This window comes from Alosa pseudoharengus, unplaced genomic scaffold (genome assembly GCF_046254945.1).
Source record: "Alosa pseudoharengus isolate Yale_2024_CS ecotype anadromous, Long Island Sound unplaced genomic scaffold, YU_APseudo_1.1 YU_APseudo_1.1_scf_4, whole genome shotgun sequence".
Taxonomy (NCBI): Eukaryota; Metazoa; Chordata; class Actinopteri; order Clupeiformes; family Clupeidae; genus Alosa; species Alosa pseudoharengus.
The window spans coordinates 28,346,813-28,490,991 of NW_027468774.1; the positions used below are offsets into that span (position 1 = coordinate 28,346,813).

Here is a 144,179-nt window from a genome sequence, read left to right on the forward strand (position 1 = left end):
AGGTTGAACCAACTTGTATGTAAATCCAAACAGGTCTGCAACATGCCAATGTAAGCTACGCCAGTTTAAATCATATGAATCCTCTGACACAAAAAGGAAGGTGAGGAGGCCTATTGTGTAATATACTGTTGAAGTAGGTTTACTCTTTCTTTTAGCTAGTGGTCCGTGAGGTTTTTTTTATTGGTTAAGTGGTCCTTGGTCTGAAAAAGTTTGAGAAACACTGGCCTACAGAACCAATTCTAACACATTTACGAAGTGGTAAATGCACCAACTGTGATGGAAAGTTTAAGAGCAAACAGGACACTCGGCATGACTTTAGTATTTTGTGCTGCTCTGACAGTCCACTTTTATTGCCACTTTTAAGTCTACTGTTTTTGAGTTTGGAGAAGTTCTTGCAGCGACAGGCTATAGCCTACGAATGCCGACTCCACTGTCGCATTATCCAGCCAGGTCCATGATAGGCTTTTTGTCACTGCTTCCAAAAATGTCTCCCTCTGGATAAAGCAGGTTAAGACCCGTGCTGTGTTGCGCTCACTAAAGGGCGATTCTTAAAGTAGGCCTAGCCTACATGATCCAAAGCACTATCTCCGTTGCTCGAGTTTATCATTAGCACTGGACAATATCGGAAAATATAGGAAATGCGACATGTCAGTTTGGCCCTTTATGGTTTCTGCAATTTAGATTAACAGATCATGCATTCAGCTTGGGTCATCCTGCGGTCATACGAAAAACCTTGTATTTTCCATTAGGCCTTTATTCCCAGATCTATCTTGAGACCTTTTACTGGATTTCTTATGCAGCAGTGTCTAAAAATACTGATCGAGATTTATGCTCATTTGGCGTTGCAGGAGTCGTGGTAAATATATCGGTGGCACTCATTGCAATGGTGTCCGAATGTGCAGAATCCCTTTTCATCGCGCAGTTTGCATCACGCAGTTTGCGCACATAATCAACAGTAGCATAGTTGCAGGCATGGACTGGCCATCGGGTGTACCGACGCACATTTTTGGGCCGGGGCTGTCATGATTTAATAATAATAATAAAAATATTCACCGCGACGGTATTTGAGACAAAAAAACGCGGCCCATTGGTTGATTTTCTTGACGGACATTGGGCTACTCCTATGACATCTCTCAGCCCTCCCCCTCCCCTCCCAGGATTATCAAATTTTGCCATTTGAGCTGTCTGACCGCGGAGAGAACTGAGTTTCCGTCTGTGAAATTGTGAAAATGGATAGTAGGCCTAATAAACCACAAAAGTGCAAGGGGGGCGCACAGAAGCTGCGAGACAAGTGGACGCAGCAAAATGTGTCAAAATCACAGAAATGTTCACTCCAAGGTCGACTGTTACAGCAGGTGCAGGGCCGTCGACATCGAGTGCACAGTCTGAAGGAGTGGAACACAGCTTTGATGTGTAGTGTATTAACACAGAGGAAGGCGAAGTACAGGTGCAAGGATTAAAGTTCTCCGTCATAGGACGGATTTCCGTCAATTTGATTTTAGAAATGTCATATTTGAGATCGATGCAGATCCGATGAGAAAAAAATAGGAGGGGGGGGGGGGGGGGGGGGAGACTGTCCCCTTTGCTTTTCCTTTTTTAAGGCAACTACAAATATTAGGTAAATGTTTAAAGACCTAATAGTGTTCTTGAGAACTTTCTGTGTCTCAATCCGTGACCGCTCAAGTCCTATACGGCCTACGTCAGCCATGAGTTTCGCTTTGTATGTTGTAGCTACACACTTGTCTCGGGCGTTTGCTTAAAAAAAAGAACACGTATGGAGGACTATAACGGTCTAAAAGTTGGATTATAGTGACACAATCGAGACAGCTGATGAGGTTGGCCAATCCGTTTAACTTTTTTGGATATGATATTGTGAGCTCTATGTGCGAATTCGGAGGCTGTGTTCTTTCCGTGCATCAATGTAGACACTTACTATCGCGAACTCTTGTCAGGGGAGGTCATTCATTTTGGGTGTCACCTATGACTTGAACAGATAGCCTGCTATGCCACCCGATGTAGGCTACTATTATTGTTACAGTTTTTAATCAATGCAACTAACATTATGTGTAAAGCGACGCAATATAAACCGTAGCCTATGCAATTTATTATCCCGTCTGTTATGACATACAACAATGTTTTTCACAATTTGCGACGGAAGGTTTTGACTGAGCGTGTCGAGTAAGGGGGTCAGTCGTGTTTGTGACGCACAGACAGCCTTGTAGCCTATTTTGCTTAGGCCTCACTTTTAACGACAATAGGTTGTGAGTGTATGTTGACAAAAAATAACCATACAATTAAAATAGTCAACTTAAAACTTTGCTATAAAATATTATTAATTTATAGCACAAAACCATAACCAGTGGGCGTACCAGAACCTCGCATATTAGCGTCATGATTTGTGTGCGTCTATTTGGCAAGGCCACTAGCTGTCATGGATGCGTTGTTGCTAAAGGAAGGCAGGTGTCAAAAGTTAAAAAATAAATGCAGATGGGCAGCTGTAGGAAACGGGGGAGAACTAACAAGCCATGGTGTAAAGAAATTTAAAGTGCCAGGAGTTTGCTTTTGCGCGGTTCGCTGCAAGAAAATTGTTTATGGATGCAATAGGAAAACGTTTTAGCACGCCACCAATCAGAAGACCGCCATAAGGTTAACGTTCGTGCACTTCAGGACATCTTCCCTACCTGGTGCAACTAGCCACCACGACAGAGGTAGGCTACGTTTATCTATGGCTGACCGTTTTTACGTTTAGAAAGTAGGCTACGCATGTTCTTTCATAGCGCAACACGACCTGTCCTTAACCATATCGCAACCTCTTGTCAACCTTCTACAATCTGTTGCTGAAAACAAGCGCCGTCTCCAGATTGTCGTTACAAATGCGCAGACCTCCTGCATGAGCACACACAGTATTGCTGCTCATTGGAAAACTGAGTTGTCTGTAAAACTCAAAATTACCATGTTATCATTAAATGCGGATGAGGCAACAAATGGAAATATGAACAATATCTAGAATGTTCTGATTTGTTACTTTGATGAGGAAATGGAAAGTCTTGCAAACTTGATTTTATAGATTTTACTTGGTGTTGAATTGCATATTAACAAGAAAAAAATCTCCCCTTTAAACACTTTTGGCCTGAAGTAATTAAATAAGAGTGTGTTAAAGCCTTTCTACAATATTGCTGCAGTAGAAAAGAACAGCAATGGCTAATCAGCAATGGTCAGGGATGGTACTAAAATATATTTTTGTTCATCAGGAAAACTCAATCTCAATCAAGAACACTCTCAATTCGCCTTATTCACATGGCGGCCATTGGCTGCTAAAACGAGGCTACAGGATTGTTATGTTCTATGCATTCACCTGTAGGTGGCATTAATTATATAGTAAGTGTACCCTGTAGCCTCGTTTTGGTTTAAACAATGGCCGCTGTGTGAATAAGGCGAATACTCCCTTTACTTTGCTGTTTGCATCTTTTTGTACATTAAAAACCAATAGGTCGCGACCGCAAAAGGGGTGCTATCTCTATAGGTAGATATGAACAACTTATGGCCTGAAAAAAGTTCAGTCAAACAATTTTTTTTCACTTTAATCCCTGCCTACAGTTCTCAAGATATTCACAGAGAACTGTGTCTGCCCTACCCTCCTTTTGGGGGGTCCAGTCCAGCGGGGGGGCTACAGATCCAAAACGAAAAATGACGGTTCCATGCTATCCATGTGGGGGTACATGCCCACCAAGTTTTGTGCACCCCGGTCTTTCAGTGTCCCGGGAATCCTTGTTGGTGTAAGTCACTAAATGAACACATAAATTATTTTATTGTAAGGCCCCCAATGAACGAAAGTACACAAAACTTGGCATGCATTCGGAGGGTGTCATAATGATCCTACACTTTTAATTTCGTGCAGTTTTGACCTTGTCAGCCAGAGATATTGTGATGAAAACACCTAATTTTTTGCTTTTTAATTTTTAACTAGGTGGCGCTATACATGAAATATGTGGTAATGGGATGGGTTGACATGCCCCCTTAAGACCAACATACATAAAAAAGGTGGACCTCCTAGGCCCTACGGTTCTCGAGATATTCACAGAAAACTGTCTCCGGCCACCTACAGGCCAGTTGGTGTATAGTAACATAAATTAATTTATTGTGTGGCCCCCCATGAACGGAATTCCACAAAATTTGGCATGCATACAGAGGGTGTCATACTGATCCTACACTTCCAATTTCGTGCAGTTTTGACTATGTTAGGTCACAGATACCTGTGATTACAACACCTCATTTTTACTTTTTTGTGTTTAACTAGGTGGCGCTATACATGAAATGAGTGGTTATGGAATGGGTTGACATGGCCCCTTGAGATCAACATACAAAAAAAAAATGGTCCTACTAAACCCTACGGTTTTCGAGATATTCACAGAAAACTGTGTCTGCCCTACCCTCCTTTCGGGGGGTCCAGTCCAGCGGGGGGGCTACAGATCAAAACGAAAAACGATGGTTCCATGCTATCCATGTGGGGTTACATGCCCACCAAGTTTCGTGTACCCCGGTCTTTCAGTGTCCCGGGACTCATTGACGGAAATTTGGGCATGCGAAAAAGAAAAAAAAAAAAAAATTCTGTGCATATGCTGCGTGGCGGTCATAATAATAGTAGCCTATAGAGTTTTGTGCACAATCTCGTCCTTGCTGGTTTGGAGGTGGTCACCAGTGTGTGTGTATGTGTTTTAATACCCTTTGTTTTCAAATAATGAGTAGACTCGGTGTCCAACTTACAGTGTTAGCTTGCCATAAAGTTATAGTTTGCAGGTGTTATAGCTTACAGTTATTATTATGACCACCGCGCAGCGAACTGTGAAACTGTGGTTCCGCTTACAAGACAAATAATGTTTTAACGATCTCTTCCACGACCACTTAGTAGTCCATAAAACAAATGAAACTAGGATTTGGATGAATATACTGACTGTTGGTGTTTCTGGTGAGGATTTGAGATTGCATTGAGTAGTTTAAATAAAACAAGATTTCGAAATGGCTTGCATAGTTTGTTTAGGCTATTAATGTGTTGTATAAGTACATGCCTAAAATTGTGGTCCATTTGTGGAAAAACACTTAAGATACGTTAAAACGAACTGAATATGAGCTGGTAACTGACATTTTAAACGAAACGCCCACACACGACTGAACGAGGGGAGGCAGCACGACCCATGCATATGTCGTGTTGTGCAAGTGGATCGGTAATGTAACTCGCACACTGCTGTTACCGGCAATACCGGGATCCCCCTCAAGGGGGCCCCTCTCAGTCGCTGACAGCAGCCAGCAGCCAGCCAGCCAGGTTCGTGATCTCTGCTGCTGGGAAAATATAAAACCTCGCAGTCATAATGAAGCGGAGTTATGCGTCCGGACAGGCGCGCCTGCAGGTGTACGTCCGTACGCACTGTGCGTACCATCAAGCTACTCAACAACAGAACATTTCCCTTGTGTGTGTGTGTATTCACACCAAATTGGCCTACCATACCTTCCCAACTATGCACAGTATCCCTTTAGCTGCATGCCATTAGGCTATTTGCCATTTTCTATTACGTCAAGTTAGTGAACACGTTATCAAAATTAACGTGCACGCATTTTGTTTGAGCAGGAGAGAGAATACGCACGCAGACACGCAATGGGCTACTTTCTGTTTTCTTTTACTCGGATATCTATATATGGTTATCAGCACACAATGTTGAGCTAATTCACTAACTCAATACTCATCATGGATATCAAGTTTAAACAACGAAAACAGAAAGGATGGAGGCAGCAAAGGTAGGAGTTATTCCAGATGGGCAAGAACAAGGTAGGCAATTGGTGTGCTTGTCAGAACGTTAGACTGCACTAAAGCCAAACGTCACGTTATGCTAGAACAAAACTAAACGTAACTTTAGCCTAATAGGTCATTGTAGACATTGTCGTTGTATTATTGCATGTGGATGTTGTTATGCTATTTAGGTTGGGGGGGGCGGTGATGGGTGTGCGTACCATAGCATTAATTCCTGCAGGCGCACCTGCGTCCGGAAGCCAGAAAAGAAAGAAGAGAAAGGAAGAGGATGACAAGAAAAAACAAGATAGTGGTAAGTGATAAATTACACTGGATGAAATAGCTCTACTTGTCTTGTACAAATGGTTTAATGTCGCAGCAGGAAGGCTAGCCAAAAATGTTTTATGTTAACTACCTGCCTGACGGCCCATGCTGCTTGTAACAAACTAGAACAGTTAGCGCACAGTAATGCACAGCATATATATGCAACAGCAGTATTTGCACTGTCAACATTTTTTATTTATATAAAGTGTGGGTGAATTTAAATTGAATGGCTATGCTGTGGTTCCTGTAGGCTTTGCGTGTGGTCCAATGAAAGGACGAGGTTGTAGGTCCTTTGTTCTACCACAACGGTGCCTGTGAAACTGTGGTTCCGCTTACAAGACAAATAATGTTTTAACGATCTCTTCCACGACCACTTAGTAGTCCATAAAACAAATGAAACTAGGATTTGGATGAATATATTGATTGTTGGTGTTTCTGGTGAGGATTTGAGATTGCATTGAGTAGTTTAAATAAAACAAGATTTCGAAATGGCTTGCATAGTTTGTTTAGGCTATTAATGTGTTGTATAAGTACATGCCTAAAATTGTGGTCCATTTGTGGAAAAACACTTAAGATACGTTAAAACGAACTGAATATGAGCTGGTAACTGACATTTTAAACGAAACGCCCACACACGACTGAACGAGCGGAGGCAGCACGACCCATGCATATGTCGTGTTGTGCAAGTGGATCGGTAATGTAACTCACACACTGCTGTTACCGGCAATACCGGGATCCCCCTCAAGGGGGCCCCTCTCAGTCGCTGACAGCAGCCAGCAGCCAGCCAGCCAGGTTCGTGATCTCTGCTGCTGGGAAAATATAAAACCTCGCAGTCATAATGAAGCGGAGTTATGCGTCCGGAAGAAAAAACAAGATAGTGGTAAGTGATAAATTACACTGGATGAAATAGCTCTACTTGTCTTGTACAAATGGTTTAATGTCGCAGCAGGAAGGCTAGCCAAAAATGTTTTATGTTAACTACCTGCCTGACGGCCCATGCTGCTTGTAACAAACTAGAACAGTTAGCGCACAGTAATGCACAGTATATATATGCAACAGCAGTATTTGCACTGTCAACATTTTTTATTTATATAAAGTGTGGGTGAATTTAAATTGTATGGCTATGCTGTGGTTCCTGTAGGCTTTGCGTGTGGTGGGGGGGCCCTCCATGTCCATTTTGCTTGGGGCCCCCAAATTCCTTGAAACGGCCCTGGATACTGTTTGATTGCATAACTTAGAGGAACCGTGCCATGGCCCTGATATCAGAGTTTCCTCTAGAAAAAAATGGTGCCGGTCAAAGTGACCGGCAGAGGTATCGTTTTCCGGACATTTTGATGATATGCCGGTCAAATATCCTATTATCGCTTCTTAATTAGTCAAATTGAGGAAAACTGGAGACAGGCTATGTAGCTTAAAGAATGACATAATCAGGCTGCATAGAATGCAAAATGTTCTTTAGCCTAACTTAAACATGCCTAACAAGATCTAGCCAGTATCTTTACTTCGTTAGTTGTTTTAAAAAGGCTAGGGCCTACGTTGTTTGTTGCTGCTACCCACGTTATCTCCAGTGGTGACTGATTAACTTACACAGATGCGCACACACAAGAATGAGCGCTCACACCACTACCCCCTAATACTATATGCCTCTTTATTTGATAACAATAAATTAAGAAATGTTTCCTATTCTGGGAAATGTTTTGTTTCTTTTTCTTTCGGCCGCGGTTCAATGATACCGTTTAATTGTGCCAGAAATTATCCGCGGACCGGTAATCTCCTCGTCGAGGAGGCCCTAACTCTGCAGATCATAGACAGAGACGCATAGGCCTACTGTATGCTTTGGGTAAAGAACACTTTGCATGTCCAGTGTAGGCTACACGGAGAATGACAGTGTATTGGACCACCCCCCGCAACTCCACTTCCAATGTCACTGATTCCGACATAGCCTGACACTTCTGCTTTTTATCTGGTGGTGGTGGAGTTGACCGGACATCTGAGGCTTCAGACGTTACCAATTTATCATCATCCATCACGTCTGGCCTCTGAAAAAAAGTTTAAGGCTCTGCCTGGGCCTGGCCATGTTTGAACCGCCACGTTTTAAGCGTGCGCTTCCTATTTGAAATGCAGCATAGGCCAATGCGTACGGTAGAGCCAGTTCGTTTAAAAAACATAGCCAGAGGACGTATAATATAGGTTTACATATTAAGGCTTATTCTCAAATTCAGATTGCGCTAGAGGACGGGATTATTAGCCAATTTCAATCGGACAATTTGACCGGAGAGATTTAATTTAATTTAATTACCGGACAACGGAAACCCTGCCTGATATGTCACTAGACATTAAGAAATCATGTTCATTTCAGTAGTCTGGCCAGGTAATTGAAATTTAAAAAGTGAAGTTCACCCCTCAACTGATGTTGATGTTGTCATGTTGTGTTTTGGCCTGATGCGCCACCCTCCACCTATCTACTAATCACAAAGTCAGTAGTGATTTGGCATCTGGGTTGCCAGCTCTGCCAGTTAGGGGGAGGGGGAGGGGATACACTGCTCTACAGTAATTTGAAAGTGATTGCAGTACCAGTTTTGGCCACAATCTTACATACGGTTCCTTTAACTTAGTTTAGTTTCCTCAATGTACTATGTTGTGATAAGACCCAGAGTTAACTTCTGTGCAGCATTGTCACGATGCTAAGCAGATTTAACCCATTTACTCCTAAAATGCCTACTAAAAACGGCAATAGAATCCTATGGCATTCTAGACTAAATAACCTTATTTCCTGAGGGTTGAAAAAAAATACTAAAAATTGTCAACGTCTACCAAAATGTAATATCTAAGCCTCTGTAGCACCTAGAAGCATGAAATAAAAAGCATGCTGCGCTATGCAGCAACCAGCGGGAGATTCAATGTTGCGCTATGCAGCAACAGGCGGGAGATAGAATGTTGCGTCATGCAGCATCAGGCGCGAATGAGTTAATAGCAATTTACGCCGTCATCTTCTATGCAATGCTTCTATGTGGCAACAACAATCCTTTAACAATCGTTATTGTTTTGTTAAATGCACATGCAGAGGAGGGGCAGCGGGCTCGTTATGAGAGAGAGAGTGGCAGGGCGGGGCAAGGAAAGGCTGCATGCGTAAAAAGCGCAGCTCAATGAAAGGAATTTATCTTATCTTTAATTTAAATAGTACAACATAGAAAATGAATGTGTGGCAGTCGGTTTTGATTTCGTGGCGCTCCGCCACATATTAGTCAACGTATGGGAAACACTGGGCGAACGGTAAACTTCCTCAAGGTACTGTCTGTATAAATCGTCTTGTAAATAAACTACCAGTGCTTTTTCAAAGTTCTCAATGTCTCGTTCTAATTGTCAAGGCCCTCGGAAGTCTACGAATGAAGTATGGAGCTACTTTGAGCCTCGTAAATGGTGTAAAACAGTGATTTATTTGCATGGCTAGGCCGATGCCCGAGGCAAGCCGAGATGAGCTATGAGACGTACGTTCACACTCGGCATCATGTTTCAACACACTTTAGGTCAATATCACACCGGAATTCATCTTTGATTTTAGATCCTTTATTTATTTAGTTTCTACAGCAGTAACAGCTTAAAGCAGATAGTATACCCAGGGCAAATGTTGTCACTCCGTCATGTTGTAAACGTAATTAAAGCTGACAAACATGTAACTTTCAATTTTCTGACTCAACTATCCTTGAATTGCACCTATTGATTGCCCTTACTTTCTTTTTCACTCTCTATTGTCCTGTCCATAAATAAGGCAAGGCAAGAAAGGCCCAAAAATGACATTGACTAACCCCCCCCCAAAAAAAAAATGCCACTTTGAGAGAAAGGGAATGAAAGCAAATGATGAGGAAAGAGACAGAGGTTACTTTACAGACAAAATATTTATTGATCCTTTTTATGAAATATAAATCTAGTATTTGGTTGCGGCTGAGGCACACACAAACAAATATTGCAAGACGTGCAAGATAAAAAAAACCACTAGATTAAACACAAGCTGTACCACTGTTCAACAACAAAACCTAAGATAAAAAAAAATGCAATGCATATTTTTGAATTCAACTGGATAATCTTCATTATCCTATTCTTTCACACAAACATATGGGTATGTGTGGGCGCATAAGGGCGTTTTAGGGAGGTAACCAGGTATGCCACGCTGTTGGAGGTGCAAACAAACGCTGCATAGCGATTGCGATCACATAGTAAGGAGATGGCTCAAGGGTTATAAATGTATTTTGTCGTGTTTAGTTGTATAATGAAAGCACAGCTTTTATAGCCATCCATGCGTGTTCAGTTCTGGCTCCTTGGTTATGAATTTGGTAACTATAGCGGACTATTTGAGACCTTTAGAACATTAAACATATCGGAGGTGTCAAATGTTGAGTTACTCCAGTCTAGATTTTTTGACGTTGATCACTCCTATCATGTATTGCTATTGTCTATCCAAAGTACAGTAAAATGTCTGTTTCGAAGTTATGGTCAAATCAACCAAAACTCCGATTGCTTGCACCTCCAAGTGGTCGGTGTACAGTAGGTCTGTGACGCGAGTTTGTGTGAAAGAATAGTCTAAACACAAGATTTGTCTTTGCATTTTCATTGCAAAAAAAGAGATAAACCTTGATCTTGAAAATGATTTTCAGTGGACGAAAATCAAGTAGGCAAACACACTGTTCCAATGCCAAGCATTTCGGGGTGTGGTCATCACATTTCAACACAAGTCCGAGGTGGGAGAGAAACTGAGAAGAAAGAAAAATGAATGTTTGAGCCAAGCCTGAAATGAAATGCTATGTGTTCTGTGACGTGCATGGGGGGAGAATGGGCCGAGGTTGCATTTCAGTCCTCACAGCAAAATGTCTTTGTTTGCTCAAGAGTTCCACAGAAGCCTTTTGCCGAAGAGAGGGAATAATGGCTCAGTGTTCTAGAAGCCTCCAGCAGTGGTGGTGGTGGTGGCGGTGGTTGCGCAGCTCTGGACCCTGCTGTGTGCCCCTACCCTACTGTGCGTGGGTGGCACCACCTCGGGAAACAAATGGCCCATGATTCATACAGATGATATGAAAAACTGTCCAATGATACAGATTTCAGAGAGAAAAACACTCACCCACCCACCCACCCTTTAACCCCATGATCTGTGATTGTAAATCTTCTGCAGTGGGCAGCCCGTGGTAAATACAATGGCAACCCTAAAACAAGGAGGCATGGTCAGAAAACCAAAAGAACAAATATCAAAAACATCACAGTTAACATTTCGCTGCTCATAACAACTAACAGAGTGACAACAGCAGTATAACACTTCAGAAATGCAGAAATACTTCTCATGCTCCTGTCTCTCACTCTTGATTACATGTGAAATCTCTGGAGGTGCGAGCATCTTATGAGCACTCTACTCCAATGTCTAATCGTTTAATCATCTTTTAATTACTTCTCTGTTTTTCTAAGAACATCAATGAGTGTGTAGATCCATGTAGGTATACTGCATATGAGGGGAGAGAGAGATAAGATAAGTGTGTGTTTGTGAGAGAAAGAGAGAGTGTGTGGGTGGAAATGGATAGAGGGATATGAATCCTGGAGGGGGACTCTCCCTATACTCTCCCTTGCCACCGATTAAATTATTTAGTGTTTTATTTATGGGACTCATAAAATACACTTTACGCTGACATATTTAGCTCCAAACTGTGCCAATAACAGTAACAAGATATCACAACTCTGAGACTGTGTTTGTGTATTTGTGTGTGTATTTGTGTGTGTGTGTATTTGCTGACCAATGAGGCATTTACATATACATATCTTCCTCAGAGACTGGTGTTCTCCCAGTAGGACTTTTTGCTTTTGACTTCTTGCTAAGCAATTTACCGTACTGCCTACACTGATTTATGAGTTTCTCTGCTGAAGGACATATTTATGGGAACATTTCTACATATTAGAATAATACATATATGTACAGGAAATAGGCAGGTAGGTGCATGACACTTCAAAAAGCTACATAAAAGCACTTAAACTATTCTGCCTGCAGTTTATTCTGGCTCTACAGGAAATCCAGTGGATGACTCATGGTGACAATTAAACCACAAACGTATTGATATTGAAATTATGTCTTACACTCAATCTATTTCCACTGATGAGCTGTTTTTATAATCCATGGTAAAAGTCCACAACATTAGATTCCAAAATAAGCTTAAAATCTCTTCACATTTTCAAAATATGTACACTAGATTCCAAATGACCTCCCACACAAAAAGAATCTATGAACCATGTAAAAACTTCACAGGATAAATGCCTATCCGCCTTCATCCGCCCAGAAACATCCCTTAAAATGGATCTGGGCTTTTCAACCCAGAAGCTACGTGGAAATCCTGTCCTCGCCAGGCAGGCAAAGTGATGCTGTTTTAAACGTGGCTAATAAAGTGCTGATAGATGTTATTCACTAGTGTGCAAGTCCTCCGTGAGCCACCCAGCAATAAATGCTGCTGCCTCTGCTGCCTGATAGTGGTGTGTGCCGCAGGTGCAAACCACCACCCTCCCCTCATACCCTGCTCTGTTCTTGACCACCATAAAAACCTGTCTGGGTACCAAAATATCAGCCATTAAGTGGTGGCGACTGGTAAACACTTGCCGTGCGTCAACAAGGTGCAGCTGCACCTCATTTAGGCTGATTAAAGGCAATGCGGAGGATTGCGGAGCTCGCACTCACCGCTTTGGGCACGACTGCTGGGAGACGGCAAATTTGTGACAATGACAAATTTATTTGTGAGTGTCGGAGAAATTTCATACCATCTCTGTGGCATTTGGTAGAGCCGCCTTTGAAATGTGTGTTTAGGTGGCTAGTCTTTTGTTAAGAAAATGGTTCGTATTGATCATTTCCGTGCTTGGTTGGTTGCTCATCTTTTGTTGAGGAAATGCTAATATGGGTAGTAAGAGTGATTATGAGCACTTAGTGTTGGACTCACACTGGGATCTCAAAAACCAACTAAACCCCCGGGGTCTTAAATCGATGTACCTGAGAACACTGCAATGCCCAATTATGGGAGACTGACAGCTAAAGATAAGCTAAATATCCCCACGCCAAATCTAGATAAAGGCACATGCAGATGCTATGCACATAATGGTTGAGTTTTGTCCCCTCTGTGCATTCATGATGTGTATGTACTCATCTGTTCATTTTTCTTGTAAAGTCACAAATGGTCACAGTTGGATGTATGCTATATACTCGAAGGTCAGGCATTGAGAAATTGCCTCCAAGAGAGATCAGTCTGCCACATAACAAATATCTTGACATTAACACAGACCTTTAAATAAGATAAGTTTTGTTCCGCTATCACTGAAAAAAAAAGAAGTTCAAGACCATTAGCAAGTCTGCTTAGGAGTGAAATCAATAATACTGTAAATCTATTTCAAGTAAGATGCAGTAACACATTTTCACACTACAAATAGCTGATCTCCAGCAGAGGGTTCTTCTCCACTGGTTCCTCTGGCAACGGCTTGACACTTCCGTTTTTAGCTCCATTAAGTAAGGCCGGCACAGTTCCTGGGGGCCCAAAACCTGGGGCTTTCCCTAGGCAATCCCCCGCCGCCGCCCCCCTACCGTTAGGGGAGATAAGCTCTTGCGCCTCTGAGGCTGCCACCTTGTCGGAGAGCAGTGCGCACGAGGTCTCGGCCTGTTGCCGGCTGATGTTCCCGTTCCCGTTCTGCGCGATTTTGCAGATCTCCGTCATCTCCGTCACCTCCTCCTGATCTTCGTCATCGTCGTCCTCCTCCTCGTCGTCGCCGCCGTGCCGCACGACTCTGCGCAGGCTCTCGCGGGGCATGAGCACGTGGCGCCTCTGCTGCTGCAGCTGCTGCAGCTCTTCGTCCTGCGGCTCCCCGGGCTCCTCCGGCCGCTGCCGGCCGCCGCCACGCTGCCCGCTGCCGTCTGCCAGGTCGTGGTTGTCCACGCGGCGTGACGAGCGGCACAGCGCCTTGCGGAAGCCCCGCTTGAAGTTGTCCGACATGAAGCCATAGATGATGGGGTTGGCGCAGCTGTTGGTGTAGGGCAGCACCACCACGAAGTAGAAGAGGCCCTTGGGCACGTTAGGCAGACGTATGATCAGGTTGAGGATGTTGAGCGCGTAGAAGGGCAGCCAGCAGAGCACGAAGACGGCCACCACGATGATCACCATGCGCGTCACCTTGCGCTCGGACTTGCGCCGCTTGGTGGACGTGGCGTGCACCTTCTTGCCCGAGCTGCGGATCTTGATGACAATGAGCAGGTAGCACAGGATGATGATCAGCAGCGGCAGGAAGAAGCCCATGATGGAGGTGAAGATGATGAAGGCGGCGCGCCACACGCTCTCCGGCTCCGGCCAGATGATGTTGCAGTGGCCTCTGTGCACGCCGGCGAACACCACCACCGGCAGCACCACGGTAAAGGAGAGCAGCCACACCGTGGCGTTGACCACCTTGGCCACCTGTGGCCGGCGCCACTTGGACGAGCGGATGGGATGCACCACGGCCAGGTAGCGGTCAATGCTCATCACTGTGAGGCAGAAGATGCTGGTGAACTGGTTGATGCCGTCCACCGTCATCACCAGGCGGCACATGAGCGAGCCGAACGGCCACGAGTGCAGCGCGCCCTGGACGGCCAAGAAGGGCAGGCCCAGCATGAAGAGCTCGTCGGCGATGGCCAGGTTCAGGATGTAGATGTTGGTGACCGACTCGGTCTTGGAGTAGTGCAGCACGATGTGGATGACCAGCGTGTTGCCGCCCAGGCCGATGACGCACACCACAAAGTAGATGAGCGGGATGAGCACGCTGGATATGGCGCCATGCGGGTTATCCAGCATCGTATTGTTGCTGTTAGTGAAGTTGCACGAGTCATTGGCGCTGTCGTTGAACTGGTCTACTAAAGGGTATGTGCTGGTAAAATCCATGCTGCCTTGCTTACAAGCCCACAATGATGACTAGTCTGTCCACCCTTGGGCTACTGCATTAGTCCTGAGGATTGGAAAAGAAGAATGTAATAATTACATAGCTATACATATGCATACACAAGCTATAGTTATTTACAAGCTATACATATAGTTACATACCAGTTGTTATACAGTACATGTGAATTTTTCTGGGTGAAATGAGGAGAATCAGAAGGTTATGCATAACAACAATTGATAATCCATATAACAGTGCTTTAAACAAGACCCAAATATTAACCAGCTGTTCGGCTTAGTTTTGCTTTAAGACACAAGCTAGCGTCACAGGAAAACACTGATAATGTAAGCAGTCAAAGCCTGTCATGTCATCAGCCATAAAATGTCCTGAAATGATAAATAAAAGCTTCGCTAAAATGACAGTGATCAAAGGCAAGGAAAAGTGTACACATGACAAAGTGGTTCGGTGGAAACAAACAGAAAAACCCACAATTAACTGATAAGAGGGAGTGGATAGGAAAGACATGGCCGCATGGTGTGGTCAAGGTTGTGGGTCAGACAGGAAACAATTAAGTGAGATGGAGAAGGTTGACTTTGCCCTGAACTCTGTGTTTGGCCAGCCACAGTGCCTATTGACAACTCAGATAAAATCAACAGCGCATGTTCCCACACACAGACAGCACAGCTGGTACTGATAATTGATATTTTATCTGCACCCAGGATGTGTGGGGAGGCACAAGTGTTTTGTGTCAGTGTGTTAATTAAGTGCACATGTAACGAAAATGTGGCAAGTTGTGTGTGTGTAGCGTGCGTGCGTGCGTGCGTGCGTGCGTGCGTGCGTGCATGCATGTGTCTACTGATGTATGAAACACAGCTCTGCAAACAAAGTGCTGACGTGTCTGTGTTTGACCTCCTGGAACACTTACACCTGCCATGCCATGCACCAATACACACACACACACACAGAAATGAGATTTGACTAAAAACAAGCAAACCTCTATCTTTTTCATTAATTAACACAACACCAGTGTTGGGAGTAATGCATTAAAAAAGTAATGTAATTACAGTAATGCATTGCTTTTTGCTGTAATGCAGTAATGTAAGGCATTACCAATACAATTTCACTAATATTTAAATAGGTACAATTCTCAGTAACTGCAGTTACTTTGCTTTTTAATCCAAAATTGAGAAATGCTCAATTGGCACCAGAGAAGATTATCCAAGAATTAAAAAAGTCATCTATGCTGGTCCTGGAATTTGATTGGCTGGTTGATTGGTTTAGATGACTATAGAAAGGGAATTTAAGTTATCTTTGCCATTCATGCAACAGATCTAACATGGTTAGGCTATACTTCTCATTTCAAGCAGTGAGAATAACTAAAATGTTGTTTTTACAGACAAAGATCATAGCCATTATTCTCAAACTATTTGCATTAAGTCTACACTACTGTAAGTGGAAGAAAAGGCAACCAGCAATGATGAGAACCATTTAAAGTCAACATACAATTTCACTATGGCTATATTTTACTTTATTAAGTTGTGAGTGACCTTTGGCCTTTGGGGCCTACATTGTCCCATGAGCCATAACTGCAACCATTATATTGTTCTTTTGTTAGCCTTAAGCCTAGCTCAGTCATTATGCCATACCACATCACCTCCTGCCGTGTAATGAGCTGCATTGAACACATGAAGATCTATTGAGAACACCAAATCCATATTATATTATATTACTAAATTCATATTATATTACTTTGGTGAAAGCAATGTAAACGTAGTGTAATGCTTTACAAAGACAGTAATATTGTAATGTAACAAATTACTTTGAGATGACAGTAACAAGTAATAAATAATGCATTATGCTTTTGAAACTTGCCCAACACTGCACAAGACATACACACACTCTCAAACTCTCTCTCTCTCTCTCTCTCTCTCTCTCACACACACACACTTACTTATGTGTGTTAGGGAACAGATAAATATTAAAACACTAGGAATTGTGTCTATTGTTGAAGAGACATAATTTTATTGGATTTGTGAAGTTCCATTGCTCATTAAAAACTCAGTTGGACAGAATAATTTCCTCTGGCTTTGTTGCCAACACAATGCAGGAACAAGCTGAGAAAATTTGAAGAGTTCAACAAAAACTAGAATGTAATGCCAGAGGAATTACAATAGTGGATGGAAAGCTGCTGGCTTAATGTTGGTGGGGAAATTCCTGGAAAAAAACATTAAATCACTTACCCAAAACCCTTGTACCAAAAGACGTGTGTAAGTAACGTGTTAGTCTATTTTGACCACTTTTTTCAGTAACGAGTAATCTAACGCGCTACTATTTACAAACCAGTAATCAGATAAGAGTTACTTATCTAAGTTACTGTGCGTTACTATTTTTGTCATTTTCCTTAATAAAAAGATATATTCTTTGCTTTCTTCTTGTCTTGGGGATTAATGTCATGTAGGCTATGCTCACGTTTTCAGCATGAGCACAATTCACGTGTAAAACCACGCAGCGACACAAACGTAAACAATGGAGGGAGAGAGAGAGATGCACATTTCATCAGTCATTACTTTGAGTTTGTGTCAGCTAAACATGACAACATTAAGGTACATTGTACATTCTGTGCTGGCGACAAAGTGCTGTCTAGCTAGACATCCCAAGTCTCCCGAAGTTTTGGGAGTCTCCCACATATTGATAGTGGCTTCCTGACGCCCGCAAATTACATAAAATCTCCCGGAACCTACAGCGAACAAGAGCACGCAAGCCAGACCGGACTTCAAATCGCGTGTGCATATGAGTTTAACGCGCACACAACGGAGAGAGAGAGGGGTGGTGCGTTTGTGCCTGAAGCATCCAAGACAGAGAGCATCCTGGTCTGTTTTGCTAAATCAACCAATCAGTTTTCAGTGTAAGTGTGCTTATATCTTTTTTCTCAGTTCAGTCAGTGTATCTAGGAACAGGAGCGTGATGGCAGCGTCAGTTGCCCTCAAAAAGGAAGATTTAAGACCCATTTCACATCAGACTACACAAAAGTGTACCCAATTGTCTCAAAAGATTAAAATATAATGATAATCTTGCACACTGCACTGTTTGTAACAGCGACTTTAGCATTGCTCACGGCGGGTTAAATGATTGCAAAATACTTGTTGAGGTGAGTTTAACAAGTGTAATTTAATTTGCATATTACTCAGGCCTATACAAGATGGCTAGTTGCCAAGTCTACATGAAAAACAAATCTACAAAAAATCTACATATTTTACTATAACAATTTCTATCAATAGGCCTTCCTTATTTGGTATACTTAGACATTATTGAACAAACATCTGAATTTCAGTATCTAAATAGGTTAGGTTGGGATGTCTGCTATACATTGCTGTTAAAATGCACTTCCAGTATAGTGAGTAGGCCTATTGGCAAAACCAGTTATCATTTTTATGTTGAGGCGGTGGGGGTTTTGTTGGCAGCTGCTGAAAGTAACTTGTAATAAAGTAACTTGTAATCTAACTTAGTTACTTTTAAAATCAAGTAATCAGTAAAGTAACTAAGTTACTTTTTAAAGGAGTAATCAGTAATCAGATTACTTTTTCAAGGTAACTGTGGCAACACTGGTCAAGGCGTTCTTGAGATATAACACTCAAGGTGTTTTTGACCTTGACATTTGACTTTTGACCTCCAACATCAATTCACTTCATCTTTGAATCCATACAAATACTCATACCAAATTTCAGGCATGTATGTCAAGGCATTCTTGAGATATCGCACTCAGAGTGTTCATTGACTTGACCTTTGACCTTTGACCTCCAACATCAACTCACTTCATCTTTGAGTCCATACAAACACTTGTACCAAATTTGAAGCATATGCGTCAAACCGTTCTGGAGATATAATGCACAAAGCATGAGATATGGCTGTGACTTTTATTTTGACATACGGGAAACACTTAAACAGGATGTGTAGTTTTAGGGAGCACCAGATTGTATGCATTAGAAGCTGAGACAGTTGATTCACAGGTGACACCTGTGCCAGTGTTCTAATTAGCCCGGGAACTACTCTGGGAGCTTAAAGGTGCGATTTGTAGGATTGTTACCGAACGTTCTGCAGGCCAAAATCAAAACACTGGTGAACGTTCTCAAGACTACCAGATGCGAGCCTCTTCTGGGTTGCCAGATGTAATGAAGACTTAGCTAACGTTAGTTGACCTGCAGCTGCTTTAACGTTTCTCCAACCATGACCCAGCTACACATTATGGAAACAGTGAAAACAAAAAATACCTCTCTAACCAACGTAACATATTTAGCTGAAGTTAGCGATGCAGATGAAGTTTAGCCTAGGCTACCTGTTGTGGAGAAATATGGCCAGCTCTGTGTCAGACTTGATATTCTTCGTTTGACGAAGACGTCACCATCTCAGGAAGCTCCTCCGATGTTCACTTAATTTGTTTCTTGTTTTAATTTTGGAAATTTGCCTGCCTCTCGTAGGCGTTCATGACTACAACTGACAGCTGTTGACAGTTGGCCTTTTCTAATTTGGCAACCCAAATAGGACGCGCTAGCCCATTATTAATATGCTATTCTAGAATTAATCGTTCAAAACATAAACGAAAATTCCAAGAGATTCCGCCCCGTAACTCATTTTTTTTCATGGGTTTTACGGGGTTTTACGGGTTAGAGTAATGTTGTCAAATAAGCCATTACTTCAATTCATCGTGTTTCCTTACTCTCTGACAACATATGGTGATCATTTTTGGAATGGTTACAGTTTATTTTCCTTTATTTCCTACATACTGGACCTTTAACAAGCGCAGCTGCCTTTAGGCCATTATAACATCACAGCTTTTGAAGTCTATGGTGGAAAAATGGGCTTTTTAACATTTGTAATCCCCTATTTCTCAAAAAGTATAAACTTTTAAGAAAATCTGAAAAAATACATCTCTTGCCCCAATCCAGACCTACAAAACGGTTATTTCAACATGTCTGTATGTTAAGCGGTTAGAGTCGCATTCATTCTTGAAAAGGTAAAAAAATAACTATAATAATAACTAGAAATGCAATTCCAAGGAATTATCAGTGCATGAAAATGCAAAAGTTGTGATGTAAAATATCATGTATAGTTAAAATAGATAATATAGAGATGGTTACTACGGTGATGCTAGGATAGACATGGTGGTTGCATAGCTTAATAAAAGTTGATAGTTTAAAAGTAAACAGTTTAAAAGTTGAATGTAGATAGTTTAAAAGTTGTTAATAGACAGATAGTTTAATAGATAGATAGTTTAATAGATGTTGATACACATAGTTTAATGAATGTTGAAAGTTTAAAAGTGAAATATAAATAGTTTAAAAGTTGTTGATAGACTGATAGTTTAATGTGTGTTTATAGACAAATATTTTAAAGGCTCTATATAGGTAGATAGTTGACAATAACTGACAGTTGGAATGGCTCTAATGTTTGCTAGCAGTTATGCTAACTATGCTAACAGCTAATAATGTTAACCAAGTTACTTAGCTAACTTAGCTAATGTTTTCTAGCAGTTTTAAAAAAAATGCTAATAATGGTAATGCTGATAACTATGTTAACAATGCTAACCATGTGACTTAGCTAACTTAACTAATCATTTTTAGCGGTTATGCTAAATTGTTAATTATGCTAACTATGCTAACAATGCTAATGATGCTAACTAGCTAGTGAGGACTTTTATTTTGAAACAGTTGAAGGCAGATGATACAGTTGATGGGAGTCATAGTTTACTGACAGTTACAACAGTTGAGAACAGTTAAAAAGTTGGATAGTTTAAAGGACTTTTATTTTGAAACAGTTGTGGGCAGAGGAAGCAGTTGAACAGGATCTGTAGTCTTAATAGAGCCATATTGTATGCTTAAAGCCTGAGACAGAATATATAGTTTAAAAGTTAAATGTAGATAGTGTAATGGATGTTGATAGACAGAAAGTTGAATGGATGTTGATAGGCAGATTGTTTAATGGATGTTGATTGATAGTTTAATGGGTGGATGAGCGAATATCAGCCCAATGTTAAGTCTATGGGGAAATTTTGAGTAGTTTTTAATAAATAGTTTAAAAAGTATAAAAGTTACAAAGATGAAAAATACAAAGCCCAGATGTCCTAAGTAAGACCTACGTAACATAGTTTGAATGAAGTTTCTACGTTAAATGGTTGAAGTTGCATTACCTGTGTTAGAAGGAGAATAATAATAAGAAGAAGAAGCCTAGGAAGAACAGTACAGTGCATTGTAATAAGAAGCCAGGAGATTTCAAGATAGTGGATTCCATCCACTATAATCATATAAGAACATTATATATTCAAATATTTTGATTAAATACCAAGGATATCTAAAGGGTAACAATAAAACAATAAAATGTGTGTGAATGAAACAGTCAAGCCTGTTGATGCTTTCTTTATGATCATTTCCCACATCTGACTGGTTGAGATATTTTAGCTTAGATGTGCAAATGTTGGCAATGTTGGCTATAATTTCTTTGTGCGTCACTGTAAGCATGCTAAAATGAGGCAATATCAGTTGTCTGAATGGGCCCCATGCCTCCACCAGTTGATGTTAGAAGTTGTCTGAGGCAGATGTAAGGCAAATTTAACGCCTCAAACATTGACTGTGCAATATCCATAGGCGGACAGAGTACACAGCTTCATTACTTGAGTAAAAGTACAGATACCCTTTGCTAAATTTTACTCAAGTACAAGTAAAAGTACAACAGTCAGATGTCTACTTAAGTAAAAGTACTGAAGTACTTGTTTTTAAAAGTACTTGAGTATCAAGAGTACAAGAGTACATTTTCTAAATATTGCATTACTACTGCCACAGTGCTTACATTTATGTACAGAAACATCCTACATGGATTTATGAAAAATGTTAATGTTAATACCTTGGAGAATGTAAAAGGAATTGAAAGTAAAATCAAGTCATTTATATCTTTTTACCATGTTGCCAGGGATGGGCAGTATTTCTAATACATGTATTTCAAATACGTATTTCAAATACAAAATACTATTTTGTAATTGAAACACTTGAAGCGAAAACTATCATTAACTTGTTCAGAAAATTGAAATAGTCTGGCAAGGTGTGGCCACAGGTTGGCACATTCCCGGGATGGACCTGTTGCGTCTTCATCCATTGTTTCGTCTATGGTTTCGTCGTTTATCTAAATCTAACCATGGAGTTGACTTTGGCGGAAAGCTTTTTTTTGCTGGCTGTCCCAATCAGTGGCGCCTGCACAATCCAATCACGTTTGGACGGCTATGGATAGAAATGTGAGGAGCAAAGAGTACAATATTTGCCTCTCAAATGTACTTGAGTAAAGTCATGAGTACTCCCCAAAAATGATACTTGAGTAAAGTACAGATCCCTCAAAACTGTACTCAAGTACTGTACTCAAGTAAATGTACTCCGTTACTGTCCGGCTCTGGTAATATCTGAAAAAAAAAACTAAAATGTTTAGTTCAGGGTGACATCTGTGGACTAAAATGATCTAAATGAGCAGTTAGGAGTTTTGTAAACAGTCGAGCTAACATCCCAGAAGGCATTCAAAACCTTTTAAAGTGTAGCCCAGTTAGGCCTAATAAAAGCTTGTTAACAGGAGTCTTTTGATGATACAACTGGTAATGCAGTGCTGTGAACATATTTTGTTCATTTTTATTAGCGTTTTCTCTTCCTGCCTCCCTCCCTACATAGAGAGCTGTCTCACTAGACATGACTTTGGATTAAATGCATCTTTTAAAAACGAGAGTAGCACTCTAGAATCTTTGGTTAACACTACGGTATGACGTTAGCAAAGGCCTGACGTTAAACTAAATTAGCTTACGTAAGCTAGCAGGCTAACGGTATAAATTAGTTTTACGGCCAGCAGATATATCAGACCAGACGCTATTAATGGTTACAACAATGGCATAATCAGATAGTAAATTGTTTATTTCTCATCTCTAATCTACAAATCTAAGCAAAATAAGGTCCCACAAATGAAATTTGAAACAGATTCAGCAGCCTGTGAAAAAGGAGTCCTCTCCTTTTCCCCCATGACAAACTTTTGAAAAACTGCCTTGTGCCACACTTCCACGGACTGCAGCCAAACACTCACCTGCACTCAATTCCAGGTTTATGGCTGATTATTTTATATGTAGTATGTGTCTGTATTAATAATAATAATATAATAATAAGCTTTATTTGTATAGCACCTTTCATACACAGAATGCAGCTCAAAGTGCTTTACATTTGAAGCATGTAACAAAATAATAGTCAGTCAGTCATTATCAATCACATTTCTTCATTGCTGGGGCCGTTTATGATCCACTCAGCAACATATCAAAAATATAGAAAATGACATTTTCTAAGGTGTATTAAGGTGTTGATTTTAACTGTGATTGGGTTAATGGTACAGACCACCACCACCCCCGCATTCCCTATGGTTTAGCCCAGACCTAATTGGGTAATTGCCTAGCCTATTTAATGGCAGGCTTATTTCACACGGGAGAGACACACGGGAGAGACAACGGAAGTCAGAGGGAAGAGCTGGAGAGCCAGGGACTCGGGGAAGTTTAGAGTTAGAAAGTAAAGTTTATAATGTTAACCTTGCTTGCTGTGAGGCAAGGGTATAAAGTATGGTCCAGAGTTATGCAAGGTCGCCTTGTTTGGATCGGGAGCCTAGAAAGTCTGTAAAATTGTTGCCTAGTTTAATGGCGAGTTCAAATGTTCACTTGAAGATACATACTGAAGATCCCTGGATTTTTATGTCTGGATTCCTGCTGTGCTTCCTCCTGGTTTGTGGATTAAATAAATATTATATTTTTGTATGGAACTGCTGTCTCCTGCCTTCCCTCAACACCACCTAATCCAGTGGCGCACCTCCCTAAACGTGGGGTGGTCGCCTCGGTCCCTCACACAGCCATTACCGATGTCATCCGCCATGTTTGTTTACCTTTCACAGCTGTTTCAGACGTTGCCCCAAGGAATTATGGGTAGGAGGGAACATGAAGTGTGCATCGATGCTGCCTCCAAAAATGACCGTTATTTGGGAATTCTAAGATATCTTAAAAGGCAGCAGAATTTGTTTTTTCGGTTTCGAACCGCACTTGCTGCCTCCCCAGTTAGATATCTTAAAAGGCAGCAACTTTACCCGTTTCCAACACACCCAATATGTGGCCATAAATGCAAGTGGAAACAGCGAGTGTTTTTATCTGTCTTCCTTATGAAAATTAAATCGAAAACGATCCCAAAACAAGTTCATTATGAAAGCTTAATAATTGTAACCTGACTCTCGCCAGATGAATTTCGTTCCGCCTAGCTCCACTGGAGTGGTGCTTTAGAAGGCTGGGCCTTATTAAAAAATCCTTGCATAAGATTGGATAAGCCACTTGTCCGTCATCTATTGACGTGCTACTTCAACTACTCGCATCGAAGCCAACCCGTGACGCTGAGAACAGTCTCACAGTCGCTTCTACGCTATGTCACATCTATGAAACTCCCACCCTGCATCCTGATTGGCTATACCATACAATTTTGTGCTGAAATCACTCTCAATGGAACCGATCCCAGATGGATGTGAGTGGAGCTAGGCGGAACGAAATTCATCTGGCGAGAGTCAGGTTACAATAAGTGGACTTTAGTGTTGAACTCCTGAAACGCAAGGAAGTGTGATCAAGCCAGGAGATGTGGTCTACATTAAGCTGAATAATTCTGCTGAGCGAAAGGCAGAGAGAAAAAAGATAAACACATCACAATATCAAAAGTGAGAAAATTCATGTATGGTAAACGTGCTAATTACCAACCATTTCGTTCGGAAATTCTAAAACAACAATGTTTTTTAATACTTCAAAATAACGTTTGATAAATTAACCTTACATTTTCCAGTAGCCATAGGTGTGTAGATTTGAACAAAATCTAGTTTGGTTCTTACCGGGGCTTTTACTGCCTGAAATATCCGATTTTGTTTACCACGCTCGGAGTTTAGTGCTGGGCTGGTGGAGGCCTATTCCCAACCTTTCTCACGGCACATCAACGGTTAGACCGAGAATTCTCATCGCAAATCAAAATTCCACTGGAGCTCCAAGTGGATTTGTACACGCAGTCTTACAACACTTTACAGCTGTTCGAGTTGCGGTAAAATGTAATTTTTGGTACATAGCTAATTTAGATACACTTACTGTATGGTGTGGGTGCTTGCGTTTCTTTATTAATCCGCCGTCTTGGTTTGTATAGAAATGAATATTAAGTGACACATACACGTAAGAGGTTGGAAATACGGGACGGTTGGTAATAGCTGACGTTCCTATATTATGCTTTTGTGTGGCCAACCCTCTCTCCGAAGGAGTGTCATATTGATATGACTGGAGTTGACCCAGGCAGACACTGGCTAGGTCAAATCAGAACCACCTAAAGGCCTAATCACTGTGAACTGAACAATTTTGAACTTCAAGAAGCTGGTTCAAATAGGGGCACGAAGCTTGAAAGAGCATATGCTTTCATCTGCTTTCATCAAGTTTCATCAATCTTCTTTGATGCTCAAGTGAATCTTAATCTCTCATCAAAGTGTAAGATGGTGATGGCCATTTTTGTTATCTGAATCACCCTGAACATTGAAAAGCTCTTGGCAGTCTGAATGCGCTGAAATATTTGCTGCTGGTCTGTTGTGGTGTGTGATTCATTAACAGTGATGAGTACAGAATGAGAAATGCACATTGGTCAATGGACATATCTGTAGTCAACAAACATTCATTCTTACTCTTTAAAACACACACACATGCACACATACACACACACACAATTACAATGCCACTGAGCATGGATAACACTGTGATATATGTAATCTCTCGACATGCAAAATGTCCCCCTTGCATGCAGCTCCCCATTCACTTATCATAGTAAAAAAGACATATGAAGCTGTTACAGTCTATAGGCCTACATTTACACCAAATGTAGATAAAAGGGGTTATGACAGGATTCCACACACACATGATCATTCTCCATCTCTCTCTTTGCTCCGACTTGCATGACTCACAATGACAATCCAACAAATGACCTGTACGCGTCTCCATTAGGCAGAAAGAAATTCATTTGTCAGGACAATTCAGCTGCGAACAAAAAGCAAACAAGAGGGTAATAAGTTGATTTTCCACTCAATGCATAAAAAATGGATGACAGAATAAGAGAACTGAGAAACTGATGGCTGTATTCAAGAAACACATTCACAGTTGTTGACACAACACGCGCGCGCACACACACACACACACACACACTGTATCTTAAAAACATTTCTTGGTTTCAAAGGGAAAAAAAAAACTCAAAAATTTAAAAACATGCCTCAATGGAAAATGCATTCTCACAATCCTGATTTTTCATGAAAAAACAGCTCCTTTGAAAGCTGCATTGTGACTGGCTGAGAGATTTTAATAACCATTGGTCTATGGTAACCAATGCCATACACCGAGAACACACGTTACATGTCCTTTTATCACTCACAGCTTTGAATACCTCACAAACTACCGCATGCAAATGGCACTGGTATGTACAGATCCTGGATTGTGGTATGGTGGCGCCGTGCGGCACCATCTCCTGGAATTCACAAGCCAGCTCCATTCAGGCTTGCACCCTTCCTTAGGCTTGCCTAAGGCCCAGCCGGATGAATGCCTTATCTTAACAAACCTCACAGATGTCGCACTCAGGACAACATTTCAATTTGTGTGGAGGGGAGGGGAGGTGGAGGTGGAGGTTGCCACGGTCCCCTGGCATACAAATGACTGTGGCGCTCCTCCTGCTGCTGTTGCTGTTGATCAGCCTCTTTCTCGTGGCGGCACACAGGGGAGTCATCCATAGAGCTGCAGAGGAGCACTCATTAAGCCGCCCTGTGGCATGTGGTGGCGTGGAGATGATTGTGCCTCTGAGAGAGAAGAATCCAATCCTGCCCCCCGCCCCCCCCCCCACACACACACACACACCCTTCACTACAATCTTGGAAACTAGGGAGAAGCCAATGCGCATCTGGAGGCAGAGTTGTCTTTCCAATACAAGCCTCTCATCCAGCACAATATATTTTAAGTGAAGTTCAGGCTTCCTACTGAGCAGCACAGAGCACACACTGGCTGAGGCCTATCATACACCAAACGGACAGAATACAGAACAGATATGATGCAAGTTGTTTGTGCAATCACACTTGGCACCTGAAGCAGCATGGCAGAGCCGACCGACTCTTAATACAAGAAGTGCCAGTCTACACAAACACTATCCCACTCCACCAGACTCTACCAGAGTTGACAGGTACACACAACCGGCAAACACCTCCCACAAGTCATGCATGGGGATTCACATTCCTAGGCCCCCCCTAACCGCCTCCATCCGACCCCTACTGTAAATAACATCAAGTAAATATTCCCACAGCAGCGCCCCGCAGCAGGTTGAGACAACACTGCTGGCTCTCCGGTGTGCTTGTTGACAAAAGGCACCAGGAGGCTCTGCCAACACCGCCTGCAGGTCACATGACTGATCGGCCAATCAGGCTCTAGCTGCTCCCAGTGTGCCACCTGCCACCCAGTGCATCTCTCTCTCTCTCTCTCTCGCACACAGTCTGTCTCTCTTTCTCTCATCCGCTCTCGGGTGCCATTTGATACTGCGCCACCCTTTGATGCCAGCTTGACTCTTTGACGCTCTTTGATTAGGAAGAGGGGCCGCCAGCCCTGGCTGTCATTCTGACAGATCCTCCTCACTGTCTCTCTCCCTCTCTCTCTCCATCCTCTCCTACCTCCTCTTGTCTTCTAAAGTCATCCCTCCCTCACGGCCCTCTCTTTGCTCATTTGTCCCATTTGTGTCTGGAAAAGACAACTCGAAAAACATTGTCTCTTGTCAACATTTCATTTTCCAGCACTGCCTCATATCTCTTGTTGCCTTTCATTCGTGGCATCAACTCCAAGAGAGTGACATGGTTGTATTATTCATTACAGGGTGGACGCCCTTGGAGTATTACACAACCTCTTAGTCAGAAGACTGTCGGTGCCCACGTTGGAGCTAAAGCGAGAACAGATCCTTCATGGCTAAGATCTGCTCAGTAGGTTTCAAATGCAGCTCAGCTGATTAGTGGAAATGTCAGAGGAAAGGGCAACCCTCCCTCACTCCCTCCATCTCTCTCTCTCTCTCTCTCTCTCTCTCTCTCTCTCTCTTTCCCTCTCTGAATGTTGTTTTTCCCCTCACAGTGAACATGAGATTATCATGATCTCTTCTGAGATAATACACACTTACAAGGATCATAATGCATCTCTGCCGCCCACTCCATTATTGCAGCCTCAGAAGAGCAGCAATCATGTGGTACGTAAGTCACTCTCCTTTCAAAGATCTCACAAATTTCCTCTTTGGTAAACATTGTTTGTATAATGCCTGCAGCCTTTCATGAGATCCCATCCTTCAGTTTAAAACGATAGCATTGAAGCACTGGTACATCTCATCTTGATTTCAGCTCACCTTTAACAATGCCTGGGGGGGGGGGGGGTCCTGTAATTATAGAACATTTTTCCACACAAACAAGACATACAGTACATGGGAGAGAATAAATTACTGGTGCGTCTGAGGTAGCCTATCAGTAAAATAAGACAAGGCAAATCACGGCATTCTCAGTAGGAACAATGGGTGGGAGTATCCTGTTCCTGAAATGGCTGTACCCCCCCCCCTCCCCACACACACCTCTCTCTCTCTCTCACACACACATACACACACACTCTGCGACTTTATCATGAAAATGACTGTTCTTAGCCAGCCCTCTGCATAACCTGGCCATTGCAGTAACCTTGCTGTTGCCAAGTAAAAGCCAACTGCACTCCTTCCTGAAATCATTTGCTTCAAATAAAGCTTTTGTCAGATGTGACCTTCAAAGATAATCTATTCACCTCCTGTCAAACAACAGAACACTTTTCAGAGCACCTCTATTGGACTTGCAAAGTTGCTTCAGCTCTCATTCAACCCAACGTTGGTTTTTTTTAAATTTTGTGTGCAATTCATTTCACTTTTGTATTGAAGTTAATGGACTGAGCCTTGAATGTCAATAAATGGCTATCTGGCTAGATAGAGAGAAATGTTGGGCTGAAGTTAGTACTGAAAAGCAGTGTACCGTTAAGTCAGACAGGCCACTAATGGTCCACCCGCCTTTCAGCCATCAGCTTGACCAACACTAACTAAAGTTGTCTCGTAAAAGGAAGGAGGCTCTTTTAAGAAGCTGTTCTGCCGTTCCTTTTCATCTGCAGAGCTCACCCCACAACACCCATCACCCCCCCCCCCCCCACCAGCTGCAGAAGATATATTATCTATACCTACTAGCATGACAAGAAGCCCCCTGAACTAAGCCGTTCAGCCAAACATAATTGTCAGCCTACTCCTCTAATGCATGATCATTATACTAGAGAGTGGTCCTGATTAAAATATCTCACACGATCCATTAACCAGGTGTGCAGGCAGTGCTTGGCAGACTTCCCCAGAACTATCATTACACACCTGGCAATGTTAAGGGCACATATTCAGATCTGCTCAGGATGTGAACAAGATGTGAATACAAACTTGCATAAAAATGTAGAAGAGAACCGCAATCTGTCCAACGCACAATTTATACTGTCATTTCATACTGCACTTTGCTTGGCAGTGAAGCATTTTGAAGGAGCCATTCAAGACACTCAGTGATAATATCGCCAGTTGGTGCAAAAAAAAGGAAAAACAAGTAGAGATGCCTTGAAGGCACTATGTAAAATATACACTACAGATGTCAAAACTGAAATGTGGCTCTGTTGTGAGAGCTCCTTTCATGTGAAAAGGACCAGTGTGGGTGTCTCACATAGAACCCTCTGAGCAAGAGTATACAGAGAAACTGAACAAAATTGAGCGCAGTTCTCTAGTCAGCGTGATGCAGCGCCCTCGTCTGCAATGACTTTTACTGACCGTACGACTATAAATAGCAGCACTGAGCATACATGAGCTCCATCCAAAGCAAGCAGAGAGAGAAAAAAAACAGAGCAATTGGTCATTCTGAGCCTTTGGGCTCACTGATGTATAGGCACAGATATAACTTGCCCCCCCCCCCTCTCTGACTGATAATGTAAATGTCTGAGAGTCTCCCAGAGGACACAATCAACTAATTGGATATTTTCTGTTGAACAGTGTAAGACGCAGCAGGGGACAATAAATCTCGGCAAAGTCACTTCCGACCGTCTTTGTTTGCACGTGTGGCTTGCCTAATGAAATCTGGTCCATCTAACGCTGTAGCCACACACAAGCTGGATCAATGCTCAACATTTATTCTGAGAGGATGGCTGTTAGTCCAATAGGGATGCAGCTAACAATTATTTTCATAGTTGATTAATCTGTCGATTTTTTTATAGATTAATCAACTAATTATTTGATTGATAAATGTCAGAAAACAGTAAACACAAATGTGATCATTGTTTCCCAAAACCCTAAAATGTGTCCTCAATTGCCTTCTTTTGTCCACATGCCAAAGATATTTCATTTTCTGTCATAGAGTAAATATTCAAGTTTACGAAGCTACAAGCAGAGAATTCTGAGGTATATTCTTTAATGCCCTAAACTAGTCATTAATACCTACTGCTAAAATAGTTGATTAATTTACTGTAATATTTGTCAACTAATCGATTATTCGTTTATCAATTAAGTTAAATGTTGCAGCCCTAAAGTCCAGTGCAGCAGAAGTGATTCTGGAGTACACTTCATGTATGGAGACAGGACAGTGTGGAGGGGCGGAAAATAAGTGGGAGAGATATTTGGAGTAGGGCGCTCAATCCTGTGCTCCTACTTGCACCCATCCATAGAAATGGATGCTATTGCTTGCACCACTGCAGCTCTCCTGAAGAAGTGATTTTTATGTGGAGATGAGGCAGGATGAATCCCCCAGCCAGGCGTGGAGCAGACAAGGGAGACGACTCAGTGATGGCAAGTGGTGTGTGTATGTTGGGGGGGGGGTAGCTGTCAGTCAGAGGGCCACTCGCTCACTGGGATCAACGGGCTGGCAGCTCTACTCGTCGCACCACAAAGCTTTTGAATTTGAAGGCACACACATACACACACACACACACACACATGCATGCATGTACATACACACACACACAAACACACATTCATGTATTGTATGTATTTCCTCTCTTGCACACACGCATACACACAAACACGCACACACACACACACACACACACACACACACACACACACACACACACATACACACACACACACACACACACACACCTGTGTGTAAATAAATACAGTACAATGCCTAGTACACACACACACACCTATATTCACCACACTTACTGGAATAGTTTTTCCACCCCACATACAAATAAACAGCTCCAAGAGGAAAATGTGATTTGTCAGTAATTACTTTGTCGTATCACACACTCGAGGTGCCAGGGCAGCTGCCTGTACCACTGCCTTTGTCCCAGACTTCTGTGATAGCGACATACTGGCACTCAGTCTGTCACCTGAGCACCGCCGTTACTGAGGATGACAGTGGCTTGGCAGAAGTTAGGGATCCACTCTCATTAGTGCCAACAGTGAAATGTTTGAGAACAACAAAAGAAACAGAAAGAAAGAAAGAAAGAAACAAACAAACAAACAAAGAAAAGGAATAGAGGAATGAGTGAATGAGACATGGCGCAGACATGACACAAGACGCACAAGGTCATTCCAGTAGGGGGAGTGGCACTTGCCTGACTGGTGTTTGAAGAACTTATCAGCATTTAGCATTTATAGCAAATCTCTCTATAAACCCCTTTCTCTCCCTCTCTGTGAGCTGGTTCACTCTTGACACAGTTTTTGCATTAGTTCTTGCATCTGTGGGCTTATGTTAAGATGTTAGTGCCCGGTTGTCACTAGGCTTTCTCGTTTCCAGGGAAAATGCTACAATAATATTCCCCCTCCATTATCAGCCTCTACTAATTAGATGACAACATGGGAGTCCACACATCACAGTGTTTTTGCACTTTCACATGCTGGCTGACCAAGTGTCTTGAAAAACCTTGGTGTTTCTGTATGAAATACAACCAATTCTCTCAGCGCTGTGACACAAGTTGCTCTGGTCTGCGACAAACAGGCATTGTTGGAGGCATTTCAAGGGCAGTATTGTTGATCCACCCACCGGCTTCACAGTATCATACATCTTTAGTGAGATCTTGAAGTGTGTTTATGCAAACATGTTTCGATTTCCAACATGCATTTGGAGGTCAAGGCCAGGGTACTCAATGTACAGTATATGTACACAGTGTATGGATTCCTTGCCAAAGACGTTTACTGCCGCAAGATAACATTCCATAAATGAGTTACCCCTTCATGGGCTTATTTGAGTATTGAGAAAGTATTGAAAGAGGTGACCCTGCACATCACAATATGAATATCTGGTTTTGATGCATTAAATTAGCAACCCCTGAAGCTTGAAAGTAAAATAACATTCTGTCTTGGGAGAGACGGAACAAAATTAAATCCCCTCTAAATCTGTGCATGGATAAACCGCACACATCTCTAATGCATCTCCACATTATCTCTGGAGTGCTTTTGGCTCGGGCCACCTTTCCCATGATATCAGGCTTCATCTCTCGGCTTTCTCATTCTAATTCTGCCCCCCTCACACGCACACACACAACACACACTACCCCACCACCCTCCTCTTCTGCTCTCCCCCGTTTCAAAGTGACTGTCAAGATGCCGCGAGAGATGCACACGGTGACCATGAAAAAAACCCCACACATACATCAGAGGAGATAAACACAAAACCTTATTTTCTGCCTCTCTGGTTCCCACTTCAGTAGCTTCAGTCGTCTCTCCTTAGCATTCTGTTCTGTCTCTCATCTCTCCTCAGCATCTTCTAACATTCTTAGTTTCATCTGAAATGAGTGGAAAACAAGAGTGGCTGTTTGCTTTCTCAGTCTTTGGACACAGGCTCTGCTGCTCTCCTCTGTCTGTGTCCTTATCGGAGTACACTTCTGGAACTACCAATTAAGCAGCTTGTTTAAAACAAATAAACAATCAGCACAATATTATATACATTCTTATTATAATTCATTTTAATTTCTTTTGGGTTTTTTTAAACGAATGAACAAATAATTAGTGTAATATCATATACATGCTTGTTATTTCCTTTGAAGAGCAATCAATTGTGTAAAGATTGGCTTTATGTGTAAGCTAAATGTAGGATGTTGACAGCATATATACAAACATACATGAACAGGAGGTGACAGATGGCAAAGACGTGGGAGTAGCAGAAAGCTATTCTTGGTGAGAAACCTGTAAAGGTGTAAGGAGCATGTGTGGTTGTGGGAGCCGAAGTCACGCTAGATTATTTGTCCATGATGTGAGAACCCTGGGGGAGGGCACCTATGGAATTCTACAGACTCAGAGTTGTGGGTGTACATACACACACATTTACATTTCTATATGTTCAAGTCCAACCTCCTTTGACCCCCCATCCCTTGCCCACACACACACACACACACACACTGATACACATGTATGATACACTGATACATATGTACATACATATGTATGATTCACTGATACATATGTATACTTAACATTGGCTTTTACCACTGGTGTACATTATACGTTTTCTTATAGGTGCAAGATTGTGTGTACTCATCCTTCATGTGGACAGGCCAGATGTGTATAAGGTATGCTCTCACCCACAATGAGAACAGAGTACAGGTTGAGAGATATTCTCTTGCAGTAATTCACGAGACAGTGCAAAAACAGTGGAGAGGAGGCACGAGCACCCGCCTATTAAGGTTGTGAATGAGTGCGCTCCAGGTGGATGAGCTCAGGAGTGGCCGAGTGGGTGGTCATCTGGAGGAAGGAAGCCATAGATCCCAAGGAGCTGCTAATTAGCGCGGGCGGATAGCTGCACTGGGGTCCGTTTTTAATCATCCCTCCTCTACCATCCCCAAACCCTGCCCACCGAACCTCACCCAGCAGTGCTGAGGCCACAAACCAACACTAATGTAGATGCATGAGCTCTCTCTTTCTTCCCCTCCTCTCTTTCTCTCTCCCCTTTCTCTTTCGACCCCTCACTTATGTGGCTGTGCATCTTTTCACTGTGTTTCTACTTCTAAAACATGAGACAATGCATAATCAGTGACAGAGGGCTAAGGGATGCTGTCTCCAAGATATGCATGTATAAAAGACATGACTGACACTAAAGAGTAAGACTAAAGTAGTACTGTAGATGCCTTATTTTAAAAAAAAGATGTACAATTGTCAAGGAACAGCTTACACAACATATTGATGTTGGAATATATGCCATAAATGTGAAATATGTGTGAATGTGAAAATAACTTGCATGCAAAACATTCTAGTAATAGTATGTTTGTGACATGTCCATGAATTACACTCTTAACATGTACCTCCACACTGTGTCTCTTCACTTCACACTGACTGCACAGAGTGGTCTGCTGGCCTGTGTTTAAATCACACTTGACCAGCACTACACTTCCACTCCTGATTGAGGGACTCACTGTGAGACTCTTGCGCCCACAGTTACTGCTGTGGGATCCACATTAAGTAGATCAAGTGTCCTATTTTAAATCCCCAAAAATATCCTACTATAATCAAGTCACCCTGGGCCATAAACAACTTTGGAATGTAGCTTATTTCGTTGTAAAATGAAGTATAGACTTGACAGCGAAACATGTGTAGGCTACTCGAACACTCAGGTTTTCTTGCACAAATAAGGAAATAGGGAAACTCACCTTACCTGAAACTGTTTTTGCAACGCAGATCCTGGAAATGTGCTTTGTAGATATCCAAAGAATTATGAAAAACTAGACTACGTTCGGAATGCGAGCGCCATGTAATTCTTTACTGGACAGCTAAAATCTTCACAGCTTTTAACAAAACCTAAATCAATTGCTACTCCCTCACTCAGCTGGGCAGATGTTCGTCAGTCATTTGGACTTGGAGCCCGACTTACATTGCGTGTATACAACTCGTTTGCAATGTGCCACCGCAAACCGTATGGCACGGGAAGTCCTCGGCTCAACATTACATCGCTCTACGCCATCGCTAGGCTGTAACCAGGTAACGAATATGAAAGGAGACGCCCCAGGGAGAAGCAGGGGGTGTTGAATCTACTCGCTCTTCTGTAATATTCACAAACTGTTTACGGGGAAATAGTGCGCGCGTAACAAACAATATGCACGAGCCGCTGTACAAAACTTTTATCCTCCTACTGATATCAGTGAACGCCGTCGTTAATTGCGTTTCGTAGAGTATGTCTGAGGAAAGTTAACGTTAAGTGCCAGTCGAGGTGCAGAGTCGCAATCCACACAGAGAATGTATGTGGGCTGTGATTACGCACGAGGCAGTGCGCTCTGGGGAAAGAAAAAAATACAATTCTGTTGTGCCGGAGAATTCTGTTTTACACTCTGCCAATATAAACCTTCTTTTGACAAATGTTAATGTTTTCACCCTACCCCATGTTTGTATCCATATCTATATTTCTTCATCTTACATAAATATCCCAACAGCTTCATAATAGACATTGGCTTGTGTCAGACTTTTTCCTTATTTCATAGAGACCTGACAGACAAATCGTTATAGGTTTTTTTGTGAGGCTTAGCTTTGGGCCGTGCGGCTATTGCAACTACCAACAGCAGATGGATGCTATTTTTCAGTTGCAACAAAGATAATATATGAAACATCTATATCATTCAGTGTCCAGTTTTATTTTTGTCTTTCTTTTTTATGAGAAGGGCATTAACATACTGGGGGCTGTCATTTATGCCACTACTTATGACATAATTAATACCCCCTGAGGCTATTTGTCCCATGTCTTTAATGTAGGCACAATGGGAACAGGGCTTTACTTTTAGCACACTAGCAAGGAGTGGAGAGGAAGAATCAGAACATTTAGCTGGTTCTGAGAATCTATCAACAAGAAGCTTGTTTAACAGTGATAACCTGATTGCTGCCGTAACGCGTCATTAAGGAGGAGAACCAGGCTGAATGAGAAAAAAAGAGTAATCTCTGCTATGGTAATGGTAAATGTCACGGTTATGATTATGCAGCGGTTATATGGTTTGACTTCTTTTGTTCTCTTTGACATTTTGACATACACTCTGTTTAGTCATTCTGAGTCGCTGTGTGGTAACAGAGTGATGTTACCCAGACCCTATCTTTAGACTTGTCTGTGGGCCCGACTCCATAAGGAAAGACATGGAGAAATCAATAGCTCATTACTTCTTCTTGACTAGGCCTTGTTTGTTTGCAACTGCTGCCCCAGAATCACTGATCTCCAGACTTGAGGCCTTCACTGCTAAATCACCCCTTCCCAACACACACACACACACTCACAAGCCAAGCATCTTGAGAGTGTCCATGAGCCTGGGCACCATAAATAACAAGCCCAGTCGACAAAGGCATCCCTGTAGCCCTGACGTTGTGGGATGCAATGGTCAAAGAAACTGAGGCACTTTCCTTTCAAAATATCCTATTTTCACACTCAATTCTGTCTCTTTGTGTGTGTGTGTGTGTGCATGTGTGTGTGTGTGTGTGCATGCATCTGTATATGTGTCTCAAAATTCAACATCTTCACAGTCTGTGTCCTGAAACACCACCCCCACACCACACACACACTCTCCCACTGAGTTGGAAAGGTCGCCCGGGGAGGCATGGTATTTTCCTAACAGAAACCATTAATAGAGGAGAAGGTCTGAGAATGTCAGTAGTTAGATAGAGGACCTGAGCACCCCTTAGTTGAGTTAGATGCATATGAGAGTGAGGGAATGGAGAGGTGTAGGGAAATGGAAGGGGGCAGAGATATGGACGACCCCATCCCAATAACAATAACTGCTATGAAATACACACACACACACACAGAGAGAGAGAGGGGGGGGGGGGTAGTATCTGTGCATTGCCCTCTGGCACACAAGCCTCTGTTCAGTCATCCAATGGTGGCAATTGCTCTATTAACTATCTGCCAGCACAAAGAACCCTGGCCTGTCGTCTGCTAGCATTGAGCAGAGGCTCAGTGGAATTGATCTGCACTCAGTGCTGGGTATGGGGGAAATCAGTTTCACAGACCTCCAGAGCTGCCTGTGCATGGAGGAAAATGTAATAATGTGCATTCCCATTTGGCCGGAGGTTGGCCATCTGTACATTCTGTTCAAAAAAGACAATTGAATAAAGTCAGTGTTGCCCCCCCCCCCACCCCCCGCCCAGCAAAAAAAGTAGAAAAATGACAGAGAGAGACACTGAATCACTGCGAGATATGAAAACAGTAGGAGACGTGGTTTTCCACGAACTATGAAAGCAGCATCTCTGTCATGCCCCTCGTGTGGCTGCTGCAAATTAGTGGAGAGGAGTGAAGCTTCTTCAAGCAGCTCCCTCCCACTGAGTCGCTAACCTCTATGTGGGACAGAACAGAAGGCGCCAGGGCACAGATGGGAACCCAGTGTCACACACACACACACACACACACACACACACACACACAGTGACTAGCCCTAAAATGAGATGGGTCTTCCTTGGAGCGCTCCTATCAGAATGGGCAAGCCATGGCAACAACTACAGGGACCAGAAAGTTGCAAAGTATGGGATGAAAAAGTCACAAAAGTCACCAGCAACATGGCACTGAGTCTACATACAGCGCAGCATAATTGCTCCCGGAGAGGCGAGGCTTGTGAGGATCGGAGGCAAATGTTTGACTCCCTCTCTCTCCCGGTCTGTCTCTGTACTATGTTGCTCATGTTTATAATCACCCATTCCATGAAAACACAAAAACTGTAGCTTTCAGATACATTTCCAGGCAGCTGGCCCTGTGGAAAGCTCATCATCAATTTCATGTGGTGCGCTCACTCGGTGCAGTCTTGTTATAGCGGTGGAGCATTCTCCTCCTAATTCCCATGGTAGTCAGGGCTACTATGCACCGGTCCACTGTGGTTATGCCTATTATAATGAGACACTACGGTTTGTTTTTTTTGGGTGGGCTCAGTCACACAAAGCTGATGTCCCGAAGGAGCCAGTGAGCAGTCAATGGGCCGGAAATCTTGAATAGTAAAGGAAGAACTCAATTATATTATTCATGTGCAGAAGCCCTGCTAAGCATTCCTGTGTTTCTTTCAGTCACTTATCAAACTTATGTATGTATATTATTGAAAGGGTGGTTGGGTGGTGAACAAAATGAATAAATGATGTTCTAAGGATAAAGGTATTTCAAAAAGAGCATTTAGATCACTTGCATGTGACATCTTATTAATCTTGTTTGTCTGTAAAGCAATGTGTGCTCTGTGCTTGAAAAGTGCTGTATAAATAATATAAATATATATATACAGCATAAAATAAACAGTATCTATACTATTATTATTATTATCTTGTCATACCTGCAACACATTGTACATTGGACACATTGTGTTTTGGCTTAAAAAAATGGGGTGATTCTATGTGAAGGACCCTTCCTCCTTTATAAATGTAAAATGTAAATGTAAATCAGGTTTCTAGGCCAAGTATACTTGCGTATACAAGGAATTTGGTATCTGCATTTATCCCATCCATGAATTAGTGAACACACAGAGCACACAGGGAACATACAGTGAGGTGAAGCACACAGCTTCTACATACTCGACGCACCCGACCGGTAGCGCGACAATGTGACGTCAAAATGACGTAGATCTTGCTGGCGCGCCAGGATTTAAGCCAGGTAGCGCGAGGTAGCGCACCACCAGAGAATGTCTAATAAGGGGAGAACCGCCAATTGGGAAACTTCCGGTTTCTGAACTGGTTGCAGTTCCTCTTCTGGTTCCACATGAGGGCAGAATGAATGGAGGTCTATGGAGCTGTACCCCTCAAATCCACTTTTCTCGGGATATAATTTTTTGCATAGAAATTCCAATGTTGCAGTCTAAAGAGGGGGCAGAGAAAATACAAACCGCTGAGTATTATATTTTTTTAGTCACTTATTTGTTCTAAAAGGCCTTTTAAATGTGTCAATGACGTCATTCATTAGCAGAAAGCTAGCGTGTTGTGAGCAACAAAGACCCAACGTGATAGAAATCGAAAGGACGTGACTATTCGTTCATTCAACTTTTGACCTATAATCCATATTGAGCTTGCAGAAACCACAATCAAATCTTCGATTTCTCAACTACAACCAGGTGAAAGAGACAAATTTAGCCGTCTAGCTCCATAGACCCCCATTGTTTTTGCACTTATTCATGATCGCCCCTAGCGGAACTGCAACAGATTGCAGGTACAATGGAGTTAATAGTGTTTCTTACTGCAGCTTCTTCTGCTGTGTAACGTAGTTAGCGTTAGTCTTTTCACAACAGCGACACCTCTGTTCAGGAGAATATTGCAACTAGTGTCGCGACCACCACCAGTGCGCGAGTATAAATGGTTACGGCGCTTCTGTGACATCACATTGTCGCGCTACTGGTCGGGTGCGTCGAGTATGTGGGATGTTTAACCCGGAGCAGTGAACTGCCTTGCTACAGCGGCGCTCGGGGAGCAGTGAGGGGTTAGGTCAACACACAGCTTTATCTGTCTTTTCCACCAGATGACCCCTTGGTCTCAGCATGGATCTCTGACTGCATCTCATCTCAGGATGAAGGTACACCACCTCCAGCTAAACCTGTCAAAAACCAAACCTACTATACATCATCATATGGAAAATCAGGACTTACCTGACTCAATATGCTACCCTACTTCTGGTACAGGCCATAGTCATTACACCTGCACAGTGAAACCCCTTCAGATGATCCTGAATGTGCCGGCGTGCCTGGTCTACAACCAACCCAACAGGGCACGTTATTGTTCTAGAATTGTTGGGAGAATTGTTTTTATAAAGCTTTAAACTGTTTACCATGTTGTACGTCACTTTGGTTAAAAATGCGTCAGCCAAATGTAATTTAATGTAATAAAATTGTCAATGTTGTGCAGGCTTTCCTTAATTTTTGTGATATATCCCAGCTCAGAACGGAACTACATAGTGTGCATGGTTGTGCACTGTTGGAGGGAATGACACATGTTTGTTCCCTTCAAATGACCAAATCCATAAAAATGAATCAGAAAACCATACCAAAACTAGTTGCATATTAAAAAGCAAACGTCAAAAAGTATCAAATTTTTGCATAGTGTTGCTTTAAGTGTTTCTTACACACACACTGATTGCGTGAACTAAAATATAACCTGAGAGTACTCAGGGAGGTGGTGGCACTCATTGGCAACAATGACTATAACTTGTCATCATTATACCACATACAGTGCTATAGAAAGTCTTCAGTGTGATGATGTGGGGAAATTTTAATTCCAAAAGCCAAGGGAACTGTATCAGGATGTATAGCACCCTGGATCCATGAAATAACTGGCCTTTAAAAATAAAAAATCTGCCTGCCTCTATGGGAATTCAACATAGGGGTATGAATACTTATGCATCCTGTATTTTAATGAAGAACATTTATTTATTTACGATACATTATTCATTCATAAAGAAAATTAGTGTCCTTAAAGGTTGGATTTTTCCTCATTTTTTAAATTAAGACATTAAGATCCATTTCCAAAAGATGATTTTTTTCATTCCTCTTTTTAGTCAACTTTAGCATGGGGCTGAAGACTTTTTATAGGCACTGTACTGCTAACTGTATCCTTTAGAGTTGTGTGTATGCTTATGTTAGCCATAAGACTGATGGTTCATGCAATGTTTTATTAAGATGGTCTAATGATTGCAGATTAAACTTTTTTTTACACTTTTTATACTCCAGGCATAAGAAATACACGGGTAACTGGTTATACAAGGTAAAGTCCTTGTAAACTTTTGGGCAACTTCCCTTTGAGTTATATAAAAGAGAACACTTGAAGAAGTCTATGTGTAATGATGGCTTAAAAGTTAAAGGAACAAAAACTAGATGTACCGCAGAGCGGTACAAAATATGACCGCCGCCCAGTCCAGCACATTTTTTCCACAAAAATAAATCACGCTGAAAGGCCTATATGATTCTAACTGTCTCACTAAATTGCATTATCCACACTCAATTCTCACTGATATCTGCTAGACAACAAGTACCAAAACATGATTAGTTCATAGATTTCACATGTAAAATAAATTTTATACAACCCCATCTTGCCTGTTCATAATTCTGAGAAATTCTTGAATTGTGTGCATGTACATGTTTATGTTATGCGTGTGTGTGTGTGTGTGTGTGCGTGCTTGTGTGTGTGCCTGCGTATGTGCCTGTGCATGCAAGCGTACATATGTCTACTGTGTGAGTATGTGTCATACGTATGATTACTGTGAATGTATGTGTGTGTGTGTGTGTGTGTGTATCTGTTTGTGCACATGTGTGCTCATGAAATGGGTTAACATGACCCCTGGAGGCAAACATACGGAAAAAATGGTCATCCTAGGCCCTACAGTTCTCAAGATATTCACAGAGAACTGTGTCTGCCCTACCCTTCTTTCGGGTGGTCCAGACCAGCGGGGGGGCTACAGATCAAAACGAAAAATTACGGTTCCATGCTATCCATGTGGGGGTACATGCCCACCAAGTTTTGTGTACCCCGGTCTTTCAGTGTCCCGGGAATCCTTGTTGGTGTACGTCACTAAATGTACACATAAATTATTTTATTGTAAGGCCCCCCATGAACGAAAGTACACAAAACTTGGCATGCATTCGGAGGGTGTCATAATGATCCTACACTTTTAATTTCGTGCAGTTTTGACCTTGTCAGCCAGAGATATTGTGATGAAAACACCTAATTTTTTGCTTTTTCATTTTTAACTAGGTGGCGCTATACATAAAATAAGTGGTAATGGGATGGGTTGACATGCCCCCTTAAGACCAACATACATAAAAAAGGTGGACCTCCTAGGCCCTACGGTTATCGAGATATTCACAGAAAACTGTCTCCGGCCACCTACAGGCCAGTTGGTGTATAGTAACATAAATTAATTTATTGTGTGGCCCCCCATGAACGGAATTCCACGAAACTTGGCGTGCATACAGAGGGTGTCATAATGATCCTACACTTCCAATTTTGTACAGTTTTGACTTTGTTAGGTCACAGATACCTTCAATTACAACACCTCATTTTTACTTTTTTGTGTTTAACTAGGTGGCGCTATACATGAAATGAGTGGTTATGGAATGGGTTGACATGGCCCCTTGAGATCAACATACAAAAAAAAAATGGTCCTCCTAAACCCTACGGTTTTCGAGATATTCACAGAAAACTGTGTCTGCCCTACCCTCCTTTCGGGGGGTCCAGTCCAGCGGGGGGGCTACAGATCAAAACGAAAAACTATGGTTCCATGCTATCCATGTGGGGTTACATGCCCACCAAGTTTCGTGTACCCCGGTCTTTCAGTGTCCCGGGAATCATTGACAGAAATTTGGGCATGCGAAAAAAAAAAAAAAAAAAAAAAAATCTGACTAAACCTATATGACCGCCGCTTCGCTGCGCGACGGTCATAATAAGCCTTAAAATAACAGCAAGCACACACAAACGAAAGGAGAGTATTGGCTGTGTTGCCCATTCCAAACATACTGGATAGTGTAGGATTGAGACTTGACAGATGTTCTCCACTAGCCTGACGAGCCAGACCCACATCAATATGTAGGGTCTGGGAACTCACCATTTGCAGTGCTTAATCCGAGGGGCGGGATAAACGGTTGTCTTCCAAATTCCCTCTGCACGCAATAGGATAGCGCTACAACTCATGAGTCCCATGCATTTTCCCACCAGCGGAGCTAGTTGGCTAGTTGATTAAACTTTTGCCAACTTAAAAAACCTTAACTTGTGTTGCGCTGGTCGCCAGCAGCAGCATCCATCTTCTTTGTTTTCAAGTAGCAGGGAATTCACGCGGAACCATCATTATGTTAAGCCCGCCCACCGACTCTATACACGATGTGATTGGCCTGATCAAAGTTTCATTTTTCCAGCTCGCAAGCCAATGGAGAGTTGCTAGACCACCCTGGCTGCAAATTACATTTGCTGCCCCTAGGGTACGTCTAGATTTCTAGGTTAGTTCTCCACTGCCATATGACTCATACATTCTCAACTACTATCATTATTCTTGACATACTGTACTACAGAGAAAGTGTTTTTGCAAAGTAAAATGTGCCCTTTTCTGGATCAAACTTTGGTCAGATAAAGAGGAATGAAATGGAAGTGTGAACTTTGCACAGTTGTAGTAGATGTTCACAGCAGTTCTACCAGAAAGACTCAGGGAGAACTGTGAAAGTACAATGAAAGTTAAGAAATTTTTTAATCCATCAAAGGATTTACAAAAGACATAGGCAACAATGAGAGTCTTTGGCATAGATCCTGCTGGAATGAGACGGCAGGGGCGGAGCCTACCCCCTGGACGGCTGGACGAGGGCCAAACTGGTAGTGGTTAGGAAGGGAGGGAACGTCCAGGGGGACATTCGAAGTGAGGCTTCCATTTGCTGGCTAACTTTATGATTATGACTGGATAGGACAACAGGAAAATAACTGTTGTGCAATATTCAAATGTCCAAATATAGAGGAGTCAGTTAGTTAATGGTCATACTATGTTTATTAGATTTTGTTTGTATTTCCATTCTGTCATTGTTCATAATAATAATAATAATAATAATAATAATAATAATAACTGTTCATAATTTGTTCATCTTGCAGCTATTTATATTTCAGTCAAATGAAAATATAGCAACATTAACCTGTTTCTGAAAAGTAACCCATTAGCAAAGTACCGTTAAACAAATTATTCCAGTGACGTTAGCCATAGCTCTATCTAGAAGACCCCCCCCCCCCCCCAAAAAAAAAAAACATGAGGCACAAGGCTCTTCTTTGTGATGATATGACATTGTGGACACATCCGAGATTGACATGATAAGACTGTAACATGAGACCTGGTAATATTGAGTTCAATGCAGACAATAACAAATATGAATACAGTGACAAGAGGCTCTCCGACTCTTAAACGTAAATCAGTAAATTTAAAGGAAAAGGTTCTGAAGCAAAATATACCATGCAAAAATAAGTACCTTTGCTTTTCCTCTTTCTTATCTCTCTCTTTCCCTCTGCCTGCCCATTCCCCATTTTCCTGTTCCAAATTCTATCTCTCTCTCTCTCTCTCTCTCTCTCTCACTCTTCTCTCTCTCTGTCTCCATCCCTCATCTTCCTCTACATCTGTTGTTCATCCCACTCCACTCAGTGGTTCCTCAGAGCAGCAGGCAGCCTTTCTTCTTGATCTTGGTAGGCTGAGGGCAAAGCACAGCACGAATGGCCTCATCAAACACCGTCTTTAACCCGCGCTGGGTCAGGGCAGAACACTCCAGGTACTTCACCGAATCTGTCAAGGCCACGTATAGTACACACACACACACACACACACACACACACACACACACACACAAACACAAACACACAGTGTTATTAGTATGATGCCTACACTCTGACATGCTGTGTGACAGTCTGAGTATGTGCGTGTGTGTGTTCGTGTGTGGGTGGGGAAGCCAATGTATTCTCCCAAATGCTAACTTGGAAAGCGAAATGTGACAGGCTCCATTAGACTGAGTTTGCTCTGTTATTATGCAATGCACGTTGCCATTCAGTTATGTCACACACTCAGAGATGTTTTCCAAATGTCCAATGTGAGCATAATTATTTGCCAACCCTTTGTTTTTTAAGACAAGTGGAATGCAGGTTTGACAATTTAACAGGCAGTTTTGTTAAGCATTTTTGACATTTTTGACTGGAGCTCCATACACATAATAATGGGAGATTACCTCTTTCTATAAAAATACATTTGGATCTCACTACTTTTAGTGAGATTGTTCCTTCTGCAGCAATGTCCTTAAAGGTCATGTCTAATGTCCGCCAAAAAATCAATTCATACTCCACATTCCATAAAAGATGGGGGCAGTATACCTCCAGAAAGTGAGTTGGTCTACTCTAGAGTAACAACCGAGACACGTGTATTGCAGTTTGGCTGGCGGTTATGTTGCCCGCATACCGCCTCCCATGGCCGAAACTGGTATTATGACACCTGTCGGGCTGTGGCTAGTAATTTAGCATGCTAATTCAGGTTGATCTCTCTTCAGCACTATACCTTGTCATTTTTTAAATGATATCATCGCCCTTATTTCTTCTCATTCTTTTGATGTGTGTAGCTCATTTTTTGGATATTTTTACCTCAATTCTTACACATGGCACCTTTAACTGGTCCATCATAGTGCTAAAACCACCATAAAATTTCTTAGCAGATGCCATATAATAGCATAAAATGGGTAGTGCCCAGTGATAAAACAGTATCATCTTGCCATTAGTAATTATTAGGAAAGCTCTCTATATGGCTGATACCAAAGCACCTTATTAGAATATGAAATGAGATATTCTGACTCTGAATTTCTGACAGCTGTCATGAAAATAACCAAATTATAAAAAAATATAACACATCATATCCTTTGACATGTCTTCGTATCATATGATAGATATAACATGAACAATATGGTCATGTCAGTCTCATGACAGAGGATTGAGGTGTATTATTAAGAAATGATCATTTGTATAATCTACAAGCTACAATCTTTGTAAAGATGTACGCCTGTTAAATGAACTCACCGATCTCTTTGGCCAGTGCAAGGCCTTGTGGGTAAGTAATGGGCGCAAGCTTCTTCTCCTTGAGCTTTTCGATGGTGTCCTTCTCGTCTCTCAGATCCAGCTTGGTGCCAACCAGGATGATGGGCGTGGAAGGGCAGTGATGCCGCACCTCTGGGTACCACTAGGTGGAAGAGAAGTTCACAAGGAATAATGAGGACGAAGACTCTCTCTCTCTTTTTTCTCTTTTCATCAAAGCATCCTCTTTTAGCGATTTTCTTTGTCTCTCCTTCCTACTCCTGATGTGAAAAGTCTCTACAGTGTGTACAAGTGCTAGGCTGTGAGTGGTTGCGCTGTTCAAATGCAGCCTGGCATCATGAATAGAACATCACAAAGAAGAGCGTGCCGACAATATTTCTAGGAATAGACTTTTACACCTTCCCACACACACACACACACACACACACACACAAACACGGGATATTGATACCCAGCAGGCACTAGGTTTTCTAATATCGTAGCATTCATTATTCATAGCGTCTGCTGTTGTTCTGCATGACCCGCGCCAGTCCACCGGGACGGTTCATCATTATCCGGCAAGAGCCTCTCATCCCTCAACACAAACGGAACAGAGAGGAGGTGGAGGAGAGGAGAGGCAGGCGGAATAAACTCCCCAGATAGAGACCGCTGCCATGATCGCAACGCCGGCCGGCTGCTCTTGTGACTCATCTAAGTGTGTCTGAGAACACCTGTCCACTCATGAGATTAGTTCTCTCAGTACTGTTTGTGTGTGTGAGTGTGTGAGAGTGTACACTAAAAAGGCGCCTGGTTTTGCTTTCAGGCTAATGCTATGCTAACCAAGCAGTAAGATTTACTTCTGTCAAACAACACAAACAAACAGCCCAGTCACCACCTGCACGGCAAACAACGTCAAGCATGTCATGTCAAGCAGATGTTAGTGAGGACTAGGGAGTCCACTTCCACAGAAGCTCAGAGGCTATGATGGATTCAGAGAAATGGAAGTCACAACATACATTGCTTTAGTGACTCACAACAATTATTCCATAGCTGCATACCATGGCAGCAAGCATAGGTCCACAACAATGCTGTTTAATGTTGCCAGAGCCCCTTTTCTTTTTCAACCACACTTGTACAGAGCACATAAGCTCTGTCAAGGTCTATTCCGATAGATTTTTCCCCAACATATCTTCTCAACGGCTATAGCTCTGCCATGTCAAAGCCTCAAGCACTTAACCTTGCCAAGGTCAGACCTTGAAACCAAAACAATAGCTAAACATTAGTCACTGAGCTGTGTCTCTTGACGCACACAGAGACCTTACGTCAGGGGACTTTTACAGGGACTTTTCATGACTTGATATCTGCTAGCACTTTCGCTAGCACATCATTTTCTTAACTGGGCTACTCAGGCGACTGCACGACTCTTCAATAACTAGTACTCCTGGGTTATCTGGCATTCCATTGCAGAGTCTGACTCCAGTACCTCATTGAAAAGGTGAAAAAACAGGCAGAAAGTGAATAAAGCCAACTGAGGTTAAAATGGAAAACCTTTTGTTATGATTGCATGAGCAGTAATCCAATATGGATAAGCCATGCAGCTAAACACAACCATTTCCTCTCTTTGTATCGCTGTGTATTTTGCTATCTGCCTTTAAATAGATACTAATGTGTCTTCTAAACCCTTCGCAATTCTTCATGTCTCCATCTGCATATGGGCGTTGTTACCATGGAGATGTGAGATAACATAGAGAAGGAAAATTGAAAATATAGCACTGCGTTCATCCTCAGATTGACGACTTGTGATCAGCATAAGGAAACTAGGGAGAATGGTTTATGTTTGGAAATGAAGGAAAGAAAGAGACTCCATCATTCCCTAGATTTAATTAGACTGTGGTTTCTGTGTACGCACCCATTTATATGAATGAGTGGAAATCATCATGCTGCACAGTGTTCCACTAAAAACACATTACTAGTTGCTTACAGTCTAACGCAAACTGATTTAACTGCATCTTCCCATCTTCTATTATTAAGAGGTCTGTGCACTACTGTCAGTAATAATGTCCATGAGGATTGAGTGGCAGTACATCATGTTGAATACTGTATACAGGCTTATTTGTGCATTTACCACAATAAAACCAGTGCACTTTGGCTCTGTACTGGCTGTCAGCATGACCTTTACAACCCTCAATCAGAATTTGCTGCAAGTGTTCCAAAGCTATTCATTTAGCAGAGGGACCATGCCGTCTTCAGCTGGACAGGAGGATTTGACAGATGACTTGCCTTATCCATACACAATATTTGTATGGATTAACTTGCTTATATTACCAGGACAAATTTGGCTCACAGTCTGATTGATTCGTAATTCTCTCTCTGAATCATATTATTGGGAGAGAGAGAGAGAGAGTTATTTTTGTCTTTCTTCCATTATGCCTTTGAAAGGTGTTGTGGGCAGTTTCATACTCAGCCAAAATCTCCCCCAGAGGAGGACAAAAGGAGAACACTGCCGGGTGAAGCGTTCTTTTGCTAAAATACACCGTCGCTCACATCGACACAAACACCCGCAGGACATCTGTTTCTCTTCCTCTCAGAGAAATAACAGTGAACATTTGAGGATCAGATTGTTTATGTTTCATCAGATTGTTCATGTTTTATCAGATTGAGAGGGCAGTGAAGACAATTCTGTTCACAGGGAGTAAGGTTATCTGAGGCTCTATGACTATGGCCAACAGGCTTTTCACTGTTTATTCGGCCGTAACAAGAATTATGGGTCAGACAACAAATTAGCAAAGCTTTGTACAGCATTTTGAAAAAAAGAGAGCACTAATGGCATATAGGAAAAAGACAACAGTGCAAATTGCTGTACACTGTATGCCTACATACAGTGTTCTTGTTGCATAGGCCTACTGGACAAAAGGCACAGTAATATTTCTGATTTCTAAAGAAACAACACAAAATAATGTCAATTTGTTCATTCAGAAATACTGTTAAAAAGCAGAATTCCTAACTCATTTGTTAAAAAAGCTGACAACTACCGAATTTTGAGCATCAACGTCCCAAGGAGCATGCAGAAAACCTCTTCTGTGTGTTCAGGTTTTTGCTATATTGCTATTCACTAATTTAAAATCAGCCTTCAATCTTACAGTGCTGAGCTTTATTTTACTGCCTGCTATACCAATTCATAACAGGGCCTTTCTGTATTCACTGTCAGACTGAATCCATCTACTTGGAGTCATTTCAGCAGCTCATATCATGTGCAGGTGGCACTTCTCATGATATGAGATACTTCTCTGGTTAAGTTTTAAGGTTGCCAGTTTTGCGGTCGTGTTCCTTAAACGTCTGTATATAAATTCATATAATCACAACACATACTAAGAACATACTAAGGCCATGACCGCTGTATTTCTGAAGTATTTCTGATATTGATGGGTATGTTAATATGTTGCTGATCGAATCATAAACGGCCATAGCCACGAAGCAACGAAGAGGAATGACTGAAGAACTTGTAGAAAAGTATTGGTATTTGTGGACGCCCGCAACAAGGCCTTGCGGTTTGTAGGGTTATGTAAGTATTTGTTAGCAAAGTCTATATATATATACATATGAACTTGCTAAAAAACTGGGTCATCATGACCGCATCAAACTGTGGGAACTAGGGAACCCTAAAAAAACTTAATGTTGGACAACATATTGAGTATTGTGGTGTAGCAATTCTTTTTGGACAAGATTGCTAGCTTCTTGGTCACCTATGTACACGCGAAAAATTAACTCACCATTTATTTTAACAATATCATCGCGCTATATCATTGGTATGAAAGAATATATTTATTATTAATTTATCTGAGGTGGCGGAACTCGCTATAACAAGCCCAGCAAACAGAGATGGACATCTAGGGCATTTTATTATCTGGGTATAGCAAGCCCTGCAGACTCTATTTGATTGAAGATCACCTGAAAAAGTCAATGCAGTGCCACGCAGGCTTCATGTCTTGACTGCATGAACAACTTAACCGCCAATAAATGAGGCGGATGAGGAGATGAGTCAGCCAGCAAATGAAGGCCCCACTTTTCAATGCGCTCCTTAATGAATGTCAGGCTGAAGGCTCTGATAAAGGTTTGTGAGGTGAAGGACCAGAAAGATAATGAAAATAACAACATATCATATGTAGTAAAGTGAAGTGAATTTAAATAAATAAATGTGCCATTCCCTTTGCACTTCACAATCATTTCTTCATTTCTTTTGGCAGGAAATACTTCCTTCATACTCTGTAAAATTTAAATCAATATTTCGATAGGATGTACATGCATCAATGTGCATGCATGCACATACAATTTCTAATTTCACTCTCACGATATGCAAGTGTCAAATTTGTACACAGTGCCACCTAGTGCTCTGTGACCAACCTACAACTACCACACAACCAAGTACACTAGATTCTCCATTTTCCTGACTATATTCTAATGAGCATTTTTGTCTGAGCATAAGCACGTACCAAAAGCTTTCACAGACAGCCACTAACCTTGGCTCTGACGTTCTCAAACGAGGCTGGACTGACCAGGGAAAAACAGATGAGAAACACGTCCTGAAAAACAAGCACAGACACACAAATAATAGATCACTATGAACGTCTGGATTTTTTTTATTTATTACGGTGCTGTCACATTCAAACAAATCTTTAAGATGATACTGAAGGTCTACATTATCTTTTCACACAATCTCCATATTTAATTCATTTTCCTTTTTGTATTTTTGAATATATATATATATATTTTTTTTTTTTTTTATCAAATCAAATGTAAGCAAATATATGCTGGAGTAGTCTTTACTCATAGTCTGTAGCCGTGGTTATTAAAAAGTGGTCTTGCTTACTGTCTGTGGGTAGGATAGGGGCCTCAGTCTGTCGTAGTCCTCCTGTCCTGCTGTATCCCATAGTCCCAGGTTCACTGGCTTGCTGTCCACCATAACATTGGCAGAGTAGTTGTCAAATCTGGGAAAGGAGAGGAGAGAAAAAAAATCACACAAAGTCAAAAATCACAAAATGGCTCATTCCCCTGATGGCACTTTGAGAGAGAGGCTGAAAGCTCTTAATAGAGCAGTCATTTCCTCTACACAATCATTACACCTAGACGTGTCATCATAGCAGTGGAACATGAGAACTCAGGAAAAGTGACATGTTTTGAACTCTAGGAAGTGTCTTCTCATGGGATGTCATTACTTGTTCTGTTTCACTCATCTAGACACCCTGACATGTCTCTCCACACTCGGAGGAGATGGAGTGACTGCAGGCAGAGAGATACAGACAAGCGAAACACACCTATAATGGTGTCTCAAGAGGGAGCGGGTTTAAGGCAGGTTGAACGTGATGGAACTGCATTGGCTCCTGGTGTTATTAGAATGAGTGTCACAGAGAACGCCCCCCGCCCCCACACACACACACACACACATACACACACATACACATACAGTCACACAAGAAAGTGCAGAACAGTGACAAACTCTATAGTCCCATTTAGGAGATGCTTGTATATGTGAGGACTCATGTTTGAATTGATCTGCGCCACCAGCTTTTTTCCCACTCCACCCCGAAACAAAAGAGTGCTTGGCTTTTTGGAGAGCCCATATGGAGTGTGATGTTTTGATGGCGCACTTCATTAAGGGAGGAGGTACAAGACTCCTCTGCCCACGAGCGCCTCCGTCCGAACCGCACAGTACTTATACTCACACAGTGGGGATGTACTCTCCTGGGAAAGCATTGGTGGTATAGCTGATGAGCAGGCAGGTTTTCCCCACAGCACTGAGAGAGGGAGAGAGAAAGAGGGCGAGAGGGAGAAAGAGGGTGAGACAAAGAGAAAAAGGGAAAGAGAGAAAGAAATGTTATGTGGATGGACTAACACACTTGTAAACAACATTTGTGTGAGCATGCTACCATATTTACACTTGGATGAATGTAGGTTATAACAAATAACAGACAAGCAGACAGACAGACGCCCATAAACAACCTTCATGCATATTCACAGTCGCATATGCAGGGACACACTCACATTCTCAGAATAATGCTGTGACATAAATACATAAAGAATGAAGCATAATATCATGCACATCCAAACAGTACAATTGTGCACCAACAGAAATACACAGCAATGCATAAGAAGACTAAAAGAGACAGAATGACTCATAACTATTCTTGCATAAAGAACCGGTTGAGACACACTTTCCACTTCAGATGGGACTGGTTATTGCCCCATTGCCACCCTGGATTTGGGGTTTGCATATATCTGAGACTGAAGACATTGCTTTTCCACACCAATCAGTGATGGCCTGCACTACTGACTTTAAATGTACCTGGCAGATTGCTAAGTTTCAAAACCTTTACTTGGGGGGTCTGGCTCGGGAGACTTTCAAAACATAAATAATTAGTGATAGTGATTTATATCAAACAAAGTTTGAGCAAGCTAAAGAAATAATGAAGATGAGACTGTGTGTGCTTGAGAGAGAAGAACTAGTGGGAAAACTAGTAAGAGAGATAAGTTGAAACATGTTTGCAAAGATGGTGAGAGAAAGGAAAGAGTACCCTACGACCTTTAAGAGATTGCACTACTGTCGAAACACCTCAAATACATGTGATAAGACACCAGCTTCTATAAAATAAATAAATAAAGAAAAACAGCTCCTTGCATATGCAGCATATATTCTCACAACAATGCTATATTAGGACTCAAATTACCTTACATAAGACTCAATTTACATTTGAACAACAAAAAGTCTAAAAATCTAATTATTAAAACATATTACTAAAAGAGTCAGAGAGACTGGCTGGGCCACTTCAGAGAGACTAAACCCAGGGATGACCGGAGCACTCAGAGAACTTTTAAACTTTTTCATTATGGTGCACAAACGACTGACGTTTCGACGCACTGCGTCTTCCACAGTGTCTTGATTGCAGCTTGGTGTCTCAACCTTGAGGTTGGCATTCCACCTGAGTGTCTGAGTGTGTGTGGAGGGTGTGCATGCCCTGACAGGACTGAAGGAATGCTGGCTCCAGGCCTCACAAACCAATCTGCGTTCCTCCAGCTGACAGGGCTGCGGCCTCCACAGTCAGCTTAAACCGTTTCGGCGCAGCTAAAGACAGAACAGTAACCTGAGGCTATAGGAGGACCAGCAACTGATGTTTACCTGTAGGATGGAAGGACGACTGGCAACTGGCCTCACTTCTACCTTACCATGTGAATCTGTCCCATTCTCTTGGTTGGTCCCTTGCAGTTCAGTCCCTTCTCGTTATCTTTTTACTTTTGGTTTATTTGTTTTTAGTCTGTTTTAAATAGACTGATGCTACTGCATTATGTTTTCACGTAGCTTCTCTTTCTTTGTTTTTTTTCTCATTTGTGTTTGCTTGTGTCTGACACTGCTCAACCAGCCTCCTGTTTTCCACTACAGACCATTTCCTGACTTGTGTGTGCTTGAACTACAAGGGCTAGGCTGCTCTTGCTCTCTCTTCTCTTCTCCTCTTCTCTCTCTCTCTCTCTCGCTCATTCTCTCTCTCTTTCCCTGCACAAAAAAAACATAGAACTCTTTTATGTCAAATTCACCTCCCCCTCTAAGAGTGGGTTATGGTGTGCAACTCCAGCTGCACTTAAGAGCAGGAACCAACAAGTTATCAGGCGAACTCAGAGAACCTGCCCGACGTTTACGAAACTCTCTTCACTCTACCTGATTATCACTGAAGGGCCTGAGGTATCTATCCTCTGATGGATATTAAAAATCTGATGAAAGTCTACATACTGTATCCAACCGGTCGTTCACAACTTCATTCTCTAATGCACACCATCTGGGATCTCAGTCTTTTTAATTACAGGCATTAAATGGCATTTGCAGGTTAGCTAAATGGTTTAGCATGGCTATAAGAGCCACTTTGAAAACAGGCCTCTGTGATGTTAATGTTCAGAGAGAAAAGTGTCCATCTCACGGGACTGGAATTCTTAACTGCACTCATGAATTAAAACTACAGTCTGTAGTATCCAGTGGTGAGGTTATTGAAATGCAACCAACTCAATATTACTCCATTTCTGATTTTGTGGAAAAATATGACAGCTGTCAACAGGATTAGAAAACACAGAATGCCCTCCTTACAACCATTGTTTTGGTTTGTACTTTCTAGGATACTGTAGCAAGATGGTGGAGCAGTATAGCAGACTCCATGGAGGACATGAAAGATTAATCTAAGCAAATGAAAACAAGATGATTCATTTTTATTTTTACAGGTGACACGTATACAACAATGAAAACTCAATTTTTAATATTATATTCAACTTCTGCTACTAGATTGCCTTAGATGGTACACACTGTAGCTTTAAGGCATTTCAAAGGACATGAGGGCTTTCTATCACACTTTATAAGTCTACCAGTATGGCACACAAGCGAGCCGTTTGGATGCCGGCATGAAAACACAATATGCGCTCCACTCGACTCAACTCTTGGCGAATGAAGAAGAGTTAGAATAAGCGCTTCTGGGATGACATTTTATTTCATCTCAAAACATGAGAGGCCTTTTTATGTTGCTTAGCAAAAAAAGTCTCTCAAAACTTCACCACCAAGCTTCTCCGGTCTCCATGGGATGGGCTCAAGGGAGATGAGTGGCAGTCAGTGGAACTCAGCACTAATGCTCTTTCTCTGTGTTTCGTTCCAGTGTCTCTTAGCTCAAATTGCTAGCACTTCACTCTGGCTGTCAAGCCTTTTCTCCGTGAACAGCAAGGATGTTTTTTGAAGAGGACTTTAGGGCCTACTGTTCTGATGCAGATTCTCTCCCAAGAACTCAAATGCATTTAGAATCGCTCTAAATGTGCAGGATTCAGACCAGCAAAGACACAGGTGACTCCAAGTGCTCATATGAGAGAGATACACCCAACCCTGTGGGCCCTTAGTTCTCTCTTTTGGTGCCTTAGCCAATTTCCTGTCTTGTCTCTCTCTTCCCCTATCTGCTTGATATGGGGCTGACCTCTCACCTTTACAGAGGTGGGTGCTCAACAAAAGACAATGATGCATTTCCATCAGTTACATGAACACTTGATACATAGAGACTAGAGCTGCAAAAACACAAGGCCAAGGTCAGCCTGGTACACAGGGTAAAAAAAACATATCTAAGGGCAAATGTTTGGGGGAAAATGACTGATTAATCCTGTGAATCATCTCTCCAGACAGATCGTCTGCAGCCATCTTTACTATGGACAGACTATACTGTAGGTGAAATTAGCCTGGCAGGCTAAAGCGTCCTACGAGAGTGACGAGAGCCACTCTCCATATATGTATTAGCTCCATCACTACCACATGTTGGTGGAAATAAACCCAAAGAAGTGGGGATATACAAGGCCTACAAAATGCAACCAGAAGGTTCAGTGATTATGTGACCTCAAACAAGAGCTAAAGGCGTTCACACATTTACAACTAAAAGAGTTTCACTACGACAGTGATGCAGATATCAGTTGGGTTTCCTTCTAGCCAGAAAGAAACTGAACCAGGAAGCATACTGAAATGAAGAATACTGCAGCTAAGTGTGGAGACAAATGCGGAACTCGGCCTGTACGGTGTCTGCATGCTGTGGGTGTCAGAAGAGGAACCGAGGCACTACAAAATGGAGAACTTGAGTACAGGATATCCTCAAAAATAGAGCGAAAGAAAGACTGCCCAGCTTTGCAGCTGGCCTACTCAGTACGTTACCTTTGACTTTAGAGGTAAGTATGGTCCAAAATAGACTACTGTACTTGTGTAGGGGCTGGGATTAGGGTTCAATTTCAAATTAATATTCAAGTTTTTATTAATTGTTTGGTTTTTAACAAAACCAAGGCAATGCTTCTCAATACTGACCTGTCAATACTTAATACTGACAAATGTAGCCATCTCTCCCAGTGTGGAACATGAGTAATTCCCCACTGTCCTTACATAATAAAAAATATTTTTAGCAAACAGGGCATTATCATTTACACCACATTTACACAGACACTAGTGCAACATCAGGGCCATATCTACATACTAGCTCTTCTACCTCCACCCATCTTGTGTCACAGCAGGCACAATAACTGCACTCTGAAATGCAGAATTTCCGGCATCACTGTGAGCTCAGCAGGTAACCGTAAACATCTTCTTCCTTATTCTCTCCTTTTTTTCCCTGATAAGGAACTTCATCTATGTGGCACAACACACTGAGTGATTTAAAAACAGGGAAGCCAGTTCTGGGAAGTTCTATAGTTAGTACCACCTGACACCACCTGATGGCTCTTTGATGACAATCATGATAATGTGAAACCATGCAGGTTGGATACTGAGCTTTAGACCAAGAAACTAAAAAGAGAATTGACTGCTACTGATGAGCAGCATGGTAGAGAACGCCTGTGCTTGAGGCCATGTCTCTCAGAGATGATGGCTACATCTCAGGAAGTGTATGAATCGCAACTAGTGTCACATATTTTCAAAGTGAAAGAACAGGGTAACCAACGGGCATGCTGTCCTAATGTATAGTGTCCTAATCTGACAGCTATAGAGCATATATTGAGTTAATGTATTAACACAGAGAATATTCCAGATCAGGTGTTCCAAAAGCTTTAATTCGTCCACTGTTGAAATTTCTGAGAGCATGTGCGTAAAAGATTAATGAATCAATAATCAATAATCACTAATGAACCTTTGAACAAATTAAACTCTAAACTTAATAAAGTCTTGTCTCAAATCCAACAAATGATCAAAACAGTTCATCGTAGTTCATCATAGTTAAATAACCGATTACTGTGTCTTGTGTTGCACAATACAGTGTAAGGTTGTTGTTTTCTTTTGTCAAGAGAAATCAGAAGAAATATAATATCCAGTAAACTTACCCATCTCCAACCACCACACATTTAATAGCTTGCATTTTTCTTGAAAAAAAACCTCGGCAAGGCGCAGCTATTGACAACTTGGCAGAAACTATTGTGAGATACAGGAAATCAGTTTTGACTGTGTTCTGCTACCTCCGTTCCCTCCTCCCCCTCACACACCCTCGCTCTTTTTCTCTACCTCTATCTTTTGCGCTTAATCTTTTCTCGTTCCGTATCCAATCATGCGCGTGTGGTTATGACAGGCGGCTGGTGCAATATGTAGAGAGACGCTAGGAGTACGTTTGCTTACCCCGTGGTCATGACTGTAATCTTTTCTTGAAGGAACTGCTTCATCCAATAGATGGCGCCAGATAATAGGCTAATGCAGAGCCGTAGGCCTATATAAAAAGAGTTTGGCCAACTCTCGCCATGTTGGATACCAACGTCGGATGACTCTACAGCGTAACCTTATGGGGCGAATATGCTATGAAATAAATCGCTAATTTTCACCATTATAACAGGCATATGAATGTTATCATCATGGTTTGTCAATAAAAGGACCTTACAGAAATATTGGTATCCAACATGGCGCCCATTCAATTTCCTAGTTGGCCCAATTATCTCTAGGCTCTAGGCTAATGATAGGCTAATGACCTACTCTGGAAAACGTCTTGTAAACTCACGTAGACCTCTTGACCTAAAGGCCTACACTTTAACATGCCTATGCCTATCTGTGTCATCAATTCTGACTAGATAAAGAAGAGAGAAAATCAATACCCTTTAAACCAAACAAAGATGCATTATGATTATTAATGAAACTATAGACAACAAAGACATATTTACAAACATATATTTACAAAACACTCTAGCCAATCTATGACAATCGTGTACACTATGCCTACTTCAGTGATGCAGAAACATTGCAAGTTCAGTAATAATGATTTCTACTTGACCGCTTGATGCTTATGTAGAAATATTTAGAATAATTTAGAGCAAAACCCCAAATTTTCGATTTGTGAAATGACTTTCCTAAATCATGAGACTCTTTATTCAGAGTACCTATGTAGGAACTGGTGTGATGATGGTAGGCCTACTCTTTTTTGATGTTAACCATCCAAGCAATGAAAAGGAGCAGATAGATAGGTGTGAATGTAGGTTGAGTTTAATATGACCAGAAATGGCCCCTCCCTCCTGTAACCTATACGAAAGCCAATACCTCACAATGGCACAATCACATTTAAATCATAAAGGTGTCACTGTATGATATGCTCTATGTCCATCTTGCTAATACAAATAAAACTGCACATCTACTAGCACAGTATGACAAGGCAACTGAGACACTGAGTTTGCTAGCATGGAAATCTTTTTTTCTTACTTCAGCATCTGAGCAGCCTTAATGCCGATGCTCTTCCTGTTTCTAGGCAGTGCCTCTCTAGATCGCTCAACATGGGGAGCCAGAGAAAGGACAGCTTCCTCTGGGGAAAAGGTAAGAGCTGTCTCTTCTTTTTTTGGCTAGATATCAATGTCTTATGTGTATTATACAACATTCCCTGCCCCAAACATATAGTATTGCATGTAAGTAATCATATTTAATCGATGACTTTAGATGTACAAATAGTTGAATTTGTTCAGTCAAGATACACAAGAAGCCCACAGGAGATGACCAGTGGGGTCCGAGACAGCGTGACAACCATATGTGCGGATTTACAGATCAGATTGCTAATGTAAGAAATGTAGCATTATATTGGAATATGTAGTTACTCTCTCAGAAATGCTACTGGGATGTTCAGTTTTATCTGTGACACCATGGCTTGGACTGAGGAGACTAGCCAACCAACCAGCTCAGGTGGTCAATGCACTATTTAGAAAGAGAGATAGAGAGAGATGGGCATCAGCTTTTATTGAAGACCAGCAATTACTGTACGCCAACATGATGTGGTATACTGATGGCTGGATGTCTTTAGAACTGTACTGTGATGTGACCTATTGCAATGGACTCTGACAAGGGTGGGAGAAAGATGCTTAGGTCTTCCAGACAGAGAAGTGTCAGTATGTATATTAAGCTTGGTGTGAGAAACCATTTCTGAGAAGTTGTGGGGAGCTGTGCAAATAGCTGTTCTGCGACCTCATGAGTGGATGTGCATCTGCATTTATAATGTACATGCATGTAGTTCAGAGGTCTGTATTTCTTCTGTTTTGTCTTGTGATGTGTAGGCTACCTATTGTCTTGTTACTTTGAACTACATCTTGTACATGCAGAGTGATATAAAAATAAAAACATATTATTATTGAGAATGTATAGAAACAACCATCTCACTTTCATGGATTGCATGTGTGTGTGTGTGTGTGTGTGTGTGTGTGTGTGTGTGTGTGTGTGTGTGTGTGTGTGTGTGTGTGTGTTTGTGTGTGTGTAATGTCAAGCTCCCTCTCTTGAGTTTACTCCACATGAGAAGAAGCAGTTGGAAACCATGAGGATACACAAGAATGACGTCCTGGATGATATTCAGGTACAGAGAATGGAAGTTGGGTCAGGCTCTACAGTGTTGTGGAATTATAGTCTAGCTGCTAGAGTCTAGCATGTGCGTGTGTAATGACCAGCTGATGTGCGTGTGTAATGACCAGCTGATAACAATTGCCTGACTTTGCTGGCCTCATTCAACATTTGCATCACTTCCCTTTCGCAGAAGCTGAGGCTGGAAATTGAGAACGTCATGAGTGAGATTGAGAACATGGCTTCTGATGAGGAGAAGTAAGAAAACTCTTTAGTTGGTTTTACTTGCTGAGAACGTGGTCAGTGTACAACAGACCCTTTTCCTGTTCTCTTTTTCACTTACCTCTTGTGAAAATAATCAAACTGATTCTCAACAATCATGAACACAAGTGAAACCTAGCAGCACCGGTATTGAAATGTCTTGAAAAATCTTTGAATCTTTTGTTTTTTTAGAAATCAACTTATTTGCAAGTCTTAAAACAATAATAATTTAGAGCAGAGACACATTATCAGTGCTGGATGACATATCATGTTGAAAAGTAGCACATGGTCTGTCAACACTATCCTTAAACTTAGTTTTAAAACTAGTCATCTATCCAAGTAAAAAAAAAAACATCCAGTATCAGCTAGGATCTTTTTTGTCTGTGCTCTCCATGTGGACGCTTGGACACATCTGGACATTAGTACACAGGCTTCCCCTCTTGACACCTCTCCAGAGTGAGCCAGGTGGGGGGTGACAGGATGTGTTGGCATCTGTGGTTTTCTGCTATCTCTTTAAATGACTGATGCAAAAGGACCACAGACTTATTATAAGGGTGGTGAGTTTTGCCATGCTAGTGACAGTAGGGTGTCCATACATTCTGCCATGGACTGGCTTTATAAAAATGGTTTGTAAATTAACTATTCTTCAGTCTCCTCAAATCACTAAAAGATGTTAAAGGAACACTGCAACTTTTTGTGTAAGAAGCTTACTTGCTGTTGTTTCTATTTATTCTTTTTTAAGTAACACTAGTACTTAAAGTATAAGTATAAATGAATGATGCACTGACTGGAGAGCACTTTAAATTCCATTGTACCTATGACAATAAAGACCTATTCCTATTCCTATCCCTAAAGACCTATTCTTAACCAAGAGTTAGATAACACATACCTTTTTTTATTCTCTGTGGGTTTAATAGGCCAGTCTGACAATGTTAGCATAATTCACTTGAAGTGGGTTATAGGTGATGATACATGGGGCAACTTTTTGAGCAATGTTGCAGGGCAACCACATAACCATTTTTTATTTATTCTGGTTGGATGATCATGACAATTTGCCTATCGATTAAAGTTCTCCAGAAACATCAATGGGAACGTGCCACAAGAATGAGGAACATTGCCAGGCAACATTGCACATCAACAAGTTGCCAAGACAGGCATGATTGAATGAATGGATTAATGAATAACATCTTAAAACCAGTTTAAACAAATCAATAGTTCATGTTTTTTGAAGGTAATTTGAAAATCAAAAGGAAATAATTCAGAAGTTTTGTTTTGTTTGCTGAACTGTTAAATTCTCTCACACCGGTTTAGCAAATCAGCTGTGCGGACTAAGCGATTCCTTTGTGGGAAGAAGAAGTTTAACATGGATCCAAAAAAGGTCAGCTGATATAAATCATCATTTCATGTAATTAAACATCGGATTAATGAATAATGTGGATTATAAATGTGTTAGAAAGCGTCGTTGTTACAGTATTTTAGTTGCATCTGTAGATTCTAATGTACATACAGTAGAGCACAGATACATTGTTCATGCTGGATGACATCTTATGTAGATTAGTAGGAAACCATGATAAACCACATATTATTTTTACACAAAATGACCTGGACGTAGATCATCATGATAGGTTCAAAGGATTTTCAGGATAAAACAAACAAAGTTGAACACAGGTGTATAGTGTGAATGTACAGATGTATAGACTAGGTAAAGACTTATTCATTAATCATATAGTGTGAATGTACAGATGTATAGAGTAGACTAGGTTAAGACTTACTCATGTAGAAATTCAAATGGAAAGCTTAATAAATTAAGAGATATTTCACTCTCGTTCACTTGCACATCCACACATTATGTAATAGGCTTTCACAAACTGAAATACTATGTTTCACTAATTTTGTCATTGTGTTCATTTCCTTAGTGTATCAAAACCTCAGAAACCAATACTAGACTGACCAAGAAAGGGATTTTAAAGCTATACAGCTAATCATTGTGTGCAGCCCTTTTTATCATACTGTTGCTCTACAACAGATCTATTGTCACCTTATATAAAAGTTGTGAGGTGAGGATTTCAACCACCACGGATGATTCAGGGTAAAGGAAGAGGGGGTGGAGTAGTTAACGAAAAAGAGTTCCACATCCGGTTCTTTGAAGAATAGACGAGGCCTTTGCTGCTGGTGTTTGGAAACCACACCAGCTTATTTTCACCCTGCAGCAGACAATGCATTTGACTGTTTGTGCTCACTGTTCAATTCACCCTCACAGAGCCCACTGTCTGGCACAGAGGCCCATGGAGTATTAGCCTACATTGTTTACCTTGCAACAGTAAACAATGAGTCACATGAGTTAACACAAATATGTTTTACTCAGAATGATTCAGGAGATGAACAGTATCATTAGGTTCAAGTTGCTATAGTTTCATATAGGGAAGTTAATGAACCAAAAAAAATTCTTTCACACAGTGTATCACTGACTGTCGCTGGCAGTCTTATCACCCCTTGGTATGGTGAATGGCTGTGGGCAGGATGCATCTGCTAACATACAACTTCTCTTTTCTGTCTCACTCTGAGGTCTCACAGAGACAGATGTTACTTTCTTTAGCATTTACTCCCGTTTAAACCAACTCTAAGACACTTAATTCAGTCTTGTACGTGTGAGGACGCATGCAGTGCATGTGGTGAGTGTGGGTGTGACAGCATGTGGACCCACCCACAACATCTGCCTGTATGCAGGCCAGTAATGCATTTGTAAAGTAGGTCAAGAAAGTACACAGTCATTAATCTGCCAGTGGTACAGTTGTATCAGAATCCAGAATTTTTGTTTGCAAATGTATCATATTTTAGGCCATATAAAAAAAAACAAATTCTACATTCAAACAAAGTACCCTGCACTCGCGATCAAAGGTGCTACAAACAAACAAAAACGAAATAGTCAAGGAAACTACTTATCAGCACACTTTAATCCATGCTAGATTCTTTAATTAAAGGCAGAGCTTTCGTAGCCTTGCCCCGCCCACCTATATCCTCTTTCAGGGAGATCTAGTCTGGAGAGGGGAAGACGAAACCGAAACTTTGTGATTAACAGTAGTAGCAACACCTGCAAACATCAGTGAATGCAGTTGGAAAAATGCAGAAATGTGTTTACAGCAAAGGTAGACCCACATACATTGTTTCCTGACTGTTGATGCTGTTTTTTTGTCAGTTTGTAAAGTTTAGACAAAGTAGAAAGTAACGTTAGGAATATCTGACCAATGTGATTGGTAAGGCTGGACCAATGATTTCAAAGTTAGTGCCCGTCGCGATGCAAGTGTTGGAAATGAATCCCAATCGTGAGTCACCAGACTCTAATCACTTCGTAAAAGAGTCTGGATTTTTCCAGGCTAGAGCTTTCGGCCTTTTATTAAAGAACTTAGAATTCTACATTCAAATGTTTATCAACACTTTTTGAATTTGAAAATATTTCCAAGCTGACTGGTGAGTGTCCCACTGCAGGGTATCCAGTATCTGGTGGATAATTGCTTATTGGAATGGACACCTGAGGCAGTGGCAGAATTCCTTTATAAAGAGGACGGCCTTAACAAGACTGCCATTGGAAACTTCCTAGGAGAGAGGTATGTGGTATTGAGAAAGACTGATGATGGCAGCTTTCACCTAATCTGATGTGATTGTGGTGAAAAATTGCCCTTAAAGCTTTCAAAAGAATAGAAAGACTCCATATTGTTTACAAAGCCTTAATACACATTAAGTAGACCTAGTGATTACTCCACATGTAATGATGACAATAATTGCCATCAGTTTATGAATTCCATGGCTATTGACTGTACCATTCATATCCCTCTGTCCAATTCAAGCTTCAAGTTACAAAATGAAAGGCAGAACAAACACAATGACTATGACTGTGAATGTGATGACTCTTAGAGGTTCCTTAGTGTAAACATCTTTGGCCTTTGGTTGTTGTTTTCTTCTTTCACCTTAGAGAAGACATGCATCTTAGGATTCTGAAAGCTTTTGTGGACCTTCATGAGTTTTCCGACCTGAATTTAGTGCAAGCACTGAGGTGAGTCATCGTTACTGAGGGCATCTTCCGAATGATTTGGACTGTGTTGAAATGGTTTCCATATGCATGAACACTTTCTTGTGTTACATCTGTATAATTCATCATTTAAATGAATGCATTTTTGAGTTTATATAATGGATACTATGTATACTATGCTGTCACAGGCACAGCTCAATAGTCTTTCAAGGGTTAAGCCTTGTCTGACCATCTAGATTTTTACGTGACCATTATTCATTTTGAACATGGCAGGCAGTTCCTGTGGAGTTTCCGTCTTCCTGGTGAGGCCCAAAAAATTGACCGCATGATGGAGGCCTTCGCAACTCGCTACTGCAACTGTAATGCAGGCGTCTTTCAGTCCACCGGTACATACATACCATTTTATGTCACTATGATCTGACAGATACAGTATCAAACTTAACTGAGCGGTTAATCCTAAAGCCCATATCTGGTGACACTGAGGTTGAAGCCAAGAATTCTGGGGCTTCTCATAGACTACTGTGACGTATCCTCACAATACTTCTTTATGCAATATTTGTAGGGGAAGTAGCCTTTTCACCACTATTACCCCACATGTTGCTACACTTGCTGGGGCTTATGACGCTGGCCTGTCGAACTACGGTTCATGACTCATACACATTTGTTCATTTGGTGGGAACCAAGTTGCTAGCCCATGCTATACACATACAGTACACACAATGTACACAGACCAACCCGTGGCTTGTGTTTGTGTGCTGTGCAGACACCTGCTATATCCTGTCCTTTGCCATCATCATGCTGAACACCAGCCTGCACAACCCAAACGTGAAGGACAAGCCCAACCTGGATCGCTTCATCAGCATGAACCGAGGCATCAACAACGGGGGCGACCTGCCCAGCGAGCTCCTCACGGTAGGGCCTTGAGCGTGGCCCAGCCCACACGGCACCTCTTCAGAAGTATTATTATTGTCAAGGAAGACGACTATTCTCTGGATTATGATCCTAAATTTACTAAAAACAGACAGCACATGCAAACAGTCATTTGTTACAAAATGCAGATTCAGTGGTCACACTTCAGCTCACTTCACTGATATTTGTGTTGATATTTGTCTCTGGGCTGGAGGCTCTGACTGTTTGATGTCTAGCAGTCAAAGTTCATGTATGTCTAAGCTAATGTTAAGAATGTTATTCCATTTTATTTCACGCACAGAAACTGTATGAGAGCATTCACAATGAACCATTCAAAATCCCTGAGGATGACGGCAATGATCTCACACACACATTCTTCAATCCAGACCGAGAGGGGTGGTTGCTAAAAGAGGGTGAGCTCACTATTGCTGCCTACAAAAATAGCTGTCAGTAGAACCTACACTACAGATTGCGGCTTCTGTTGCTAAAACAGTAGGCATCTCTACAAAATACATCTAAACAAAAAGGCAACGCAAATTATGCAAATCATCTGCTATGTTTAATACAAGGGCACAGTCAAATGCTTTGTGTTTATTCATTTTGATAGAGGCAAATTGATAAATAGTGTCGATTTGGACAAAAGCGTCTAAATGCCGCTCAACTTTTTTAACTTTAATTATGGTGATGAATACCAAAGAGGCAACTTGTAACTGCTGCTTCTGTCTCTTTTTTCTGTTTAGTCTTGATAGAGTAGAAATGGCTCCGAATGAAAAATGAGGTCATGCAGTAACCTTTTTCCTCCTGCAGGGGGCAGGGTGAAAACGTGGAAGAGAAGGTGGTTCATTTTGACCGACAGCTGTCTCTATTACTTTCAGTACACTGCGGTGAGTACGATCTCCCTCTGGCATTTAGACTGAAACAGATGCTGATCATATCTGAGGGGCTTATAATGTCTGTATCACCTCCACAGGACAAAGAGCCTAAAGGGATAATTCCATTAGAGAACCTCTGTGTGGATGAGGTGGAGGATCCTCATAAGCAGGTGACAGACCATTGGTTGATTGATTGTTTGACTGATTAATAGATTGGTATTACTATATTTCTAAAATAGATATAATACCCTACTACACAGATGTCACCACATGCATTGAAAACAAAGATGATATATATATATATATATAACAATAGAATGTAGCTATGGTCCTCCTTATTTCCATTGTGGCCTTCTCAGCGTAAGAGCAGTTTGTCAGTGGGCGTGTGGTTAAGACTGGGGTCTTGTGTGTTTCCAGTTCTGTCTGGAGCTGTCCAGCCCCCAGGGGAAGAAGATCAAGGCCTGCAAGACTGAGACGGATGGCAAAGTGGTCATGGGGAAGCACCAGTCCTACCGCATCAGTGCGTCCACTGCCGAGGAGAGGGACGAGTGGATCAAGTCCATACGGTCAGAACCGTGACTACAGTATATGACACACACACAACACACACACACACACACACACACACACACACACACACACAGCCACATGTAAGAAGTGTAAGATATTAGAAAGTCTACAATTGAATGTTTCAGATATGATGATGCTAAAAAGCATAGAGAGAGTCCATACTTTGAAACTGAATTTGAAACTGAATGGAAATTGACAGATACTACATATAACATTTTTTTCCCATTCAGTCTTTTATTGTGCCTTTAGGGTTTGTATACTTGTAAAACATCCAGTTCTTGTTTGGATCTAACTTCAATAATGTGCTGTACTGTATATGAATGATCCATGGATGGCTCAGTGCCTACAGAGCCACAAAATCAAAACAAAATGAAACGATTAATTTCCTTAACTTGGTGGTCATATTAAAGGAGAAATCCGGCAATTTTTCTCATAGATCTCTGTTTCTTGAGGTCACTGAGTACTCTTGGTAAGAAAAAACCCTGAAAACAATCAGTTTTACTTAGCTCGAGTTGCTACAGACAGCAGCTAAAGCAGCCAGGCAGCTACAGTGCTACACTATGGGGGCATGAACATAGGGGCTCATGAAACAGAGAAACAGAGATCTATGTGAAAAATTGCCGGATTTCTCCTTTAAGCCAATCCATTAATCAATCCTTATGAATCTCTATTGGGCATTTTGCCTGTTTGCACTGATGTCACTCTATGATGTGTTTTGCCTGTGTGCTAGTTGAGACACAGCTGCGATATATGACAGGAATGTTAATATGACAGTATATATTACTCCTCCGACTGAGTGATTTTATAAGTTGAGACTGTACAAACATGCACTCTCTTCATAGCATGTTACTTTTCAAGTGTTTCAGCCTTTTATTCACCTCAATAGTCATCATACCCAGAAATGTGTTTTCTACCAGTAATCTGACCTAGTCCTCTTTCTCTTGCAGGGCCAGCATTACTAAGGACCCCTTCTATGACTTGGTGTCAGCACGCAAAAAGAAGCTTGCCAGCAACGTGGAAACCTATGACTGAACACCTCAAGACCAAATAGCCCTACTTGCTTAGAGGTCACCACGAGGGGGCCTCTTGAGCTGTTAATGTTTGTAGATTAAAACCCACAGGTGTCAAACCAGTCTGTGCTGTGCTTCCGGAAGGCGCCATGATGCTATTTTAGCCTCCAGCTGAGAGAACAGAGGTACTGGAAGTGATGGTCAGCACTAGAGGTGGAAAACAAGTGGCGTGATGTTTCACAGGTCTCACCCTCACAATTTGCCACCTCAAAAGTTCTCACAGTTGCTTGTGAATAGAAGCTAAATTGGGGTGATCTAGACCTACACAGCTCTCATATTTACTGTTCTTGGAACGCCAAAGCTACAATTTCTATACTAAAGTGATATCATGAAGAATGTTATTTTGTTATTTTTAATTTATTTAACCATTTTTGGAAAATGCTAATGTTGATATTTTTTTTGAAGGATTCTTGGTAACATAAAACATGTTTTCAATGGGATAATGTCAAATAATTGTATAAATGTCAAATATTTTCATGACTGTATAAACGTTTTTTAATCATATTTTACAGTAAGCAATGTATGTAAATAAGCTGTTTACAGAGGGTGTTATGACATCATCCCCAAAATGTCATTAATTTTTGTACATAATTATTGGTTTATTTAATAAATAGATATAAATGACCACAGTCAGAGTCTGAACTGATACATGTGTATTATTTCTCAGCATCCAATGATGAAGGCTAACTAAAATAAAGTAAACTCTGAAGTAAACTGTAACTAAAATGCTCTTCTACCAATGAGGCCACATGCCATGTCTAAGTGTAACAACATAGACAGCAACACAAATCTCATCCTACTTCAAAAAAATTTAACTAAACACAATGAAACATTTTGTTATGCTACTTCAGTCCACAGAAATTAAACATTGCAGTACAATTAATGGGCACACATGCTACCTAACCACTAAGGCCGCTGTTGTGCTAGAAAGCAAGCACACATGCAGAATACCATACTGGAATAACAGAGGAGAGGTGACCAGCAGAGGAGGCTGCAGTCAGATGATAACAAATGACTGACTGAATCATGCCTGGAGCTGCTTTATGAACTCACACACACATGCACACACACACACACACTGTTCCAGAAAACCATATTTCTGAACTACTGAACTTGTGAACTCCTTCAAACTGTTTACATTTCACATCTTTATTTCTTGCTATTAGCATACATTGCATTCACACCTGTGTGCGTGTGTGTGTGCATGCACTGCAGTGCATTAAGTGTGAAGCAAATGTGAGTGCGTGACAGAGGCGGGCTGAATCTGCGGTGAGTGTGCTTGAGCTCTCGTCTTCCTGTGTTTGCGTGTCACTTCCTCCCCTCATCCTGCTAGGGTCTCTATTTCTGTGTCAGCATGAAGAAAGGTGGTGGGCCAGGGCTGGGTGGAGTGGGGTGGGGGGTCTTGAAAAGATTTGCTGAACCTCTGCACTCCCCAAACAGAGTAGGCTGTGGGTGATTGTAAGAAAAAAAAGACAGAAAAAGAAAAAAAGAAAAGAAAATCTTGCCTGCAGATACAAGCTACTTCTCACATGCAGACAGGCTCCACTGACATGCAATTCTACCAAAACTCTCAAGGAGTAGACCAGAATAGTCGCAGACTGTATTTTACACTGGGAGGGTGTAGATGACTGCTTAATTTTTTTGCTGTTTCATATGGATTTCACCTGCACTCAACACACACACACACACACACACACACACACACACACACACAAACACAGTGTCCTCCTGCTGATGGTCATGGAGATCTAACACCACCTCTCTGATCCCATCAGCTGTGTGTGGTCAGCTTTTTATATTATGTTCTTATTATGAAATTTGCACTAAGTTGTTTTCTGCACTCTTTTTACTGCTTTTAATTCCTACAAAGTTTGGAGGACTGGCAACTGACAAAGTGGAATAATAGCTTTTTCAAGTATTTCTTTCATAATAATGTCTGGAAGAGATAAACAAATAAATATGTATCATAAACGAATGCATTTACTAAGGTGGAAATAAGAATTAGTGACAATGCATTATTTGTAAAAAAAACATTCAAATGAAATTAAGAAAGTGAAAAAACAATAACAAATAAAAAAGAAAACAAAAATACACAATGTAACAGTGCACAAAAAAGCCAGCAAGTACTATCTGTGCTACCTAACTGACAAGGCTAAATTAACACGAGTTCAGCAAACAGTTATAGTGTGCACATCCCACCTTCTGGCAGGTGCAGGACAAAAGAAAACTATACTCAATTGAAAAAAATATAATGTCCGCAACACTGCTTTTGACAAAGGCAAATGAAGCCTGAAGAAGACCCAGCAGGGTCGAAACGTTGCATTAAATAATTGGGAGTCAAAAGTAGTGTTGCGGACATTATATTTTTTCAATTAAATTAACACAAGTTCCTTAAGAGCACGTTTTTTCATCCAGGACTGTACAAAAATGTACACCTACATACAAACAGCCTTCTAAAGGCTGTAACCCCTTGGCAAACTCGCCTGACGGTGTATTTCAAGTAGGTGGTTAAGTGACAGATCTGGGTAAGTTAACCCAGAGGAAGTGGTAAACCTCCCAATAGAAGTGCCCTTTGGCTTCGTTTAGTTTGGAGATTGAAGGTTTGCCACTACACCACCTACTTGGAATCATGGCTTGGAGTTTTTAAGGACTTTAGCCACAAAATCCAGTGTGGTAGACCTGTTTAGTCATGACCTGTCTTAAAGCTACCGACTGTGATTCTAATCCAATATATTTTTAGTCACATTCGTCTGAATTTCTGCCCTCTAGCTGTCCACTCTGTGTGTGTTGTCATGGTGTTCACAGTCTAGGCTCTTTAAACACGAAAACAAACACAGTGGCTCGGACTGATAATAAACCAAAAACAATTTCAGCCAATGCTGCAACAACGTTGCTTCAAAAAAAAAAAAAAAAGCAGGGAACGAAGAGGTGTAATTTGATTGGCTGTTGAGATCAAATATCAAACAGCCTTTTGCTAGGATTGCGGACTCTGCTTTTAATGCTTATGGTGCCATTTAAAAGCACTCACTCTATAAAGCCTCAGAACATTATTCGCGTTGGTCTCAGTCCATTCACTGCTGTGAAGTAGCAGGCATCAGCGTGGCCTGCTGGGAGTGGTCACTGGGAAGTGATCAAAGGGAAGGTCAAAGGGCAACCACAGCACTGCCCTCCCTAACCTGAGGGAGCAGTAGGTCGCAGCTTTGCGTTGCGGGCCTTCACACAGTCATGTTGAAAAATGGAGGGATTACAACAAACAGGTCAGATTGACACCATCCCTGCAAAGAGAAAGAGAGAGAAGGGTGAGGGTCTCTGAGATACACAGGAAATAAGCACTTCTAATGTGAATACCACTTCCTGCAAGTGCTATTAATATTATAACCTGAAGTGTGGTCCACCACCAAGTGAAGTGAGCAAGACAAAGATTGATGCTGTAACTAGTGTAACATTTCATTGGCAAGTTCCCTAATTGGGTCAGCTTTGCTCTGCTAATTTTGTTTCCTTGTTCACACTGTCAGTTCACACTGACACACTTGTTTCACCTTTCACCCTTGAGTATTCCGAAGTTATTCCAAGACATGCATGGTGAAATTGCTAATGCATATGTTGTTGCTATAATAGGCTATATTCAGTTAAATGGGGGGTCATCCATACTGTATGTTCCCAGGGTCCTATGTTCCCCAGATTAATATGGTAGATAATGGGAAAATGAAAAAGGGTACTATGTTCCCCAGTTAGAGGGTCCTATGTTCCCTGTCTTTCTTATGGATTTGTGCTTATTTTGTCAGACAAATAACGATGAACTGAAAAATAATGTTTTTAACAATAACATTTTATTTGTAAGAATTTTGTTTGACCTAGAACATGAAAGATTTTGTTCTTTTTAGAGACCAACTCACCCATGACAATATTTAGTTATGGTGTATAGTAATATGTGTAAGGGATAATGGATGACACAGCGTTTGGTTCACAGAAAGAAATACACTTTTGAGGTAGTAAAATGGCCCCGACGCGCCAGCAGGGGGACGTTACACCTCGTAAGTTCAAACAAACACTGTGGAGTCCATTATCCCCCTTATACCACTGTTGTCACTTGCGTTGTGTTCATTTGCTGTTATAATTAAAACGTCTTAATAGCTAAAACTGTCTTGTTTGTAGAACTAGAAGTAGTTGTAGAACTACTTCTTTCAGCCACATATCAACTAATTTCACAACTTGCAGGACAAACTGCCGTTGCTGGTTCAAAATGGATGGTTGCTATGGCCAAAGGCCAGTCATTAGTTCCATCTCCCCCATTGTCAAGCGGGTATAATATATCTCAGGATTCTGATTAACCTTATCTTTCTTAGCCTACTGCCATTTATTACACGGCTCTTCACAATGCTAGTAGAACGCTCCATTGACTTGAATGGGATTTCCCAAAGTTCTAGCGGTAAGATATATTCATGTAATTACCGCTGCAAACATATAATTACCGCTGTCAATGGCAACAGGTTTTGTGCTTCTGATACGTCTTTCATATCACTACGCAAGGACTGGAACTTCATTCAAACGTGAAAGCAGACGGTTGATCAGCTGTGTTCTAAAGAATGTTTGATTCAAGTTCAGCAGCGTGTGTTGTTGCGAACTATTTGTTTCTCAGCAAATGCCACGATGAACGGTAACAAATAGGCTAGGTTATGTAGGCTAAAGTCATATCGTGGGGAGTTTATTATTTCGTTTTGGCAAGTAGCCGTATAATAAGCGGGATAATGTATAGAACGCCGGTCATTACTGTGAAAATAAGTCCCCTCAGGGCGAAACAAGACCCCTCCGCTGCGCGTCGGGGTCCGGTTCGCCCTGTCGGGACTTATTTTCCCAGTAATGACCGCCGTTCTATACATTATCCCTTACGTAACGTCTGTACAGCTCTGATGCAACATTTTATTATACATTATTATTATACGTTAAGAGTAGCCTAATACGGCCAAAAAACTGGAGCTACTTCATAGGTCTGCAAATAACCTATGGTTATTACACGTTCTAAAGAATGCATGACAATGGGAAATTCAACCAAGCAGTTGTGTGTGTATATATCCTGACCCGAACATAATAGAAGGGTCCCTGAACCCTCAAAGATTTAACTGATATCCATTGATAAGTGATTGAGTTTGAGGCTGTTAGGGTTCAACATGCTAATAACAGTTAGGGTTCAACATGCTAATAACAGGAATGGGACATCACCTGTGATATATTGTTAAATTAATGACACCAAAAATGTGTAGCCTCCCTGTGGATAACCCTGAGTTTCACGTCACAACATTATGATTTGTTATTAATTATCTTGGGTAAAGTGCATAAATGCCGACTTAGGGAAAGGGCACGGAAAGGGTGAGAGTGAGCCCTCATGGACTTCACAATCACAGTGGGACAGCCCTAAGCCCTCACAGACTTTGATGGGAATGTGCATTACATCAAAGTCTGTGAGGGGGGACATTGAGATTTAGCCACTCTGTGTTAGCAGAAAATTGATCTGGGGAAAATAGGACCCTGGGATCACAGAACCTTGGGAACATAGGACCTTGGGAACATAGGACCCTGGGAACATAGGACCCTGGGAACATAGATATGCTCCAGTTAAATGGCTAACAACGACCCATTGTTGCAAAAAACGCAATCTTCAAAGTCTATTTTTAAAGCAATGCTGGTTTATTCTAACCTGGCCCTAGCCAGATGAATTTCGCTCCGCCTAGCTCCACTCATCCATCTGGAACCGATCCATTGAAGTGTTGCTTCAGAAGGCTGGACCTAATCGAAAAATGCTTGCATATGATTGAATAAGCCACTTGTCCGTCATCTATTGACGTGCTACTTCAACCACTCACATCGAAGCCAACCCGTGACGCTGATAAGTCTCACAGTCGCTTCTACGCTATGTCACATCTATGAAACTCCCGCCCTGCGTCCTGATTGGCTAAACCATAAAGTTGGTTGGAGAAATCACTCTCAATGGAAGAGGTTCCAGATGGATGTGAGTGAAGCTAGGCGGAGCTAAGCGGAACGACATTCATCTGGCTAGGGCCAGGTTAGGTTTATTCTACATGGGTGAATACAACTACAGTATCACAAAAACACAGCTGAGCTGCTAAAACACAATGCAATTACTGTTATGTCACCTTGAGTGTTGACCTTAGGACTGAATGCAGTTCTTCTTGTGGTGTTTCCTATGGCCTTTGTAGCCTATGGGATAACACAGATGACAAATGGACATGAATCATCCATATACATTTGAGACACACCTTCATAACCTTCACAAGCAATTTACCCTTAACACGCATTGAGGAGAACACTGGCTCATTACATTTCTGAGGATTCATAGTCAGTTTCACACATAAAATTACTATAAAACTGACTAACCGATGAAACATATATAAGTATAATAAGTATACTTATTATATATATTATATAAGTATAATATATAAGTATACTCACCATCTTCTTCACCCATGTTAAGAGATTGAAGAGACAAAGTCCTTGGACCAAGTTTGGAAGACTTCTTGTGATTAAACTTCAACAGGGATGGTTTGGCATGAATGTCAAAGGTGTCCTCAGCTTCTTCTATGCCATTAGACACGGCGGCACTAGGGACATGATGGTGGCCATTTACTTTTCTTATAATATCTGCTGTGCTGTGATCCATTGGTGTAGCATCTTTGCGTGGAATGGGGTTTTTATAGTTGGTAACATGATTAGATCTAGCATAACTGCCTTGATTGAGGGTTTCAGTGTCTGTGCGGCAATTGCCCAATCTGGCCTCTACTCTCAGATGGGCAGGTTGGGTGTCCATATGGTTAGTGGCTGGGTTTGCATTCCAGTTGTGGTTGCGTTCTAACATCTTGCTATTGTACGGATAAAGAGTTTTCGCATCTGTAATGTGATTGGCTGTGTTACAGTCCTTGCTCAGGTTGCCGATTCTCTCATCTGTGTTGTGATTGGCTACATGGTTGGTTGTGACTGTGTCTGGGTCCTGGTTTACATGGGCAGTTTGAGCTTCTGTGTTATGATTGGCTGTCTTTGTGTCTTTGCTGAGGCCGTCTGCTTGAGTATGAGAAGAACCGCCCATCTTGTTCTTGAGGAACTGTCTGAACGAGCTGCGTTGCTTCTTCCCTCCGAAGGGGGAAGTCACACTCGGTTCCGCCTTTCCCTCCTCCTCTATGGGTCTTGAGGAAGCGGGCGGCGGCGATGTGGAGTCCTTGTCCAGATGCTCGTCGCTGGCCATTTTGGCCTGCTGGAACTTCTTCTGAAGGGCCTTCACTGCCACCGTGTCGACCTCCACAGTGTCCTTGATGGAGGACAGGTCCTGGAGGGACCCTGTGAAGAGGGACCCCCCAAGGCTGTTGCCCACGACCAGCGAGTACTTGGGGTTGTGGTACTTGTGCATGGGCACCTTGAAATTCGCAGGGTTCGAGTCCCCGACGGGCATCTGGAAGCGAGAGGTGGACAGCTTGGAAGTCTGGGAGCGTACAGAAGCAGGCGCTGCCGCCGCCACCACCGCAGCCACTTCCTCTGCTGTGGTCTTGCGTACGGGCGCGGCCGCTGGGGGCTTGTTGATGTGGAACTCGCTGTACAGGTCCACCTCCTGGGACGCGGCGTACAGCTCGCGGAAGTCTCCGTCGTAGAAGTCCACCACGTGGCCCGTCATGACGGTGATCATGTTACGGTCCATGCGGGAGGAACTCCATGTGAAGCTGCGCACGCACACACACATAAACACACACACACACACACACACAATAGAGGGGATGAATTATGTAATGTGGAAGGAAGTGGTGACAGAGAAAACAAATGACAAAGGAGGAGGAGGGGGTGATGAAGATTGACCTGTAGGAGCCGAACATGACTTTTTCTCCGTCCACCAGCATGTACTTGGAGCACAGGGAGCCTGGGAGTTTGCCGGAGGACAGAGGGAAACCGAAGCCCTGCAGTGTCCTCACCCGCAGATTCTGAGAGAGATAGAGAGAGAGAGAGAGAGAGGGAGAAAGAGAGAAAGAGAGACAGAGACAGAGTGAGCAACAGAAAGAGACAGAGTGAGAGAGAGAGAATGAGAGAGATGACAGAGACAGAGAGAAAGAGAGTGAGAGAGAGAGTGAGAGAGATGAGAGAGAGTGAGAGAAAGAGATAGAGAGAGAGTGAGAGAGAGGGAGATAAGTTGGAATGAGTGGGAGAGGGAGAAAATGAGAATTATGCTGTTTTAATAGCAATGTCTGAGTCACTGATTAATCATGACTTGGCTGTTATGCTTTCATGCTTCTCCTCTCGCTCCCTCCTCCTCTTGGACGCACACAGACGGATAAAGAGTTTTGGTTTTTCTGTAGGAGCATACAGCATTACAACCCTTTTGACAATAACCAACATCCAAAAACTGCCATTTAGAACAGTGTGAAAACAGTGGCAGTGCAGCGACATACTATCATCAGGCACCAGTTTTGTGTATTAAAGCAAACACAAAAGGTTAAAATGGCGCTGTTTTATTGATTCACTGGCGTTGTTTATGTAGGTGTGTCGCCACACAAAGGGAGTGAGTGAGCAAGCAAGAAGTGGCATTAACCAGGGACATGTTGAGGAAGGCCAAGCTATGAATTGCTGTGCAACAAACATAAGGCTGTTTAATCTCTGACCTTTTCTTCTAAACCCACACATTCACGGCACACCCTTGCAACATCACTGGTAACACATCAGTACAAGTCAGAGCGGAAAGACGAGCAGGTCGTAAGCTTCAGAAAAATGTGAAAAGTGAAATGTGAAAGTTGAGATGGGAGAGGGGACGGGGACACTGCATGGAAGAAAAAGTCGGTAGTGAGGCAGAGCTCATTTGAGGACGAGGTTTGCAAGCGGCACACATAGCTTTCCCCTCCGCGCACCTGAGAGGGAGAAAGCTCCGGTTACTCTTGTTTCATTGTTCTCAAACTTGCTGAAATACCTCCCTTCAGCAACCCACAAAGAGCCAATGTTGCCATCAATTTTTTTTTCAGTTCCACAGGCACCATGTTGTTAGTTGTTAGAAAGCTACAGTAAGTAGGCCAGACTTGTGGGATTGTTGTCCTAAAGTCATTTCGGGAGACGGTTAAAGCAAAAGTTAAGAAATAAAGCATGAGAATATACAGGATTATGGATGTTCTAAATGCTTCATGATATTGGAGATATTTTAAAGAGTTTAAAGGGTTTAGTCAAGGTGTCATCAACTAACATTAATATGGTGGTTCATGTTGAAAGGATATTAATTTATATTAACTCAATTAACATATATAGCATATATACACATAATTCATATTTGTTGTAATTCATGTTTTAATTGACTAAAGACATAACATTGGTTAAATAACCTAAATGAGAAATGTAATTGATTGGACTGCATAAACAACCAATAAACAAACTAAAGCATTTATCATTTACTAGTTTGTTAATGCATGGATTGTGGAATGCTGTCTACTGAAGCACAGTTTCATCACTAGGCTACAGATCATGGCTAACATTAAAAACTGCAGTGTTTCAACATCACTGGCTACCTATTACAAGCTTGTACAAGTGATCACACTCACATGCTCTATCTTGCAGATTTATGAAACAATTTGACTCTGTAGTCAAGCCTGCCTGAGACTGACTGTTTTCATGTCAATGTCATCTCTCTTTTTAATGACAGAGGGATGTCAGTAAGCAACCCAGTTAGACGAGCCAATCCCCTCAGGGCTACCAGAGAGGACAACCAACCAGCTAAATGGGTTCACTGTCCACTTGCCATCTCCCAAACACAAAGAGGTATAAAAGCAGCACATATTGGGGATCAGGTGTGGGTGACCTACCCGCAGGGCGAGGGCAGAGAGTGACAGACGACTCATCATGTCCAGGAAGTCGGGCAGCCCCTGGGCCTCCAGCAGGATGTAGACGGCAACTCCGCGTCGTGACCCCGCGTCCACCAGGTCCTGCAGGATCAGCAGGTCTGTCAGGTGGTCCATCACAATGGCCACCACCTACTCAACAAACAGTGGAGAGCAGTGAGCGAGTAGGGAACTTGGTGTGGTAGAGAATGTCATTAGTCACTAAAGAATGAGCACTATTCCATCTAGCTAGACAGATGTTATCTCCCCATGGAGCATATGTATTTAAACCTACACTGTGTCATGACTAAGCTTTGATCTTTTGATAATTATGTAAGTGAGAGTGTTTGAACATTGAAACTACATAAGTTCTGGAAGCCAGAGGAATGACTCTCTCAGCTTGCCTACAGGTGGATTTCATTCATATGTCACATCACGTATGAGATACTACAGTGCGCTATCACCCATTTACACCCATAATATACTCATTTCATATATCACTCATTTTTATCCTTGGTTTTGGTGATACTCATCAGACCATCAAATGTTACTTATATAACATATGTAATGACTTACATTCTGTTGAAGAAAACCTGAACAGCTATGGTTAATTTATAATTTTGCCTTTTTCAGAAGTATCAGTGATCTCAGCCTCTGGAAGATACCTCCTGCCCTAATCCTCACTACACAACTAATCTGCGTCCTGTTAAAGGTTTCGTCTAATTAAGGGGAGTTCTTCTTTGATACTGACACCATGTGCTTACTCGGGCAGGTTTATTCATCGATTTCCTCCAAAGCACAGAGTACTTTGCTAATACTAATGGTACTTTCATACAGTACTTAAGTAACAGAGGAGGAGTTTTGTTCAACAACTAGCAAGCTAACTACCAGTACATGGTTTGCAGTAAAGTGTGAAAACTCCTAGAATAGCACAATAGTCATGGGCTTGCTAGCATGCTAACTGGTGTTGGCAAAATAGGAGATTACATTCTGGAGAAGCTTCTCTCACATCTTCACAGGGTCTCCTGTCCTGGACCACAAAACTACATATGCAGCGTATGACCTGGTGGGTTAAACTGTTCTTAACATGACCATAATGATGCATTGATGATACCTAAACTGTAGTTCCCTGCAGTCACCATGCATTAAAACAGAATGTTAGAATGTTTATAAACTGATAGGTGGAAAGAGAGAGAGAGAGAGAGAGAGAGAGAGAGAGAGAGAGGGAGGGATGGAGAGAGAGAGCATATGTTTTTAGGAACTCAGGCTGAGGTTGAGTTGTACATGTCCACACTTGACCCACTTGTATTCCAGTTATCTATCCAGCCATCCTGTTTATGGGGTTACTGAAACTAAGGAACATGTATGATACTGAGGACAATTGTTCTATGTTTCTGTGTCACATGTACCACTGGTACTACTTCCCTTCAGACAAAGCTGTATGTAAATGAGTAACACAAGACTTAGTATTGGACTTTATAGTGCTAACACGATGCAACAAGCCTTCTTTGCAATGAAATACTGCTGAGGAAATATGAGTATTCTGAAACTATTCTGACGATGTCTTCTGAACAATCGGAGGAAACAGTGTATGTTTATGACTATATTTCTCAGCAGATGCTTTTACATAGACGGTACAGTATGCAGCACATGGCAAAGGTGCATCTGAGCTAGAGCTAAAATAACTAGGGTAACAATGTAGGCCGGGGATGCACTAATGTTAAAACTCCCAATTCAACACAGTAACATAGCATACATATCAAAGTGTGTCATTAAATGGTCATCACTCTACTCAAGTATGAAATCTCACAAACTCATCAAACTGTAGCTGAACTGATAGCAGTGATTCAGAGACTTTCTAATGTGGAGACACAGCACTCAAAAAATACTCATAGAAATGCATGGGGCTAGTTTGTCACGCCAATATGGCCGTTGTCTACGCATATCCCACCCCTTCCTCGGCAAAACGTCGACATGTGAATACATTGAGCCAATCATGTGGTGTGTTGTGAAGACATCGTGCCAATAATGTGTTGTGATCTCGCCACTGGAGCAAGATTGGTGTCGTGAAGCCTTGCGCACGCGCATTTCTGCCGAAATGGATGCCCAACGAGTGCCCAAAAAGCGTTGTCAAATGGCCGCCGAGTGGAGGGACTTGCCTAAAAGGACTCTGAGTGAATGTCAAGGTCAGCAGATTGACTTGTGTGATACACACTGTACCAAAACAGATCTGGATGTTGAGTAAATAATGTAAGCGTGTTATCTGTATCTGTAATAAGATCCAAATACTAATCTTGTACCATACATCATCACACACACACAGACCAACACCCGCACCCACATTATTATCATATCTGACCTCTATATTTCAATAATTCACAAAAAAAGGAAAATTGTTACATGTGATTTCCAACACTGTGAAAAGCCTCACTGCTATTGACACTATCAGTATCCACCCTCTACAGTCATATCAGTACAACTGTCATATTCCGGAAGAGCCCTATTAAAAGTCAAGAACCTTTGAGGAAAGATAACAGTGTAGTCTACACAGTCTTCATATCTACCATCGAACATAGCTCTGCAAACACATATATGCAGCAAAATTTGCTTTGTAAACAAAAAATCACATGATTCATACGAACAGGTTTTATGAATGTTCATGCATCATGACTGTTGTAATTGTTTTAAACAAAGTGTCATTTGTTTAAATATATGATTAATAGTAAGGCAATCCATGGTATGTTTATGGCACGTTATATCATTGTCATAATAAAGACATCCCAATAACTTGACATCAAAAATGAAAAGAGCTATATAAATTCAATGTGTTGTTCTTGAATGACACTTGATGACACCAGTCATAAACATTCACAAAGGCTTCTTAATGTTCTTCACAGGTATCATGTCATGGTTATGACAGTGTCATGTCTGTCTTATGCACACCCCTGCAAATAAAGTATTTCCCAATAGTCTACAGTTGGCTGGTTTGCATATCAGCACACATCCTGTTTCATTCAAAGGAGGCCGCCTCAGGCGGCCTTAACATCCAAGCTTCACTTTCCTGCCGAATAATTTTTCACTAGCAGCATGAGCTTGTGCAATACTGCATGTGTGTAGCCTACACTTGAATATAAGGTTAACCACAATGATCACACAATGATCATTTCACAGTGTAACATCTTGTCCACCAGGCAGCGTGAAGCCCACCTGTGAACCTGACTCATGCACAGGGACCAAGTGCTTTATACTCTCAACTTGTGTGTAACATCTCATGGCCAGGCAGACCCCATGGTTATAACGAATAACCCTGCTGCTATACAAAGCCACGGTGAGTCTTTCATCACAGTACATACAGGTTTTGGTATGACTAAAAATGCTTGTGCTGACTCAGCAACAGCAAAGCTAAAGGCAAAAAAGTTGTTCAACTGACCTGACACAGTGTTTTAATAAAAGAGAGCCACAACAAAGCAGAGAAAGGAGCAAAATATGTTAGATATGCTCAATTAACAAAGATGTGCCCTGAGCATTGAGTTATTGCAACTGCTAGGTGTGTGCACAAAGTATCTCACAAGTCTCTGTTGCAGACAGAAGCAAAGAAAAAGCCTCAAGTCACAGCACAGTGTAAGGTGTGAGCCAATGAGGAAAAACAAGTTCTCGACAAGGGTAAGTGGTTCTGAAAGTTTCAATTAACTATCACTATTTATAGTGAAACAGAAAACAGCAAGCTATCGGTGTGGGGGCGGGGAGTGTGTGTGTGCACCCTCGAGCAGTTGCAAGCACTCCCGGAAAAAAATGGGGAAACCATTTACCATTTCTCAATAACTGGAGGAGTATCCATTGAAAATGTGAATCATTCATTCCTCGCATCATCAAAATATAGGACAATGACAAGAGGGTGGTGACAGATGCAGTGAGCCACAGCAATTAAATCCCTTCTGTCCATGTTTATGAGTGGCTCTGTTCAACGAGGTCTCTGTCTGAACCCTCTGGTCTGATCACTGTTCCAGCTTTACATGATACAAGTAGAGATCATTTCGTCCCACTCATTTGATCCAAAATGTTCATAGATAATAAGGGTACAGCAGGCCATGTCGTTAGGCTGTTAACAGTTGATTGAACATTTGGTACTACCACTACGCTGTTCAAATACAGGGTGAATATAGAGTATAGATATTCAAATATCTGTCGCTATATAAATAAAGAATGTTAGCAATACTTTTATTGTAGGGAGCTTATTGAAAGTGCTAGTTGGGTCTGATAGAGAGAGAAAGCCCCAGTGAAAGTGATAGCCTTGTGCATGTGAGGGAAGAGTGGGGGAGGTGGAGGAGATGCCTTACAGCCACGAAGGCCTAGCATGTTTTCGTGCCAGATGCACACAACTATGTGTGTGTGTGTATGTGTGTGTGTGAGAGAGAGAGAGATCGAGAGAGAAAGAGAGAGAGAGAGAACCTGTTTTGATGATTAATGCAACTTGGCATTTAAGACACAACAAGTTAACATTCTCATGAAATGTGATGCACAGACCTGTAAAGGCACGTTTGCACCCTGCTCACTTTTGTCCCACTCAAGATCCCACTTCATGCATGAACGTCTAGGCTTCTCTATGAAAGCGTATATTTCTGACTTACCAATTTCAACCATGAGATTAGATATTGAGAAACAAAATTCTCTCAAAAGATTGTATTCCACAAAGGATAAGTCATCAAAGTTGTAAAGTGGTTTTAAACTGGTTATATGATAAACATTCAAGTCATAAATAACTTCTAGAGCTCCATCAAACACTACAAAGCGTCATCCGTTTTTATTATGGATATCAATACATTAAGTTATCTAAGTCTATGTACATTGAGGCCTTGGTATATCCATATTAGCCAGTCTGAAAATCTAAAGTCTAAATCATGATGGGTCTTCTACTGATGTTGGGGACTGATAGACTGATAGTCTTTTGAGAAAATTAGAATTGAAATTAGGTAGGGCTATCAAGGCTTTTATGAATGGCAGAACTGATCGCGGCAGAGCATACGGCGGCAGTTCGACGCAGAGACAAGGACAAGTTCTGTATCTCACAGCATCACATGACAAACAGTAAGCAGAGATGGCCAACTAGGTCACCAAAATCCACAATCTTTATAACAGATGAGCTCCAACTCGTTAACAACGTCAACATGAATGATGCGCTCTCTAACGCATTCAGACCAACAACTCAGGTCTTGTTCAGACCTACAGCTAAAACAAGCCTAACCACGCAAAAAGGGAAAGAATGATGACAAAAAACGTAACTGCCAAAACTACCAACTGAGACTATTTAACTTCATAAGATGGTGTTGGTAAATATCATTCACATAATGAACTCAAAGAAGCCTAGATAACAAATGTTTCGAAAGGCAAAATAATGTTCCAAGAATCCAGCAAGTACAAATAGGCTGTACACATAATGTTGCAAATACCTTGTTAGCCTCTTGAATAAGTCTCCGAACCACTTCTTTGATATGGGGGCTTTTATCTTTAGGGGGGTGAGTGTACACTGACGCCCGTGTCACCCCTTTATAGTATCCACTGTTCGGCCATCCGATATCCAACGAGGGGACTTCTGCATCAGAGAGCTGGGGCCAGTACGTGGAATGGACACCGGAGTCCGCGTTAGAGTTGGATGGTGACTTACTGTCACACATTTCTGAATCGCTCTCCACTTCATATTCGCTAAAAGTATTTCGAATGCACCTAATTTCACGAGCGGACAAAAAGTCTTTAATGTTGTCCTTCTTAAGCCGCAATTTAAAGGCCTCATCGCCATTTTTCAATAACTGCTCTAGCGCGGCCCTCTGCTCTTCGCTGTAGTAAAACTCCGGCTTGGACTCCGGTATCTTTTCATTTACATGGTCATCATCCAAACACATAAGCTGGGACTCGGCCATAACAGCAGTCCTCTAGGCCTATAATAAAAACAGATTCTCTCCCGCACCCGGAAGCTCACCGCTTACCCCTTACCTGTTTGAATCAGGTGTGCTAGTGACATGGGTATTTAGATGCGATGCGAGGGGAGGAGTCAATGGAAGTATTTTTCAAATGAGCAGTTAGAAATCCATGTTGTCAGACGATAACCTTCCCATTCAGTTGCATTTCAAACAGGCAAGAAATAATAAAAAAACGTTAGACTACATCAAAGTTATAATGGCATAACAAAGTAAAGTAAATACACAGCAAGGTTATAACATATTAGAAATGGCACAAACACTTTCAAAATATATCTCTTTCCATTCAATTTAATAAATTCATACAGTAAGATGTCCCATAAAATAGCACAAAACAAAGGCAAATTCATAAGTAGGCTACTTGGTTAAAGTTAGTGCTGAAACATTTGAGATTTCCATTACAATTACTACAATTTCTCTCAGGTTCATTATCAGTGAAATCCTGAATTTGCATATACACAATCTTTCAACAAAAGACATAAAGTTCTAGTCTTAAGGCATTGAGTCAGGCTGGGACAGAGGATGGGTTCGGATGGTGTTCATCTGATAAGGCTCTCGTCCGTTCTCTCCAAGCGAGTTGTCTCAAAGAGGGAATGTGTAATTGGCTGGAAACAGGCCAACTCTGCCGCGCACACGTCCCTTGAACCAGGAAGAGTCATTGCAGTCCAGGACCTCGATAATTTCTCCGGCCTTGAAGCCTAACTCATCGTCCTCCTCGGCAGTGAAGTCGTAGATTGCCCTCACCTGCGTTGACACTCGCTATAGCAAACAAAACATGACTGGAGTATGAGTAACATTACCTCACACACACACAGACAAACATAAACACACACACACACCCCCGCGTGCACACACACACAAACACACATTAATCTATAATGAACATACCTCACACACACACAGATAAACATAAACACATGTATGCGCACGCACACACACACACACACACACACACACACGCACACACACATACACACACACACACACACACACACACACACACACACAAACTCACACACATACACACACAAACACAAACACACACATTAATCTATGATGAACATACAATTACAAATGGTGCAGGGGTGCATATACAATGGCACATGCATGAAGATGTCATTACTGTAAAATGGAAGCACATGGACAAAACACACACATGTAATTGAATGTCATCTGGACAATGACAAAGTGATAGAAAGTGGCAAAGAAGCCTAGAAGTGAGCGATATCGATTTTGAAATTCAGCATCAGATTCAATATCAAACAACAGGAGCTGTAGAGGCTCTTAAAGGTCCACTGCACTCTTGACCGTCACTTTGGTGCGGTCCATTTGTGTGTGCTTTGTCTTCGCCTTTGTTTGCCAACGTGATTTGACCTCTGATGCCTTTTATTGGCTCCAAAAGAGAGGCTCAAGTCAAGTCCAAGTCAGTTTAATTGTATAGCACATTTAAAAACAACAGGAGTTGACCCAAAGTGCTTCACAGGTAAGGCAGAGAGGTAATTAATTGTACACACATGAGCTCGGCTCGGCGGACGGCCACTACCCTGGAGGCTACGGAGGTTCACCACAGCCCACCCGCCAACAGCTGGTGCAGTGGCATAAGCAGTCACACACATACAGTGTTCCTGTTGTTTGTGTTTGTACACACACACACACACACACACACACACACACACACACACACACACACACACACACACACACAGAACATTGAATTACTGTATAACACACTACCATGCTCTACCCTACCTGGGTGACGGGATCTGATATTCGTCTGCCTGGCTGGCTGCTGTTTTGAGTGATGCTCTTCGACACGGAGCCCAATGTGCTAGCCCTCTCCTCCACACTGGGCCTCTTGTTCTGTGTGAACACACACACACACACCAGTCAGACGTGCAGTCTCATGGGGGACCTTCAAAAGATACCAAAGCTAGAACGCCAGGCCTCTACGGAGTGACAGGACACTACTCCTTTTTGTTTTGAATGTTAAATGTTAACCTTTAACCTTAAAGTAACAGCTTCAAAATCATTTTGACGGTACACTGACTTATACAAGGGAGAATGATGTGTCTGTCGTTGTCACTGCACACCTGGAAGGTCTGATTTTGCACAATGTAATTTTGGCGGATTGGGCTGGGCTGTGACTCTTTTACACTAAAAGGGTATGAAGTACGTTGAAAAGTAAATGACAATGGGTTAATGGCAATACAAAATGGCAACTGTGTTCCCATGATTATGTAAGCTTATCGAGGACAAGAAGACAAGAAGAGGACAGGAAGACAAGGTTCTAACCATAAAGGTCCTATCCATAGATAAATCTATGGTCCTAGTAACGATATCAACATCATCCATCAGAAGATCTCATTGGATGGAAATGTATAATGGAAATGGAAATGTATGTTGGCAATAGAAGTTGCTTAGGAATAAAAAGCAGCTGCTAAACAAATATCCAACCTGTGTTGTGCCCGTGCTGGAGGTGGAGCTCAGGTTGACACTGAGGGCCTTATAAGAACCGTCCGGTGTCAAACATGCCCCGGCCTGACCTAATTTAATCCATTCAGATTGAAATGCGCCCTGAGCACAATGGCAACAGCAACGGACAACAGAGGTACTGTAGATCCAAAGTTCCACTCAGGCTGACCTGGCTGGCATGTTACCTGGTCATTACTCCCACTGTTTGAATTCTAAGCCCCACCAGCCTAGCTCTGAAACCGAAAAGGACAGCATCCTCCGGAGGGAGAGATAAGGTCAGGCCAGGGAAGACAGAGACGTTACATGGCCTCTGGCCATAATAATCCTCTTCGGCTGACTGGAATGAGCACTGTCTGCACATGTCTGTATGTTGGGGCTCCTTCTGTTGTGTGCACATGTGTGTGTGTGTGTGTGTGTGTTTGTGTGCATATCATGTAGGTATGTGCAGTATAGGTGTATGTAAGTGCCCGCGAGTTTTGTGTGTGTGTGTGTGTGTGTGTCTGTGTGTGAAAGAGAGAGAGAGAGTAGATATGTCTGTGTGTTTTGTTACATGAATGTGTACAACCTGAGTGAATATCCGTATGTGAATGTGCATTTACATGTGTGAGTGTCCATTTGTGTGTGTGTGTGTGTATGTATTTGTGTGTGTTTGTAAGTGTGTGAGTGTACAAACAACAACAAAACAACACTGTATGTGTGTGACTGCTTATGCCACCGCACCTGCTGCGTGTGTGACTGATCAGACGCCCTCCGCTGCTGGGCGGGCTGTGGTGAACCTCCGTAGCCTCCAGGGTAGTGGCCATCCGCCGAGCCTCTCTTTGCCTGCGGACACAATAAAAGGCATCAGAGGTCAAATCACGTTGGCAAACAAAGGCGAAGACAAAGCACACACAAATGGACCGCACCAAAGTGACGGTCAAGAGTGCAGAGGACCTTTTTAGAGCCTCTACAGTTCCTGTTGTTTGATATTGAATCTGATGCTGAATTGCGAAATCAATATCGCTCACTTCTAGGCTTCTGTTTCACTGTACACACTACTCGAAGCTCTCGTATTGATCTGTGTTTCTTCTCTCTCCAAAGAGCCCTTGAGAGCGCTCTCACACACAGCGTGGGAGAAATGCCAGAGGCTACAGAGAGGAGGAGCAGATGGAACAACAGGAAGGGGAGAAGGAAGAGATGGAAGGAAGGATAAAAGGATGGATGGTAAAAATAAAGGGTATATAAGGACAATGAGAAACAAATAGAGAGGTAACAGGAGGACAAGAGGCCAGGAATCAGTCTGTGTCTGTGTTCTTTGCTAAGGGTGATATTGGGTCAAACTCCAAACTAAATTCTAAGGGAAGGGGCACTGTTTATGCTTAATGCATGAGGTATGTTTTCTTGACATTTTTACCACTTTATTGTTCTCAATTTCAGTAATGCCATATGTGTACCTGTCAGTAAACAAGCGCTTAGTGTTACTATTCCATTACATTTAACCAGCATCCATTGAGGTCAGTTTGTGAGCAAAGACATTTTCTAATACAAGTACCCTTTACACTGAACGCCCTGCAGAGGGAGCTGTTTGGGAAAAGAGAATAGAGCTGAGGGTTTTTTTTACCGGCTGTGGAACAGATGGCCTGGAGTCGTCCCTGCTGCTGTCGTTCAGGTAAATCTCGCTGTTTTTGGAGATGCTGTTTCTCCTGTAGTACTCCACCAGCTCGTTCAGGGAGTTGAACTTCACATTCCAGATGTGGTACTTGGCCTTGTTCTCCCTCATGATTTTGAAATGCTGGACGTCACTCTCGTGCCTAACCAGAAGAGAGAGGATTCATTTACTCATTGACTTGACTCATGTACACCTTGCTTTTTTTCTTGCTGTTTTTCGCCATTTCACTTTTAGGAAACATTTCTACCAGTGGTGTAGTCTAGTTAGCCGTAGTGGGTATACTGTGATGTAGTCTTGTTAGTTGTAGTGGGTATACTGTGATCAACCCCAAATGTCAATATGTATCCCTGCCTATTTTTAGTGGGTATACTGAGATGGTGATGCATTTTAAGTGGGTATACTGTGTAGTCCTGTGTAGTCCTGTGTATCAGACTACACCACTGATTTCTATGACCATGATCTGAGGTATGCTTACTGGATCAGGTTTTTGGCCTTTATTGTAAAGGAGAGTGAAGAGAATGAAAGGAAGAGTGATGAGTGGGAGAGAGATGGGGAGGGATCGGAAAATGACCAGGGTCGGACTCGAACTTGGGCCCCCTTGGGCACTTGGACCCAGATATGGTACGGGGGCTGTAGCCAGCCGCACCACAGGACCATCGCATAAATAAAAAAAAACTACCTTTTCCTTTTGGTACATAAATACTAGTCTAGAGGAATGCGCCTGGATTCAGATTCAGGGGAAAATAGGGCAGAGGGAATGTCTCTGATTTCGAACAAAGCTTTTTTCAATAGCCAATCGCGGAGAAGTGGCAGACCTTGTGAATATGCACATGTACTGGGTGTTTCATGAAAATACCGCCGACTGCGGACTAACAACCAAAATGATGGCGTTTAGTTTGCCTTTGTAATCATCTCTGGCTAGCCTTTGCATAGGCAAATGAGACATAACTTCTGCAGAGGTTTAGAGCAAATGTTGTTATGAACTTCAATTTCTTCAAAAATCGACTCTAAACATGCTTCAATTGTGTTTGTATCAGCAGCCATTTCGCACTGGTTTCAGTAGGAACTTATCCCTATGAACACAACGGAAGTGAGATCAGTGGGCGTCTCTGAAAGTATCTGTTTTCCTGGGTACCCAGATTACATAAATACCATTTTATTATGACCGCCGCGCAGGGAAGCGGTGGTCATATAGGTTTAGTCAGATTTTTTTTGTCTTTTTTTTTTTTCCTTTTTCGCATGTCCAAATTTCCGTCAAGGATTCCCGGGACACTGTAAGACCGGGGTACACGAAACTTGGTGGGCATGTAACCCCACATGGATAGCATGGAACCTCCTGTTTTCGTTTTGATCTGTAGCCCCCCCGCTGGACTGGACCCCCCGAAAGGAGGGTAGGGCAGACACAGTTTTCTGTGAATATCTCGAGAACCGTAGGGTTTAGGAGGACCATTTTTTTTTGTATGTTGATCTCAAAGGGCCATGTCAACCCATTCCATAACCACTCATTTCATGTATAGCGCCACCTAGTTAAACGCAAAAAAGTAAAAATTAGGTGTTGTAATCGCAGGTATCTGTGACCTAACATAGTCAAAACTTCACGAAATTGGAAGTGTAGGATCATTATGATACCCTCTGAATGCACGCCAAGTTTCGTGGAATTCCGTTCATGGGGGGCCACACAATACATTAATTTATGTTACTATACACCAACTGGCCTCTAGGTGGCCGGAGACAGTTTTCTGTGAATATCTCGAGAACCGTAGGGCCTAGGAGGTCCACCTCTTTTTTTGTATGTTGGTCTTAAGGGGGCATGTCAACCTATCCCATTACCACTTATTTCATGTATAGCGCCACCTAGTTAAAAATTAAAAAGCAAAACATTAGGTGTTTTCATCACAATATCTCTGGCTGACATGGTCAAAACTGCACGAAATTGAAAGTGTAGGATCATTATGACACCCTCCGAATGCATGCCACGTTTCGTGGACTTTCGTTCATGGGGGGCCTTACAATAAAATAATTTATGTGTACATTTAGTACACCAACAAGGATTCCCGGGACACTGAAAGACCGGGGCACACGAAACTTGGTGGTCATGTAACCCCACATGGATAGCATGGAACCATCGCTTTTCGTTTTGATCTGTAGCCCCCCCGCTGGACTGGACCCCCCGAAAGGAGGGTAGGGCAGACACAGTTTTCTGTGAATATCTTGAGAACCGTAGGGCCTAGGATGACCAATTTTTTGCGTATGTTTGCCTCCAGGGGTCATGTAAACCCATTCCATATGCACACATGTGCATAAACAGATACACACGCACACACATACATTCACAGTAATCCTACGTATGACACATACTCACACAGTAGACATATATACGCATGCATGCACATGCACACACACAGGCACAATAACAGGCAAACACACACATGCACGCACACACACCCACCCACACACACACATAAACATAAACATGTACACGCACACATGCACACAATTCAAGAATTTCTCAGAATTATGAACAGGCAAGATGGGGGTGGGGTTGTATAAAATGTATATTACATTACATGTGAAATCTATGAACTAATCATGTTTTGGTACTTGTTGTCTAGCAGATACCAGTGAGAATTGAGTGTGCATAATGCAATTCAGTGAGACAGTTAGAATCATATATGCCTTTCAGCGTGACTTATTTTTGTGGAAAACATGCGCTGGACTGGGCGGCGGTCATATTTTGTACCGCTCTGCGGTACATCTAGTTATATATGAGCCAATCGTCTTAGAACAGGCTCTCTATCACTCGTGTCCACTAGGGGTCCCCTGTGAGTCAGGAGTCCACAGTGACACCACCTGAATCCCACATCATCACTGAGGTCGGCAGTTGGGGCCCATGGATGATTTATGAGATGGGGACTCACACAAATCACCCAATCTGACTGCGATGCCGAGGCAGTTGTAGGCGCTGCAATATTAATGTGACATTTCCACATGGTTATGCTTGCCAGGCGGCTGACGGATGAAAGAGAGAGGCCTGAGTGGGTGCTACTCCGGAGCAACAGTGTACTGACTGTACTGATCAAACTGATGACACGGCTAAAAAGGAGCCAGGCTAGTCAGTCAACCCAGAGGGTCAATTAGGGCCGCTGCATAACTGAGGCAATCACAATGAGGAAAAGAACGCCATGTTTTGTGAGTTAATATAGCTGTTAAATATCTGAGTTTAAACATGGTCCTCAGTTGACTCCCAGTGACTAACTTTATACGCACAAAAACTCATGCGAGATAACTGTGCACATTATTAACAATCCAGAGTATTTATGTTAAGGACTAGATTTCACACCCACTTGGCTTTTCTACATTTCCATATGATCTCTCACATACTGGATTTAGCCTTGCAATATGACACAGACTATGGGTGGACATCTTAGGGACTCTGAGGGATTCATAGTTCTTCTTCCTACCGGACAGAGATGGAGAAGGCCCCAGGGGTGCTCTGGCTGCCGCGGATCAGGAACCCCCCCATGTCTCGGTCCATCAGAGTCTCCTCAGCGGAACTGCGACTGGCGTTCTCCTGGAACCAGCTGGAAAGGGCCAGTGGGGATGAATGTAAATATGGCCAAACATGCATAATCACATGAGCTGCGCCTGACATATAGTTACATATGCACAGAACGTGCGCGCACACACACACACACACACACACACACACACAGACACACGTTCACATACACCTACAGACACACACACACACACACACACACACACACACACACACACACACACACACACGTTCACATACACAAACGTTCACATACTCACACATATATTCATGGTTCACATGTACACATGAAGTAATCGTAAGCATACCTGGGAGTCTGTCTGTCAACATAGTTTTTGGGCACAAAACCTTCGTGGCCGTGAAGCTCTGCTTTAAACCAGTCGTCTTGGGCACCCAGGATCTGAGTACAGAGCATGATTACAGTAAGTAGGACAGCAGGTCCATCTGGGTGCGCTGCATCTGTGCTTCAGAGGCTGCTTATAACCACAGGAAGCGCACTAGTCAACGTGCAAGATTTTCTCATTCACTGCTTGCTCTCATTCTTACTGCCCCAAGGTCGACTTCGAGACCTGACCTTAACATTTCTATGAACACCCTGACTACTGTCTTGCTGTACCGTCAGGGTTTTCTCTGATTCAAACATTTTAAATTCAGTAGTCCATTAGACCCAACCAAACTACAGGTAGTAGCTATCTAACAGATCATAAATTAGTCTTCAATTTAACAAACCATCGTTATGTCAACCTAACCTCAGTCTGATTCTAACCCACTCCCTATCTAACCTATTAATCTTCAAACCAATAGCTTTCTGATGTTATCTGGTCAACTGCTTACCAGAAAGCATGACAACTTTGACTTGTCACAATGTACGTAACCTCTTGAAGACGCACCTTTAGGATGTCCCCTTTCCGGAAGCTGAGCTCGTCCTCAGCTGTGCCATTGAAGTCATACTTTCCTCTGGCCTCCATGGCAGCGGGCACGGAGAATCAGCGGACCAGGCCACAACAACGGATTGGGTGGTGCTCTAATAGCGAGAGAGAGAGAGAGAGAGAGAGAGAGAGAGAAGGAAAGAAAGATGTAATAAGATACCCACGCACACTAGCGCACAAATGAACGAGTACACACACACACATACACAAAGACCCCTCTCTTTACCTTCAGATGCAGGTATGAGAATTTCACTCAGTGGTTTTCCAGCACCCACCACAAAATCTGCAAAACAAGACGAGACAGAGCTGAGTGACTAAAGCACAAGCAGGAGAACCTGTGAAATTATCACAGGTCCTCTGCAGCATCTTGCTACACACACACACATACTAGGGTTGTAAAGGTACATGTATTCGTATCGAACCATTTAGGTACAGGACATCAAGTTCAATACAGATCCGTACTGAATGTACCAAATGCAACCTTCAACAGCAATCAACAGTAGGCTTTTTTGCTTGCGGACCATGTCATGTCAAATTCGAGTTCCCATACAAACATATTAAGTGGTGGAGAATATGTCAGTTTAGTCAACTAACATCAAAAAACATTTGACATCTTTTCAAAATACTGTTCCTGTTGCGCACCAGCAATATTGTCAGTGAATGTTAGGTTAGCGGTACCTACAGGCTTGCTGTACCGAAAATTAACCAAACCGTGACTTCAAAACCGAGGTACACACCCAACCGTGATTTTTGCGTACCATTACACCCCTAACACTTACACATGTACAGCACACCGAGAGCCATATTGAACAGAATAATTCTCTTTGCTACCAATAGCTGTGGGTGAGTGCCATGCAACAGGCAAGGCCTAAAATCTAAGTGATAAGTCTCACTAATAAATCAGTGTCCGTGGTGTATCCTCTATACTCTCTGTACACAGTCAGTCAGCCAGCCACACTTTGTAAGACAACAGAAAGAAGTCAAACACTACTGTTAAACATATTTTAGGCATGCAAGGACTTTGACCACAGCCCACCCCACTAAACCTATCCTTTAAATGATCTGAATATGGTAGTGAAAGCGTGAAAGCTGAACATCAGATGAAAGTCACTATCTGTCACCCACATTTTGATGGCATTTGGCCCGCTTTCCTTCTTTCTGAGTATCAGCAGCGTGAGCAAAGACATGAGCAAAAGATCTGTTGCTTGGAACAGGTATTGCCACTTGGTATGGCTTGATGCACTGCAAATGTGCACACACTACTGCAATGAGGTGGAGCGGAACCAGTAAATCCCCAGTTACTGCTCAATCCACGACACACACTCCACACAGCATTCCATTTACTTACTGTTATGAAGCAACGCAACATTTATCTTGAAGCAGACACGTTGACTACCTAATAATGTCAACGAAATTAGATTACATGAGAGTGTTAATAATAATCTTAATAAGCAAGCACACGCTGAGCGTGATCTTATGTGGGCCATATTTAAACATACTGCAACAACTCTGCTACTAGAAATTACACACTGTGGCAACACACAGTGACATGTTTGTTTGTTGTTTAAAGACTGATAACACATATGATTATACCGTTGAGATTTTGAGTGTTATCATTACATGACACACTGGTGCGGAGAAGGCACGGAATGTGCCAAAGCACAACATAAAAGTTCCAACTATGCAACCCATGTTTGATTGCTATCTCCATACACAGGTAAAAAACTGTTGGCAAGATAAAGAGATGTTTCTGACTATTTCTGATCATTTCTCACAAAGGCTGATAGGAATCCATTTATCAAAACACCCGATGTGACTGTTTGTGTCTCCAGCTGTGAACATGCTTTATTGCTTTCCACTTATCCTCCATGATTCAATTAGATACATTGAATACTGTGTCAGAATCAAAAATGATATTCAATAAAAACAGACTGGTTTGTGTAATTCTAATGTAATGAGGTCTAATACATTCGGCAATCCAGCTTTTCTTGTTCTTTTTTTTTCAGAGATATTTTCCTCAATACTGTGGCATCTGATTAAGATATCGGTGGATGGATCATGAATGTGTATTTATATTTCACTGTGATTGTGTAACCTTTTAGTAATTAATAACAAATGACTGAATTCTTTTATGATAGTTCTCCTTCTTACCCCGTTGCCTGATAAAGTGTACCTCACCTCCCCTGCACACCTGCGAGAACAAATCAAAGCATATGTCACATCTGGATCCTCATGTACTATTGCTTGGTCTAAAAACAGAGCGCCAACATCAACCCCCTTCTAACATGAATTTTTAACAGAGAAGAAGAAGATGAGCATGGCAAGTGCATAGCCTCTGATATGGCATAGCATATTTGTATACGCTGTCAGCTTTGATGCTTTTTTTTGTTGCTGTTGTTGTTGTAGCACCTACTGTAAATCCATTACCAAATCATGGTTATCACTCTAGCATGTCTTCAGACTGCCAAGAACTGAGAGAGGGGTAGTTCTGGAGAACGTGCCATTGGAGAGAAAACCACAAGACCTGACCTCACAAGTTCTGACTGACTGACTGCAAACGTTGTATTTCTGATTTCTGGGACAATGCGGAGCTCTGTAGGCAGCACAGTAACTGCCAGTAAAGACGTCGCAAAACTTTCTCCTCAGCCCCCGACGTAATTGGGAACGGATATGAGGGAAAACAGAAGGCTAATTACTATCACTTGCTTCCTGGTGAGGAGAAAGGAGGAAGGCCCTTCCAAACATCCCTGTGGGTAGACTTGGGAATTAAATTAAATTAGCGGGGAAGTACAAAGTGGCCTTTCTACTTGTCCCCTGTGCTGGAGAGGGGAAAAAAACCATACTCTGTGACGAAAGAGAAAGAGAGAGGGACATAGAGTGAGATGTAGAGAGACTGAGCAAGCACAAAGATTCAGAGGCCATGCATTTTGCTACGCAAACTGTTTGTCTCTCATCCTTCTCTCTCTGTTAAATTTTAACTCTATCTTTTTCAACGTGCTGCTCATACCACAAATGCTACTGTCACTACCTTTTCACTGGCACCAGCAATGGGTTACGGATTTAGTGCGGCAGACAGACTCCACACACAGTTAACAAAAGAAGCTTTTTGGATAGGAAGGCAGGGTCACATAAAATCATTTAGGGACAGATTACTAACTACGGTATATTAAGTGGTTTGGCTATTTCATCTTTTATCCTTGTAATGCTATATTGTGATTATGTGAGTTTGAAGAGGAGAAATGCCTTTCAACCTGAATGAAAAAGAAGCATGTGTTGAGGAAAAGTTCTAATCAGCCCTCAATGATTGCAAAGCCATGTACTGTAGACTTTCTATGAAACATTGTGTTTGAGCTCTCAGGCTGTCTACAAATACGTGTAAGTTATGCAAGACTCTAGACAGAGCTCTCTGGTCTTCTATGGTGAGAGTCATTCACATTTACACATCAAATATATTTCCCTTTTTATAATCAATCACAACTGACACTGGTTTAAGGGACAAAGGGTGTCTTTTTTGATCGATCACTAGTTAGTGTGCACTGGTGTTCTGCGTGACAAGTGATGATGTGAGATTGAGCATGTTACTCTCTCTCTCTCTGTTCTACCAAACTGCTAAACACCTTCAACTAGTGTAGAGTCTGATTCCATGTTAGCTGGATAAATAAGTACAAAAATATCATGCTTAAACACAACCTACAAACAGTGAAATTTTTTGTACACCCAGGTTAAAAGCGATGATGTCATAACAAATATTTTTAACTCTCCTGTTGTGTTCGGTTTATGTTTACTAGTTTTGTGTTCCTGGTCAAAAATGACCGCTGCATTATAACTTGTTATAAATCCATAGTTACATTTCTATTGGATATAACCAGTTTTGAACTTCCATTGGCTATTTATGGCCTGCAGACCTCATTGACCTGAGCTCATGCAAGTCAGAAAGGTTCCAATGGGGGCTGGAATAGAACCAAAGAGGGTGTATTTGTGTGTGTTTTAATGTACAGAAGCATACATACAGTCCATCTGATCAATAAGTATGTGCCTGGACTCAATTTTATACACATGACCATTTTCTCACCATTTTCTACACATGGGTGTTCTAAAGTTAAATAAAACACTCAAATTGTTATGAAAAATATATTTGTTTAGTGTGTTCAGATGCCCTGTGTTAACAAAGTTATGGAGCCTCATGGTAGTCAGAATAAGTTAACAATATTTTTGAGAGAAAATAATTGTCAATCGGTCACATTTGACCGCGAACACAACAGAAGGGTTAAAAAATGCAAGATCTACATGCATGGCATAATTTTGGAAGAACTCAATCCTCAATGGCTTAATTGCAACTAGTGTTAAAGTGTTCAATAACAAATGTTTGATAATAACCAATTTCGCTTTCCTCCGTCCAAATAAAAAAACATCTATCTCTGCTTCACCCGCAATCAATAGTTATTTATAATAACTGTTATCACAGAGCGTCTCCAGGATGTGCTATCTTATCTAGCTGCTTCCTGATCTGAGAGTTGATATGTCAGTCACACATGTGAGGGCTGTCAGTTACACATACAAATGCAGCTTTCCCTGGAAGGCAAAAGTCATCCAAAGTTAAATGGGTCCTTGGTAAAAAACAGAACATGCTACTGAGGGTTGGGAGAAACTGTAAGTGAAAAAAACAGACACTACCAGGGAAAATGTGCAGAAATTAATTTGCCTTTCTCTCTAAAAAGGAAATACAGTCAAATCAATAGCAGTAGCAGAAGATGGCACACAATCCAATACACATGTCAAATGACAATAATAAATGATGGTTTAAAATATTAAATATTTGACAGCTGAAAGATATCTTCAGATAATAATCTCGAGATTGATTTGATTAAACCCCCCCCCATCATATTTTCTCTCCCAATTAAGTCCTTTAATTAAATGACTGGCTACATATTAGCCAAACTGTCCCATACAGACTTCTGGTGTTGTTCTGGAGCAGACAGCCATAAAAACTGTTAAATGATTAACTCACACACAATATGCTCTTTAAGTGCTTAGATTAAACACAGTCGGGATGTTCCCACTGGGCCCTCAGGGTTGGTGTATGAGTACCAAACATCAAACAGCCTTTTCCAGCTGTTTGTAAAACTATTTGATTGATATTAATAGTTTCATATTATCCTGTTTTGATTTAGACACATTTAGTGGAACCATATTTCACACTTCTGAAATAGTATACAGTAGATAGGGACAACAAGGAACCAACTTTGATTGAACAAAATGCCCTATAAACCTGAATCTCTCTCTCTCTCTGCCTCTGTCTCTCTCTGTCTCTCTCTCTCTCTCTCTCTCACACACACACACACACACCTGGGCCCTGTGCTTTTAGGGAAGTAAGCTTGCTTCACTAAACAAATAGGTACATTCCCACGTGTTGCATATCACTGTTGTCCCATTCATCTGTCAGTACATCCTGATTAAGAGCATGCAAATATTAACTTCAGCCTACATGGTTCTGTCATAGAGCACTAAAAGTTCTGTCAAAAAGAGCATTACCAACACAAGTACGAGTACCTACAAAGTGCTGTTGCATCATGTAAATGTCACAGACCCCAAGACTGTAACACCAGGATTTGCAATTAGAGAATATGAGTCAGGTAACAACATCAACAGCAGACACATTTGTCTAAAATGGTATACACCAAAGTATAGGCTACTTAAAAGCAAAATTAGCCTAAATACGGTTGGAATATTTGAAGACATTGTATGGAGTATGTCAACTGAAGCCTGGCCAATCAGTATTGTAACCTCAACCAAACTCCAAAACTAAAACCTTATATTTGCCATTGCTGCATTATTTGTGCGTAAAGCGCGATGACTAGTAATGAGCGGTGATAGTGGTAGCAGGAGAGGAGATAGTAAAATAGCAGAAGTAGAAATCTGTCCTACTATAGTACAGTATTTGTTGTAAAACCCTCAATTGTAGCTGTAAATGAATTACTCACGTTCAATATCATGCGATATGTCTTGCGAATCACCACATGGAAGGGCTGCTGTTTGACATTCGATGACAGGTTAGCTGTCAGACAAGTCCTTGGATTCAGCCAAGCATTACTGAGAAGACATCCAGCATCAAACTTTTTTGGTTTCGATTAAATCGAAAACTGTCTCCTGGCAACTGTACAGTTTCGTCGGCCCTTTGTTTACGGAAATAAAACTAAAAATATATAACAGATTTCAAGAATCAAGAAAGTCCCTTAAAATTTTCTTTATCGACAGTAGTACCACCCACGGTCGATTCAAGTAAATGAGCGTGCTTTGAAGTTCGGGCGTCTGAGATGCATCCAACTATCTTGCAGCAACAGCAAACTCCTCCCAGATAAACTACAACTCATGTTGCGCATGGTAAACGTGTACATGCACTAAATATCCCACACTAAGACTGCACTAGAAATATGTCCTAATCGCTTTTGTGGTTTCTTATGTAGCCTAGTTTGTTTAGTTCAGGTCATTGTTATTCATATATTCACATCAATTCTCACGTGAAATGAGGATATGATGTCATTCTGTTAAAGACTGTTGCTTTTAGACGTCTTCACCATAACTGGTTGATTTTTCGGACATCGGATATGATACAATTATGGTGAATTGAGACAACTTTAAGGTAATAGTGAATATGTGCTTGTGCAAGCAGATTGTAACCTAAGTGCTAAGGCAAAAGACAGGAAATGTGAAAGAAGCATGGTTTGATATGATAGAAGTGTAGTTTCATGCTCCTCCCCCTTTCTCTCTCTATCTCTCTGTCCCCTTCCCTTCTTCTAAAGTTACCACCACTGTAATTCCCCACTCCCCCACCCTCAGCCATTGACAGCTGCACACAGACACATGCAGAGGTCACATACAGACAGCTTTTGTCTTGCTTCCAAAATTTCCACCATAAAATGTTTGCACAAGGACAAACTGGGATAGTGTTGTTGTTTGTAATGTAAATTTTGTTGGTTTGTTTATTTGTTTTAGGCTTTGTGGTTTGTTGAAGAGGAGCACGTTGAGATAACTGCATGTCTCCAAAATGCCTCCCCTATACCCCAGCTGCCAACCGCTTTCGCCAAAATAAACTATCACAAATCTCGAGAGAGAGAGGAACTTTTCATCTCAAAATAAGGGAACTGAGAGAGAAAGAAAAAGGCCTGTTCTTCTATGCATTCATTTTTATCTCTCGCTGACCACACTGGTTTTACACTGGTTGTCCACACTGGTTGCATTCATGTGACTCTTTATGGTCAATTGGTTTTAACTAAATAATGCTGGAAGAATTACTACCACATAAACCACATAAATATAAATAATTTAATTTAATTAGGCCTATGTATGAGAACATGGATAGGGAAATAGTAAAACTGTGTACACACTGTTGGCCCTACTTTAAAATATCAACAGAAGGCTGAGTCAGTTGTAGGTGAATTATTTACTGTACCATAAATGTCTGTGTGTCGCTATATTCTACATTTTTGTCTTTACACGACTAACATAATTATCACTTATTTGAAACTGAGACAACTAAAAAATGTACCGCAATGAACCCAACTCTTAGCCACGGTTTATACATTGATTTTGCAAAATTTCTACAGCTATGAGGTTAATAACAGGGGCAGTTAATATGGTATGGAAACACTGTCCTGCAGTTTACACAATGCGGCTAATACACAGGAAATTCCTGTAGAGTAATTCATGTTTTGTATCTTTATATCACTGATGCAAGTTGCACCTAAAATAACTTATGATATAGGTTAAATTGTGTTAATAGGGTGGCCAAATCATATTATGCAATTATTAAATTATTTTGAAAAAAAATGAGGCATTGGGTGCAAGGTCATTTAAAAAAGGTAACCTTTAAAGTTATTTGAACACAACTATAAAATGAAAATATGTTCTGCATTCTGTATCACTGCTCAGTCTAATGAGCAGTAACGTGTTCCCCTGTGGACAGTCAGTCCATGCTTGGTCCACCTGCAAATTTCACTTAAACCCAAGAAAACATTAGGAAATCTTAACTATTTGTGTCTTCTCACAGTCCTTGTTGCTAGATTGTCGTCTACTGGTTTGGAATGTATGCAAAATTATGCAATATATTGCCACAGAAGGGGAAAAAAGAAAAATAGACAGAGGTACTGATATACCTCATTAACTAGAAACCATCATCAACAGACTTTCAATAGAAACTATGTTTAGGTTATATCTTTGTCGACATGTCTTAGCCATGGTTACCTCTCAGGGGAAAACCTAGTAAGTGTCGTTATCTGTGACTTGAAATAGAGAATCAACATCCTGGTTCAGTTAAAACATGTCTAGAAACATTTGTGGAGAGTCTCACAACTAGAGCATAAAACTATAGGTTCTGTGAAGAGTATATGCAGTCTTATGCTAATTCATAAAGCATGTGAAAACAATTTGCTTTCCTGTCACCATGGAAAATGCTTGACAAGAATCACAAAAACGGGTTACAAAACACATCCACATGATCAGCTCTGAGACCCCGTGCTTACCAGAAATATTCCATGAAAGAAACCAAAATTTGAGATATTATCTTTAGTACCATTTTTTAAGATAGATGTCAACTTGTTTATGTAACCCAGAGGATCATTTTGCTCTCTTAAGAGCTCTCTCTGTTAAGAGCAAATCACTATATTGTGTAATATTGTGTATGTTGATGTTTTTTTCTATGTTAGTGTTGGTTATTCTAATACTAAGACCTAACCAAGGTAAGACTACTCCAGGATTATGGGGCAGTATAGACACAGAACAAATATCCCTTTACTTTATAAATGGCACAAGCAAATAAACCTGTTTGAAAAATGCTGTTATGAATTGCATATCACAGTTATTGCATTGTTATTACAAATGAGTGGACCCTACTCCATATTTTGTCTGCTGTTTCTACAGATCACACTACCATGTGAACTGGTTGGGACCTGCAGAGAGAAAAAAGTGACCACTCAGCAGTCTCCTTCCGCTAGTCAGCTAACTGTACCTCATCCTCACCTCAACCGCTTATGATGATGTTCAAGATGACCTTTGCTGGATTAGCTTATACTGTCTGCTTGAATTCTTATATTCAGTTAAAGGATGAATTTATCTAATCCATCACCAAAGGAAACCCCCAACCTCCAATCACACCAACGTGTTTAAAAAAAAAAAAAGTATAGACCACCTGTCATCATGGTAGAGGTGGCTGAGTGAAGTGAAAACAGAGACTGAAATGCCGGTCTGAGAGTGGAGTGTGGAGAGGGGATAGGTTTGGTGTTTGAAAGAGTGCACTCATACACTCACCACACGACTGCACCTTGGTCAACACCTCCCATTCTGCACCTGCACCAAGAGCGCTGTGTGCACATTTCCTTCTGAAACCAACAACCATGATGAAGAGAGAGAGAGAGGGAGAGAGAGAGAAAGACATGAGAGAGAGAGAAAGACATGAGAGAGAGAAAGACATGAGAGAGAGAACATGTGAAAAGTGCATGAGAGTTGAGAGAGAAAGGAAGAGTGAAAGGTGAAATTGAGAGAAAGAGAGGGAATTGGAGAGAGAGAGAGAGAGAGAGAGAGAAAGAGATGTTAAAATAACATACCGGTAGTGCTTAACAAGAAAGGGGAACTACAATCAGATCATTTGAATTATTTATAAAGACTACATACTTAGAGACATGTTGATGTATTGCAGTGAAGGGACTCATTTGCAGACTAAACTAATGCCACACCCCACCCACTCCTGACTCCTGACTATGGTGTGTGTGGAGCATCAGCATGATCACATTTTTGAATATATATCACTTCAAAGGTAAGTTACACACATCATGACTGGAATGAAATAAAGAAGTAGAGATAGAGAAATGAAACAATTGAGAGGAAATGATGAAGAAAGACAAACAGGAGAACGGAAAAGAGAGGAAGAGAGAGAGAGAGAAAACGGTTGAATATCTATTAATGTAAATATGATTCCTATTAAAGGCACCCTTAATGAGAACATAACTCCTATGTAATATAGAGGCAGAATTCCTGTAGCATAGCAGCCCTTTTGCATTACAATTTCAGGGGGGGGGGGGGGGGGGGGCAGTTTCCTCCCCGAAACTAGAGAGCTGCTAGTTGTAGGTAATCGCCTGCAGAGGGCTGCTCAGACAATGGCAGAAGTGCCGTTCGTCATGTTATGAGGTTATTTGCCATCAAAATGAAATGATTTTGGAAACGTTATGATATGGTCAAAAAACTGTTAAGGGTGCCTTTAAATAACACTTAATGTTATGTGTATGCCTCGCCATAATCAGTAAAACATTCTGTGACACGCTGAGGCATGTGTCTAATCCTCTGTGTCCACACCAGCATCACTGTGTCAATACTTTTGGCTCCCCCCTTTGTCAAACTGATGACATGCATGCACAAGCAAGCACACCTATACTGTAGATGTGTCGCGTGTTGATCTTTCATCTTCCATCCATGGAAAATCAAAGCACTGATGAAGACCACTGTGGCGTGTCAGTGCAGAGAAGGCACAACATTCTCAATCAGCCAGTGCAGTAATGTTATCCAGCATGTCTCCTGGCAACTTGCTCTAATCATTTTTTTTTTCAGTTGTATTATTATTCTTTCCTCTCCCTCTTTGTCACTCTCTCCATCAATCCTTCTGTTTTTCTATCTCTACTCTTCCTCTTTATCACTCTCTCCATCAATCCAGCTTTTCTGTCTCTCCTCATGTACATTGCTGTTCAAAAGTGTGGGGTGAGTCAGAAATGTCCATTCTACGCCATTATTGACCAAATAGCTGACTGCTTCTTCCTGTTTCTTGCATAGTTTGGAGCTGCGCTTTGGGTCACTAGCCTCTTTTTGGAGCTCCAATCAAACACTGTCCTTGGGGTGTGGCGTGGCAAGGTGTTGCAAACAAGAGTGATAGCCTTGCTTCTTCAAGATTTCTATTATCCTGTAAAAAACAGAAAACAGAGAAGTCATTCTATAACCCCCCCCCCACCCCCCAATCAACTTTCTGTGTTCTTTTGCCCATCTCAATCCTTTCTTTTATTGAGCAATCTGATTGGCCAGTTTTTTTTTTCATTTACAATTCTAGAAGACCAGCATTCTGAAGTCACCTCTTCTACTGATGTTGACACTGCTGTTTTGCAGGTGCTATTTAACAAAGAGGACTTTCCAATATAGGACCTGTGAGGCATCTGTTTCTCAAACTCGACACTCTTTCTCCTCTTGCTCAGTTGTGCACTAAGGCCTCCCAGCCCCTTTTATGTTGCTTAAAGCCAATCTACGATCTTCTGTGAAGGGACTAGCACACATTGATGTACAAGATCTTCACTTTCTTGGCTATTTCTGACATGGAACAGCCTTCATCTCAGAACAAGAATAGACTGACATGTTTCAGAAGAAAGTTCTTTAGTCTGGCACTTTTGTGCCTTAAATCAAACCCACAATAGAGGATGCTACTCAAGTTATCTAAAGAAGTGTGTGTGTGTATTGCTTTAATCAGGGCAGCAGTTTTCAGCTGAGCTACCATGATTGCAAAATGATCAATTAGCTTTCTAAAATGACACACATGGATTAGCAGACATAATGTACCATTAGAATGTATGGCTGCTGATAAAAAAATAATAAAACCTCTACACTTTTGTAGATATTACATTACAAACTAGATGTACCGCATATCAGTACAAAATATGACCGCCACTCAGTCCTGTACATCCATTCCGCGAAAATAAATCACATTAACTTCAATTAAATCAATTTGTCTCCATCTTCTACTCCATCCCCCACTCTTGAAACTTTTGTGTATGCTTGTTTGGCATGTGTGTTTGCGGGCCGCACAGAAAGTAGCCTACTGGCGCTGCAAAGGTGAATAGATTTGTAGCACTTGCCAAAGAATTTGTAGCATTGTTTAATCTCTAAACAATCACAAGTAGGGCAGTTCATCACAGTCCATCCATTGCAACTGGAATGATGAAAGGTACACCTGTAGGCTACATTGTATTTGGGAAAAGCAGAAAGTAGCAGCATAATGTATTTATTTATTTATTTATTTATTTATTTATTTATTATTAAACAAAACAATCCCTGTCAGATCCATGCAGTTTTAACAGCTATCAAGAAGAGAGTTCATGTCATGGATTTTTGTGAATGTTTCTTCTTCTACATATGCAAGAGTTTAGTCATCTAGTTCATATGATATTCAACTTAATTGTCAATGCACAAATTAAATACCAGTAGTCTAAAACAAAATGCAGTTTTACCCAGTGGTGCAAATAACTGACATGTCCAAAAGGGCCTTCATGAAATGCGTCTCTACACATTTTAACGGGCCAAGTTAAAGAGCTGCTTTTTATTTGTTTGTGCAAATATAGGCTGATTCATGTTCCCTTGCATTTTGCAACTGTGAGGTCCATGGTTAGTCTGGCTTTCGCCAGACCAAGCTCAATCTTTTAAGAAATCGAAAAAGAAATCGCCGGCAGATCAGGCTGGGTTCACCCAGCCTAGTCCATGGTAGGCGCCCGATAGATATATTGTTTAATTTTGCGATTGAGATATCCACGTACTGGCGCCCCCCTGCGACGTTCGCCCCCGGTTTCAGAGCTATTCTAAATGCAAAAATGCATAGAGGGAGTTATGACAAAACCGTGACTGTTAAACTGCTATATAAGGTAGGCCCTATGATAGGCCTATTACACAACATATATTGTCACTAGGCTATGCTGGCGACCCAAATAAAATCTCCTTTGGGAACCAACAGTATCAAGCGGACTTAAGCTGCCACCTCTTGGCGAAAAATGAATAGCATGATTGAAAGTTTTGCATATCAGTAGTAAAAGTCTACATTTCACACAGCTGCGTGAATCACGGAAAGCGCGAATGAAGTGGACACTTCTAAAAGGGACCCACTGTACAGTAGCTGAAGGTCTGTGGCTAAGCAGCCATAATGAAGAAAGTGTTATCATTGTTTGGATACCTCACACACACATGCTTTTTAATCGCATAGACTACCAAGCTGGAATCAAAGCACATGGACTCCCATCACACCCTAAACACGCACTTCGAACAAACAAAAAGCATCTCAGTCTCACGGTAGGCTATAGCCATAGGCAAAACTGTATCTGACCGGTGTAACGTTGGTACTAAATCATCCATCGCAAAGAATGATTTTTGTAGCACGTGCAACAAATATGTGTAGGTACAGCCCTGGATACATCTCTCAACGTGCGCTCTAAAACATTTGGTTTAAATGGAGATGTAGATCATCACGGGTGCGTTAATAAATCTACATTGCGGCGAGTTGACACAAATTATTCACTTTGACGAATTTATGTTTCAGTCCTAGTTACTTTACTTTGAGCCATGCTCTTCCTTACTTGAATCACCTTTGAAAATAGAGGATTGAAACTAGTGGGTGTTTGGGAATAACGTTGACTCAGATGCTTTTTGAGACTTTGAGCAGAAATGTCCCAGCCCAGTGTTTAGGATGCATCATAGACAGGTTATCTTTCAGGTAGCCTATATATTTTCCATTAGAAAACCATCACGTTAGCGAACGTGTTGTGGCTAACTCACTTAGCTCCTGCTAGTAGCCTAGGTTATGGTCATAAGAGAATGGGATGACAGTCGAAAGATAGAATTAGTGCTGTTATCAATTTGCTTGGTAGCCTATAACCGCATTTATGGTTTTCTACAAATACTGTACATAATCAAATTGGCCTCCATCACTCAACCAATGCTAACGGTAACATTATTTTAACTACCTCCTAGGCCAGGAATTCCCAAACTGTGGTACGCGTACCCCCGGTGGTACGCGAGCTGCTTCTAGGGGGTACGCGAGATGAAAAGGGCTATGGCGGACAGGTGTAAAATTAACATTTTAAATCTTTTGTGATTAATTCATGAATAAATACACAATTTCGAATCAGGTCATAATGATATGGAAACATGAAATTAAAGGATATCATTTATAAACTCCGTATGTGTTCATCAAAAAAAGGGCAGCTTATTAAACATGACGCCTGGAATAGCTAATAGAATGTGTTACTTTTGAATGCGTTGGATGGTCCGTGGGGGGAAAGTTTCGCGGATATAACAGGTTTTTGAAAACAACAAAAATAGAAAGGAGGGAAGGAGCTAAGCTAGGAGTTATTTCAGATGGGCAAGAAAGGTAACATTAAGCTAGGCTTTACATTTAACAAACTAAAGGTAGCCTAAGTTTAGCCTTTCTAGGCTGTATATATGTTGTCCAAACGAATACATCCTTGTCAGGCGTTGTTGTAGGCCTATTATAAGATATTGTATGTGGATGTAACTTTTTAACTGACCAAATGCACACACCTAAAACCAGGAAACGGACAAATATTGTCAACGCGCGGGGGGGGGGGATTATAGAATTCGTTACGTTTTTATGTGTTTATGTGTCGGATGGTGGGGGTACGCGAGCCGAGTCGGAATGTAGGCGGTGGTACGCGGGGGAAAAGTTTGGGAACCGCTGTCCTAGGCTATAACCTACAAGATTAACATAGCCTATCTGCATCCAAGCATGTCCGATAAACATTCTCTATTTTGGCTTCAAGAAGAAATGGGAATTACATTTAATGTGGAAATCATCCTACCATTATTAGACGTTCTCTGCAGTAAACTACAGTCTTGTCCTTGTCTTTCCAACCCACTTTAGATTAACTTCCAACAAAATTACGTCTCACCGCAACCATGCGCCATCTGGTGGACAAACGACTACGTAACGCCAATACTGGAAATGCTGCCAGATGATGATGAATATTTGGTTTTCCTTTAATCCTACTGAATTTGTAATTATGTATCGGCCGTTCTAATTGCCGATACCGATAGTATGTGCGTGCCTGTGTGTGTGTGCACCACCATCTACAGGCCAATGAGTGTACAGTCACTAAATGTACACATGAATGAAATTCTACAAAACTTGGCATACCCCCAGAGAATGTCAGGTTAATCATACACATAAAATTTGATGCAGTTCTGAACATCTTAACTGAAGAGAGGGGCGATTAAAGCAGAATGATATTGCATTTTCATTTTTTACCGAAGGGGTGCAAATCACAAATTAGTGATTATGGGCTAGGTTGATGTGGGCCCTTGAGACCAACATACCATAAAAATGTCTTCATCCTCGGTGCCACGGTTTAGGTAGTTATTTAGGAAAAACTGCATTTTTTGGGTTTCGGGGGGCCCAGCGCGGGGGGTGGGGTGGGTGTGGCTCCCGGGGACCAAACAAACTTTTTTCCGTAAAAGTCTAGTGGGGCTACTTACCCACCAAATTTCATGTGCCGGGGTGTTTCGGTGTCCTGGGTATCGTTGACCAAAATTTCAGGAAGTAGATAACGGGAAAAAAAAAAGAATAAAAAAAACTTTGACAATCCCTATATGACCGCTTCACTAGCGGCAGTCATAATAAGCTATTCCTGATGCAATAGTCATTTGCAACATTAAAAGGTGAAGTCAGCATAGGAAATCATGCTTGTTTGTGTTTATATTTAAACATTTTCTCGATTGCTTTGATGCACCTGATCTTGATCTTCACATTCTTGGCAAAGCAGAAGTCATCTCTTGCAGATTATTTAACACATTTTTATTGGTTTAACTCATGTTTCACATCCTTTTTTCAAATAATTTAACACAGTTCTCATAGAAAGACTCCATACTCCATTGGATTAACTCTGTGAAACAAATGGAAAACATGTATTCACAGCTAATAGATATTGCGGTAACACTTTACTTGACGGGTGAGTTCATAACACATTCATGGCAGCTGTCATAAACTGCACATAAAGCATTCATGACTGTTTCATCACACATGACTCAACATTCATACCAAACCTTTCATGAATGTGGAAGACAGAACGACGACAACTTGTCAAAATGAAAGTCCAATAATCGCAAAGCAGCATTGCCTTTTTGTTCCAAACCTCTTACCTGATCACGTAATCAGAGTTTGGGGTCTTTGAATGACATCTGTATTACAGTTTTTCTCGATCGTTTTGATCCTTGTGTCAACTCTGACATCACATTCTCAAAACAGTTACATCTGAACAAAAGCACTCTGGCCAAAATGACAAATTTTGCTTGCAAAAGGCTGTTACTCTCTCAAAACACTAACATGCAGCAAAAGCAAATCTTGCCTTCAAACAACACATCTTGGCGTCAAATCACTGTGTGATTTCAATCAATCATTACACACTGGACAACAAAATGTAAAATTTAGTTCTCAAAATGAGCATTTTTCTATGTCTGTTCCATGTCTTTCTCATTTTTCTGGTATCAGAAAAAACTGTGAAAAGACAAAATGTACTGAGTAAAAAATAATTTATTCATTCCTCCCAAGATCTACTGTCATTGACATGTAAGACCTACAGTAAACACCTAGGCAAGACACATTTCATTGAACTACAACTTGTCATTTTTCATCGAAATAGACCTACAGTAAATACCTTTTGTACTGTTTTCTTCACCAAATAGGCAATACAGTACTTTGTCTAAATGTGCATTAGATCCATACTTGCAAATAGCAACAAAGAACAGACATGGCATCTCATATGCATAATGAATGATTGCTGATTGAAGAATTGTGCAAAGGAGTTTCACACAGGTGTATCAGAGATGCAGACTTATGCAAGGAATCTATACCACCAAAGATGTTTTCCTTTTATTTAGCACGGGAAAACCAATAGAGTTTGGGGTTTTTGAATGACATCTGTGTAAACTGTTTTGCAAAAGGGTGTGGAAAATGTGTGAACCCAATGAAAATGTGTGAACATACGCTGGGGATGACTTCTGCCGTGCAAAGAAAGTGTTCATGAAGACCAAGTGGATCCCAGTTTCCTTAAGCAGGTCAAAGCAATCGAGAAAAACTTTAACTGTTTTGCAAAATGGTGTGAGAAATGTGTGAACCCAATGGAAATGTGTGAAGACATTGGCAAGAGATGACTTCTGCTGTGCAAAGAAGGTGTTAATGAAGACCAAGTGGATCTTTAGAACTCATTATGTCTCATTTAAGTTTCTTTAAGCAGGTCAAAGCAATCGAGAAAAACTGTTATAGGTCTATTTCAATACAAAATGCAGTTGGGAGGAATGAATACAATTTATTTTTATTCAATACAATGATACCAGAAAAATGAAATAGAAATGGCACAGACATAGCAAACATGAAGGCTGAATTTTGAGAACAGTGTTTTGCATTTTGTTGTGCTGTGTGTAATGATTGATTGAAAGTGAACAGTGATTTGACTACAAGTTGTGTTGTTTGAAGGCAAAATTTGCTTTTGTTGTGTGTTTTAAATGTTTTGAGTGTTAGGGCCCTATCTTGGTGATCTACAGTAAAATGCATGGTCACTGGCGAATAGCTTAAATGCATTTAGGGGTTTGTCCAGTGCACATTTGGGGTGGTTTTGTTTTGCTTGGCACAAAAAGGCGGTTCTTATGTTTCTTAATCAGTCATGGGTGTGTTTTGGGCATCCTTTAAACCAATGAAAATGACATCTGTCATTCCCTTTAACAGCAAGCAGTGCAACTTCAAACAGCGCATCGGTATTTTGATAGTCAGCAGCACTTTTGAAGGAATCTGCTTGAACGCGAGACCGTATGCAACAGGGATTCCACTATAAACTATGTTCAACTAAAACCTGTTTGTGACTAGCAGAGTATAGGCTACACACATCTGCATTCGTCTATTATTTGAACTTATAGGCAAAGTGAAACTAACTTCACTGCGGTGTCATAGTCAACGATAAAACAGTTAATTACTTTCACTATTGACTGACAATGGGTTGCCATCGAAAACATAGCCTGAAAAAAGCAACACTTACCCCAATAATGTTCGAATGACTGAATAAAAAACCTAAGGACATTTATCCTGCAGAGGAGTTGCTGCTTACATCTCGTGACAGTGCGTCTTCAGCTGTGCCTCATATGTGCTTTTCGCTATAGATCAGGTTTTTCTTGGTCAGTGGCCAAATGCTTTTTAGATGGTGTAAGATAGCAATTTTTAAATCACGCGCCAGACCACACCTTACAGTATGTGGTTAATTGCCACACCCCTGGGCGCATTGTTTAAAGCGCATGATGAAGTAAAGCGCATGGCGAAAAATTTGAGTGTAAGATAAGCTTTGCGTCGTTATATGCTTTGTGATGTGTTTTAGATCGCCAAGACAGAGCCTTTAGAGTCTTTGCAAGCAAAAGGTGTCATTTTGGCCAGAGTGATTCTGTTTAGACCTGTTTGTTAAATGTTTTGCAAATGTGATGTCAGAGTTGATGCAAGCATTAAAGCATCAAGAAAAACTGTAGATTTATTAGCAGACACTTTTTTCCAAAACAACATACACTATATTTTAACCAAGGACCAAATGAAAGACACCAAATATGTTGCTGACCCCTCCCTTTATTTCCAGAGAAGCGAAACTGCACACAAGGTTTTGTTCCAGGGGACAGGCCCCACTTTGTTTGTGTCCAGTTTTTGGAGCCTAGGCTGCCTACAGAGACCGTTTTTTCACAGTGTACTCACAGAATGGGCAACTAGCAGATTGTGAGGAGATGATTGCTGAATATGACAAAAAAAATGATGGGTTTAAAATTGCATACAATCGCTGACTGTGCCTTTGTGTCTACACTGTATTTTTGATTGATAAGGTCTTATTTTAATGGCCCAAATCAAGGAAACACCTAAATGACCCCAAACATTTGAATGGTAGTGTAGCCTAATTATGAGCTGTAACAATGCAGTTGGTCAAGTGGCCCAAGAAATAGACCTATTCACTGCACACTAAAAAACTTCTAAGGGGTCCCCCTGTCTTCTTGTCCCTGTCAAAGACTCCTTTCAACTTTTCAGCTTTACATACTATCCTTTGGCTCTGTGTTAAATTGTATAAGCATTGTAACTGTCTATGATTCTGTGTCTGATGAACCCTTCCACACTAGCTACTCCCACAAGAGAGTCAGCCAATCCTAAACCTCAAAGCATGCATACCAAATCATCAAATGTAGAGTATATACGTAAGGTGTGTGCAACGTGTGAACTGGAACATGATGAGTGTCAGCAGCTCTTCAGGCACCATTCACCGGCCATGTCATCCGTCTCTTGCCTGGCTTTGCCTCCGCTCCATGCCCAGGGAGTGGAGCAGGCCCTCTGCCTAACCAAGAGTAGTGAGCCATGACTGCCAGCCATGTTAAGTGGTGACAACTCTCCTGTACTTAACAGGGTCAGGTGCGTATGTGTGTGTGTGTGTGGATTTCTGTGGATATGGCACTGTGGCTGTAGTGCTTTTTGCTGACTGTGGCATTTTCACTCCATTGTGGCTAGGGCTCCTCCTGTGTCTGCCAAGGGAAGAGTGGTGCAGGAGCACTGTGTGCCCGACAGATGGCCAGGAAGGGGAAACGGCTGGAGAGGCCAGAGGAGCCGCCAAAAGAGTGGAGAGAGAGAGAGAGAAAAGAGAGAGAGTAGAGAGAGAGAGTGGAAATGAGAGAATGAGAGACAGAGGGAAAGAGAAAAAAGGAGCGAAAAAAATTCCTGAATGAATGTGAAGGTTAGGGCATAGGGGGAGGGGGGGGGGGGGGTCAACTATGACAGCAGGTCAAGCACAGGGAATCAGCTTTCTGGGAGTCCACTGGACATTGACAGGGAATAAAAACTGTATTGGTTGCATCTGTCTTACTGTGTTTTTTTTTTTCAATTTCCTGAGTAGGAGACAAAAATGATAATGGTGATTGCCATTCTGGCTAAAAAGCCAAGCTTGCGAGTAATCATTCCTGGCATCTCCCTCTCCCTGTGTCTCTCTCTCATTTTGTCTTGCACACCACCCTCTTTCTCCAGTCCTGTGAACGCCGGCAGAATGGGAATATGTTTTGTGAGACCTCATCACAGGCACTGGGGTGTAATTAATTGCTTGTGGCCACTGGGTCAATGTACAGATGTAGTTTAAGGCTGCTCCCCGCGGCCTCACCTCACCGGCAGCCTGGAACAGTTCCAGCTGGTACTGCTTACCTGGGCCAGTGCTCTCTCTCTCTCTCTTTCTCTGTGTCTGTCTGTCTCTCTCTCTATCTCCCTGTTTGTCTCTCTCTCTATCTCACAGTCTCTCTTTACCTCTCTCTCTATCTCTGTCTTTACTACTCTTGTGGAGTTTTGGAGTCTTTGTGGCTTATATATCAGAGGACTGACAAGGCTCTGGGTAGTGCGGTGTCTGTCACAGAACTACTTGTTCCTTCCACTGTAAAAAGGAGGCTTTGGATGGAATAGTGACAGTGAGACAGTGGCATTGTCCATGTATTGCATACGCTATGACTACAACATCAATATATTGCATGAATGTCCTATTCATTGAGTTTTACACATAGTAGCCATCGTTCAATTAATTGTACAGTACTGTAAAGAATTGTACAGTTTGGCAGGCAAGACAGACAACCAAAGGTCAGGTGGTCATTGTAGGTCCTGGCTAGGCTTAATGTTTGTACAGTGTTTTGTGTTGGTGACACATCTGATTTGGCTGCCCTCTGGCCGAACTGTGAACGTTATAACTACCCTGAGTCATAACAAAACATAATGTTCGAGTGCCACCTGTCCCCCAGTGACTTGGTAGATGAACAGAAGAGCTTTGGTTGTTAGTTCTGCACTGCTTGAAGTGATGATGAGGGTTGCAGGAAAGTGACAAATCTTCCACCACCCCTTTCCCCCCAACCATTTTATTTTCTCTTTTTCGCTCTCCCTCCTCCTCTCTCCAATCCATCATCCCTTTCCAAGGCCAGCTGCCATCGGACAGTGCTGACAGGCAGAGTGCATATTCATGTCATTTAAATCAGTCCAGTTCCATCCCTGGCTAACCCAGCCCATGGCTACTTACCTTTGGTTTGTCTCTTATTCCCTTATCCTTGCACCCCACCCCAACCTGCTGTCTGTCACACTGGTTACCATGGTGAGGTCTGTAGCCGTGGAGAAAAAAAAAGAAACTTCCTTGCTTTGAGTATTGATTAAAAAATGGAGGCAGAGGAGGGACAGAAATAGCAGCAGTCACCTAGAGGACTAATTTTCGTTCTCCCAGGCATGACTGTCAGCTGTAAGATTTCTTACTGTCTGTGGAACGGAATATCAAATGGCACACTGCTTACAGAAGTAAAAATAGCTGGTTCACTGGCTCAGCCAAACAAAATAAGATAAATCAAATTGTGTGTTGCTACTGTCATGCTGTAGATGACTGCTTTTGTGAAGCTTGGATATATGGTCTTTTTAGATCTTGAAATGCCTGAAAAAAAATGAAAGGTTATCGAGCTTGTCAAAAATGTCACATGCACAATGACTGCCGTATTCCATTCACTGTACTAAAGATATTCACAAGGAGTGAGCATAGCAAGGTCAGCTACATACTAATGGATAAAACGTGTAGGTTGTTTCAAGGCCAGGGTAATGGTTATTATAAGGCCAGGTTAGCATTAAACTGTCTAAGTGTTCAATTTGATTTTTTATGTCGATAATTATGAGTTCAGGTTGTCTTTTATTGATTGCTGTCAGTCTAGCTGAAATAATGTACCTGGAGCAGTTGTAATATTCTTGTTGGCCAAAAGGGGGCAATACAATGTTGTGTGAGTCTAGCCGTGCTGTAATGGAGACCACCGAATTTGTTGATGGTGAGACTTTATGTGCGTACTGGGGCGTAGCCTTTTCCCTGATGAGGAGAGGTTCATCAAAGGTTAATGATTCTTTTGTTTGTTTTTGCAATTTTATTGTCGAGGTCAACGTGAGGAGAGTGACCTGACCCCTCTGGTCAGCTGCTCAAAAATGGGGTCACAGTTTAATACAAAAGGGGGGCAATCACTATGTCAGCATTGCAGTGGTCATGACAGGTTCCTCTTTATGTTTTACTGACAAATGGCGAATTACTGATTTAATGCACTAAATGGTTATTGAAAATGATCCATGTTTTGATCCCCCTCCATCTTTGTCAACAATGCTTCTCCTGCAGCAGTCTCCCCACCCCTCTTTCAGAGCAGATGGACCCTCCGTAGGATGTGCCCCCCATGCTGCCTCCATACTGGCTTGCAGCAGTTCTCCATTTCTCTTTCATGCACATGCACACACATACACACACTCTATCTCTCTCTCTTTCCCCCACATGCATATACACTACACATGTACACACACACACACACACACACACACACACACACCACACAGAGAGAGAGAGAGAGAGAGAGAGAGTTTGCACATGCATTCATTCTTTAGTCTCACTGACTCCCAGTAACAAGCTCCTTTAATTATTTCTACCACCACAGGCTGCTCCAGTCCCCGTCCCCACCCCTGTGCTTCTCCTCGCCCCTCGCCTGGTGCCCTTTTATGCTGCGCTTGCAGTCCCGGCCATCCCTCTCTTCAAGTGCCAGGGGGAGTGGTGGCCATCCAAAGAGCTTCAAAGCATCCAGGAGCAAGAGATGGAGAGGGAGGGAGTGAGAGGAAGAGAGTGGGAGAGAGAGAGAGAGAGAGAGAGAGAGAGAGAGAGATAGAGGGAGAGGGAGAGGGATAAAGGGAGGGAGAGAAATGGAGGGGGGGTAAGTGAACTCAGCTTACCATGTAGAAAGAGGGAGATTATGAGATACACTGTGTGCATGTGTGTGCGTATGAGAGAGACAGTGAAAGAGCAAGAATAGTGAGGGAAAGAAAGAATGATAGCCAGAAGAGAGAGGAGGAGATGGAGAGAGGGAGAGTAGATGGAGACAGATGACACATGGCTGTGATCTCTTGGGCCAGTGTATATGGCTAAATCATTGGAAATGTTATTCGGGCAGATCAGTCCTTTTCTGCTCAGATGAGGAGGCGCGGATTCCCAGAACACCGGTCCCCAGGTGACGGTCTCCATGACAATGCCTCAAGCAGACCTGGGCTAAAATACACCAAATAAATCAAATGGAAACACTAAATTCACAGAAGCAAATCATACAATATGGGTATGTTTTTGAAAGACAAATGGCCTGTTCAACAGCCATCCAGTATGCAGCAGCCCATGTCAAAGAAATCTATAAGAGTCAGCATCAGTTAAAGTCACTATACTGGATTTTATACAGGCCTATTTAGACTAATAACTATATGTTAACAACCAATAAACATGTAGGCCTACACTGCTGTCCAGTATGCCAAGACTGATGGTTGTCTACTAAAGGTGCTAATCAATTATCACTGACCGTCAGCTCTTCATCTGCCTTTTTTACATCTTGCAAACACACTCATAACAGAAACACTATTCTGACAAAGTGAAATAAAAAAAATCCCTTATATATATATATATATATATATATACACGGAGTGTCTATTTACACCCCTGGTACGAATAGCCTTGGCCACACAGCTGAGCTATTCACACCCTGTGACATAACAACAAAAGACGTTGCTCACGTGGACAAAAAACATGGCGGACATTCGTTTTTTCGTCAGCAGAAAGTGAAGAATTATGAAAGGTTTCGGCACTAATATATGTTCAAATTAAGTTTTAGATTGAAAAGTTCACAAATTTTGTGAATATGACGCTCAGGCCTATAAACTATAAGTTTACCTGCAAACATCTAGATGTGGAAGTGGATAGTGCAGTGGTTATGGACATGGTTTAGTACATGGGAGACCAGGGTTTGATTCCTGCGTGATGCATTTTGGCAGAGTGCTCGCGCATGTGTACCAACCAAGGTGCGCAATTTGAACAAGAAATCAGTTCTCAAACGGAAGTTTTGATTGCAATAATTAGCTAGTTCATGCACCAGGGTGTAAATAGCATACATTACTATATACACCAGGGTACGAATAGCATCCACTTCTAACTATACATTGATGCAAACAGCATACCTTATATTCAGAGTGTCTATTACACAGCTGAGCTATTCACACCCTCTGACGTAACAACAAAAACATGTTGCTCATTTTTTTTATTTTTTTTATTACATTGTGTGATCAATATGCCAGAGTAAATGCACAGGGGTGCAAATAGCATACACTGATATTTGTACCAGACAAGGTATTAATAGAACACATTGCTGTGTGCACCAGGGTACGAATAGCATACATTGATATTTGTACCAGACGGGGTAAGAATAGAATTCACGTCTAATTGCACCTGGGTACGAATAGCATACACTGCTAATTGTACCAGGGGTGCAAATATATATATAATAATTAAGCAATTTGACACAAGTGGGAGTGGGGTTGGGAAAGGATATCACCACGGCTGTAATTCGACCATAGGTCCGAGGCAGAAGGCCGGCTCGCCACTCGTTGCCACTCTTGATGACTCATAGAATGCCTCTCGTCCAATAAAAAAATAATAAATAGCTCGACCAGACCGTTGTAGCCTATAATGTCTAACAATTAAGAGGTACATTTAACAATTAAATGGGGTATTTCATTAAAAGGGTCAAAAAGGGAAAAAATATCGGTTGACTTTTGACGCTACACAGTTTATAATCTCTGGAACTCATGTGTGCATTGACTCCTGTTTCCTTGTGGCGATGTGTAGGTGATGTATATTTCATTCCACCTGGGGCACCTCCTCCCCTCATCACTATTTCAACACGCTAATTAAGCCCATCAGCTTAATGACCAACAGTAATTACCTGGACCCATTTATTAACGTGCAAGTATGTTCACACCACCTGGTGCACCAAAGGAGAGTGAAAGTCTATAACACTGTGTTCAGAATATTCATTCACTACATAGTGTACTATACAGTGAATACGTGTATTTAGTTATTCACTATATAGTGCACTATGCAGTGCATGAGTGGGTGTTCCGAACACAGGGAAACAGCCCTGACTCCTGGTAGTCCTGCATTTCCAGGTGGTTGCTGCATTCATTACTGACCAATCAATGGTAATACATTTGCACTTTTGTCATATTTTTGCACGCTCTAATTGCCTGGTCTGTGAGGGCACAGGGTGGTGTGCAATCCAATTGGCTGTTGAGCTGAAACAATCAACACAGATCAATCACAGACTGCACCTTTAATTATAGTTGTTGCTTAGTGGCACATGGAGAAACACGTGTGGCAGCACTTCGACATTGCGAAAGGCAATCCCTTCAGGTTATTGGATATAGTAAGGACCAATGTGACGGTTTTTGTACATGGGGACAACCCTGGACAATTCTTGGACATTGAAGGGACCAGGGATGGCTTGACTGCAGGCTTGTTAATGAAACTACTTTCTAACTGGTAATGGTTTATCTCTGGCATTAATACTTGCTGGAGATAAACCACATTTAGATTAATTCAGGATTTTCTCAAAATAATATCAGGCAGAGATCTTTTTTCCACTGAAAAAGGGAAAGTCTACCAAAGGATCTTTTTGGCTGTATGTGGTTGTGGTTAATCACCAGAGGTATAGCCAAATAAAGATGAGATAAAATAAGATGAGATCACCTTTACCCTCGCACTGAAATGAAAGCTTTTGAAACACTGCCTCAACAATGCTAACTATTATGATGACCATTGAGTCATCACAGCTGAATCTTAGAACAAGAGAGAGTGGAGTAATCGTGGAATTGAGACCTCTTGAGGATAATGATTTAAGTGGCAGAACACCAGACGATACAGTAACACTAGATTTGGTGAAGGGCTTGTACTTCGGCTTTAAGCCTTACTAATGACTTGTGGAGGAGGATAATTGTTATCATCGCTAAGCACTGTTGTTGCTACTGCTAGCCAAGTGTGCCTCTGTTAGACTTGGCCTTTCATGTGTCTGAAGTGCATAGATCTCTTTATTATTGTATCGTCTCTCTCTCTGTCCTTTTCACTCCACTCATCTTTTCCCCTCAGCTCCTGGAGACGTTGCTAAAGTGATGTGATAGGCTTTGTGTGTATTGAGCATCTCTCTCTCTCTCTCTCTGTGATTAAAGAGAACTTAAAGAGAACCTGGATGAAGAAACAGTCGTTGATAGATGCTGAGCTGGCTGAAGGCACATGACATTGGCGCTCACTGAAGTGATCCCAAGGATAGAGTGCTCAAGTGAAGACATCAATTATACAGTAGATGAGATCAAACAGACCTCCATACCATAGGCAATCAACAGGCACTGAGACACCTGTCAAATCCACATGTGCTATCACATACACATTCGTGCACATTAATAATAATAATAATAATAATAATAATAATAATAATAATAATAATAGTAATTATGTTATTGACATTCTACAAGAACATAGCCATACGTTAGAACAATCTGAACAGGGTTCATTTTTTACCTCAGAACATGTCCGCCATCATACAAACTCCAAAAAAATCTGTTCTGAGCTCTGACAGAACTGCAGTTGATTCATGTGGGCCAGCTTAGGCCAGATTTGTACTGTAGGCACCAAATCAGGCAGCGGTGCTAAGAGGAGTCGGCTTGGAAGCCAAATAGGGGTCCTGTCTCTTCGCATTAGTGTAATGGACGAGACAGGTGCTGCCATCATGGCTAAGGCTCTGAACTAAGAGGACTTTGCTCAGCTACACTTTGTGTAAAATTCCTAATTGATCATGGCATTGCCTTGTGCCATTTGGAGGGGTGCCCACGGCATGGGCCTAAAAAACAGCCTCTGTTAAAGGAAAAAGACAAAACGTTGAGGCAACGAACAGAGGAGAGGATGAGAAGAGGACTCTGACGGAGGACTGATGAAACCTAACTAGGTCAAATCCAAACTGAAGCAAACCTGTATAGGTATATTTATATATTGTCGTTCTAGGTAACAAATATATTTTATACAATAGTTAAGTCCGGTCAACCTATTTACCTACAGTATTTGTGATGGGACGAATGAGTGTCTCAGGGCATCCCTATTCTGACACTTCACTAATCACTCTGTATTTGCACTGAATTGTCTGACGCAAACATTCCATTAATTCAAAGTGAGAGAGCAGTGATTTTAAAACGTCACATTTGGATGTATGTTCAGATTAACGTTTAACGTGAGGTCTAGCAAGTATACAGATTATTGTGCACATATAGCCTCTCTCACTCAGTTTGGCGACAGAGTGACACATTTTGCTGCGTGAACCATATCCCTTACCAATATTTAAACATTCAGCACCCCATTGTAAATATATATATATATATATCATCACTTCACAAAGTGAAATCGATAGCCAAAACATGGGATGACTGACTGAAGTAATATTAAGTAATTGTACAGGTTATTTTCAGGCATATTATCAAAAAGTGAAGGGCACAGAGCGCCTGTTATATGCAGGGTCACATCCCATGTGCCTTTGTGACACTTTCTGAAAGAGCCAATATTTTCTGGAGAGCTTCAATGGGCTTAATTAAGGCAATTGATCAGTTCCAGGAATTACTGTTATTATCCACTTGGCAGAGAAAGGCCATCAGAAAAGCGTCTTTTTAAAAAAAAATTTAAGAAAATTGCAAGTGCAAGGCAATAGACCAGGACCAGATTGGACCAGGCTGAAACACTGCAATAATTTGTTAAATTAATCTGCTAGGACATTAATAGCACTCTTGACTTTTTTAATCTAAACTTAAAGTGATAAGCATCACAATTTATTTTCATTTCATTTGTGAAAAGTAAAAGCCTCTCAGTATCTGATGTTTTACATGTTTGTGTTTTACATTGGTTAATGGGTTTGCTTGTCCAAATATGTGTGATGCCCCCTGCAAACAAACAAACAAAAAAGCAAGAGGGCCTCAAAGAAGGTACTACTGGATTTTGCCTTCTTCCTTTTAAAAAAATTAAATAAAAACTTTCTTTTATAAATTCCTTTATTGCTGATATCCCATTTCCTTCTGCAAACCGCTAATAAACTTGGTCCCCTTATTCCTCCTCTCCATTTGACAGTGAAAGATCTCCTAGATGAATGAAAGTGATGGTATTACTGGTGACAGTGCAAGGAGTCAGGAGTTGAGGTATTAGTTCTTATCAGGCAAAAGCAGTGGTAACCTGCAGGCTGTGAGGAGCTATTGGGCTTGAGAGAGAGAGAGAGAGAGAGAGAGAGAGAGAGAGAGAAGTGAAGAGGGGGAGCGGGGGAGTGGGGGTGAAGGTGAAATGAACCCACATCACCAAGTGTACACCATTGATTGATCAGAGCTAGCAAGATTAGCCATGGGCAGCTAGTGTATTAACCTTCATCTCAGGGGTTAGAGGTCGTTGAAATGACATTTGGAGCAACGAGTAGAAAAGCCAATTGTGTGTAAATGGATTGACCGACAGTGCGGACAGTGATAGAGACTCTCCACTCTGGTCCAGTGCATTTTCTTCTGTTAGCACTCATTCAATCTCTCGGCTGTTTGTCTCACCCTCATCCTGTCTTTCTCTCTCTCTCACTCACTCTCAATTCCTTGTGGCTTGACAATTCACTGCCTGTGGTCACTGTCCCATCGCTCTTTCTGTCCCTCGCCTCCCCCCGACCTGGATGCTGCAGGCCCACTATAGCATGACTCTGGGCCTCCAGCCCTGCTGTTGCCTGCCAGAGCAGCAGGTGGCCACTCCACACCTGGCTCCAGCCTTCTGCTTCTCTGGGGCTCCAGCCTAGCTCAGGCCAGATGTCTGTGGATGGGCAGTGGAATGGCATATAATCTGTGCTTTTTGTCCAGCAACCATCTCTCTCTCTTTCTCTCTCTCTCTATCATTTTCTCAATCATCTCAAGAGAGAGCTAGAGAGAGAACAAATGCATGAGTATGCATGATATCTTTGTGTGTGTGTGTGGGTGTGTGTGTGTGTGTGTGTGTGTGTGTGTGTGTGTGTTTTTCTATTCCGGATGTGTCTTTTTTTCCTTTCCGTCCTCCCGCTGATGTATTTTGGCCCAAAGCTCACTTCGATAATGACACTCATCTGTAATTGGCAGTGAGCCGCCATGCCATCATCCCATAGTCCAATCACACTGCAGTGGGCAAAACTGGTTCAATTCCCTCGGGTCACACTAGGGGGCGGCATAATCAAATGAAGAATAAACAATAAAACACAAAAGTGGAATATGCAAGCACGGAAAATAAGCACGGCTGTCTATGCATACACAACAAATGACCAGTGCTGTCTTTAAACGCACATCATTGAAATCCTGAGAGATGTAGAAAAGCCAAGATGTCAAGAAACTGTCTTACTTTGGGAGTCACAGATGGATCAGAATACTGTCTGTCTGGACACAACCGGCATATTTGGGGACATTTTCTGTATCTGCCCCTACAGTCTATGTTCTTGGTTCTGCTTGGATATAGAGCTCTGTTTGGATGATTGCAAACAGCAACATGCAAGCACTCATCACTGTTGCAGTAAATGTCTGTCTTTTTAATGTAATGCAAAGCTCTAATGTTTTTCAGCGCCCCCTCTCTTTCATTTGCTTGTAATAAGACTCTAGTTCCCCTCAGCAGAGAGTTGATGTTGGCTGGAGCTACTGTGTTGAGGGGTAGTGGTGAAATTATTCCATTCCAAAAGGAAATTGAGAGGTTGGAAAGAGGAGCAGGGTGTAACAGTCACCGAACAAACAGATAAACAGCTACAGCAACAGAAAACATTACCTCCCGAGGTTGCACTCTTACTTTTTGCTGTCTAACCACCACACTTCCCTCATCACCACAGCCTGCGGTAAATAATTAAGAGTTTTAGAGTTGTGGTAGAGTGATGATTCAACTCTGTTAATAATTAAACGATTCTGGTTGGTAATGCCTCAAAATGTTCTAGTCTAATAAGGCAGCCTTAAGATATTGTATTCAGTGATATATTGTAGATATTTATCATACAATATAGTATACAGCAACATACAGTAGATCTTCTCAACCAATCGCATCATGTCACGAGAGCTTTCAAAGAGAGTTTTGGTCTAAAATAGCAAGTTACCTATAAAAGGGATGCGAAACCTTGCTAACACCATCTAGAGCCACTACTATAGAAGCTTGCTAACATGCTGCTAACTGCTGTCTTTTGGAGGTGTAGTTAAAATGTCATGCTGTGAAAACATTTCTTTCATTGTTTCTTTCATGTGTTCCGGAACACAGAACAGCATATCACCCTGGATGGCTGTTGGAAAGAACTTGTAGGCTATTTATCTCTCCTTCACATGATCATTATAGGCTACCATACCAGTTGCCTGATAAAAGGTAACCACTTCAAAAAGTGGTAAATTAACACAGATTAGTGGTGGTCTGTCTCTAAGATTAATAATGTGTTTTATATAATCTTTTCTGTGTAACACATAATTAGTCATGGATCAACTGTCCTTTAAATAAATTATCCGGAGTAAAATGCACTTTAGATCAATTTACGGATGATTGGGAGTACATACATTGAATCATGTCATTCGGATGTGTTTTAAGAAAGTTCGATGTTACCGTTTTTAGTCAAAACTCGTTAGCGTGGAAGTGAGAAGGGCATATTATTTCGCCGCTACAAAACGCTATTTTTATACCTCTTCTACAGTTCCAAACAATATTACACTTACGTGGTAGTGAGTAGAGGGTCCCTAAAGCCAAACCGAAGTATCCCGAGGTCTTTATGTGGTCGGATATAGAGAGCAGAATGAATTTCTTCAAGCCAGTACCTTTCCGGAAATGTTGTCATCTTTGCTGCCATCTTTAGGGGAAAGTCCGTAGGAGTCAATTGCCAAGTGTGCTCTGGAAATTCACAATTTCGTCGCCGTTTAAAAAAAACAAAAACATAGTCCAGTATTTCTTTTGAAATTGAAATGAAGTTGTATGGACTGGACTATGTTTTTTTTTTTTTAAACGGCGAAGAAATTGTGAACTTTCCCCTAAAGATGGCAGCAAAGATGACAACATTTCCGGAAAGGTACTGGCTTGATGAAATTCATTCTGGACTCTCTATCCGACCACATAAAGACCTCGGGATACTTCGGTTTGGCTTTAGGGACCCTCTACTCACTACCACGTAAGTGTAATGTTGTTTGGAACTGTAGAAGAGGTATAAAAATAGCGTTTTGTAGCGGCAAAATAATATGCCCTTCTCACTTCCACGCTAACGAGTTTTGACTAAAAACGGTAACATCGAACTTTCTTAAAACACATCCGAATGACATGATTTGGATGTCAACTCAACGTATGTACTCCCAATCATCCGTAAATTGATCTAAAGTGCATTTTACTCCGGATAATTCCTTTAAGTATAAGTATATATAGTTTTTTTTGATCTTGTGAGGGAAATTTGGTCTCTGCATTTAACCCAATCGGTGAATTAGTGAAACACAAACAGCACACAGTGAACACACAGTGAGGTGAAGCACACACTAATCCCGGCGCAGTGAGCTGCCTGCTACAACGGCGGCGCTCGGGGAGCAGTGAGGGGTTAGGTGCCTTGCTCAAGGGCACTTCAGCCGCAGCCCACTGGTCGGGGCTCGAACCGGCAACCCTCCGGTTACAAGTCCAGAGTGCTAACCAGTAAGCAAAATGAGCAAAACTTTGAGTTGGTTTTAAGTTAATATGTATTTGATTATTGATTATGTTGAGGTAGGTCCATGGAATACGAGGTCAGTGTAATCCATCTACTCTGTGTTGGATTGGCATTAGAATGCACAGTTTGTAATGGGGGGGTCTCTATTTCCTTTCAGTGCTTATGCACATTCTGCACTATTCAGAGAAGAGTATCTATTTTGAAGGGCTACACTCTCTGTTTGACCTTGCATTGAGTGAATCAAGTTTGCCTAAAGGACACTCAACCTGTCCCTCCCTGCCAGAACATCAAGTTGAAGTACTGTCCTTGGTCCCTGTCTCTTTCTGTCTCTCTTCCTGATCAAAGGGGAAAATGCATGCGGTGCCTCCTCATTAATGCAGTGTAAATGGTGACCATGAGAATGGCAAGTCTCCCAGGGATAGACACATCCTGTTCAGCACACACAGCATCACTCTCTTTCTATATGCCTCCCTCTTTCATTCATTCTCAGTCTCTCTCTCTCTCTCTGACACCCCAGCCAGTCAGATGACATTCCACAGCAGAGGGAACAGGGCAGCATCAAGACAGAATTGTATTAGGTTTGGAATAATAAGGTGCATTATGGATGATAATTGACCACGCTGTGAGCGACGGAAAATTATCCAATCTCCGAGACACCATTATTTTGTGATTTGCAAAGAACACTTTTCATTGCTGTTATTATAATATTTAAACTCTTTTTCACATATCTCTAGGCCATTTTAGTCAAGTATCTTGGGTGATGATTTCCTGTGAATCAATCAGACACCATAATCCTTTGGCTGTAGAACACTAAAGAAATGGACATTTATTTTCCCATTTATGCTAGTGTGTTCCAAATCAGCTGTGTAAACATAATGCTTAAAAGTGATGTGACATCTTTAAAAAGTCAAATATCAGTAACATCTTTGAAATGTAAAATTACCGTTTGGCAGTTCTGTTGCTATACCATCAATCAGACATGATTATTGACTCTGGAGTAAAAAACAACCTATAGGGTCTATTTACGGTAGTTAAAGCGTAACTTTCGGCAAAATGCATCTTAGGGTGTTTTTGTGAATGTACCCGAGTCAGACTTTCGTTTAAAAACATAATTATGTCCGAAGCGGCACTTTTAAGCTTGTCCATGTTTTCAGGTCAAATGGCCTTTTGAATGGGAATCGTAGGGGCACATGAAACTTTGATCGAAGTATCATCAGTGTCTCTACACATGAACTCGAGCATTGAGAACATTGTTCGTGTAGGCTACACATAGGCATAGTTTACTAAAAAGACGGTTTTGGACAACTCACTCAAAATCTTTCTTTTAGTAAACTCTGTGTACACAAACAATGTTCTCAATGCTCAAGTTCATGTGTAGAGACACTGATGATACATCGATCAAAGTTTCATGTTGTGTCGAGCCTTCTTAGTGTTATAAAAATAGCGATTTTGACGCGATCATGTATCAAAATAGTAGTGCCCCTACGATTCCCATTCAAAAGGCCATTTGACCTGAAAACATGGACAAGCTTAAAAGTGCCGCTTCGGATGTAATTATGCTTTTAAATGAAAGTTTGACTCGGGTACATTCACAAAAACACCCTAGGATGCATTTTGGCGAAAGTTACGCTTTAACCAGATCAAATTTACTGTAGTGTCAAATCTGTTCTGCACAGATCTGGCTGAACGTAAGGCATGTTTGTATTGTAAGATTTAGCCAGATCTGCGCAGCGCTGCAAGATTGAACGTGCCCACCAATTTGGCGATACCAGAAGAAGAACCCAGGGATTTTTGCTTCCTTCAGATAGAGGTCTTGTTATAACCTCACTGTACACTTTCAAAATGTTCAATATTCAGTTTGTCTGTACCCTCACCACACTACCACAGAAGTGTAATTATATTTTCAGCATTGGCAGTGGTATAAAATAGTGTTTGATATCCAGCTAGGTGAGAAAACATTACCCCAATTATGCTTTTATGGGATGTCAGATATTTAGCTCTGTATTACATTATATGCACTGTGCTGTTTAATTAGTAAAAGGCAATAACATTATTGGAGGTGTAAGATGCTGCCAAATTTTTATGAGACTGTCCCATAGTTTTTACAGTTTACAGCAGCACAAGTGCGAATCCAGCTCTCCGTCCCTGACACTCCTCTCTCACGCTGCCTTTCCTCTGGGGGGCCGACGGAGGCATATGATGCCCATTCAGAGGCAGTGTAATCCTTCTGCATTATCAGGGCATCATGCCGCTAGCCCAGTATGGCCTGAGGTGCCGATCTGACTTTTTTCACAGACAAGCCAACATCTGCTGCCAGCCTGAGCCAAATGCTTGTGCCTCTTGAAAAAAACAAAAAACAATTAAACCAAATGAGAAGAGCTGATCGCAATTCCCCTAGGAGCCCCCAAACAAGGTCGTATACACAAAGGAGTGCTCATAATTGTTATGGACATGGGAAATTAACTTCTCACTGCTATCTTTGTCAGGGATGAGGGAGAGAGCAAGAAAGACAACAGAACACGAAAATCAGAACAACCAGGTCAGGCGTAGGATAGGGCTAAAGATTACACTTGCAAATATGTGTTTTCCTTTTTTAAGTGAATAATTAAGCAAAACGTGCGATTAAAAAAGCAAAACAAAGAATTTTTTTTCATAAATAGACTCAATATCTTCAAGTTTATTTCATACAATACATTTTACAGTGAGATCTTTGCCAGGGCCTTTGCCAGTGACTATACAAAGGTGTAGGGAGTGGGAGAAGTGGAAACACCAGTCTTGGCTTGAAATGATCGTCTATCCCTTTATTGCCAACAGGCACCATATGTACACTAGATTACATGTGTATGTTCCATTTTTTTTTTTAAATCTCCATTGTTCATTATTGCACAATTTCTGTTTGGTTTTTTTTATGAACAGAATCAATAAAATAAAGCAATCCATTTTGACAATATAGTACAAAGAAAGAAAAATAAAGTGTTATGTATATATTTATATATATATTCATAGACATTTGAATATAAACAAACGTTCACATTTTTCATGATTTCCAAACTTAATCTGAGAAAAGATCAGGGCTGTACTGCAGGAGAGAAAGTGAGGTTTGATGAAGTAATGAATGGCAGATTGTTTGCAAAAGGAACAGGGCTCTATTTCCGGAAGGTTTCTCCTTTTACTGTTAGTAAGGATCCACAGTCTACAGCCAAGGCAGCAAAGACTTTTGTAATATGGTGCTCTGTGTGACTTTTCTTAAGATTCCACCCTCAGAGAAGTGGTATATGACAGTTTTCCTTAATAGCACTATTAAGGACACTAGACAATGTGAAATCAAGACATATCACAGCATAAGTGTGCTCTCTCCATAAAGTAGATGGCAAATGTTGGATCAGTATAAGTAATGGTATTTTTAAAAAAGTCTGGTCATGAACATCATTACGAGATCAAAAGAGTTCAACATCAGAGACATTTGTTCTTTTTTGTTTGCTTCTTTTCTTGTCTTAGTTTTGGACATCTCATTTATATCTCGGTTAGCCTACACCAAAAATATCTCCTAACAATTTTATTGAGTCATCTGTACACAGAGGCAGGTGTATTTAAAGGTGTTGTATGGTCAAAGAGCTTGGAATGAAGAGGCAATAGCATTCATTTCTCCTTCACTGTATCCTTGAGCTTTTTGTGTAGGCCTACATGTGTTACGGAATCACTTCATCACCATAAAAGGGTATGCTCTTATAATTTAACCCCTGATTCTACATTACACTACTAGCATTTAAACAGAGGAGATGATTGACAGAACTATACAGCCCCTATTTGATCATGTCATAGCCCACAACCTAATGTGTCCTTTAGTCAACATTATTTGTTTAAGTTTTATTGTTCTTACTAGATTTAGCTTTTTTGTTTCAAAATGATAGTCTAAGTTTTTCTTCTTTTAAATTGGTCAGATGCATATAAACCTCAGGTAGGTAAATTGAAACTGACACTAAATCAATGTTCACATCATCCATTTAGTCAATCGCCCAAAACGCTTCAAAATGCCCCTCAGCTGTCATACAGTCTCCTTTATCTGAAAATACTTTGTCTTTTTCATATCACACCCTTTCTTCCTCTTTTCTTCTCCCCATCACCAGTATGTCCTTCTTCCACACCCATTCCGTCCCTCCTGCCCATCCTTACAAACATCAAAGCAGGCAAACATCAGAGGGATTTAGCCTGCTAATGCTAATTCAGTTATCCTTTCATTCATGCACAGTGGGGGCTTGTGGGGTGTAGCTTTCAGAAAAGATGCTCACAGCCATCCAGTACTTTGCTACAGAGGATACCAAATAATATTTATAGTTGTGTGTGTGTGGGGGGGGGGGGGTAAAATAGGGCCCATTTTTTTGCACTTACTTATTAGCATTCTACCATGGTGTTTCCTGGCTAATAGTAAAGGAAAGGTTAGCGCAAGTGCACAAGTGTAGAATGACCAAAGCAGCGTGTCTGAGGTTCATGCGGGGTCTACTCCAGACAGAGGGGCTGCCGATGTGCTTAACAGCCTGAGCTAGTCAGGTTTCCAAAGAAAATGCCTGCCGGCTAAGATGCTCGATTTCATGAGGGCAGTTGATGGGATTGCTCTTGGGGCAGGGAAACGCAGCTCTAAAGGCTTCCTGAGGTGAGACAAATGCACAACCACTTCAGTATGAGTGTGGGGGCCTATATTTGTGTGCGTGTGTAACAGTGTGAGGGACTAGTGGAATTGTGTGGACATGCACTTGTGGTTGTATATTAAATGTGTGTGCATTCTACTTGTGGCTGTGTATTCATTTATGTGTATGCATATGTGCGCGCACGCGTGTGTTTTGGCACGTCAAGCGAGAGAGCGTGTCTGTCACAACACTGGGACGAGCTTCGGCAGCGCAGAGCTCCATGCTCTCCCCGACCTGCGAGAGGCATTTTCATATTTATGAGGAAGGCATGCATGAGTCTGTGCCTGCTCTCTCCTTGCCTTGCCTTGTTGCCCCTGCAGGCACGTGTGAGAGAGAGCAGGCAGGCGGGAGAGTAAACTCAGCCCTATCGGAGACATCCTGTGCTAAAGGTATTGGCTCTGAGAAGGCTTCCTGTAACCTGGGGCTCCACAGCATATGTTGTACTGACCAAAGCACTATTTTCCAAACCCCGTATGTGCTTTTATGTGTGAATCCTGGTATCTTGGTATGTATGTGTGTGTGTGTGTATGTATGTGTTTTACCATGTGTGCATTTTTTATTGTTGCCCTTCCCCCAAATCGCCAATCACTTCCTCAACACAGGAACAAAGACAGGATAATCCAAGTGAGAGCAGCAACACAGATGGCAATCACCAAATAATGGTAGGCTTGCAAAACTGGCTAGGATTTGCTGAAGACAAGCAGTCACACAATCCACAGATCAGGCTGTGTGATAATCGATCCCAGGTTTTGAGAAGCCCTCGGTGTCAGCCTCAGAAAACATCACAAAGCTTGCATGGACAGGCCGCCCCAGGGAGAGCACAGTAAAAACTACACAGCCAGGGCTCCTTACATCCGTTCATCGCCATGCCAAAGCCATGATTTGGGACTGGGAGCCTTTCGCCTGATGTCAACCTGCAATCTGTCCTCTGCATGTAGTGAAATGACACTGGGACAAAATGTTCTAGAAACATAGTCTACTGGCATCAACACATGGAAGTAAATGGAGAACGCTTGGGGGTGTGGAGGGTGGTAATTCTGGAGAAGAGGCAGGAGAACGCATGATGGCTATCCTCATCCTTGTGTTGAAGTCGAGAAAACGTGCTTTGCGACCACGGCCAGATTTTTATCTTGTAAACGTCTGTGCAAATTGTATCGTTGAATGTCATACACAGGGGTGGTAATGCTTTATTTTTCCCCCACCTCTCCCATGACCCCCTGTCATGGGTAATAAAGCAGCACTGGTGATGGGCTCTGAGTAATCCCTTTTCAATATTAGCACTTCACATTAGAATTGAAATACAGATGGGATGCTCGCCGAGTTAATATAATCAGTGACCGTTGACAATCGGACAGCGGCTGAACGAGAGAGAGACAGAGAAAGAGAGAGAGGGTAAGAAACATGGGGAGAGGAGGAAAAGAGGGACTTTAATATGTCCTCAGTGACTCTTCATCTATTCTCTTGATTCTGTGTCCCTCCATCACCCTCGAGGATCACCAAGAGTAAAGAATCAACACACGGACCGCCCTTGCCCAGCCACCACAAGCTTCAGTGTTCCTTGTGCATTATTTATCACCAATAAGCCGATGCACACAGTTCATTTCTTCTGAAGATCATTTATCTCTAGAATAACTAGCCAATTTGCTGCTCTTTTTTCCAGCCCTGCTTTGATAGTCTGGAGAACAATAAACTGCTCTTCATTTCATGGCAAATTACTGCTGAAGCTGATTGTTTTTTCTCTCTCATGTCGAGAACAAAAGAAACACACTGATGTGGCTGTGCCTGCCATGTGCTGTAAATATAATGTGTGGTATATATAATGCAACAGTCAGCATGCACTTGTGCATAATGGTGTTCTGAGGGACCTCTTATGCAGTCGCTAAGAAAATGCAAAATGATGTTGGCATGGCACTTAAGATACATATATAAAAAAACTTGTACACAAAAACAACAACAACATGCAAAATCACTGTCCAAGAGTAAGATCTGTAGGAGCCATACCATTCATGGGAACATGAGGGCCTAGAGGTTTTATAGGATGGGGCAACTGCCACTGGTTGGGTCCATGTAGATGACGTAAAAGAAGTGTGCCTTGGGTTTCTGAAACCTCTTTTATAGGATAACTAGTCTGCTGACAGATATCAGACAGTAGATATGGCCCTGCTGATGAACATCAAGATTAGAGGCTAACATGAAAAAAAGACCTCATGCATATTTTGGTAGCCCCGTTTTGAACTAAAATATATTCCAACGATTGCGAGCGTGTTAAAAATGAATGGCTTTGAAGTACCGCACTTCGTCTCAATCCCTCAAGGTTCAGGCTAGTGCCAGTGTTTTTCCTCTATTTTTTTTATTTAAAAAAGAAAAAAAAAATAGGCCAGCGCTTTTGATAAACACAGAATGCTCTCTCGGCAGTACTGAAACAAAATGCTTTATGATCGGTTTCAGTGCTTTAATACTTCAACAACAGGGCTCTGGAGTCGCTAAGGCTGACATTCAAAAGAACGCACATAAACAAGAGATGGCAGCTGCATTCCGGAAGATAAGGATTCCAATAAACACCCATTATGGTCTCCAAACAGAACGTGACAGAATGACACTTCGGGGTCCAGATCAGACATCACTAATGCAGACAGGGATGATGCGTAATGCACCATTCATCAAGGTGGCTGCGTAGGCTATACTATAACCTACCGCCAAATTGCACTGCCTTGTGGATTGTTTCTAATTACAAATATATGCTTGTGTCCTTGAGAGAACTTAGCAGATTTTAGCAGGCCTCTTTCTTGCTCTCTCACACTTATAATCACTCAAAACACCGCCGAACCCTCTCCCCCACCCAATGCTCAGTTAATCCTGATGACATGTGAACGCTCTAATTTAGCAGCCGTTTAAATTGCCCTGTTGTGACTTTGCAGGCCTCTCTGCAGTAATTCTGTTGCACACGGGGCTGCACCCTTAATATCAAAGGTGCAGCTGCTAAGGCCGGATGTGTGCCAACTGCGGGGTCGGAGTTAAGGCAGATGAGCCGTGACGACAATGCCTGCAGAGGAAACCAAGGCCTTGGCAGCAATATCGTAAAACTCAGCCATCAGAACGCACAGGCTGATGTCTGGTGGTGTGCACTGTCAACAAAGCAAGGCTACAGTTGCTGTTTGGATGTTGTGGCATAATACAGTATGCGGTGAATCTTTGAAATGTCATTAGGTTTGGTTTAGTCTTTTCATTCCAGTCTGTCTGGCACAAAGCGAGAGCTTTCAGCTTTCTCAACATGCTAGATTAATCTGTTATGACTCGCTTTGTCTGTAGAATGGAATCCAGATTTTCACAGAAACAGTGTCTATGCCGCTCTCAAAAATCTCCATGCACTGACAACAACAACACAGAATATTTTCCTTTGTCTAGAGTATTGTCTTCTGTGGCCAATGGTTCCTGTTTTTATCACAGACTGTGTTTGTTGTGGTTGAAGGGTACAGAAATTGAGAAGTCCCTATGAGCTATGGCAGAACTGGTCCATGGTGAGATTAAATAACTGCTCTGTATTCTGTATTACTGATTCTTCAAAAATCTACTTGGACGATATATTCATTGCACACACAACATATACATACATGCACATGTGTACACTACACCACACACACATACATACACACACAATCTGCAGAGCTTCAGAAAGGGACACCTCTGTCCAATTAGTCTATTCAAAAACAGGTGCCGGAAGTGTGGACATCAAAGAGCTCTGAACTGCACTAATGCAGAGGACTGTGAAATATCCAGTCCATCCACATCTTTATCTCTCTCTCTCTCTCACACACACACATTCATCAATGTTCAAAGGTGCAGGTGGCCAGTGGCACACAGCTCTGATACCTCTGCTCTTTCCACTGCCTCAACCTGACAGCCGTGGTCTGATTATACCCCCCTTTTTTATTTATTTCCCGTTGCTTGAGGAGCTTTTTGTACTTTTCCACGTATCCCCCTCCTCTCTTTTTTATATGTATGGCAGGAGATGAAATCGCCCAGCCTTAGCTGGATGACAGAGGTGTTTTTTACATCCATGCTGGGATGGGATGCTTTCCTGTGTGTGTCTATATGTGCTTGCATGGTGGTGCATAGTCACTGTCTATGCAGCAACTACTTTTATGTGAATGGTGTAGCCTTGGCCCACAGGTTTGATTTAGCGACTGCCAAATGGAAGTGGAAGGGTGAGCAGTAGGGGGGAGTGGAGTTGGGTGAAGCAGACAGGACAGGTTAGGATTGTAAACGTTGGAGGTAAAAGACTGCATCGTTTTTATACCCTAATAATAATGAAAATATGTGTCGCTCTCGCTCACATAATTAAAAATTAGGCTTTGTGCTGAACTCTCAGACCCACAGATGAAACGTGACAATAAATTAATTGACCTCCCCAGCTATCCAGGGTCATCGTTCCATCTGCCCGACAATGTGTCTAATCATCAAACAAATGTTCCAAACCAATCTGTTTTATTTGAATGCTCGGAATACCGGTGAACTACAATGTTGTGGCCCGAACACAGGTAATTAACTGTCTGCTAGTCTGCCTGGATGTCAAAGCTCTCTCCTGGGAAATCAAACGGGGTTGATAAATCTATTTGAAGCTCATATCGGTGATGACCTCCGTGGTGAACCCCATTAGACAGCAATCACCAGTCCAGGTGCAGGCTCCTAAGGAAGAGGTGAAGATAAAGGCGCCCTCACCTCGGTGAAGACTTTTCCTCGCATCGCACGAGTCGGCGGAGGAAGAATTGGACAGCCAGTAGTCAGGAAATTATGGGATGCCGCAAGTCCCGCTGACACGCTGAATAACAATTGTTCATAAAATTTAATTGGAGTGTTATCTTGACAAGTCGTTACAGGGGAGAGGGAAAAGGCCAATACACCTGAAAATCGGCATGTGGATCGTCAAATTTGAATGAATATTGGCTTCCGACAGTGAGTTTATGCTGTGCCACACCCCCCTCCGAGTGCATTCTACACTGACCAGAAAAGGTCTGTAACAATTATTCTGCTGCTTGTGATCTTGGTGTGCTACAGTAAAGACTCCTTGGGCCCTATTTTGACGATCTAAAACGCATGCTCAGTGGCGTTATCAAACGTCAGGCGCATTGTTCAAAAAGGTTGTTCTTGTTTCTTAATCAGTCATGGGTGTTTTGGCCATAACATCCTTTTAACCAATGAGAGTGACATCTGTCATTCCCTTTAACAGCAAGCAGCGCAACTTCAAACAGCGCATCTGTATTTTGCCAGTCAGTGGCCAATGGGTATAGAACACAGGGATTCCACTAAACCTTGCTTTTCTGAAACCTGTTTGTGACTACATGCATTCTGCACTTGCCTATTATTTGAACTCAAAGGCAAAGTGAAACTGTCATCACCGTGGTCTCAGAGGCAAACCAGTTTTTCAGTTATTTACTTTCACTATTGATTGACAAGGGGTTAAAAATGGAAAGCGTAGCCTGAAAACAGCAACTAAGGGTTGCTTTTTTCAGGCTACGTTTTCAATTTTTAATGTTTGAATGACTGAGTCATGTGCCAGACCAGACCTTCTGCCACACCCCAAGGCTTAATAAAAGTGAAGCGCATGGCGCACAATCCGCCATTGACTGGGTGTACAGTAAGATAAGAATAAGCTTTGCGTTGGGCTTTCCGCCGCATTTCTGATCGTCAAAATAGAGCCCCTTGTCTCCCCACACCCACTCATACAGGTTTGTATTCACCCAAGACATTGTTAGGACACCCTGTTCATCAAGTGAGTTCATCTGTGGGATGGACACCCAGAGGGAAGAAGTGGCTTTGTGGGAGAAGGACAAACAAACAACCAGCTTCCAGCCAGACACTCCTGCCTCCATGTTAAGCCTGAGCTACACAAACCTGACAGATGACTTTCAACATCTCTCCCCTCCTCTGTGCTTCTGTGCACTGTTTTTCTTCATATGTCTCTTTTTCTGAAGCCAGATTATTGGGTCATTATCATCATTTGTCTCTTTCCAGGAAGCCTTCCAGAGCCTCCTCTAATTGGATGCAGTTAGGCTAGCCTGTCTGACCCTTGCTTGATATGCTGAACTTGCTGATGACTCACCACAGCTGCTTGGCTGACTATGGCTCCTTCTAGGCTGAGGCAAAGATTTGGGGAGGGAAGTCTTCCTCATCATATGTGAAATGTAGATTAATCAGGAACAGGGAAAAACAATCAACCTTGACTTTCAGTCTCACATTGAGATGTTTTTGTTGTTGCTATTTAAAAAAAAAGAAAAAAAAAGAAAAACTGCTAGAAATTTCTATCTACCCTTCATACGCTCCAAAATGCATGTACTGTAGGTATCATTGTCATTGGTAGCATAGCACACATGCAGTTCAATATACAAAGTTATGTACACATATCCAGCACAATTAGAGCACAAGTTCATTAAGCACTTTGCCCCTAAGTCCAGTGTCATCAAGCCGACATAAAGACATCATAAAGGTGATAGTATATCAGTCGTGATATTAGTCACTCTATGATTGCTTATATCAGACATTGTCATACTCTAGGACACATGCAGCTCTAAAACGTACAGGCGCTTGCAAATTAAGATAATGGTCCATGAATTTCTGCCTTGTGGCAGTTTGAAGATATCTTGTATGAACACGTGTTTTGGTATGACTGTGGTGAGTGTGGTGTTAAAATTCATGAAATACTGGTAGGGGCTTCATAACTGTCAAATGCAATGGGGTTTGGGGGGTAATATGTTTCCACTCATAAGCTAATATCTACTGAATGGGATTGATCCATCTGAGCCCTGAAGACCGAGTTACAACCAGTGTAGCTTACTGCCACCAGTCGCGGGGCTTGTTAGTGGTTTTAACCATGGCCCTGAGTTCTAAGTGACCTCAATAGTTCATCTATGAAAGAAAAAGGTAGCTCAGCCTTAAAATGGTTGGCATTTAGAAAGGTTTGTTTTTAAGAGAGGTTTGGGTTGGTCCATCATTTGGAGAAAGATAGAAGCTAGAGCTAAGCTGTCCCTTATTGGACAAAGATAGGAGACCTACACCACAAGTTTTTACTCTTGTAGAAATCGGATATTCTCTTACCAATGCTAGTCTATTTATATCAAGTGAACTGTGACATCATACTTGTTATCCAGGGCACAGTCAAATCTTATCCTTTATTGCTTTGAAATCAGACTTACTGATAACGTCTTTTATACTGACAATAGAGTTTGTCTTTTGAACTCCAAGAACCTCTTGGAATGTGATAAAGCCCTTCATTGTTGTGTCTTTTTGAACTTTTTGATCTGCCAAAACCCTATGCAATCCATCACGCCACTGATACCATGACAAGCAATACCCTTGATAATGGTGCTTATAGGATTAACCTTTTGAAATATTTCTTGGATCTATAACACAAGACAGTTGATACACATTAACCACTCAATGTTATCCCCACATTATAAAGACTATCACTACTGACTGACGACAAAGTTCATCAATAGGTCAACCCTAAGTCTTTTGATCACCTGAATCTTATAAAGGAGCACACCAGGTATACTATAATGCTACACTAGTCTAAGATAAAAAAAAGTCAACTTGAGTGTTTTGAGTGTCATACCTATAGGTTTAAAAGATGCTCAGTTTGTACATGAATACTGTGACTGAGATCAATCTAGGATAGATACTGATCTTTTTCAAAGAGGAATGAGTGCATAATGTAGGAGGACAAGTAAAAGACACATCTTTTGCAATCCAATAATCATGCTAAAACAATGAAGTAGTGATAATTTGTTTTGTTGCAAATCTAATAAACCTTGCTATGGCATATGACACTCAAATTAAAGCTTTCAAAATCACCAGCATTTTCTAAATCTTAGTTTCAGCATATAACAGCAAGAAAGGTTTCAAGCTCTTCGAATGGTGTCAATGGAATACAAATGCCCACTTGTGCTGAAAAAACTATCCTCCAGGAATTCTCTTCTGCATTGACTATAAATGCTGGGAGAAACGGCAGTCCGACATGTGCGAAGGGACAATTATCTTCAGCGCATTTTACCTTCTTCATTTTTTTTTTTTTGCTTGGTTGTTCGTCTCCCCCCACTGTATAAAAAGTTCCCAAAATCCCCCCAAAATTTATAAAACTGGAAGCCACTTGCAGAAAATAAGTTCAAGTCAAATGGAGGAACCAAACAGGGAAAGGGGTAAGAATGTGGTGACGACAACACTAGACCTTTCTTTCCTTTGCCTTTAGATCTCTATAAAAAATATCCAAATAAAAATCACTCTGTCATCATCTAGCACTGGCTTCTTAACATTTCGTTCATGTCGATTTTCTGTTTGAAAACAGGGAGACAAAAAACGCAACTTGCTCTTTTGAAAAGAGAGCTACCATCATGCCGTCAAGTCATTTTCCAATGGATGCATCGCTAGAGTTGTCTCCTAATCCTCCTGGGAGATGAGCATGCTCGATGCCTCTCAGACACACTGCCCCTCTTTTACTTCCAAAGTAGTTCTTCCTTGGTGGTGATTCTTTGCAATTCTTCCCTGGGAGTCAACCACTTCCTGTCAGGGTCCTGCTGTTGAGAAAGCCCAAGCCGGTCTATCACAACATCCTCTTGCTTCTAGAATAAAGGCAATTTAAGCTATTTGGCCATTTAAATCTAAATCTAAATCCACCTATAGTGTGGCATAATTGCTACCTTAACTGTCTGCTCACATTCATGGTAATTTTACTTCCCTTTGGTGGAGAGGGGATAGTGAGAGCCATGTTCTGGTGAGACACTTTAAACTTACTGCACATCCCAAAATGCGATCACAATCCATACAACGGCCCTCACTTCTGAATGTGAAAACAGAAGCATCCCTCTGACAAAACAAAACACTCCAGTCCTTCACCAAAAGCCTGTGTGTTCATAAAGAGTGGCCCCCTTTGCATACATATCAAATCTCCTCCAATGATTTCACGCTTGCCACGTGCAGTCTATGTAAGAGATTGAAACAGTGATCGCAGTGATCTCTCTGGCATCCACCCTTTGCAAAGTTGTGGCTCCAGGCGTTCTCTCTCTCTGCTTTGAGAAAGGCTGGTCTTTTGTCCTCCACTCTCTGGGTACTCAAGCGGGACCCTTTTCCCCTCCAGTCCCCTGATCAGGGCAGGCCCAGAGCCTCTCCGGTCTCAACTGCTACGCAGCATCACCTGTAACCCCCTTGACTGAGCTGGAGCTGCTATCCAGGAAAGTACAAAAGAGGTATGGGTTAACAAATGAGAAGAGAGAGAGAGATAGAGAGAGAGAGAGAGGGAGAGCAAGAGAAATTTTGTTGTTGTTGTTTTTTTAATATGGAACATCCTGTGTCATACCACACCCTGCCAAACAGACAAACAGGGCTAGTGGCGGACCTTGAGAAGGAGCCAAAATGGGAGGTTTCATCTGTTTTTGTTGGAGGCCACTACTGTTATTTGGCTTGTACTCTTCCCCTCCAGTTCTGTCATGTCTGACTGTTCGCCCTCCACCTCCACCCTGCCTATCCTCTGGTCTGACCAGGGATTGCTTGTGTAAACCTGGGGCCGAGCGTCCTTCCCCCTGCCGGAGAGATTGCCCTGGTCCAGGCTCCCCGTGCTGTTGCTCTTCTTCACCACTGGGGGCAGCAGTGAGCTGGAGCAGAGGAGGGAAGTGAGCGAGAGGCTGCTTAGTGTCTCAGACAACTGTTCGCTGTTGCTGCAGCCGCCAATCACGATGCCCAGGTCCTCGTCGGAGGGGTCCATTGAATCCTCCCGGTGGCAACCGGGGCTGGTGCTGCCCCCGCAGCTGCTCTGGCTCCTCTGATGACCCCTGGTGGCCTGGAGGCTGAACGTGACGGAGGTGGCGGTGGCGTGGGGCGTCAGGGTGTCTCTGCGGTGCGGGCTGCCGGCGTCTCCGCAGTCGCGCGAGGAGGGGGAGTGTGAGGGCAGGGGAAGATCTAGATCCTGAGGCGGCGACACGCTGAAGCTCAGGCCTTCCTCCATGGTGGTCTGGAGACTGCCCTCGGAGCTCCCCGTGGCCAGAGAAGAGTCACTGCGGGAGGGGTACTGCGGAAACATGGGCAAAAAGGACAAGGACAAAAGCAGATGAGCCAATACGGCTGGATCTGTTCACAATGTCTTCTAAAACAAATGACACTGCAGTAATTTAGTTAATATTGAAAAATAATTGTGTTATTATATTGCTATACTCAATATATTGCAGTAATTGGGTACATTATACTCAATGTACACTTAAAGGATAATTCCGGTATTTAGCACTTTGAGTCCCTTTTCTGGTTTCTTTTGGATGAACTAGAGCGGTGGACACCGACATTTTGACGATGGGTCCTGTTTGGACTTTCTGACTTATTTTGAATCGCCTCTGACAGGCTGGCTATGGGCATGTACAAACATGTATTAAAACAACCCGTTCGTTTTCAAAACTGTGCAACTCACCGAGTGGTTGTGATGGTGTTCATTGATTATTAAAAACAAATATATCAGCGCAATGTATGATTTAAATCCGTGTTATTTGCTATTGTGAAACTATTTTTTCAGATACCTCATAACCGTGTATAAACTTCTGCTCAATATTTGAGTCTGAAGCATAGACAGTAAAAGAAGGTCTCGCGGGGGAAAGACTACAACCGTAAACAGACCTCCTTTCCATTTCCGGTAGCGCAGTGATATCAAGGAGCAATGAGTCTTCCAACAGAAATCAATGGGATTTTACAAAATGGCAAATAAAACACAACAGAAACTGTATTTCGCTACGCTACTTGTTTTGGGACATCAACGAACATCAGTAGCCACTCGGTGAGTTGCACAGTTTAAAAAATGAACGTTAAGGGTTGTTTTAAGGACATGTTTGTGCATGCCCATAGCCAGCCAGTCAAAGGCGATTCAAAACGAGTCAGAAAGTCGAGACAGGGCCCATCGTCAAAATTTCGGTGTCCATCACTCTAGTTCATCCAAAACAAACCAGAAAAGGGACTCAAAGTGCTAAATACTGGAATTATCCTTTAAACCTTTATTAAAAATCATTTCTCAAATGAACTTTATGTGCTTCATCAGGGTGCTGCACATTAGCATGTTTGAATGAATAGATTAGTATATAATACATTAAAAGCCTTTGAGCATTGATTATGAACTGAGCTGAACTGTGCTGCAGGTCTTCCTCTACCTGGGTGCAGAGCATCCTGCTGTTGGCTCCTGGAGATCGCAGCGAGGCCCAGGACGCGGGAGAGGTCATCCTCAGCCGCTTGGACCGGTGGCCATACCGGGCCCTGGGCGGTGCCGGGATGGCTGCCGAAGCCGGGTGGAAGAACTCGGCTGGGAGCTGGAAGGGACTGGGCGATGAGCCTCCGCACCCAGCACCTCTCCCCTCACAGACACGCCCGCCCTCTCTGGTGCTGCTACTGCTGCTCTCGGCCCCACCTACAGTGTGTCCACAGAGGAGCCAATGAGCTGGATAGGGATGGCGTGTGTTCATTAGTGTTCATGGTGTGTTCATTCATTGAATGACTTGTAGACAAGGTTGTACCGCTCCCTTTTGTAGCGCTGCGTTTGGGCACTCAGCTTTCTCTGTGAAAGCCACTGCTCGGTGGAATGCCCCACCAGATGGCATTAAGAGCTGTAGGTCTACGAGAAGCTTTCAGGTCAAACCGAAACTTCTGCTGAAAGCTAGTCATGTTGCAATCATTTTATACATCTTGCTTGTTTCTATGTTAGTCATTTGCTTGGTATTCAGTTAGTGATCTTTTAAAAGAAAAAAAATTAAGTTGGTCATACGCATAGTGTGTCATATGTATTTGATTTGCATTGTCATTATGTATTTGAAATGTATTTGATATGTTGTTGTTTGATGTTCTCTGCCTTGTTTGCCTTGTTGACTCGATGTTCTGTTGCTGTGTGGATACTGTATTTTAATTGAGACAGAAGAACATTAGCTTTAGGCAAACTCTGCTACTGGGCTTCAAACATGTTTGTACATGGTCCCTACACATGATAAAAAGGCAATGGCATGCATTTGAAATAGAGTTTACAGTCAAAAATACCCAATGGTGACTGCAAAATCACTGTATAGACACCGTCTTTCTTTTAAACTCTCTCTCTCTCTATATATATATATATATATATATTATATATATATATATACATATATATATATATATATACATATATATCATACATATATTGTATATTTGTTTTGTGTACCTTACTGGTCCTACTGCCTCTATTTTGTTAAAAAGTGCTGAGATGTAAGAACGACTGCTTTTTACTGCACTTGCAAAAAATGCACTTAGTTGAAAAGCACATAATTAGCAGGCTGAGTGGTGCTGAAGGGAAAGGCTGATTATGCTGGTCCCCATCTCTCTGCAGACGAGGCTTTCTCAAAGCCAGCTCACCAGGGCTGTGCTCCGGCAGGGAGAGGCTGGACTGCTGCAGCTGATTCTGGGCCTTGTCCTCCGGCCGCGCCTCCCCCACCTCCATCAGAGAGCAGTGGCCGTGGGAGTGCCGTGGGTCTGAGGCCGTGTCCCAACCCTCCTGATGAGCCTCTGTCTCCTCGGAGCTGTGGATGTCCTCCTCATCCTGAGAGGGAGAGAGAGAGAAGGAAAAACATATTTACATGTAGGTCTCCATCTCCATTTCCAGCTGATGTAAACCTTTACCACTGACTGCTAACACTGTAGAGGCTCCTGCTTCAAACCATGCTGCCCACCCACCCCATACATTTCTATCCACTTTTTATAGGAACTCAGTGCATGTAACTAAAGCAAACATGGACAATATGAGAGAAACTCCCCCAGCAAACATGAGGCATTACTCCTCTTTCCCCTGGATGGCTCACGAGGCTCATGAGATTGAGATCTGGGGATTTATTTATTTGATTCCTGCGGGGTAATTGGCATGAGTTCATGGCCACTCTGACTGATTAGCGCTCATTACAACCGCACACTGAGAGACTTCACAGATTAAGGGCTGTGGTCGGATTTTATGCACTTTTGCTGCAGTAAAGGCAGCTCAATCCCCCCGCCCTCCCCACTGCCATCACACACCTCCATTTCAGAGGAAGCTCACCTTGCTGTCCTGGACCAGCAGCTGAAAGACGCTCTGCTCGTCCAGGCTGAGGTTGTCGGGCAGCGCCGGCGATGAGGACTTGTCCGAGAGCTGCTCGGACCTCAAGGAAGCCTGCTCCAACTCGGCCATTCGGATCTCCTGTAGAGGGGATAGAGATGGGGATGTCACTGTGTTTTCTGGGTGAGAGACATAGCATAAGTCCCTGGAAGAGGCACAAAATCACAAACAGTTCAAAAAAGATTTTATATAAAACACATTGAAACTTTCGTTTTTCATAATAGTGCTGGATTGAACATGTGAGAAGAAAACTAAGTAAACTGGTTGAGCAGAAAAATAAATACAAATATATAATACAGAGAGAGCAAACATGTACATTTAAATATCAACAGTCCAAAATGTCTCAAATTACTCAATTATATTACTTCCACATTAAATAAACAATGTGAGCACTCTTGAGTAAGTACAGTATATATTTTTCAGGACTGGAAAGGTTTGCTCTTGGTGAGCCATCCCAGCATAGCACCCACAGAGGCAGAGAGGAGTGTGTCTGCGCGGTGGAGAATGAGGCCGCTCTCAGGGAGAGATTCACACACAGTCGCACACACTGTCACCACCTGTCACAGAAATCAGAGCGAGCGCATGAGTAAGCTGCAGGACAGTGAGCCAAAGACACACAGAGAGATAAAGAGAGAGTTGGAGAGTGAACGAGGGAGAGAGAGAGAGAGAGAGAGAGAGAGAGAGGGAAAGAGAGAGGGAAAGAGAGAGGGAAAGAGAGGGGAGAGCATGGAAGAAGAGGAGAAGGAGGAGTACATAAATCAGAGATGAGGCGCGGATGAGAGAGGGACGGATTGATGGGTCGACGCTTGCTGCGGACAGACCCAAATGGGGAGTGACAGGTGAGGAGGCTCTCGCCAAAATGACTGCTTCCTTGCCCGAGCATGTTTCAGTCATTCACAGTGATGGACGTTTTGATGACCTGTGGCTTAAGTATGCACACGGGAGATGGACTGGCTGGGCGGATGAGCCAATGCATTAAAAAATGAAGTCATGTACTATAAAAACCAACACAAGCAAATACTCATTTGGCTTACAAGATGAAAATGAGATATTCATGCGTGTACAGCATGCCATTGAGTATTTAATGAGGTATGCAGATATAAAGAGGGTGGCTGATGCAACGTTAATGCGGTTTTAGTACAGTCGATGACGATGGGAGTTAGCGCAGAAGCGTCGTTTTTTTAACACGCTGGATTTCGACAACACAAATCCAACCGCCGAACTCCACTCCTAACTCCTTTCTGCATACTAGTGCGTTTCCTCCAGTTCAGGGCCCCCTGGTTATTTCCCTGCCCAGCTAGGAGGCCGAGTCTTTCTGTCCGCGTGCTCACACACGCGTCCAGACACCCTGTGGAGGGGTGGGCTGAGGAGCGACTGTACCTCTTGCGGGTGAGTCTTGCAGTCTTTGCAGACGGGAGGGGAGGAGTAGTGGTGGAAGACGGACCCCGAGAGGTTGTCAATCATCAGCATCTCGCCCTCGAAGGAGTCTTTGATCAGCAGAGACACACTGTCCAACCACAGATTCTCCTGAGACGCAAATGTGCACGGTCAGCTCTCCTGCTCTTACACTCCACGCATTTCAATTGCTCATTTATTTATTTGCAGCAGGTATTTGTTTATTTTATTCTTGACAGTTCGTAATGAATAGAAAGAGACATCTCAAGGCACCACATGGGGGTGTAAATCGTGATCCTGAGCTGGAGGTAGGTGTGTGTGTGTGTGTGTGTGTGTGCGTGTGTGTGTGTGTATGTGAAGTGACAGAGAGAGTGGAGAGAACACAAGACTCAGTGATGAAGAACGCTCATGCCAACACACAGGCAAAAAGGCATGAGGATACTCACAGAGCGAAGGACATATATACCCAACACACTCACGTGTAAACATGCACACACACACACACACACACACACACACACACACACACACAGACACACACACACAAGATATGTGAACACGCACGCTCCATATCCATATCACAGACCATTTCTCTCCCATTCTCTCTCTTCAAGTCACACCACACACACACACACACACACACACACACACACACACACACACACACACACACACACACACACACACACACACACTCTAACGAGCATCCTGGGTCAGGCATAGACAGCCCTGCCTGGCTGTTATGGCGGTGCAGCTAATGACCGCCTGAGAGAAAGCTTCCAGCCTCACGTTTTGCTCCTCAGCTTCAAAGAGCCTCTGAGCCCCGACCGCGCTCGGCCTGTCGGCTCCACAGATGAACCCACAAACACATCAGCACTTCATTCCTCCCCCAGATCCATCCGGTCTTTTCCAGGACAAATGATGGGGATCCACAGGCTTTTATATCATACAAAAGCAAAATGCTTGACTGGGACACCGGGTTAACAGGGAAGAGTATTGATATGCGCTCACATTTAGACGCTGGTCCATAATCCTGCAAATCACCACCATGTATTAGGGCCTTGTTTGTTTGCCGGTGGGAGTTGTTTCTCCCTAATTTTAGGTTTGCATACATGTACGTCTGAGTCAAGGTCTTGTGTGCATCAAAGGTGAAAGGAAAATGCATTATAGATTGACTGCAACTACAAAAATATTCAATACTCAGTTTGCTGAAGGGGACAATTTAAAGTGGTGATTGAAAAAGCCTCTCAAAGGTCTCTCACCAGCACGATAAAACGTTCCTCAATCAGTGCCCTCTCCAGTGTATAATTTTGTGCTTGGCTTAAATCTCATTAAATCTTATTAAGGTGGCTGGTTTATCGTACCACAAGCACAGATGTAATTGTGAATAACTCAATTGGTAGGGAACCATTGTGATGTGTTTTTCAAATCACAACTGAAGAAAACTGAAGCATGGGTTAACACAGTGGAGGGCTTTTTAAGATAAGCCCTTGATAAAATGTTAAAGCAGATCAGGATTTCTCACAGTTGGGGAGCCTGGGAGGCGCCAAAATGCCTCTCGGGCATACTGACTTATCTAAACAACATAAGAATAAGAAATAAAGTCAAAAGTATAAATACAAGTGACACAGTGACTCTTTTAGTGTGGATTTAATTGAAATATAGAGACTTGCGACACCCTGGAGCCTTTGACAGCACCTGGGTGTCCACCAACGGATGTGCAATCTGGGATTGCTTCAGGCTGCGCTGAGATACCACTCTTTACTTGCGATTCAACAGCCGACGGTTACTGAGGACAGCACACTCCTACTGAATTATATTTTAATGCCTATAAGATATTCTATGCCTCAAGTCTTCTACCCCAACCTTATTTAACACTATAAATTAGGTAAGGTAACTGCAGATTGAGCTGTATATAAAAATACAAAACGTGGATGCACATGCATAGCTACTGTAGCTGGAATATGGTTAACACCAAAGACATACACATACTGATAAGCTTGGACAAAACACTACAATTAAAATAAGCCTGTCTGTAGAATGGATGGCTGACAACTGCTTGAACAGTCAAATGTTGCACTTCCCTCTCTAGGAAACGACGTTGTAGGATAAAACCTGGCAGCCAGTGTCTGTGCAACATGAGTTCGAGTGATGTGAACATTCTCTAGGAGCGTCCGGTGCCGATGAACTGCCTCTCAATAAGCGCAGCATGTGGATAATGCCCCTTTTCATCAGCACATAAGCATATGGGTGGTGTAGCTCTCGCCCACTGCTCGGCATATGGGTGATGTAGTGGCTGTCCCCACTGTGCACAGGTGGGGTTCCTGCTCTAGCCATTCATGGGGAGTGTTTCCACCTGCTGCCTGTCCGAGGCCTACTCACTAGGAGAAGGATAGAGAGAGAGAAAGAGAGAGAGAGAGACAGAAAGAGAGAGACAGAGAGAGAGAATTCCCTATCTGCGAGCCCTGAGGCAAATTGGAGCGTAACACATGGCACAGCAGATGCCTTCGCAGTGAACCCATAATC

General features: G+C 42.0%; 6 protein-coding genes across 10 annotated transcripts in view; 1 reads left to right on the forward strand and 5 right to left on the reverse strand.

Annotated features, from left to right (window-relative positions):
* Positions 1–13,536: 13,536 nt before the first annotated feature.
* Positions 13,537–15,021, reverse strand: sstr3 (somatostatin receptor 3). Its single transcript, XM_076266685.1, has one exon. It carries the CDS (start codon positions 15,019–15,021, stop codon positions 13,537–13,539), a length of 1,485 nt encoding a protein of 494 aa, XP_076122800.1.
* A 28,518-nt stretch (positions 15,022–43,539) lies between these two features.
* rac2 (Rac family small GTPase 2) lies at positions 43,540–56,623 on the reverse strand. The gene is made up of 6 exons (XM_076265748.1): positions 56,461–56,623; positions 51,321–51,392; positions 50,468–50,585; positions 50,118–50,180; positions 45,607–45,766; positions 43,540–44,335 (listed from the first exon to the last, which is right to left on the reverse strand). The coding sequence occupies exons 1-6, from the start codon at positions 56,493–56,495 to the stop codon at positions 44,205–44,207; spliced, it is 579 nt and encodes a 192-aa protein (XP_076121863.1). The 5' UTR covers positions 56,496–56,623; the 3' UTR covers positions 43,540–44,204.
* A 1,062-nt stretch (positions 56,624–57,685) lies between these two features.
* On the forward strand, positions 57,686–67,268 carry LOC143102259 (cytohesin-2-like). 2 transcript variants are annotated; one of them, XM_076265741.1, is made up of 13 exons: positions 57,686–57,925; positions 58,875–58,946; positions 59,124–59,188; positions 60,503–60,569; positions 62,678–62,796; positions 63,162–63,242; positions 63,492–63,604; positions 63,982–64,130; positions 64,429–64,540; positions 64,935–65,011; positions 65,098–65,169; positions 65,417–65,565; positions 66,517–67,268. In XM_076265741.1, the coding sequence occupies exons 1-13, from the start codon at positions 57,836–57,838 to the stop codon at positions 66,599–66,601; spliced, it is 1,251 nt and encodes a 416-aa protein (XP_076121856.1). In that variant the 5' UTR covers positions 57,686–57,835; the 3' UTR covers positions 66,602–67,268. The 2 variants fall into 2 exon arrangements, with proteins under 2 accessions (XP_076121856.1, XP_076121857.1); XM_076265742.1 differs by having other exon boundaries at positions 57,687–57,925; positions 58,861–58,946.
* An 11-nt stretch (positions 67,269–67,279) lies between these two features.
* Positions 67,280–82,465, reverse strand: LOC143102258 (uncharacterized). The gene is made up of 6 exons (XM_076265740.1): positions 81,938–82,465; positions 76,476–76,643; positions 74,497–74,618; positions 73,108–74,363; positions 72,792–72,855; positions 67,280–69,914 (listed from the first exon to the last, which is right to left on the reverse strand). Exons 1-5 carry the CDS (start codon positions 82,403–82,405, stop codon positions 72,806–72,808), a joined length of 2,064 nt encoding a protein of 687 aa, XP_076121855.1. The 5' UTR covers positions 82,406–82,465; the 3' UTR covers positions 67,280–69,914; positions 72,792–72,805.
* A 268-nt stretch (positions 82,466–82,733) lies between these two features.
* LOC143102260 (GRB2-related adapter protein 2-like) lies at positions 82,734–97,551 on the reverse strand. 4 transcript variants are annotated; one of them, XM_076265745.1, is made up of 11 exons: positions 97,052–97,539; positions 93,222–93,261; positions 92,419–92,466; positions 91,297–91,353; positions 91,032–91,165; positions 90,450–90,541; positions 90,044–90,163; positions 86,535–86,724; positions 85,655–85,756; positions 84,212–84,322; positions 82,734–83,221 (listed from the first exon to the last, which is right to left on the reverse strand). In XM_076265745.1, the coding sequence occupies exons 5-11, from the start codon at positions 91,107–91,109 to the stop codon at positions 83,045–83,047; spliced, it is 870 nt and encodes a 289-aa protein (XP_076121860.1). In that variant the 5' UTR covers positions 91,110–91,165; positions 91,297–91,353; positions 92,419–92,466; positions 93,222–93,261; positions 97,052–97,539; the 3' UTR covers positions 82,734–83,044. The 4 variants fall into 4 exon arrangements, with proteins under 4 accessions (XP_076121860.1, XP_076121859.1, XP_076121858.1 ...); XM_076265744.1 differs by lacking the exon at positions 92,419–92,466; XM_076265743.1 differs by lacking the exons at positions 92,419–92,466; positions 93,222–93,261.
* A 38,993-nt stretch (positions 97,552–136,544) lies between these two features.
* Positions 136,545–144,179, reverse strand: part of LOC143102874 (voltage-dependent T-type calcium channel subunit alpha-1I-like) — a 128,264-nt gene continuing 120,629 nt past the window's right edge. Inside the window, exons 32-36 of the mRNA XM_076266686.1 lie at positions 141,639–141,785; positions 140,202–140,339; positions 139,529–139,712; positions 138,304–138,557; positions 136,545–137,186 (exon numbers count right to left, since the gene is read on the reverse strand). Of these exons, the coding sequence (XP_076122801.1) occupies positions 136,545–137,186; positions 138,304–138,557; positions 139,529–139,712; positions 140,202–140,339; positions 141,639–141,785 (1,365 nt within the window). The remainder of the gene's footprint in view (positions 137,187–138,303; positions 138,558–139,528; positions 139,713–140,201; positions 140,340–141,638; positions 141,786–144,179) is intronic.

Excerpts from the sequence above, each read along its gene's own strand:
- sstr3 (XM_076266685.1), bottom strand. The coding sequence starts at position 15,021 with ATGGATTTTACCAGCACATACCCTTTAGTAGACCAGTTCAACGACAGC.
- rac2 (XM_076265748.1), bottom strand. The coding sequence starts at position 56,495 with ATGCAAGCTATTAAATGTGTGGTGGTTGGAGATGG. Across the intron at positions 50,586-51,320 it reads GGAGAGTACATCCCCACTGT|ATTTGACAACTACTCTGCCA; the intron begins GTGAGTATAAGT and ends CTCCTTTCCCAG. Across the intron at positions 50,181-50,467 it reads CCCTATCCTACCCACAGACA|GACGTGTTTCTCATCTGTTT; the intron begins GTAAGCAAGACC and ends CTTGTTTTTCAG.
- LOC143102259 (XM_076265741.1), top strand. The coding sequence starts at position 57,836 with ATGCCGATGCTCTTCCTGTTTCTAGGCAGTGCCTCTCTAGATCGCTCA. Across the intron at positions 64,131-64,428 it reads TGCCCAGCGAGCTCCTCACG|AAACTGTATGAGAGCATTCA; the intron begins GTAGGGCCTTGA and ends TTTCACGCACAG. Across the intron at positions 64,541-64,934 it reads GGGGTGGTTGCTAAAAGAGG|GGGGCAGGGTGAAAACGTGG; the intron begins GTGAGCTCACTA and ends TTCCTCCTGCAG.
- LOC143102258 (XM_076265740.1), bottom strand. The coding sequence starts at position 82,405 with ATGGCCGAGTCCCAGCTTATGTGTTTGGATGATGACCATGTAAATGAA. Across the intron at positions 74,364-74,496 it reads GTCATGTTCGGCTCCTACAG|CTTCACATGGAGTTCCTCCC; the intron begins GTCAATCTTCAT and ends GTGCGTGCGCAG. Across the intron at positions 72,856-73,107 it reads TAACATGGGTGAAGAAGATG|GCTACAAAGGCCATAGGAAA; the intron begins GTGAGTATACTT and ends GTTATCCCATAG.
- LOC143102260 (XM_076265743.1), bottom strand. The coding sequence starts at position 91,109 with ATGGAGGCCAGAGGAAAGTATGACTTCAATGGCACAGCTGAGGACGAG. Across the intron at positions 86,725-90,043 it reads GCCTTCTCCATCTCTGTCCG|GCACGAGAGTGACGTCCAGC; the intron begins GTAGGAAGAAGA and ends TCTTCTGGTTAG. Across the intron at positions 85,757-86,534 it reads GGCCATCTGTTCCACAGCCG|GCAAAGAGAGGCTCGGCGGA; the intron begins GTAAAAAAAACC and ends TTGTGTCCGCAG.